This window comes from Crinia signifera, chromosome 9, assembly GCF_055691185.1.
Source record: "Crinia signifera chromosome 9, ASM5569118v1, whole genome shotgun sequence".
NCBI lineage: Eukaryota > Metazoa > Chordata > Amphibia > Anura > Myobatrachidae > Crinia > Crinia signifera.
The window spans coordinates 94,995,565-95,139,743 of NC_139225.1; the positions used below are offsets into that span (position 1 = coordinate 94,995,565).

Here is a 144,179-nt window from a genome sequence, read left to right on the forward strand (position 1 = left end):
GTAGTCACACTTTTCCCTGGAAGTAATTAATGCGTTGTATTTTCCTTGATAAGCAACATTACAAATATAATCACTACTCAGATGTCATAATACCCATCAGGCAGCACAAAGGTCCCTGCTGCTGCGTTAGAAGCTTCCAGTATTTACTATGAGGGCTTGTTCACAATCTGCTTCTCTAGAGTTGTTCACACATTCTAATAAAAAGCACATCACAAACATATTGAATAGGAGTCAATGCTGCTTCATTTCTAAACAATCCAGTCAGATCGCTTAGAAATGGGGCATAAATCGCCCAGTGTGTATGCACCAATAGCGCTCCATATCAGTAATGGCCGACATGAACATCAAGGAAGAACCAAGTTCTGCAGTTAAATTGCTAGGCCTTACAGGTCATATTCTGCATTCCCACATTCTGTCGAGCTCTGCATGGCATTTTGTGTATGTTAAAGAAAGTGCTGTAAAAATTTAACTGAATCCACAATACAACATGGTGTCACATTAAATATTCATTTGAATTCAATTCTTAATATGCTCAGATTCTTTTTTACCAGACTCTTGGAAAGTCACTTTGTATGATCATAAAGATATTAGTTGTTTTTCCTATTATGCTCCAAGCTGCATCTTGGCCCTTATTCTGGTTGACTCGCAAAGCAGCAATATATCGCTGATTTATTTTTAATTTAATTTATTAACAGTTTCTTATATAGCGCAGCATACAGTATTCCGTTGCGCTTTACATGTGCAAACCAACTAACGCCGCCCACCAGGCAAAATTCAATTAACATGTGAATAGTAAGTTTTCAAGAGACGACTTTATAATCCATATGATTTCCTTTAATTAATATAGTTTCTTATATAACACACACAGATTCCGCAGCGCTTTACAGAGTATAGTTGAACATTCACATCAGTCCCTGCCCCAGTGGAGCTTACAATCTATATTCCCTACCACATATATACACACACACAGACAGTCTATGATTAATTTTTGTTGGAAGCCAATTAGCCTACCAGTATATTTTTGGATTGTGGGAGGAAACCGGAGTACCAGGAGGAAACCCACGCAAGTACGGGGTGAATATCCAAACTCCGCACAGTTAGGGCCATGGTGGGAATCGAACCCATGACCTCGGTGCTGTGAGGCAGTAATGCTAACCATTACACCATCCGTACTGCCCAATATGTGTTTTATGTGGGAGAACAGTTGAACCCAGAGGTTCCCAAAGGCGGTCCTCAACTAACCCCAACGGCCCAGGTTTTAAGTAGATCCATAGCTCAGTAAAGATGGTTAAATCAAAGTAACACCCCTTTCAGACAGTCTGAAAATCCCGGCAAATACACAGCATTTCAAATGCTGTGTCATTTTGCCGGGAGCAGCCTGACCCCCTTCACACTAAAGAACAAATTACCAGGTTGAAAATTTCTACCAGGTAATTTGCAGAATAACACGGGTATTTCTTCTGTGTGAAAGGGTCAACTGGGGTCATAAATCCTATGTCCTCGACCCTGGTCAATTCCAGCGTCAGAGACATAGGATTTATGAAACGAGTGGGCCACAGAAAAAGGACCCGTGTTATACACAAAATTACTGGGTAGAACGGCTTCACTTGGTAATTTCATTTTCTGTCTGAAAGGTGTACGTTACCCCTTTTAGACAGAAAACTAAATTACCAGATGAAGCAGTTCTACCCGGTAATTTCGTGAATTTTCAGACTTTTCTGTCTGAAAGGAGTATAATTAGGGTATTAATTAAGTAACCAGTGGCTAGGCATGGATATACTTAAAGAAAAAGGAGGTGGAGCGTTAATTTACAATGAACTGTGATCAACTGGGTAAATTTAAAAGTAAATATTGGTATTTTAATAATAAATCTTGTACATACATCAAGTCCTTTGATAAAGTTGTCAGTGGCCGATGAAACGCATCAGAGGACACCACTCGGCACTGGTATTCATCTGCTCTGCTCTTCATTAAAAAATAAATAAACATCAGGCCAAGGTTGCTGCCTCAACAAAAAGGACATTGGGACACCACCACCTGCTCATTAATTGGACTACAATTCGCCAGAAAAGTGAGCCTAATCCTTGCAATGGGACATACCACCTAACGGCGATAACACCCAAGCCAGATTTATGGATACCCATGACATTCCTTTTCAACCTTAAGGACCTAACTTGGGGACTGTCTTCTTTCACCATCAAGGAGCATCCATAAAGTATATTCCTATTCCACTAGAAGAATTTCCTAGTGCCACAATCTTGACATACGTTCTTTTCAACAAGTTGAAGTGCATACTTACCTTTTATACTTCAATACATAAAATGTTTTTATGATTGTGATTATATATATGTACAAGATTTATTATTAAAATACCAATATTTACTTTTAAATTTACCCAATTGATCACAGTTCATAGTAAATTAGCGCTCCACCTTCTTTTCTTTCTGTTACCGAATACAGGGACTTAACCCTTCCTATTATGAGATGCTTGGCTAACCACCCAGCAAGGTGTCTTTAACCTTTGGTAAACCATTCTACAGGGATATACTTGGGCCGCTGGGTTGCCATGAGAATCTCCTCTGGTTTACCCAATGTGCCTCTTTCTCCCTGGTAGTTCTCACATAGGGGTAGATGTATGAAGCAGTGAAAAGGGAGAAGTGATAAACTGCCTAGTACTTTATCACTGGCCAATCAGCTTAACTGTCCCTTTTAAATCCCAGCCTGTAATTTAACAGAAGCTGATTGGTGATAAAGTACCAGGCACCGCTTCATACGTCTATCCCACAGTGCAATCTCGCATCCCGTTGCAGTACTGTTAAGGTGGGTATACACTGCCCTTTATATATCGGCCACTAGACTGAACGGCTGATAGATCGATGAACCATCGGCCAGTGTGTACCATTGATATATATCTTTGAACGGCGTCATTCATAGATATATCGTGATTTGCAGATATATCTACTAGTGGGTACCCAGCTTTACTCAACAGGTCACTTTTCTTCTACAGGAAACTGTACATTTCTCATTCAATATTTGTGGCTAAATCCCCAAAAATGGTTAGCCACAATGTATGTAGGAGGGACCACAGCAGGAATCTCCAATCCCTGCTGAGATCCCTCCTGTACCGCCGCCAGCCGCCTCCCCCATAGGCACCCCCGGGCTACCGCCATTCTGAGGTGGCGGTAGCCCATTGTAGCCTATGGGCTACACCACACAGCTGCCGGGGCAGTGCGGTCAGTAGGTGATCAGCGCTAACCACAGATGCGCAGACCCCCCCCCGGTGCCCGGTTTAGCACATCGTAGGGACGGGCTCCTTTCAGAGCCCTGTCCCTGCATGTCAGGGATGATATATCCCACCTTTTACAATGCAATCCTGGGCGGTAATATTCCGCCCAGATCCCATTGTAAATGCAATCTGTAATAAATGGGCCCCTAATTCTTGTGTTGAGGACACTAATTAGAGAGCTGAATCAGATGTTGTTTTTTTCCCCTGCAGGCTGTACTGATGTGATGTAGGTGTGAAAGGCATATTGTGTACCGCAGGGGCCCCAGACACCATTCTCCTGCTGTTCTGCTAGTTAAGGGAAGAGCAGATTACTATAGGAAACATACTGTAGCAAAGTTCATTCTGAGAAAATTGATTTTAAGGTGGACACCTCTTTTATAGTAATGTGTTACGCTCCTTTTCAATAAGGCATTTTTATTGCTGTTGAATATCAAAATATAAATTTGCAGAACAGTTATTTCCCCAGAAATATACTGTAGCAATATATACAGTACGTACATTATGTTCTCTAGAAACTAGATTGTTAACCTGTGGTACATGAATCGTATAAAAGATGCATCACATGAATCATACAAAGATAGCAAGAAAATTGAAGGGGTACTCCATTTTGTTACATACAATTAGTAAATTAATTACAATGGCACCTTTTAAAAACAATGATATATATATACCAGGATTGTGTTGGTGTAAATATACATATACTTAGATTTGGGGGAACAAATAATTTAGGGGTCTTCTAACATGAACATACATCACAAAGGATGAGATTGGCAGATGGAGAGAGAGAGATTTCCTCTCCTTAGCACTCAGCTCTTCAGCGATGGGTTCCTGTCTGCAAAGTTTTTGTGCCTTAGAAACTTGCGCATCTCCTGCAATTCCCGTGGTCCCAGGCTCTGATCAACCCCTGGCATCAGCTGGTAGCTCAGCGGAGATACAATGTAACCGTTCTGATATAGGAAGAACCGCTTGCAACATTCAAAAGTGCTGAACATCAGGCCAAAGTAGGGAAAAACCTGTCAATACAGACCCATAACAATTAGTGCATAATACAGAATCATTTATACTGTAGCTACAGAAGGTGGAGTGGTCCAAAATACTGTAGTACCAGTTTCTTATATAGCGCAGAATATTCCATTGAGCTTTACAATTGGAAACAATGATTAAACAAACTGGGTAGTTACAAACCGACATGGAGGTAGGAGGGCCCTGCTCGCAAGCTTACAATCTATAGCGTATCGAACTACTACGCATGCATACGGATCATGGTTTACAAGGCCACACCGTCACAAAAATAAGGACATTTTCTTATTCGCAATCCCCGCACAACTTGACTGACCGGAAGCCGGCTCTTGTCTGTGGATTACTTTTTATTCTTTATATATTTTTTAGGTATATTTGTTTTTATTGAAGTTTTTAAAAAAAAATTGAATACAAGAAAATTGGTATACATATCCCTTTAAGAAAAATAGACTTTTGTTGTTTGTATTGGGACATCATGATGAGTGACAGACTGAGATTTTTTTAACATCGAGTTCACTTTAAATCCAAAAGTCCAGCGCTGTGGGTAATCCTGAAATTTTGAAAGAGTTGTGGAGGGGTCAGGTCTGCGGAGGAGGGGGGCTCACACGATGCGGGCTCCCTCCCTCTGCTTCCACCACTGCTGTGCTCCCCACTGCTGCCGCCACCGCAAATGAATCCTGGCCAGTGGTCCCCTGCATGGGGCCAGCGCGCGCGCAGTAGCTTATTACATACTGCACACCCAGAGGCATATTCAGGTTCCAGCGCATGTGCAGCGTCGCGGACGATATCCCGGAGGGAGGGAACACCTCCCAAAGAGACTGCCTTGAGTGACTGGCAGGTCAAACTTCCAATAGGAAGTCACTGCCAGTCACAGTGAAGCCAATGCAGTCTCACAGACTGCATCTGGCTTCACTATTCTCTTAGGCAGAGAACAGTGGCGGGTTTTACCTGGGGGGGGGGGGGGGGCACAGGTAAAAACTGCCACTGATGGTGAGTGAATCGCAAATGTAGTTGCAGCTGGACTAAGATTTGTGATATTCCATTCTCAGACTTGCACAGGACTTTCTCTGGCCAGCAACCATCTAATCGCAGGGCTCTGCAAAAATTGCACAGCAGCAATCCGGTCTGAATAACCCCCCAATGTTAATACTTGTATCTGGTAGTCTATTTTCTCCTATAAACTTACACTTATTGGGGATAATGCTTTGTGGAGATCATTCAGGTGTGGATGCAAAGCAGCTATTGTACGCATACTGATCAATGTTTTCACTGTGGTCAGGTGAACACAGGCGCATTATGGCAATTCAGATGGGCATGCATACATTAGTAGTTGTGATCACACTTGTTACTGGAGGCCTGTTCCTCCTGTGACATCAGCTTGGCATGCACATCTGCAGAGGAACTCTTTGGCAATGTTTCTGCAGTCATGAATCGATGACAGGAAGTTCTGTTACACGGGTTATCTTGTGCCCATATTAGCATATTTATTTATTTACAGTTTCTTATATAGCGCAGCAGATTCCGTTGCACTTTACAATAGTAGACAGTGATAAAACAAACTGGGTAACAACAGACAGACTTGGAGGTAGGAGGGCCCTGCTGCAAGCAATCGCAACTGCATAAAGAAATCCATTGCAACAGTAGTAGGAAGAACAACCGCACCTGAATCACCCTCTGTATTCCTCAGGCACATAGAGAACCATTTTTTTCTTGCAAACACATGGGTTTTGGGCAAATGAGCTGCACCTTGACACATTAGTTCTGCCATCTTGAATACATACTTTAAGTGCAAGTCTGGTACCTTCACTTCACACATTTATTAAATACTATTAAATACTATATATATTGTATATAATTTCTCTAAACAAGAGATTTTCATTTAACAATTTGTAAACACAGAGTACACTATCATCTAAAATCGGCAAATTGAATGAGGAGTTCACATAAAACACAGTTTGATTGCAATAGGTCTTCCCACACTAACATACTGTAGCATACCTCCCAACAGTCCCGATTGTCAGGGCCTGTCCCGCTGTCCCACCCGCGGGCGGCAGTGTCCCGCGGTGTGGGGGGGCTGTTGGGAGTCCCCCCTGTCAGCTGCTAAGCAGCGTCTATTCCCGCAGCCAGGGGGCTGAGGGCATGGCTAGAGGCTCACAGAGCCTCTGGGTCATGCCCCCATAGCGGCAAAATGGGGGCGTGGCCTCGCGGGAGAGCCGCGAGTATAGGCCAACCTGTCCTGTCCTGTATAGTCCTGCCTGCTGAGCTGCCAGAGTTGGGAGGAATGCTGTAGCAATACTACAGTTAGGAAGTACTGGACGATCAGTGGGGGTAATTCAACAGCTAGCAATGAGCAGAAATTCCTTGGGTTCAGACCATGTCTCTGGTAACTCATGGCTAACGAAATTGCAGGATGAGCTGAGCAGGATCTGTAATGTTTTACTGAAATTCATGGAAAATCAACAAAAATGGAATCACTGTCAATTGTCCAAACTTGGAAGGAGTTATTTCTGAACAACCTTTTTGAATAGACTGCAGGGTTCCTAGGGTCATAGGCCACATACAGTGATAACGGTAAGTCCTCATCAACTTGTACCAATAAAGTATAAAACCTTATCAATGAACCATAGAACAATTTATTAAGATTAATTTCTTATTGTTATTGCTCATTTCATTCTTAAATGTTGTTAAAATACCAGGTTTTACAGATTGTATAAGCATAAGAAATGTATTTAAAACTGGGCAGAAGGACTGATCAACCAGTGCACATGGAAACGGGACATGATGATGGCTATTGAGAAATTGTGTTTAGACGTGACCTCATACACCTAGGGGGTATTTAATCTTGGGTCACGGCTGTCGAGCTGGCCCGACAGCCGTGACCCTGTCCCATTCTCAGTCTGCTTGATGGAGAATTTGCAGGCGGGATTCAATGTCCCGCCTGCAGCGGGACGAGAAGGGGGCGTGGCCATGAGCTGCGGCCGGGAAGAGGTTAGCTGCGGCCGGGAGCTCATCACTTTCCGGCCATTCTCGGCCGAACGAGCCCGACTGCTTGTGAAGTTGGGCTCATTCTGCCGAGATCTCCTGTTCAATGCGGTCAGGGAAGACAGCATTGAATAGGGCCCCGCAGCCATCTCCCAACGGGAGATTGAATAACCCCCCCTAGCCTCAATAGGTCCCTCATTGAGAGACACCTTGCGTATAAGAAGCAGAACCGAACTTGGAGTGACAGATTCAGACTCATATACAAATGTCACATACCAAATTATTCAATGCAGTCATATAAAGAGGTTTTGTGAAATCACATTGTGACTAAAGGCCCCCCATACAGTGGGCGATATACCAGCAATTTGGGTTCTTTCCCTGTGATTGCAGCAATCAATCACAGGAAAGGAACCCAAATTGCACGTGACTGAAATGGGTCCGATGCAATGCGTGATCCTATGCGCATTAAACCAGACCCTCTGAGTCGCCCCTGCTGCAGAAGCAATCTCTTGGTTTGATTCTGAGCCGGACTGGCTTGGCTGGGATTGCATGCAATATTTCACATGCAAAAAGACCAGGTGGCTCAAGCGAGCACTGATTGTGGGTTCTCTGAGGGGAGAAGACGCTGTAGTGTATGAGGGCCTATTCACATTCATGTGAAAAAGACGCTTAATTCGCACAGGACCTTGTGCATCAGAGGGCCTGTTTGGCACAACTGCAGGAATGGGGTAGGAGTACACATCTGTATATTTGATTCTTTCCTGACAATACATAAGGCTGCTGATTGGTTTAAAATTAAGCAAAGGATGAAACCCTTCTGATATTGCCCTTTCTGTAAGTCTTGATGTTTTCATGTGCCAAATAACCATGGTGCTTAATCTCAATTCAATAAATAAGTAAATCACCTTGAGTAAGTTTGCGGTCAGTCCATTCCACAGGCTCAGCACACCTTTAGTCTTCACTATTTGTCTAAAGCAATCAAGTACGCCATTAAAGTGGACATCTACTCCCCCACAGTGAGGAAGAACCTGGTTCTGTGCCTGTGAAAATGAGAGATAAATAGCATTTACACTCATAGGTTTAAAACCAAAAACGACAGAATTCGATAGAATACTATAATTGTAGTTATGATAAACTACAGAACACAATGTACTCGGGACAATGAAGTTTCTGCCTGCACAGGGCCAGTGACTATTAGCCTGTACAGAACAAACATGGAAATTCTGACCTAAATTTGAGCAAGAATCATATGTAATGTAATTCCTACTGCTGCACTATGCTCTGTGCAAGATCTTTTACTTAGCTGTAAGCACTACGCCCAGAACAGGTAATTCCTGTTTAAAGGCAGAAGGACACAGACACACAGGCCAATAGAACACCCTGGAGTACATTGTTATGTGCTTGCTGATTTCACCTTCCCTGCAAAGGACATCAGTCCAGAGGAGAGGAACCCATCTTGGTTACCAGTGTAATAATGTAGCTGTGCACAGTACCGAATATTTTATAAAATGAAGACATTCATTTTTTTGTATGTGAATTAAATGAAGGAGAACATACTGTATTTCTGTAGAGGGCAAAGTATTGTGAGAGGGCAAAAAGAAGACATTACAGATCAGACAGAGGTTTTAGAATATTTTCTGAATATATGCTTGTATAGACCAGTTCTAAAGCTGGGTACACACTATACAGGGCTGATGGAGGACGTCGCTAGCAATGATATGCTGCAGAAAGCAGTACAGTATGTCATGTGGCTCTCCCGGTTGGACTCATCAGCAAACTTGTATGCAATTGCCACATGTGGAATCCCATCAGCAGTGTCATAGGGATGGCTACACATCATTACGTGTGTACCCAGCCTAAGACCATGGTCTGATCCTGAGGTGGGAGTAAGCAAATAAGATCACACAATTCTGTATCAGGAACAAACCATGTTGCAAAGCAAGGGGTGCAAATACATTTGCATGCAGACCACAAATGCTGAACTACTATATTTTGACACTGTAATGTCAATCAAAATTTCTTTGCATACTTTGGGGAATATTTATTAAAGGTCGATTTTGATCAAATTTTTGTTCAAATCGATATTTTTTTTTTACAGCTCTAAAATCCAATCAACATTGACCTTTAGTGAATATGCCCTCTTAAATGTGTCCCATTTGCAGTGAAGCATATTTCTACCAAGGTGCAATGCTGAACAATATATCATTTGTGTGGGCAACAAACGATATATCAGTAGTTCATTGGCGAGTGTGTACACCCGGTATGTTCTGCGAACGATGTCATACACAGACATCAAGTTTATTTTATTTTGTTATCCTTTCACTAAAAAAAGCTTAAATAAACTGTTGTCTACATTCTTTAGTATTATTTATATAAGAAACAACTATATTTCTGTACTTCACATGCCCATATTCCCATATACGCATGTGCAGGGCCGCTGTTCAGGTGCCTTCGGTGACTTGCAAAGTCATCGTGGTGCTAGCACTGGGGTGGGGGGGTTGGCAGGATGGCGAGGGGCAGGGGGGTATTTACATGCAGAGGGCAATCACAGAATCGGTGGGTGCATCAGCTGCCTGCCCGTTCTCGAACCCAGCAAGTCTAAGTTAGGCGGGCGGCATAAGAAGGCTCGCTATGCAGCGAAAGTTTGCTGCTTAGCGAGTCAATCAGAAGGACCTGTCATATCAGAAATATTCACAGAAGTTACTTAAAATGCACAAGTCAGCCTGGTGTAGTGTTCTTTGGATATGTCCTTCACCTATTTTAGTGTACAACAACATCTGCAGTAGCGCATAGTTCAGAGTTCAAGAAAATTACTTACTTAAGCTCAAACCAGGCTAAAATGAAAAAATAAAGAAATCATTAAAGTTTAAAGCCTATAATTTTATAGCACCATCTCAGAAGACCGCTAAGTAGACACGCACCCTGCACTGGGAGGGTACTAGTTTGTTTTGTGAAGGAGCTTCTCAGTGATCTCTGGAAATGGCCTTATCGCTCTATTGACAGATTAGAAATAAGGCTCATTGTAAAGGATGTACTAACCAAATAAATAAATAAAAGGGTTGAAAGGTCGTGAGATAATGAAATGCTTGGATAATGGAGCACCACTACGCTGTGACAGCATGCTGATATCATTTGACCATTGGTCAGTTGTGCTTATACACAGTTACCTATTGGGTCCACCATAGACCTGTAATCTTCTCTAGTAGAATCCATAGGGTACCATGTGAGAAAAATTTGGGGAGCCTCGTGCCTGATCGGCTCTGTGCAGCTCCATAGAAGCCCATGTTATGAATTTAACATGGTCTTCTATGGTGGTAACCGGCAACTCAGCCTGACTGCATGATGTCCCCATTGAGGGCACTTATGGTTAGGTTTTGTGGTCAGTATTTGCCGGTGACATCACCGTAGGTGGGGCCTGAGCTGGCGCTGGGAGATGAGAGCATCTCTCAGCACTGGCTTTTCTATTGCAGTCAATGGGTCCCATCGACCAGTGTTTACCCGTTTACACTGTACTACACTGCACTGTTGAACCTGGAAAGTTAAAATCCCAGGTCTCTCGCGTTAGAACGTTTACAACACCTGCAAACTCAGGTATTGGGTGCTACCGTACAAAAACTCGGGTTATAAGGGCTGGTGTAAAAGGGGTATAAGTATATACCTTTTATTTTTCAAATATAAACCAGCATATCCTGGATAAGCAACAATACTGTCTCTCCACTCTCCCTGTCCCAGTGCACCTCAGGGAAAGTGTGATATATTTAGACACACAGCCCCCTGGTGCACAGAAAAAAGGGAGAGATAGAGAACTAGAATCAGGCGCACAATTAAATTCAAGTAAGTTAAAAATAAAGAACAGGTCTCGATTTTAAACAAGTATCACCTGCAGCTCTCAAATGAGGACCTCTGTGTCTCACATAAAAAGTCAGGAATATACAATTTTAAGCAAGAGCTGCTTAAGAGAGCGCACATGTGACAATTATTAGTTTATTAATATAGATCATAAAAAACAATCATAATAATAAAAAAATATATTTGTAATAATATATAGCAATATAATTACTAAAAAGACATTGTAGATAATGGGAAATGAATGGCCGCCCTTTTAATTTGTAATTAAATCTGTGGAGAAGATTAAAGGCCCCCATACACTATACGATTTTGGGACGATTTCATCCGATTTCGGCACTTTGGGCCGATAACCGGATGAAATCGCCCCAAAATCGCAGGTGTGTGATGTATGATCCGATCCGATGCGCGGTCCCGTGCGCATCGGACCGGATCAGGGAGGTCGGACGGTCAGCACATAAGATCATCCGACCTCCCTGTACTGCTATGCATATGCCTGCCCACCTGTCAGGCATATGCATGCAGACACCGGGGGCGGGGGAGCACGGCGGGCAGACACACTGACCTGACTGGGCACTGGGCAGCTGTGATCAGAAATAGCAGCGGCAGTAGTGGGGGCGGGCGGCGGCAGTAGTGGGGGCGGGCGGCAGCTCACAAATAAGTTCCCGGCGGGTGATGCTGACCTGGCCGGCATGCTGTGGTCTCAAATACAGTAGTAGCGCTGCCGCTGCGGGACGCACAGCGGCGGCTATTAGATTTTCAAAATAGCTGTCAAATGACCGGCCGTTCTGTGATTGGCTGAGAGCTCTCTCAGCCAATCACAGAACGGCCGGTCATTTGACAGGAATTTTGAAAATCTAATAGCCGCCGCTGTGCGTCCCGCAGCGGCAGCGCTACTACTGTATTTGAGACCACAGCATGCCGGCCAGGTCAGCATCACCCGCCGGGAACTTATTTGTGAGCTGCCGCCCGCCCCCACTACTGCCGCCGCCCGCCCCCACTTCTGCCGCTGCCCGCCCCACTGCTCTTCACCGCCCTGCAGCTCCCCATTTGTTTTACATGTGATAAATCGCATGCGATTTATCACATGTAAAATCTGGCTCATCAAGTGCCAAATTTTATGTGAGCCTCCCGGGGAGCTGCCGGGCGGCTCACAGGAGAATTGGGTCCGACTTGTCCTAAGGACAAGTCGGCCTAATGTATGGGGGCCTTAAGACCTCTTTATTGGGGCTTTTTTGAGTTCACAATTAACTTTCTTATCCGGCAATGGAAGTGTCCACAAGACAATCCTTCTTGGGTTAGCTTCTGAAGAAAAAGTCTAATGACGGAGAAACGCGTCAAGTGACCTCCTATACTTGTTTATTGACATTGAATGGTAGTGGGCAAGGACTTTTGTAGCCACAGATCCTTGGGAGCTTCTTTCCAACAAGTCGGTATTGAATACGACATAACAGCTCATTTGAACAATTGAGCACCTTCAGCTGCATTGTACGGAGAGACGGGGGATTCCTAAAACAGCGGCAATTTAACAGAGGCATTGTCAACGTGTGTCCGCCCTCAGCTGTGAGTGAGTGGACTACTCACAGATGCAGTGTAGTGAGCCGGTCTCACACTGCGGTCTGTTCTACTATACAGCAGCCGCTGGCTACATCCTTACGCTGCTCCCCACCGTATTCACACTACCCGGGACTGTGCTGTTATCTATCATCAGGACTGAGGTTTCTGGATGTTTTATATGATTGAGACCAGATAACTAACTGTACCATCATTCCATCAGTGCACAAGAACTTGTCTCCTAATTTAAAGGACAAGATAGATAACATCCGAAATGAAATGGTATGCTCTTCCACAACCTCTAAACCTCTTTCTTCCACACCTAAACCCTCTGGCACTTTCTCTTCATTTGAGCCCACAAATGAAAAGGAAGTATCCGCACTCTTCTTATCCTCCTACTCTACTACCTCTTCTCTTGATCCAATACCTGCACAAGTCATTAAAAATATATCTCCTGTGCTTATTCCAACCTTAACTAAAATCTGCAATCTCTCTCTTGCTACTGGTACTTTTCCTTCTCTGCTCAAACATGCAGTGATTACTCCCATTCTGAAAAAACACAATTCTGACCCTAACTCTCTCTCAGTTCCCATGCCTCTCCAAGCTACTCGAGAGACTTGCCTACGCTCGCCTTACAAACTTTCTTAACTCTCCCACCCTTTTAGACCTGCTTCAGTCAGGCTTTCGCTCCCAACACTCCACATAGACAGCACTGACTAAAGTGGTGAATGATCTGGTAACTGCTAAGTCTAAAGGCCATTACTCACTACTTATCCTTCTAGATCTTTCTGCTGCGTTTGACACTGTGGCTCACACTCTTCTCCTACAAACACTACACTCCCTAGGTCTTAACGATACAGCCCTTTCCTGGTTCACATCTTACCTATCTGATCACTCTTTCAGTGTTTGCTTCTCTGACTCTACTTCCTCTTCACTACCTCTGTTAGTCGGAGTTCTGCAAGGCTCAGTCTTAGGTCCTCTGCTTTTCTCAATCTATACTTCCTCTCTTGGCAAACTAATCAGCTCTTTCGGATTTCAGTATCACTTGTAAGTGGATGATACTCAAAGCTATCGATCAACCCCAGAGTGGTCACCAGTGGTTTTGGGCCGAGTCTCTGAATGTCTCTCTGCCATCTCATCTTGGATGTCTTCTCGCCAACTCAAACTCAATATTTCCAAAACGGAATTACTTATATTCCTGCCAACTAAGAACAGTTACCATCCTGATATCTCCATCGCTGTTGACAACTCAACAATCTACCCTACCCCACAAGCTCGTTGCTTAGGGGTCATCCTCGACTCTGAACTGTCCTTTCTTCCACACATTCAATCTGTCTCCAAATCATGTTACATGCATCTAAAAAACATATCCAAAATACGACCGTATCTCACACAAGACACTACTAAATCTCTTATCCATGCACTCATTATATCCCGCATTGATTATTGCAATAGTCTCCTAACGGGTCTTCCCAAGAACAGACTCTCACCACTGCAATCCATTTTAAATGCTGCTGCTAGGCTGATTTTCCTTGCAAGACGCTCATCGTCTGCTGATCCGCTCTGCCAGTCCCTCCATTAGTTGCCTGTATCTTACCGTATTCAATATAAAACACTTCTACTCGCATATAAAGCTATTAACCATACTGCACCAGCTTATATCTCTTTACTTATCACAAATATCTCCCATCTCAACCACTCCGCTCTGCATAAGATCTGCATCTCTCTTCTGCACGGATCACTAGCTCCCATTCACTATTACAGGACTTTCATCTGGCTGCTCCCACCCTATGGAATGCCCTTCCACGCACTCTCCGCTAGCCTCCAAACTTTCAAGTGTTCCCTGAAAACTCACCTCTTCATGCAAGCCTATCATATTTAAGTTCTACACGCATAACCCTCTGAGGCACTTATGTATTATTTAGCTTCCCTTCTGGACTTGTAACTTGTTGGGACTGCTATGCTATTACTGATGCCTGTCCTTTTGTTTCCCTCCTATATCCCTATAGATTGTAAGCTTGCAGCAGGGCCCTCCTACCTCCAAGTATTTCTGTTGTTACCCTGTTTGTTTTATCACGGTCTACATTTGTAAAGGGCAACGGAATCAATGCACTATATAAGAAACTGCGAATAAATAAATAATAAGTATTGTGGTAACATGGATATGCCTAATTGGTAGTTCCTGACATCATTGCAGCTTGCTAAGTTCTAATTAAAAACCAGCTAACCCAAGAAGGATTGTCTGTGGACACTTGCATTGCCAGATAAGAAAGTTAATTGTGAACTGAAAAAGGCCCCAATAAAGAGGTCTTAATCTTCTCCACAGATTTAATTACAAATTAAAAGGGAGGCCGTTCCTTTCCCATTATCTACAATGTCTTTTTAGTAATTATATTGCTATATATTATTACGAATATATTTTTTATTATTATGATTGTTTTTTATGACATAATTAATAATATATATTAATAAACTAATAATTGTGTTTAAATAATTCTAAGTGCGCTCTCTTAAGCAGCTCTTGCTTAAAATTGTAATATCCTGCATAAGCCTCTGCACTCTACCATGCTCACTGTATACATTATCTGTTCAGTGGCAGGGTTGTAGGGTTCATGCTAATACATTCTGATCAAAGGTGAACCTGGCTTCTTTCAACTGCACAAGAACAGGGCCTGATTCATGCTTGCAAGTAAAGCAAAAAATAAATAAATAAACAGCAAGTAACTGGGAAAAACAGGCTGCACTGCAGGTGGGGCAGATGTAACATATGAAAAGATATTTAGATTTTGCCTAGTACAGCACTAGGCCGCCCCGCTCGCTTGGTCCCTGCCCCGCAAAATTTTTGTTCAGATATGACCAGCTGCTCGCTGGCTACAAAGCCAGATGTAGGCCAGCCATTCTTAGGCTCGCAACAGCTGCGTGCGACTTCACACAGTCGTCGCGGCATTTCACCGAAGCAGCCTGGACAAGCTCGCTGGGATGCAGAGCAGTATCATCTATTATACAACTGCGGTGGTGTGTAGCAACGGGATACGGTAATTAGGTCTACAACAACTAGGTCGACAAACATGGGTCTAGGTCGACATGACATTAGATCGGCACAGGCATTAGGTGGACATGGGCTAGGTCAGCAGTCAAAAGGTCGACATGGTGTTTTTCACTGTTTTTTGAGCCGACGTGTGCTGACATGCCCTACCATCCACTAGGGCGTGGTGGGAGAATAAAATAGTGCCCGAACCATCGCAAGCGAAGTGAGAGTTGCGAGGGGATGCGGTGCACTTCAAACTGTGTCCATGACGACGGTGTTGACATTCGTGGGGAAAAAAACTGTGAAAACCCCATGGTGACCTTTTGACTGTAGCAAATGTCGACCTAATGCTTGTGTCGACCTAATGTCATGTCTACCTAGACCCATGTCGACCCAATGCTTGTCGATCTAATGACCAGATCCCATTGCTACACATCACCGCACCTAATGCTTGTGTCGACCTTATGTCATGTCGACCTAGACCCATGTCAACCTTGACCCATGTTGACCTAGTGGTCGACCCAACAATCCCAACCCGTAGCAATAGCAGTTCCGATGTTTGGGGCTCTGCACATTGACGCATGTGCGGGTAATCTTTGCGAACAGCTTCAGCGACTTGCAAAGGATCAGGGAAGTGGTTGAGGGTTGGGGATGGCCGCGAGGACAGGGGTCACCCACGGGATCGTCCAGTGTTTTATGAACATCCCCATGAAAATGCTGGGTGTTTCCATGGGTACGTGGGCGGGGCAATGCGTACTGGGTGCAGGCGGCTGACGTCACAGGACTGTGTCAGCAGCCCTCCCTGTCTTCCTCACGGCACTCTCAAATAAAAGTCAATTCCCACTGACTTCTATTTGAGAAGCTGCGAGAAATCATTCCATGGTTGGCGACCATGGAATGATTTCTCCTGCAGTGGATACATACAAAGAGATGTGCCTTTGTTACACATCCCCTTGCATGTAAACAAGGGGATTCGGCGGTGGCGGTCGTACGTTCGAACGGGCGCTGTCTCTGGTGAATCACCCCCATTGTGCAATAACATTAATAATGTTACAACCAAACTTGAATTTTGAGATTTTGGAATAGCATCCGTTAAAGTCATTGCAGAGCTCAGTATGCAATGGAGCAACTCTATTTTTCTGCATAAGTAGAACTGCACAGGCAAACATCAGATGCGATTGAGGCAGGGGCGTAGCTAAGGGTTCATGGGCCCTGGTGCGAAAGGTCAGCTTGGGGCCCCCCTACATACAACAAAATTAAAATCTCTGTCTGTTTATATTTTAATACTCTATTTGTATGGACAGATAGAACAACATAGATAGGAAGATGGACGAGGGGAGGGGGAGCACAGATGGATGGATCAAGGGGATCATAGACAGATGGGGACAAAGTACCATGCTGGGGGACAGACTGACAGATGGATGAAGGGGCAGCATAGACAGAGGGAAGAGTTGGGGGGGCAAAGACAAACTGACAAACAGATGCTGGGATGCTCACCATTACTTTCTCTCCTTCATCACACAATGGCAGCGGCTCCTCCTCTCTGTGCGGAGCAAAGGTGTCAGCAGTGGGTCCTCTCCCTCTTCTCCCCCCTTCATGGTGAGGCTCTGGGCAGCAGTGTCCTCATGATGCGGCTAGTCAGTCCCTCCCCCCCCAGCTCTGGGCTCGATGACACCATGACACGATCCCTCTACTCCCACCATGACACCGGCAGGCAGGGAAACGCGGAGACAAGGTAAAAACCAGGGCACTGGCTGCAATCATGGTGGGGGGCCTGGATGCAATCGTGCGGGGGGTGCAATTCCGGCACCCCCCGTGCGCACGCGTATGCGCTGGGAGACGTGCACTGCTATTTAAAATTCACATCTCCCGCTGGACCGCGCTGGCCAATACGCGCTCGCGGTCCAGCAGCCCCCAGTTGATTGGCTGCTGGACCGCAAGCGCCTATTGGCTAGCGCGGTCCAGCGGGACACCTGAATTTAAAATAGCACCGCGTCTCCCAGACACAGCGGGGAGCTGGGAGCAAGATGGCGCGGCAGAGAGAGCACAGGGGAGCGGGCGGTGCCGGCACAGCTTCGGCGCCTCGCTACGCCGGGCCGGACAGTGGCGGGGGTTGGGCAACCTGGCTCAGGGGCCCGGTCGCAAGTGCGACCGCTGCGACCCCTGTAGCTACGCCACTGGATTGAGGCGCACAGTGTCAGGTTCCTAAGTGGACACATGGAGGTGGTCCATCTTATGGGGGTGTTGCTGATTATAGTTTGAGACAAAAAAAGTGGGTGACTCAAAGTGGGAGGAGACTTAAAGTGGGTGTCTTAGTCCTTGCGTATACAGTTGTGCGTCTGTGTACCAATACCATGCCCTGTAAATGATTTGCGCTTTATAAAAAAAAAGGCAGAGTTCGGCCGGCATCCCGCACACTAGGACCCTATAACAGGTTCATATCGCTGCCTGTTTTCATGCTTCGGTCCATTTCTACACAGCCCCCATTTTCATCAATGTTGCCTCAAGAAATGCTGCCTACATAAGAATACCCATAACCCCCTTTCTGTTGCAAGTAGCGATACAACGGAAATGACTCTACAGTCGCCGATACCTACACAGGCTTAGGTCTAGAGTGTGCTCAGTCCAAAATTACTTATTTCAGAAAGCAATGCACTTAAACGGTCTCTTTCATAATTAGAAGACACTGGGACTACAAAAGGGAACATTTACTTCTGACAATAATAAAAATGTATGTACGGAACAGACTTGTAGTGATTTGTTTCATATGTAATAATAAAAAAAAAAGATATGTGTAATTGCAATTCTCATTTTGTCTTTTTCACACAATTTGGCCTTTGTCCCACATTTTGTAGGAGGTATTGCAAGTTGGGATTCTACATTAGTAAAGGAAGTTTTTACAGAGGGGCCATCATGGGAACAGCAGAAGTCTGTGCTGGCCAAAGTCCAAAATGGTTCACATGCCCTGTAGACTCCTGCACAGCACTTGTGACATGTCACACTTCTTTCTCAGAAGTGCTTGGAAGCAACATGACACACTAATGGGCAACAGGAGGATTATTTGCTACCGTGTGGCAATTCGATTAGCCCTAATAATGTACTGTGGAGTGGAAAAGGGTGATAGCCTCAGGCCTTAACCCCTGGGGCTATTTAAGGAGCCACCCTTTTTCTCACCTGGTAAATTAGCTGTTTGTAGGTGTGAACACATAGAACACCTAAGCCCTGGACTTTAGGCGTGTTCGCACCCTGGACCGCTGTTTCTGGCCTGTGCATGTGCATATTCGCATGTGCAGGGTTTCTGTGCAGCCGCCTTCGGTGACTCACATGGGGGAGCGGAATGGAGGCGGACAGGGGGCATTCGCAAAACATCCATTTGCAAAGGGTCAGGGATGTGCAGACCAGGGCAGGAGACGTGTATTCGCACATCTGACAGGTGGCGTTAGAAGGCTCGCTAAGCAGCAAATTTACGCTGCTTAGCGAGCCAACCAGAATTACCCCCTTTATGGGTTTGCGACTGTAGCAGCAAAATGTTTACATTAATCCCACTTCAACTTTAAAAATACACTTGGTAATTGAAATATTAGTGTACTACAATATTTTTACCTATCAGCACAAAGGCGCTGCCTGCATGGTTCTTGGTATTAATCTGCACTACACCATGTCATCACAAAGTCAAGACTGGGAACTACAGGGCCCTTGGTTCTGCATGAACCAAGCCCCAGTAACTGGGACAGCGGTAGAGAAGACATCCCATAATTCTAGTGTGAAGAATTAGAAATACTGTTGTTATCATATGCCAAAAACAGCCCCTGTTCCTAGGTACAGAGTTCTAGGACAAGAAAATCTCAGAGGTGCTAGCAGGGGGCGAATTTAGGGGTCAGGATACCCTTAGGCGCAACAGAAAATGACAGCTCTTATCTGCGCAATAAAAAAAAATTAATTGGTAATCTGCCCTCTTTAAATGATTGCCAATTTAATATAATGACAAAAAGACATGAACTACCTGTGTGATGCCATTTATAATTATGTATGCATATTTACTAAGCAGGCCCATAATTTATAGGGGCAATCTCTGAATTACTTATCTGTTTCTGCTCTTCAATACACTTATGGCAAAGTCAAATAGAAATATTTAGTATTGCTTTGTTAATTGTGAGTGAAATCGCATCGCAGATGAGATCAGATGAGATCTCAGTAGTTCATATGGTAAAACACCCAGAACAGTGCCACTCTCCACGTCACCCCGAAGCATGGCGAGCGCAGCGGAACGCATCCTCCGACCTTTTCAAACCCCCACTATCCACGTCAGCGTGGAGTTGATGTTATATAGTGTGGCAAGCCCGAAGCGTGGCGAGCGTAGTGAGCCCCGTGAGGGTACGCGGATTACTTTACATGTATTCCGTGTCACCTCGCTGCGCTCGCCACACTATAGAGAATCAACTCCAAGCCGACGTGGATAGTGGGGGTATGAAAAGGTCGGAGGATGCGTTCCACCGCCACGCTTCAGGGTGACGTGGAGAGTGGTGCTGTTTTAGGTGTTTTACCATATGAACTACTGGAGATCTCATCTCATCTCACATCTCACGCCACAAAAAAGGGCCATGCGATGTGATTTCACTCAGGATGCAGTGAATAAATTAACTAAATTACTGTATTTGCTGGCGTATAAGACTACTTTTTCCCCCTGAAAAACATGCCTCCAAGTGGGAAGGTAACACTTGGGGGGTCGTCTTATACGCCCAGTAGTCTTATACGGCGGCAAATACGGTAACTACTGAGCGTACGTAGGAAATTTGGGTGCCCTGCTAGGAAACAAGTACTGTTTGTGATAAGTGATACAAATTAATCCCATGAAAGACATTCCCATCAACTTTTACCTATACTAGAAATGCACACGGTACTGCAAAAAATGGAGATGATGCAGCAGTATTTTAAATAAATGTAACCCTTTGAGGGCCAATGTTGCCGTGAGAGGTCCTCAAAATATCCGCTAAATATGCCAGCGCCGCATTTACAGCGGGTCCAATATTTATGTAACCTTTAATTAACTGACTGGGCTGTATTTGTATTTATTTATACTAAAAGAACCGTCACGGTGAGCAGTGCTGTAATTTTTAGCAGATATTTTGAGGCTCTCACAGCAATATGGGCACTCAGGGTTAAAATAAATGAGCATCAATATAAATCCAACTGTAAATAAAATGACAAACCAATAGAATGAGTGAATGCAGGATATGACAAGCACAGAGAAGTTAATGATGCCACAAAAGATTACCAGGTTTTAGACACGTTCATACCCCTTTCACACAGAAAACCAAATTACCGTGTAAAGCAGTTCTACCCGGTAATGTGCTGTTCAACACTGGTCTTTTTTTTGTGTGAAAGAGTCAAGCCGGGTCGTACTGTAAATCCCTGGTCGAGGACCCAGTATATTTGACCCTGGTTGAATCTTTCACACAGAAGAAATACTGGTGTTATTCAGAAAATTACTGTGTAGTCATTTCTAACCCGGTAATTTGCTTTTCTGTGTGAAAGGGGGTTAGGCTGGGGCCGTCAAAATGACCCGGCAATGAAAATGTTGGGTAAAAGCTGTGATTTTCAGACATTTCTGTCTGAAAGTGGTATAAGTACGTTTTTTAGTTTTTCTGTAAAGTAAAAGTAACTGAAACACTTTACTTTATTATAGCACCATCTAGTGACCATTTTGTGATTTGCACATTCTGTCATAGATTATTAAAGGCCTTAAATCACCTTAGCGCAGGCTAGTCTGGATTATGGGGATAATGAAGTGAGCTGCTGAATACATTATTATTATTAAAGCAACACAAGTCCCATAAATTGCATTTATTATTCTTGTGAACTATAATGACTAAATTTCCTATTTAAATACATACAATATTAGATGGTGTGCATGTACATGACAAGAGGGCCTTAGAAAACTTCAAAAAATAAAAACATACAGAACGAAGTATATCAATGAGAACGCAATCTTGGGTAAGGGATATGTTTTTTCACATGCAGGGACCTATTGGCCTTATAAAGGAAATCAAACAATGAGCGCAACAATCTGCGACAACAAACTCTAAACGATCAGAATAATTTATCATTGCTCCAGCATTGCCCTTATTAGCACCTCCATTTGCAGATATAGTAGCTGTGATAGTGTTGTGAATTACAGTCTTACTTATCACTGCATTTGCACCACCCTTGGGCTATTGCCATCTGTACTAGTGTAAGCTACCACTGGTTTATCGCACATGAAATAAAATAAAATGATAGACACACAAATTATATTTATGCTAAAGAATTTGAATTGATAATAATTGATGAATAAATCTTTTATACCTGCATTTTTCTTTTGACAGTTTCAAAGGGAAATGACAATGTTTGTGCGACTCCTGCAGCTAGGCATCCCTTTACAAAGTGCTGGAGGGGGGTTAAACGGACCCCAGGCTCCTGCCAGATACTGTCCAAGCTGACGTCCATAAAGAACAGACCCGCTGAGAATGGAACAGCTCCTGCAATGAACACATTAATAATAATAATAATAATAATAATAATAATAATAAGTGTAATAATAATATACTAAGTATAAATAGAAGCAATACTTTTAAATATTCATCTCCTAGTGTGTGAGAATTAGGGATCATGTGTAGTATCCCGCCATCTATTTCTTCTGCCTACTTCTTCCGCTGGCCATTTAAATGTACCAACAAGTGACAGTTTAAAATAAAAAATACATTTTGGACTGTTTATTATTCCATCATAAAGAATTTTGATAATATAACCCTTTTTCTCCCCATGGGCTTGTACACAGGAGCTTTCTCAATGCCTGTAGTATATCTAATCTCCACTGTGTGAAGAGCTTTGGGAACCCAGCTTACCCACCACTGCACAAAGGAGTTGGCAACAGTAAAGTGCCTACATTAAATGATGGACAGAACATGGACAAAATACAATGAAGCATCGTACAACCATGGGCCTAATTCAGACCTGATCGCTGCTGTGCAAATTTGCAGAGGACAGCAACCAGATAGCCACCGCCCAGAGTGAAAACCTGCATTGTACAAGCTGAATGATTTCCCCAGTCTGTGCAAGTGTGCGTTACTCTGACCCTTCCACAAGTCTGCGAGAGAAGCAGGCTGATCCAGGCCATAGATGATGCCACACACTCTCCCTGCAAACGCCTGGGCATGCCTGAGTTTTTTCTGACACTTCCATAAAAGTGCAGGTTACCACCCCCAAATGCAGGCATTTTGTGTCAGAAAAATTGTGAGGAGATTGCTATTAGGTACATTGCTGTTTTTTGTCGCTCTTTGGCCTTGTGCGTGCACACTATGATCTGTACGCATGCGCCTGTCCTTCGATAATTGATAGGATTGCAAATACACACAACTCTGAATAACCCCCCATGTACATTCAACCATAACCCAGTGTGCTATTAGCACCTTAACAATCCTTGGGCCTGATTCAGATGTGTTTGGATTTAACATAGTTGCTGCTTACTTGGAAGCGTATGGTAATGCAGCAGGAGGCATTTGTAGAAGTAGATGCGCACTGCATGTGTGTGTGATCCACTGCTGTATCTGAGAATGCATCACCTGAGACACCCATGGAGGTCATGCAAGGTGACCACTGAAGCTCCTTCCAAGAGGTCAGAAAATCTCCCTCAGAAGACAGACACTTGCATTGGCTCTCCATTTTGTGAAATTGCTGCCATCACCGACTGTCCCCTAACAGCTGCAGACTAAGGGGTATATTTACTATAATTTGTGTTCATTCCAGATTGCATTTTCATGTGAAAAATGCATCTCAGTCATTTACAAAACGCAGCAGAGTCTGCTCAATGCGAATGAAAATCGTGACATGTACGAATGAATAGTCGGCAGGACTTTGTATAGGCACCACTACAATACAGACATTTACCAAGATTCTGTTCTGCAAGCACTGCTGTGAATTAGGCTCAAAATACTCTTTTCAAATAGAAGTTCTTTTGCCTGACATGTTTAAAGAAGAATGTACACACCTGTAAGAGCCATGCAGTGCCTCTGTGTATAAAAGTAAAAGGAAGAAAGTGTAAAAGAAAGAGTTCAAAAATGTTTTCTTCAAACTGCATGGGGTACCCCTCCTAAGAATAACCAGCCACTGGATCTTTGAGCTGATGCTGGTTCTAAAAAAAAAAAAACAACAGGGTAATTAAATAATCAGAACTGGGCTCAGGACTGGTCCTAGTTCCAAAAATAAGAGATGACGAAGTAGGGGTCGCCCATATTTTTTAAAACACTGGGCTCCACTATTCAGTAAGGTAATGCCACAGCCCATTGATACATTTATACTGGTCCCTGGGGCCACGGCATTAACCATCCCAAACAATCAGCCCTGGCCAGGATCCCTGAGGGAATGGGCACCCGCCCTCCACCAATAAAGGCCCCCTCCATGGCACACAAGGGTGAGGGCTGAAAGCTGGTGCTATGCCCAGCACACCTGGGCTATGGGGCCGAGTTCATAGCTAGTGAAGTGAAAAAAAAAGGTAATATTGTGTTTTACCTGTAGAACTACAGGTCCCAGTAAGCCTCTCCAGCTTGCTGGTATTTGGAGAATCTCAAGTATTATGGGTACTTACAACCATATCTGTGGGAAAATGAGGTTTACACCACAAACCACAAAGGTTAATTGGGTCAAGCTTGTGGTTTGACTTAATCAACCTTTGTGGTTTGTGGTAAGCCATATTTTGCCCATAGCAGTGTATAAACTCCACTTGAGTGGCAGCTCAGCCAACCAGGAGCCTGATTGGCTTATGGCTCTGTAAGTGACATAGGTCACGTGGAGGCCCCCCATTCATGTCTATACATGGATTTTCTTTAGTTTGTTGGGTTACCTGCAGTTTCTCTGGTATTTTTACACTTGATGGCTATTAACTTGGCCGAGGGGTGGCGACAATAGCACTGGACTTCCGCCCTGGCCCTTGGGTGCCGTGGAGAGGGCTTTTATTCGAAGGGGGGGGTGCCCATTCCCCCCAGGGACCCTGGGCAGGAATGACTAGTTGGGGGTTAATGCTACAGCCCCAGGGACCACTCTAAATGTGTCCCCAGTTGTGACATTGCCTTTCTGACAAGTGGAGCCTGATGCTGGTTTCAAAAAATATACGAGGGACCCCCAAGTCCTTTTTCCTATTTTTGGAACCAGGACCGCGCCAAGATCTTGGGGCAGTTTATTTAAAGGCAGGGGAACAAAACAACATTTTTTTCCCCTTCATTTTTAGAACCAGCTCCAAAAGCCCTTGGCTGGATATGATTAGGAGGGTGGACCCCACACAGTTTCTTTTCCCTTTTTTTTTTGACCCTTTGTTTTACTTTTACACAAAGAAACACTGCACAGATCTGGCACATGCACAAGGTCTGTATCTGCTGCCACAGTAGCTTCGGGACCTGCATCGGGCCTTATTTGCTTGCTCATTCAGTAAAAGCAAATTAAACCACATTTTATCAAGCTCTGGATTACAGTCCATAGTTTAAGGATATCAATGTTTAAGCACAGGACACTTAGGGCCTTATTCTGGTTGAGGCGGTCCGTTCCGAGTTTTTTTCGGAACTGACCGAACGCCACGCCGTGCGGACATTCTAAGAACACACGCCCACAGGTCGTCCGCATCCGTTTGGACGGACTCGCTAAGATGAGGGAGTGTCTTCAGACTGCATCCAAACGTGTGTGCAGTGGGAACTCAAAAATTCTGCACAGTCTTACTGCGTCCGAACGGACGGGAAGCTGACCGTACGCACCGAGTTGGTGTATTTCCGCAAACCTCACTAATCTATTCGGAAGTCATGCTTCTGCAACATGACACACTTATCCAATTAGCCTACCTCATAACACATAGATTATTTTTAAATGTAATCAATTACTTACCAATTGATAATTAAACACATTACTTGCACTTTAGATTAACCCTTACATCATGTTAAGTGTTATTACTTCATTGTTGCCCCTTTACCTGTCTTAGTGGTTCCAATTGAACCTGTAAAAAGAGTGTAATTAATCACTAATGACTAGAGTGGATTGTATTGTGGTCAGCTGCGAGTGTTTAAGGTGCGGCCGTACTAATTGGGCGATCCGAATGCCTAGTGCATGAACCAGTGCTCTCCGAGAACTGAAACTTGCTTATGGACTCCGCAGATTTCTGCCATGTTGGTTCAATTGCACTCGGTGTCCGGTCCGAATGCACGCCTACCATTGTTCGTGCACTCCCACGTGTACGCCCAGATTTACGCCCAGTTGTGCCCACTTTGAAACCGCGCCCTTGTGTACGCCCACATGACGCCTATATTACGCCCATATGTCCCGAGGGAGTTCGGTGCACATTTGTAGACGGTATTGGTGAGAACGAGTGCGCAGACAGTACGTTGCACATGCGCATTGCGTTGCCTACGCAGGCGCAGATAGCTAAAAAGTGCCCTCCGAAAGAATTCAGAACGGACCGCACCAAACAGAATAAGGCCCTTAATTTGTAAATCAGTCAATTTGATTTAACAAAGTGTCTTGTGTTCAAAAATGGATATCCTTAAAACCTGGATTGCAAAGCCCCATACACACTAGATGAGAAAGTACAAATATATTTTGCTTCCACGTCTAATGTGTACACTCAATATCATTAATAATGCTTGCTCCCGTGCATTTTTAACAACTCCATCCATTGAAGTAGCTGCTAAGGATCCCCACCGCCAATATTGGCAGGTACACACATCGCTAGTATGTACCCGGCATTAGACAATGGCTGTATGGAAAGTACCTGCTAGTATGAAATATCTGATTTGCTGTGGGCAGGAGGCAACCAACAAGTACACTGTAGAGTTTCTCATAATGGAAATTTTATATTATACAGTAACAAAACAAATATATAAAAATAATAAAACTATGACTACAAAAGTCACTACTTCAGAGACACATATAAAAGCTATAAAGTGGGAAAAAGGCAGAAACCAAGAAATATAGTAAACAATTGTACGTTCTTATGGGTTGATATTGTGGATTCTATTTAGAGCTGCATCATAGTTGCCTACCCTCCTGCATTCTGCAGGAGACTCCCTGAAAAGCAGCAATCTCCCTCTCTCCCTCATTAGTCTAGCAATCTCCCTCATTTCACCTAACCCACATTACACTGTTATATTTTTGGGGAAAAAAGGAACGAGACACAGATACAGTTACATTGAATCATCAGCACCATTTCCCAGCACTTTACCAAGTATAGTAGCTAACTGCTTTGGGGCTCATCTACATTTGGATATAAGTCATTTTACAAGATTCCTCTCAGATGTAGCAGTACACACCCACGCTTCTAGGGGCCACGTTCACAATCTCTTTTCACAATCTCTCCATATATGGAACTTGACATGCCCATTAAGTGGAGCTTGACACGCCCCTTCAATGGGGCGCTGTGCAAAATTCTACTACCAACTATAATCTCCCTGAAACTTGTTTTCAAAAGTAGGCAAGTATGAGCTGCATACTCTATATAAACAATACCATCTGTTGAATAACCCTAATATTATATACATCTAACCCTCACCAAGAATTGAAAGTGAAACTCCTCGATACAAGGCCCGGAAGCCTTCCTGATAGTACACAGAATACAAAGTATGGACGATCCCTCTGTATGTTGGCTCCATGCTGTTCTGAACAATAAGACGAGTCTTGACGACATCAGTGGGATAGATTATAACTGCTGCCAACATCCCAGCCATGCTTCCAGCAGCAATGACTTCCCATTGTGAGATATGTCCTAAATCATCCATAAACAGCATTGTTAACCTATAATAAAGAGAATATGAAAAAACATTATGACAAAAGCAAACAAATGTAAAATAAATTCAGCCACATTAGCCGTTCCTTTATAACCAAGAATACGGACAAGGACAACAATTTCACTTGTAGAACTCAAAGCGTTTTCTAAATGTATTTAGACCAGAGTTACCTACCCTCCTGGAATGCCCGGGAGGGTCCCGAAAATCGGGTCCCCCTCCCAGCCCCCTGGAAAGGTGGGCAACCCTCCCAGAATCTGGAGGACCCCCGCTCCACCCCCTGATCCTCTGCCTGACCGGGACATTTAAATAACCCCATCTGCTGAGCTCCGATGAGGGGGCGTGGGCTAAAGTGTCATAACGCATCATTTTAGCCCCGCCCCTCCACGGAGATTGGCAAATCAGGCCATTTACTATCATGGGGGTGGGGTTCAATGACATCACATGAAAGACCCCGCCTCCCAAAGTCCTACTGAAAGTCTCCTCACCGGGCTTCTCCCGGAGAGGAGACTACAAAAGTCGGCAACCCTGATTTAGACTGGAGATATCACTCTGTTGTATTAAAACAATCTGTTGTTCGTCTGTCTTTCAGCAACAAAGGCTTGGCATTACAGATGCTACACTGAAGTTCAAGGTGAAAACAGATATACAGTACTTACAGGCAGGGCTGCTATAAGAAATTGTGGCACTTGGGAATGTCAAAATCGGCAGCCCTTCCCCATATCGGTATGGGTCATAGGGTCAACAAGAGGAAGATTGACATACATTGGGTCGACCACTGAAGGTCAACATGCACCAACATGCGTCCTGTGTCGGGCACAGTGAGGCACCGTGCCCGAAGAATGGGCGGCGCAGCGAATAAGCCCTATTTCTAAAATGACTCCACAAAATCAGGGATAAAACGTATCACAAACTGTTCTCCTGTACCCAATGCGGCCATCCAGCTTGCTGCACAAGGGTCCTGACACCAGGTGCCATAGCTGACATTCCTTTACCTTACAATTGCCATTATTTATTTATTTGCCTCGGATGAAGTCTCTCTTTCAACTTTACAGCGGTCCCATTCTGGGTCCTGCATCATGCACTGTAGAGCTCAGTAAGTATTTACCATGGATCAAAAAAACAGGTGTGTTATTGGGTTCTTTATTACTCTAGTATACAGTACCATCTCTGGCCCTCATTTGTTTTCAGAATACTTCTTCTGGTTCTGAATTGCAAGCTCAATTGGGCAGGAAAATGGTATCTAAAGAATGATATGTACGGTCATGTGTAAAGTGCATGCAAACTATTTAAAAAATAATAAATAAAGCCTATAAAAGAGTGCATTTGCCTCACATGTGGTTACTGTAGCAAATGCATCAAGCAAGTAGATGTCTGAGTAGGATACAAGGAAACAAAAGTGTATCAGAATGACATTTATAACTGCCGGATGCCATGGCAGAAATCATGTGCAGACATAACTGCTCATTGTGGGGGTGGTGTTCTGCTGGAAATGAAAAGTTCTTTGTTTTAGAACTAACAATTTGACCAATAATTTATATTCAAATCAGAAAATGTTACTTTACAGAACAACTATACCCAGAATGGGAAATGTTCACTTTGCTGCTAATGACTTTGCTGCTGATGCTAAAACGATGGCAGGGCCTGCTGGGATGAATGCATAAGGAACATCTTAGGGTCTTAAACGGTATCCCACACTGGTCTCCTCCCCTCCCCTGGTACCTGTCCTGCCCCCCCTCCCCTGGTACCTTGCAGCTGGTACCCCACCCCTAGTACCTGGCAGCAATCCTGGGGATCCGGGCAGCACAGTCTGTGCTCTGGCGGAGGAAGCAGGTCCATTAGGAGAGTGTGATTTCATCGGCGGGGTCCCTGCTGCAAATGGGAACTAGCGGGCGCATAGGTAATGAGTGGCTCATTCATATGTGCATATGTAATGAGCAGATCATTCATACGTGCATATGTAATGAGCAGGATTCGTGCCTCCTAGTGACCCGTGCACGCCCGTTGCCTACCTCACTGCCGGGTACCAGGGGAGGGAGTGTTACTAGGTGCTGCCTACTGCATGGTATATTACTGGTTAATTACTGTGTACCTTTCACAACGGGTGCAATGTGAAAGGTACAAAAACGGTAATTAACCAGTAATATACTGTTTACAAAATGCAGTATGAATGGGGTTAAACTTGATCTGACCTGGTTAAAGAAACATTTAAAAAAAAATGGGTCAGAGCCGGTTTGGCAGTGGGAAAGCAGCATGATCATGTATGTTTATATAACATTGTTACCAGGGAACAGCAATTATTTCCATTGCTCTGCTCCCATGTCTGTACATTTATTCCCATCAATTGTCGGTTTACCTACTTATTAAATCAGACAGTTACAGTACATAGCTTTTTTCTCATCTGTTCTCATACACTTATTACCAGCATGAACCTTTAATAAGTGTATAAGAATACAGGTTGAGTATCCCTTATCCAAAATGCTTGGACCAGGAGAATTTTGGATAACGGATTATTCCGTATTTCAGAATATTTTTATATTTCAATTATGTATCTTGAAGTATCTTGCATTTATGTTGTACAAACACATCAATCACATGAAATACAAACAAATATTATATATTATTTGTGCATAAAACAAGGTTTCAAAACATGAAACAAAAATTGTTTACTATCAGGTAATGTATTTGAATGCCAAGCAATCATTGTCTTGCACATATTTAGTGCCAGTTACATATCATGTCCCCAGTAGTGCCAGTTACATATCATGTCCTCAGTAGTGCCAGTTACATATCATGTCCTCAGTAGTGCTGTTACATATCATGTCCTCAGTAGTGCTGTTACATATCATGTCCTCAGTAGTGCCAGTTACATATCATGTCCTCAGTAGTGCCAGTTACATATCATGTCCTCAGTAGTGCCAGTTACATATCATGTCCCCAGTAGTGCCAGTTACATATCATGTCCTCAGTAGTGCCAGTTACATATCATGTCCTCAGTAGTGCCAGTTACATATCATGTCCTCAGTAGTGCCAGTTACATATCATGTCCCCAGTAGTGCCAGTTACATATCATGTCCCCAGTAGTGGCAGTTACATATAATGTCGCTAGTAGTGCCAGTTACATATCATGTCCTCAGTAGTGCCAGTTACATATCATGTCCTCAGTAGTGCTGTTACATATCATGTCCTCAGTAGTGCCAGTTACATATCATGTCCTCAGTAGTGCCAGTTACATATCATGTCCTCAGTAGTGCCAGTTACATATCATGTCCTCAGTAGTGCCAGTTACATATCATGTCCCCAGTAGTGGCAGTTACATATCATGTCCCCAGTAGTGCCAGTTACATATCATGTCCTCAGTAGTGCCAGTTACATATCATGTCCCCAGTAGTGCTGTTACATATCATGTCCTCAGTAGTGCTGTTACATATCATGTCCTCAGTAGTGCCAGTTACATATCATGTCCTCAGTAGTGCCAGTTACATATCATGTCCTCAGTAGTGCCAGTTACATATCATGTCCCCAGTAGTGCTGTTACATATCATGTCCTCAGTAGTGCTGTTACATATCATGTCCTCAGTAGTGCTGTTACATATCATGTCCTCAGTAGTGCCAGTTACATATCATGTCCTCAGTAGTGCCAGTTACATATCATGTCCTCAGTAGTGCTAGTTACATATCATGTCCTCAGTAGTGCCAGTTACATATCATGTCCTCAGTAGTGCCAGTTACATATCATGTCCTCAGTAGTGCCAGTTACATATCATGTCCTCAGTAGTGCCAGTTACATATCATGTCCTCAGTAGTGCCAGTTACATATCATGTCCTCAGTAGTGCTGTTACAGATGTCCCCTGTAGGTTTTTAGCAAGAAATCCCCCCCCCCCCCACTTTCTGGAATGTATGCTTTTTGGAATAATTTGGATAACGGATATTTGGATATGGGATACTCATCCTGTATACTATAAATCTAAACACCATGATTTTGCCTATACACTAGCAGGGCGTAATTGGAGGGCATCCCAATTCGGTTAGGCAGGTTTCAGGTTTACATGTTTAATGTCCCAAATATTTTTTTTTTGGGGGGGGGGGCTCCATCATTGGTAACATAGAAACAGTATTTGGCCAGATAAGAACCACTGGACCCATCTAGTCTGCCCTTTTTTTTATCCTTTGGGCAACTTCAACCCAATTTCATCCTTTGTTCTTTGCAAACATATTCATATATCTATCCCAGGCAAGTTTATATTGCTCTACTGTTTAAAGGCCCACATTCACTCAGCTGAGGTATCGCATGCAGCCTTGTATGCGTTACTTTGGCTGTATTCGGTCCTTCTGCCTATAATGTATCATGCCATTCACTGGCCCAGGATATGATATACTGTATCCTTGTAGCAGCCAGGACAATCTCCAGATCCAATGTGCACAGGACCGCACATTTGATCGGATGTAAATGACATACGATATGACACTTTTCACATGATTTTCCGGCCTGATGAGTCGAAATCCTTCCAGAAAGAGCCATATCGTACTAGTGTATGGGGGCTTAAGGCTCTACCACCTCTGATTTGAGGCTATTCCACTTATCCACTACTCTTTCCCTGAAGTAGTTTCCTTAAATCTCCCCTGAACTTATTTCCCTCCAGTTTCAGTGCATTCAATGCAGTTCTAATACTGCTTTTTCTTTAAAGAATCTCACCCTCCTGTACTTTGCTAAAATGCTTGGTATATTTGAAAGTCTCTATCATGTTAGCCTAAGGGACCAACATTTTGGAAATTTTGTACGCATTGAGCAAAATAACGAAGGTCGGAGCAACATATTGCTACTTCCTTCATTACACAAGCAGAGGTTGCTAGCAATATCGTCAGGGACATGCTGAATTCCTTGCAAGGAGCATCCCTCCAGCAATTGGTGAGGGAGCCCACTCGTAAGGATGCAATATTAGACTTAATACTTACAAATGGTGACAGAATATCTGACATAAATGTGGGTGAAAATCTGGGATCCAGTGACCATCAAGCAGTATGGTTCAAAATAAAGACAGAGACTGACTCATCGCACACAAAAACAAAGGTGTTAGATTTTAGGAAGGCTGATTTTGTAGAGATGGGAAACTCTGCAAGGGATTCTTTGGCAGAGTGGAAGAACTTGGAAGGAGTGCAGGATAAGTGGGAAAAATTAAAAAGTGCAATTCTAAAAGCAACAGAACTTTGTGTCAAAAGAGTTAGGAAAAACACAAGAAAAAGAAAGCCATTGTGGTTTGCAAAAGAAGTAGCAAGTATTGTGAAAGCAAAAAAGTTGGCCTTTAAGAAATTTAAGCAGACGCAGAAGAATGAGGACAAAGAGGTGTATCTTGTTAGACAGAAGGAGGCTAAGAAGGTAATCAGATGTGCAAAAGCACAGGCTGAAGAGAAAATGGCCCAGTCAGTGGGTAAAGGGGGGAAAACTTTTTTTAGGTATATAAGTGAAAGGAGAAAAACAAAAAGTGGAATAATTAGACTGAAGACAGAGAGTGGAAGTTTTCTTGAGGGGGACAATGTAATAGCAGATAATATTAATAATTATTTCTGCTCAGTATTCACTGCTAAAAGAGAGGGGAAGGGGCCACAGTTAAGTTGCAAGTATAGTCAGAAAACTGAGGGAGAGACAAGTACATTTACAGAGGAGAAAGTCCTCACAGAACTCTCAAAACTGAAAGTGGATAAATCAATGGAGCCAGATGGGATACATCCAAGGATACTAAAAGAGCTTAAAGGGGAGCTGGTAAAACCAATAACAGAATTATTCAACCAGTCACTAGCTACTGGAGTAATCCCAGAGGACTGGAAAACAGCAAATGTAGTCCCACTGCACAAAAGTGGAAGCAAGGAAGAGGTAAGCAACTATCGACCAGTGAGCCTTACATCAGTAGTAGGGAAATTGATGGAAACACTCTTAAAACAAAGAGTTGTAGAATATCTCAAAACCAGCAATATACAGGATCCAAAACAGCATGAGGATCTAGGCAGATTAGAGAAATGGTCAAGAGAATGGCAACTACAGTTTAATGCCCAAAAATGCAAAATCATGCACTTGGGTCTCAGAAATCCAAAGACTCAATATAGTATAAATGGCACTATAATGGAAACTACTGAGGAAGAGAGGGATCTAGGTGTCACTATTTCAGGGGACTTAAAAGCAGGTAGGCAATGTAACAAAGCAATAAAGAAGGCAAGTCAGATGCTTGGTTGCATAGGGAGAGGTATCAGCAGTAGAAAGAAAGAAGTAATAATGCCACTGTATAGGACATTGGTACGACCTCTCTTGAGGGCAGATTTATTAAGCTTGGAGAAGAGATAAACTGGAGATAAAGTGGAGAAAAGGTAAAAGGAGATAAAGCACCAGCCAATCAACTCCCAACTGTCTTTTTCAAACACAGCTGATTGGCTGGTGCTTTATCTCCTTTTACCTTTTCTCCGCTTTATCTCCAGTTTATCTCTTCTCCAAGCTTAATAAATCTGCCCCTTAGAGTATTGTGTTCAGTTCTGGAGGCCATATCTCCAGAAGGATATAAATACATTAGAGACTGTACAAAGAAGAGCAACTAAAATGGTGCATGGCCTACATCACAAAACATACCAAGAAAGACTAAAAGATCTTAATATGTATACTTTAGAGCAGAGAAGGGAAAGGGGGGACATGATAGAAACTTTCAAATATATCAAGGGCTTTAACAAGGTACAGGTGGGAGACATTCTTCACAGGAAGAGGAGCAACAGAACACGAGGACATGCACTGAAACTAGAGGGAGGAAGATTCAGGGGAAATGTGAGGAAGAATTTTTTCACAGAAAGAGTAGTAGATAAGTGGAATAGCCTCCCATCAGAGGTGGTAGAGGCAAATACAGTAGTACAATTTAAACATGCTTGGGATAGGCATACTGATATCCTTACAAAAAAATAAGGATCAAATATGGTTTGAGGTAACATGTTTAAAAAAAGGGGCAGACTAGATGGGCCAAGTGGTTCTTATCTGCCGTCAAATTCTATGTTTCTATGTTTCTACATCCAGCACATTATACCTGGCAACATCGCTTGTGACAACATGGGTACCAGCGGAGGTGTGAAAGTAGGAAGTATAGCTGAAGCCCTGGCTCCCACCCATGTTCAGTATCCCAGATCTGACACGTGTTGGGGCTCAGTGTGAAAGGAATATAATTCAGTGGTTCTCAAACCAACTAGGGATGACCAGCGATGAAGCAGGACAGGAGAAAACAGAACTGTCATTGGTTTGAGGGCACTCTTATCATCATCATCATCCTTTTATTGATATTGTTTAAAAGATAAAAATAGGGATATAGACTCCCTATTAAGACACACTGCCTGATGACGGGATTTAAATAAAGGATCCCGAAACGTTGCACAAAGCCAGTTGTGTCCGATTGAATTTCTTGAATACCTGAGCAAAGGCCGGTAAGCACAGTCTTGTTATATATATATATACATACTAGGTGATTCATCGCGCCCTACGGGCGCTCTTCACACCGTCGTAAGGGGCTGCGCCCCCTTAATTTGTGAACGTTTGTATATGAGAAATATGGTTAGAATTGTATGAAAGATGCCCTGTATTGCAACTTAGGTGTCCGCGAATCGCGGGAGGGGGGGTCGCGGAGGGTGCCGCGAATTGCAGGAGGGGGGGTCGCGGGGGGTGCCGCGAATTGCAGGAGGGGGGGGTTGTGGGGGGGTGGATGCTGCGAATCGCGGGAGGGGAGGGATTGCAGAGAATCGCGGGAGGGGGGTCGCGGGGTGGGTTGCCGCAAATCGCGGGAGGGGGGTTACGGGGGCGGGGGTTGTGAACAATCATGGGAGGGGGGGGTCGCGGGGGTGTGCCGTGAATCACGGGAGGGGGGGTCACGGGGTGGGGTGCCGAGAATCGCGGGGGAGGTGTGTGTGTGTGTGTGTGCCGTGAATCGCGGGAGTGGGGGTTGCGGAGGGGGTGGGGGGGTGTGACGCGAATCGCCACAAGAAAAAAATCAACACAGAAAGGTCAACACATGTAAATGTTGACATAAGTGTGGCACTTCATTGGTGTCCATGTCGACACATGAGAATGAATATGAAAATATTCAAAAAATGACAAAAAAACTTCAAAAACTCATGTCAACCTTTTTCATTGTCGACCATAGCCATGTCAGTGTTTTCCATGTGCAATTTAATTCTGGAGCTGCCGCGAATCACGGGGGGGTGCCGCGAATTGCGGGAAGGGGGGTCGCGGGGGTGGGTGCCGCGAATCGCGGGAGGGCGGGGTTCACAGGGGTTCCGGTGGGGGGTTGCCGCGAATTGCGGGAGGTGGGGGGTCACGGGGGGTGCCGCGAATCGCGGGAGGGTGGGGTTGCGGGGGGGTGTGACGCGAATCGCCACAAGAAAAAATCAACACAGAAAGGTCAACACATGTAAATGTTGACATAAGTGTGCCACTTCATTGGTGTCCATGTCGACACATGACAATGAATATGAAAAAATTAAAAAAATTAAAAATAAATCTTCAAAAACTCATGTCAACCTTTTTCATTGTCGACCATAGCCATGTCAGTGTTTTGCATGTGCCATTTAATCCTGGGGCTGCTGCGAATTGCGGGGGGGGGGGGGGTGCCGCGAATCGCGGGAGGGGGGTCGCAGGGGGGTTGCCGCCAATCGTGCAAGGGGTGTCGTGGGGGGGTTCTTTTTGCCGCGAATCGCGGGAGGGAGGTCGCGGGGGGGGGGGTGTTTTTTCCGCGAATCGGGGGGGGGGGGGTGTCACGGGGGAGGGTTTGCCGCGATTCGCGGGAGGGGGGGTCGCGGGGTGGTGGTTATGCCGCGAATTGCGGGAGGGGTCGTGGGGGGGTTCTTTTTGCAGCGAATCGCGGGAGGGGGGGTCGCGGGGGTGTTTTTGCTACGAATCGCGGTAGGGGGGGTCGCGGGGGAGCGGGTGTTTTTGCCGCGAATCGCGGGAGGGGGGGCGCGCGGGGGGGGGGGGGGGTTTGCCGCAAATCGCGGGAGGGGGGCGCTCACCTGGTGGCTGTGGAGTAGCAGTGCTGGGCAACATGGGAAGGCAGTGGGTGTCTGGCACTGTCTGTGGGCTCACTGGGCTGGTTCTCTGTCACATACCTCCCAACATGACCCTCTCCAGGAGGGACACAATGCTCTGTTTCTAGACTTCCCCTTAATGTATGATTGCCATCACCTGTTTTAAACAGGTTAATTTCTCAGAAAGGTGTTCAGCACAGATGAAGGCAATCACACATTAAGAGGAAAGTCCAGGAACAGAGCGTTATAGACACAGACACCCACTTTGAGTGACAGATGTAGCCAAATATATAGGAGATATACACCAATGATGCTATCCATTAATGTTTGTGCTGACGATGACCATTGATCATAAACCCACCAATGGTCATCCCTACAAACCAAACAGCTCCTGTAATTTTTTTAAATATAGCCTGTAACATGACAGTTAGGGGCTGATTAGTTGGTACCTTGGTACCTTAACTCTGTCTACTTTATCTCTCTTCAAGCTTAGTACATAGGCTCCCAATCATCAAACCCCAAAGAATTGACATTTTACACATCACCTAGCATGTGCACATGTGCATGATCAATGTTTTCCGGGACCCAAAGGCGACCTGGAAAACATGAACTCTTTGGAATCCTGATGACAGAGTTTGGAGAACCACTGGTCTAATTAATTGAATCCCATAAGGTCCAAGGTGTTGATTAATTTATATGTAAAGGGGGGGGGGGGGGGCGAGTTGCCATTTTGCAACTACAACCTCATTTCGCCCCAGGAGAAAAATCTGCAAAATGGCAACTATTATTATATAGCCTCACTCGACCATAAAAGAAAGCTCCTCTAAAATAGTGCAAGACAATCATCTCCTAACTGTCATTTTTCAAACACATGATGAGAGCTGATTGGCTGGAGCACCATTTAACATTCGTAACGAGGGAGGACAACACTATCACTTGTTAAATGATCCCCCACAATGCCGTAAAAAAACTAATATAGAAAATGGAGATAGGAAGTATACGCTCAATGTTCCGCTTTCATTTAAGCTAGTTTTGAGACAGCAATAGATACTTGTTCAATAGCACACTGTCGACAGCAGCTACATCAATGGCAGCAGTATATCGTTATAGTAAAAATGATACTTTGAACACATTTTTACAGTGCAAATATTAGAACTTTAGACCTACATTGAAAACAGCAGTCAATGTAGTCAGAGGCGTAACTAGATATTCGGAGGCCCCATAGCAAAAGTTTGTAAGGGCCCCCTGTTTAGCAACTGATTGTGATAAATGTATGCAAAACATATTAGTTTGACAGCAAAGATGGGCCCCCTTCAGCTCTGGGCCCCATAGCAGCTGCACCCCCTGCACCTATGGTAGTTACGCCCCTGAATGTAGTCATTGTCAACAGTGACCACCAACTTATTACAACTAGAAATCTACTTTGTCATACAGTTACTTCTACTGCGGATATGCTGTAGCAACCACAATACAGTATCCGAAACATCTCTCAATAGATCTGACATAGCAAGTGCCAGTAGATCTGCCCACATGATTAGGGATGACAGCTCTCAGACTGCCAGGGGTATGGTTTCATGTTGGGAGGATGACGTCTGCCTCATATGACCCAGCTCCTCACACCCGGATTGGAAGAGAGAAAGGTGTCCTGAGCCCTGATCCTCCCACCCTGGCACAGTCGCCTAACCTGCAGTAACCCAGCACTGAAAGGATATATATATATACATACAGGACTCACTGGCATAAACACATCTCTAGAAAACATTGTTGGTGTTTTTTGTTTTTCTCTTCAAACCAGTAAACGTGAAATGACTGTCCTGCCATATCTCAGGGCTGTACATGCAGGACATCAGGTAACAATGCAAAGCATTGAAGTTAACACAGCAGCATCATTACACAAGCCAGCAGGGCTAGTGCATGGATAACCACAGGCTGCTGCAGAAACTCTTTAGAACCCCTGGCACGTCCCTTACAGACATATAGAAGCATACAGTCCCAATAGGAGCATTCTGCAAGCACAGAGGGAATAAGGAGAGTACAGACAGGAGGGTAGAGCAGTGCTCACCTGTGGTAGGCCGATAGTTGCACAGCGCTGTACGGGAACAGGCGCACACATGCGGTTAGATTACCCTTCCAGAAAGCTCTCAGTCCCTCCGCCTTGTACAGCAGCCGGAACGTGCTCAGAAAGCCTTGCTTGGAGTGGAAAGTGCCCACTTGGGTGAGTATCTTCACCACATCCAGGGGAGCAGTCGCACTGCGGCTCAGCACCCCGGCTGTCCCCCCACATAGTGTGCTCTGCCAGGAGCTCAGCCTGGGGTCCCTCTGTAAACTTGTCATATACCGTTTATGCAATGTGTATGCAGTAGCCTCATAGCGCCAGGCGGGGGCAGTAGCACTGCTCATACAAGGAGAATTGTACCTGTGTCTGTGATTGGTGGCCTCGGTAACAAGCTCCGCCCACTGTGCTGAATACATCAGAAACATGGAGGTTTATTTATAATCAAAAATAGAGGAGAGATGTGCAGAGCTCCATTCACAGTTGTTATAGCAACCTCCACCACGTGAGGTTCTGTTCTATAATGTATTGTGTATTTCATTCACTTCCATGTATGTGTACACACTGCATGGTTATATTAGCTGCTTTAGTGCATAGTTGCCTACCCTCCTGCATTCTGCAGGAGACTCCCTGAAATAGAAGCAATCTCCCTCATTAGTCTAGCAATCTCCCTCATTTATTTTCACCTAGCCCACATTACACTGTTACATTTTTTTGGTGAAAAAAAGGGTACTTGTTTCTTATCACGGCCACAATCGCAGGCATCGTGTGCCTTAACTTTAAGGCACACGATGCCCGTGATTTCCTTTGACAAAAGCAGTACTCGGGTACATCGCGTCGGTCGTGTGCCTTAAAAAGGCATACGACGCGACCGACGCGATGCCAACGATTTCCCCATAGGCTTCAATGTTAAAATATTTTAACATTAAAGCCTATGCGCGCCCGACGCGATGCCCCCGATTTCTCCATAGGCTTCAATGTTAAAATATTTAACATTGAAGCCTATGCGATGGACCCGATTTGTCCATAGGCTTCAATGTTAAATTATTTTAACATTGAAACTGAGTCCATTTAACATAGTAAAAAATGGGAAAAGGCCGAATAAGGGCCATTTCTCATTGGATATGGCCCCGTCATGTGTGTAAAAAATAATGGCCCCCCATTGTGGCCGCCACCCCCACGATTAACGCAAACCCGAAGCGTGGCGAGCGCAGCGAGCCCGCGAGGGGCGGCGGTGCGCGTCCTCCGACCTTTTCATTCCCCTACTATCCACGTCGGCGTGGAGTTGAGAATAGATTAGTGTGGCGAGGGGCGGCGGTGCGCGTCCTCCGACTTTCATTCCCCTACTATCCACGTCGGCGTGGAGTTGAGAATAGATTAGTGTGGCGAGCGCAGCGAGCCACCGAGCCCGAAGCGTGGCGAGCGCACGCTGATACCTGTGAAGCCCGCGAGGGGACGCAGGGATCTGTGAGGGTATCAGCGTCCCCTCGCGGGGCTCGCTGCGCTCGCCGCGCTTCGGGCTCGATGGCTCGCTGCGCCCGCCACACTAATCTATTCTCAACTCCACGCCGACGTGGATAGTAGGGGAATGAAAAGGTCGGAGGACGCGCACCGCCGCCCCTCGCGGGCTCGCTGCGCTAGCCACGCTTCGGGTTCGCGTCAATCGTGGGGGTGGCGGCCACAATGGGGGGCCATTATTTTTTACACACATGACGGGGACATACCCAATGAGAAATGGCCCATATTGGCCCTTTTACCATTTTTTACTATGTTAAATGGACTCAGTTTCAATGTTAAAAAAATTTAACAGTGAAGCCTATGGACACGATGGACCCGATTTCTCCATAGGCTTCAATGTTAAAATAATTTAACATTGAAGCCTATGGAGAAATCGGGTACATCGCGTCGGTCGCGTCGTGTGCGTTTTGGTATGCACCCGACGCGACCGACACGATTTTTTCCGACACGACCACCACGATAGAAATCGTGGTGGCCGTGCTAGGAAACAAGTACCAAAAAAAAGGAATGACAGATAGATACATTTACATTGAATCATCAGCACCATTTCCCAGCACTTTATCAAGTACATTATCTCTTACTAACTGCTTTGGGGCTCATCTACATTTGTATATAAGTCATTTTAAAAGAATTCTCTCAGATGTAGCAGTACACACCCACGCTTCTAGGTGCCTTGTTGACAATCTCTTTTCACAGTCTCTCCATATATGGACATAAACACGCCCCTTTGGGTGGAGTATGACACACACCCTCAATGGGGCGCTGTGGAAAATTCTACTACTGACTATAATCTCCCTGAAACTAGTTTTCAAAAGTAGGCAAGTATGCTTTAGTGGCAGAGTCAGTCCGTGATGGAAGTGTGCTTGAAGAATAGTAATTGCTCTTGTAGGACAGGTTGTTTGTATACAGAATGCAAATATGGTATACATAGATATATATAGATATATACACATACGATGCTGGTAACTGGCACTCCCAGGGTAAAACCTGAGGTACTTGTGTATTTGCAGGGCGCCCACTAAGCTATTTGCTTAGTGGGCTATTCTGCGTAGTGAAATCGCATCGCATGGCATCTCACTAGTTAATTTATTCACTGCACCCTGACTGCTGATCGCATCACATCACACGTAAAATCGCATGGGATCGCATGTGATTTTGCGTGCAATGAGATTTAGCACAACACCCCCAGTGTACATGTCTATGTGATGCAATGGGATTTAGCACACCCCCACTATCCACGTCATCCCGAAGCGTGGCGAGCGCACGGTGAACGCGTCCTCCGACCTTTTCATAACCCCACTATCCACGTCAGCTCGGAGTTGACTTTATAAAGCCCGAAGAGCGGCGAGCGGACCCAGATTACTTTACATGTATTCAGTGTCCCCTCGCAGGGCTCGCTGCGCTCACCACGCTTCGGGTTCGCTGGCTCACTGCGCTCGCCACACTTTATAAGATCAACTCCACGCCAACGTGGATAGTGGGGGTATGAAAAGGTCGGGAGGATGCAATTACGCGTCCGCTCGCCAATCTTTGGGGAGACGTGGATCGTGGGGGTGTGCTAAATCCCATTGCATCACATAGACATGTACACTGGGGTGTTGTGCTAAATCGCATCGCAAGCAAAATCGCATGCGAAGCGATTTTCCTACGCTGCCATACGTATGTAAATTGGGCGCCCTGCACATACACAAGTACCAAACCTAAAGATCTTTCTCTGGTGCCTTCTTAAAAATGGACCTGGATCCACTCTGATATAGAGAACGATGCAAGGTGGCACTCGGAAACGTTTTTTAAAAATAAACTTGCACATTTTGCACTTTAAAAAAATGTCTCCGAATGCCGCCTCACATCGTTCTCTCTCTTTCTCTCTCTCTCTTTAGCAGGTGCTAGGGTGTTCATTGCCCTCTGGCAAACTAGAATTATGCACCCTCCCTTAACTAAAAAAAATAAACACTTACAGCGTGCACCTTCGGCTTGTGCTACAAAAAGGGGTGTATTCTCACAGGACTTTTGCGGAGGAAGAAACACATTGGTGGACTGTACATAAATTTAAAAGGAGACCGTGGAGCCGCGTTTTGAATACAGAGAGCACCCAGCAGAAGTGCCAGTGGGGGACTGTATGTTTGAGGTGACTTGAAACTGTTCCTACTGAATCCGGTAATCCTCAGTCTCTACATTGTTTAGGATACTTCATGCACTTTATCTACAGTGCTGATTTGTTGTGGATGTGAAGATTTTTATGTATTTTAATGATGTTTTCTAAAACTGCTGTTATTAAATGATATATTTGTGATATACGTGCTTCACTATTATATGCATTTATTTTCTCATATATATGCCGATTGAATGGGAGAAATCCGTGCACGTTCAAGATTCCAAGCGCCTGATAAGTTGCTTTCCATCTTTTTGTTTTATGTGGTGTTGGTGGAGGTTTTTGAGGAACCTATTGGAAGGCTTGCTGATTGGCAGCTGGATGCACGACAGACCTATTCTTTGACTATTGTAGTACAGTTTTTGAGGATGCTAGAGTAGGCTGCGGCCTCAGGGCCGGCGCCACCACTAGGCAGCTCTAGGCATTTGCCTAGGGCGCCGGCACCTGGAGGGCGGCAGTTCGCCCCTCACCCCCAGCGAACTGTGTAAAAAAATTGCTGCCCCGGCGTCCCTGCAGTGCTGGGGCGGTCAGGGGTGTCCGTGCCGTAGGGGTACCTGCGGCGCCGTCATGTGTATAAAGCTGGCTGCGGCCGGCGGGGTCCCTGTAGTGAATAGCAAATAACTAGTGCTATGCGCGCGGCGGCGCGGGAAGCGCTAGTTATTTGCTATTCACTACAGGGACCCCGCCGGCCGCAGCCAGCTTTATACACATGACGGCGCCGCAGGTACCCCTACGGCACGGACACCCCTGACCGCCCCAGCACTGCAGGGACGCCGGGGCAGCAATTTTTTTACACGGGTACCCCTCCCCCCTCCCTCCCCCGGCACCGGGGCGGCCTCCTCTAGCAACCTTAAAAACGGTCTGCTGTATGGGTGCAGCCATTTTCTGATTGTCACTTTTTATTAGCTGCAGGAGCCGGGACCCGACAGAAGCGCCGCGCTGATGGCAGGAAGTACCGACTGGTGGCAGGGGCAGACAGCAGGGGGCAATTATAGCCCCGCAAACCCCCCCCCTCCCGGCGCCCACACCTTCTCAGCGCCTCCCCGCCACCACATGGCTGCGGGACTATAGTTACGCCACTGCTTATAGTCAATACCCACAGCACTTTATACACTGCTTAATGGCCCCTGGGCAAAGCAGGCTATTTTTTTCTTCTCTCTTTTTACTCCTCCCTCTCAACACTGCCTGCCCCATTTACTTTCCCTCTCCTCTTTGCCTTTTTTATTCCCACTTCTTTGGAGGTTACAGGGAGTAGGGATGCGGAGGGGCAGATAGAGGAAGCATGTGGGCAGGGATACTGAGTGACAACTAGAGGGAGCATGAGGGTAGGCACGCTGAGGGAAGTAAGTTAGAGGAAGGTTGAGGGCAGGAACACTGAGGGAGAGTTAGGGGGAGGTTGAAGGCAGCGATACTGAGGGAGAGTTATTTACAGGGAGGATGAGAGCAGGTACACTGAGGGAGAGTTACAGGGAGCATGAGGGCAGCTACACTGAGTGGTAGATAAAACAAGGTTGAGGGACGCTGAGCTAAACATCTAAATTTAGTTGGGTATAGAGGTACATAGGGGTGTAAATTTAGGTGCACCCTTCTTAGCGGTTTGCATGGAGTCTAAATGTAGACGCTAAAGCGTCTAATTAGCGATTTTGACGATTTATCATCAAAATTTAGCGTCTACATTAGCGATTTAGACACTTTAGCGTCTAAGTTTAGTGTCTACATTTTAGACACCCCCTTTGTTAGCGGTGTGCCGGGCTGTCTATTTCTCTGTTGAACTACAGGTGCCACAATGACCTGTCAGCGCTGGGCTGCCGCTCAGTCACTACGCTGACAAAGTAGTTCAAACTGGCGCTGCGAAACTACACAAGTAAGGCTGCTACGCTGATAACGTAGCAACCTGTCAGCACTGAAACTAAACAAGGACTGATTATTTTATTTTTAAACTTGACTTCAGCTTTAAATAAATATTTTCCTTCCAGTGGACTTCTTTATAAAATAATAAAGATCTGTCAAGAAAGCCCCAATGAATCCAAATAAAAAGTAAACTTTTTATGTCTTGTCAGAATAAACATGTCTAAATATGTCTTGTCAGAATAAACAAAAATGTTTTCCTCTATGTAACCTTTAATTGCTCAGTGGTTTGATTCCTAACCTGTCTCAGGAAACAGAAGGGCATGAAAAATATATTTTAAGAGGATAAACCACTATATGAAGTAGACTAGGCGAATGTGCAGAGAGTGCTGTGTGTGTGTTACATACTGTGTAGTCTCTCTCTATTTATTATGTCTGATGACGTTTGACCTGGAACCGAAGAAAGTAGACTACCACCCTCCTCTTCCTGCAGAATGCTATGAGCCAGTCCTGCAGCTGGTTCGTCGCCAGGTTTTGTGCGGAGCTGGGAGTGACACAGGGGAACACAGTCAGAGCCCTATAGTCAGTGTTTAGCACAGGCGGCCACGCTGCAGCTCTCTGGGTAAGGAGCGGGGTGCTGGGTGCGCTGCTATGGGGTGATGCAGTGCTCAGTGGTGGGCGTCCCTATGCACGTTATTAGCGATCGCAGCGCGTTTCCTGTACATTATACCTATGTTATAACACATGCAGGTTTCAGTGTTTAAATATTTAGCTCTTTTTATCCAACAGGCATCCGAATCTCATCTCCAGGGAATTGAATGTTTTGACTCTGAAAACTTGGAATAATAAACATGGCTGAAGAAGGCATTCTGAATGAGATCTTCACTTCTCCTTTAAATATATGTCTCCTGTGCCTGTGCCTGTACCTGCTGTACAAAATACTGAGGGGTGATAAGCCCCCACAGTCAGATGAGAACAGAGAAGAGCAGTTACCTAAGATGAAGAAGAGAGACTTTACACTGGCCCAACTTAGGGAATTTAATGGCACAGACAACCCCAGGATCCTAATGGCAATTAATGGGAAGGTGTTTGATGTGACCAGAGGAAAGAAGTTCTATGGACCAGGTGAGAAACAGTTTTAACAATAATTAAAGTCATCTGAATTTTACTGGTGCAATAGATCTATCATATGCCTGGGTATTAATTAACTACTATTCATTACAAATATCAATGGGACAAAGTTGGCTTTAAAGGTTGCAGAGAGGTGAATAAACTTGTTGGCAAATGTTGGTATATGAAAAAAAATAACTGCAGTAAAAGATTACTAGTTAGGGCCTTGAACTTTTAGACTTCTGTGCCATTAGTAGTGTGACAAAGGTAAAGCGATTTAATACATAATATATAGCTATACTGTATAGTGGTTATGGAAGTACTGTAGTGTAAAGTCCGCATTGTGTTGAGTGCTGCTGTAATAATGGTGACCGTTTAGTAGGCGGAAATCTTTTGTCACTTTTTTACAGGCACCTGTTTTGGCTCTACCAGCTAAGTTCACCTGAAAACTGGCATTGCACCCTTCTGTATTCTGTATAGCCCTCCAACTGTAGATCTACTTAATGCCAGGAGAACTTCCAGTTTAGGAGCAATGCCAGTACTGCTATGGCATCAGCCCTTATGTGGCCACTTCTGCCAGTTAGGGATCAGGGAGAGAAACCAATACCGCTCTGATGGAGGTGAGACTTCCCACATTTTCTGGGGGTCGTTAAGTGTATGGCAATGGCAGCAAAGAGACAGAGGTCTAGCACCAAGCTGGCCCCAACATAACACATTTCCCTCGCACATGTGCAGGAAAGTGTGTGAATTTGAGGAATCCTATAATACTTGGTGATGTGTATAGCTGCACATTCCAACATCACAGAACTTTGAATTACACCCTTTAATATAGAGGAAGGAATAGTTGAGAGTTGTTTCTGGCTGGTCCTTTTATGTCTGTCATTGTGCCGCATTGTTCTCACTCCTAGAGAGGCGGGCTTTTCTATACTGCTTCCTATTGGCAACACCCAATAGATGTTAGGAGCACATTGCTGTACTAGCCATGACAACATCTACAAAAAGGCTGGAACCCAAAATCCATATAGTAAGCATGTCCACAAGTTCCAGTGAAGTAAGGAAAGACGTTATTCATCCAACGGACGTATTTATTAAATTCTTCCAATGTTGGTACAAGACATAGGTTGATCCTCAATCAAGGGTACAGAACAGAAAGGTATATTTCTGTTCTGTACCCTTCATTGAGGATCCTTATAAAACTAAGACATGATAAAATAGATGTATTTTGGATCTTGTTTTGCACCTTTTTCTCTTCTCAATTAAAATGTTTGCACTTTTTTCGCTTCCAATTAAAGTTTCCTAATGTACATATGATGGAGGCAGCCATTTTGTTTTCTAAAGTAATACTAATATTGTGACAGGGATCACATACAGCAGATACAATTCCAAATGAAAAGGGTTTATTTCTCAACAGGTTTTACAGAGAGCCAGTTCTTAGTAGAATGTCAGCAGTTCACAAGCAAGTTACAGGTCATACCACAGGTCACAGCAGGTCTTTTAACAACACGTGTAAATTCCTTCAGAGACCAGTAAGATTCAGGCCCTCTTTTACTTAAGGTGCCCATACACCGTGCAATATGTGCTGGGTGCGTTTTGTACTAGATCACATCTAGTTCAAATGGCATGCGATACGCTACAACAGCGTGCAATTTGAACTAGATGCGATGCAATCTAGTACAAAAAGTACGGTCTGCACATACTTTTTTGGCTTGCAATATTAACTATGTAGGAGCATGCATCGCAAGCCAAAATAAACACGGTGCAATGTTAACTACACGCAATGCGTATTGAACTAAAAAGTTCAAAACGCATATGAGAATCGCACTGTGCACCATAACCACTTTTTAGCCTGTCCAGCATCTTGAGCCCTGTCTCTTGTCTCTGAAAGTAATTTAAAACACACTGACAGGTTAGGGGGCGTGGCTTGGCCGGCACTGAGAGCAGGTGTGGGGAATGTAAGCTCCATGAATATCCTTTACAAATATCCTGCCCCGGGACCTGCGGACGGTGTATACGTACCTCCACTGCCTCCGCAGACGCTCCTCTACCACCTGTGCTGCCCGCGGCTCTCCTCAACGGCTTGGAGAGTCTCCATTCGGCTGGGCCTCCTGTGCCTCGTGCATCTACTCCGGGCTCCGGCGCCATGTTGGATCCTCCAGCAGCTCTGACTACACGAGGGAGCCTTTAGTGTGCTACTCCGGTGCCCGACTGTGCGACTGCCGCTGACTGGGTGAATAGGTGGGTGGGGGCAGCCGGTGACTCTCCGGAGGATAAGCGGGAGAGAGTGGGAGCTGTCTCCCTCGAGGCACGCCGCTTGGGCCGCACGGAGGAGCTGGCGCCATCCCGCTTGCCTGTCCCCAGGGCTGCGGTACTATATCCTGCCTCCTTTTGCTTGTGGCCGTGACCGGAGCTGGGTCTTTCTGTGAGCGGTGGAGTTTATGCTACTGGTGAACTGCCCATAGGTGTGGGGGATGCGCTACTGTGGATGCCTTTGAATTCCTGCATTATCTTGACGTGTGTCTATCCGACAGAGGTCCTGCTACACACTGGTGGAGACTGCTGACCGCGGCCAGCTCTCATACTCTGACTTCACTTGTTTGCTAACCTACTGGTTTCTTCCAAGCTGCCGGAAGGTATTGGTGCACTCTCCTATACAGACCTTTGGTACAGTCTAGTGGTGTGCTAGTCACCGCCATTTTGCCATTATTCTCCGGTCTGAGTGTTACCTAACCGTCCATGATGATTGGATCCTTGCAGCAAATCCTCTGTGCTATTAATGCCTCGACCCAGAGACTCCTTGCTCAATTTGGAGATATGGGGGTTGTGCCTTTCTGTCCTGATACTGTGGTCTCCACACCATCTATGCCGGCTTTACTTCTGGATTCTACTGTTAAAGAGGAGGCATCCTCTACATCACTTGCTATCAGTTTAACTTCTGTTATTTGTAGACCATTTAAAGATCCGGTCTGTGAATTTGAAGCTCTGTATCTTTTTATTTGACTATTCTAACTGCCTTCATGTATGTTCTGGACTGGACGGGATAATTCTGGGATTTGCATTTCCGTATTTTCAGAGTTTTTTTCATATGTATTTTCAGGGGTTCAAGGATAGTTTTGTCATTTCCCTGATTCCGCAGGAGGAAAAGCCCTGGCCAGATTAACATATTAGGCTTATTTACCTAAAAAAAAAAATATATATATATATATATATCTATCTATCTATCTATCTATCTATCTATCTATCTATCTATCTATCTATCTATCTATCTATCTATCTATCTATCTATCTATCTATCTATCTATCTATCTATCTCTCTATATATATATATATAATTTTTATTCCTCCTTTTACATGACGTGACCCTTTTATAGCAATCTGGGATGCCCTCTTTACTTCTTGTCATATTTTATTTATTTATTTTCTTTTCCATCATTATACAGTCATATATATATATATATATATATATATATATATATATATATATATATATATATATATATATATATATATATATATATATATATATATATATATATATATCTATCTCTATATATATATATCTCTATATATATATATATATATATCTCTATATATATATATATCTCTATATATATATATATATATATCTCTATATATATATATCTCTATATATATATATATCTCTATATATATATATATCTCTATATATATATATATATATCTATCTCTATATATATATATCTATCTCTATATATATATATATATCTATCTATATATATATATATCTATCTATATATATATATATATATATATATATATATATCTATATATATATATATATATATATATATATATATATCTATATATATCCATATATCCACTGGTAGTCGGCACTCACCATAATAGTGAATCCAGGTGCACTTCCACAATAGAAAATAAAGATCCAAAATAAAGAGGCACTCTGATGTAGCGAAACAAACGAAGGCTGTATTGTAGCGCCAAGCGCTTTCGGGGTCCAAAGCCCCTTCCTCAGGGCACAGCAAGGGGCTTTGGACCCTTGAATATTATATGTAGAATGTACGTATCTTCTGTGGAAGTGCTGGCTTTCAGTTTTTGTAGATAAGGCTCATTCTTATATTGCCCTGAGTATTCATCCGATAAACTATCCTGTTCAATAGGGGGAGTGTGGGGGGGGGGCTAGGAGTAGGTAATAGATAGTAGGTTTTGTAGTTTGTGGGATGGGGTAAGGTTTAGGGCTCCAGGTATACCTCAAGTTGGGTGTAGGTAATACAGGGTGGGGGGTTTTCAGGGCGGTTGATTTCGGGGGTTACTTTGATTTCTATTGCTTATTGTCACGTCAATGTCCATACAATGTAATGCCTCCAGCAAGTGTGTATCCTATTGGTGTTTTGCTTTGGATGGGATTATACTGTACATTTCATCTATTGCAAGCCTGTTATATATATATATATATATATGTTCCTGCTGTTTATATTAGACACCTACCCGAATGGCGCCTTCGGGTATTCCTGTCGTTAAAACTTATGCAGGACATACTCCTTATATCCTGCAATAGATACTTGCTTCCTATATGATCATAATGTACTGTGATGCTTTCTTGCTGTACACCTCTTTTACATTGTCGTGACTACTTGTTAGGTTGTCATGTTTATTTCGCTTTGTGCAAAACCAATAAAAAATACTGAAAAAAACAAACAAACACACTGACAGGTGTCTGCAATCAGACTTGCTTGAGACTTAACCACACTAATACCTGGCCTTGATTCAATGCAACCACACCCTGCTGTTCTATATCCCTGCCAGGCATGTTCATGCTGATCCTGTCACACTATGAATTTACAAATGAATGGTGGTGTTTTTGAGGCTTGTTGCACATAGTGCCTGGGTGACAGATTTGAAGGGGCACTGAGACAGTTAGGGCTGAGGAGTGCCGCATGCTGGAAGGAGACATCAAACACTGGCTGGATTGTTAAGGTGGGCAGCAGGCGGTTCTGCACTACTGCTGGCCGCATATGTCAGCGGCAGCAATACCAGCGGCTGTGTTATTGAGACCACAGAGTGACTGAACAGGGGTGCACAGTGGGCTGAATGCGAGTCAGTGCTCTGTAAGGAGACCTCGCATGTGAGTGTAAGGGATGTGGGGGCAGGGGTATATTAATGCCACTATTTTGGAAACTACTACGGATGAAAAGTATCTAGGGCAGGGGTGGCCCAACCGGTCCTCAAGATCTACCAACACATACCCTCCAACTGTACCGAATTTGCCGGTCCAGTACCGTTTTTTAACGGTCTGTACCGGCAAATAAGAACTGTACCGAATGTACCAGTTTTTGTCTTTGTCCGGGCTGTCACTGCTCCAGGCTGTCACTGTCATAACTTCCGGGTCCCGCCGTACCTTCCAATGCGCAGCAGTTTCCTCCTAAACTCCTGTGTTCTGCGTCCCACCAGCGTTCCACCCACCCACCCGGAAGTGTAGTTGTATCCTGGATGTCCTGCTGTGTGGTGCGGGCTGGGCCGGGGGACAGGGTGACACATCCCCCCAGCAAAGATGCGCCGTCAGGGCTAGCGCTAGCCGACTCGAGGTTGCAGTGCAGAGAGCACTGCTGCTGATTGCTGGCTGTCACCAGCTCCGTCTCCAGCAGCCCTGTCAGCATGGGCTCTGGCGGAGGTAGACACTCCTGACAGCTGCAGAGGGACTCCCAGCCGGGCCGGCCACGAGAAACACAGCCATACCCCCTTGTTGTTTCTGCCTATTGTTGCTGTCTCTGGCAAGTATGGTAGAGCTTGCGAGCACTAGGACGCAGCGAAGCTGTAGCAGCTGTTTGTCCAGAAGACAGCTCTAGGCTCCCCCTGTTCATGACCCTCCGTCTCCCATGCAAGCTGGCCAGCTGCCAGAGGCTGACCGTGGCGCGCAGTTCAAATTGTGGCGCAGAAGAAGGCTTCACAAGCCCTCCCTGTTCTACTCGCTTTTCTTCCACTCCCACCCCCTTAACAGTTAAGGATTATCCCCCTTTTAAAAGAAAAAAAATGGCCAGTACACATTTGGAAAGGAGGCATGGTCACGCCCCATTTACCCATGGCCACGTGCTGTTCATATGTGGCCACGCCCCCTTTATGAATGTGTACCGATTACTGCCCTTCAGATGTTGGAGGATATGCAAACAGTCCACATTTTCCAGGTTACCTAGCTGGTGCACAGCTTTAGTCATTAGTAACTCACATTTTCCAACATGCTGCATTCATTCCTGCTATAGATCCAGAGGTTGCCTGAAAAACATGAACTGTTGGTAGATCTTGAGGACAGGTTTGGTCACCCCTGATCTAGGGGGGGCGATCCTATTAGGTCCAAAGGGTGCAAGGTGCAATTCGTGTGCCGTTTTCATTATTTTAAATGCTGAATTAAGACGATCTCACACCCTTCATTGGGCCGAATTCCTTAAAAATTGCTCACACCCATATGGAGGTGTGAGCGCTTTTAAGCGCCTGCTGTCTTGATGATTTGCACTGGCGAATCATCCACATGGAATAGGATTGACCCCCTAGGAGTCACTACAGTATTTCAGATGACTTAAAGGCAGGGTTCTAGGTCGACATGGATGAAGGTCGACCGGTGTCTAATTCGACATGAGACATGGTCGACATGGTTTTAAGTCGACAGGTCGTGAGGTCAACATGGGGTTTTTCACAGTTCTTTGTGCCGACAGGCGGTATTTCATACCCTACCATCCACTAGGGCGTGGTGGGAGAACAAAATAGTGTGCCAAGCGCAGCAAGGGGCTGCGGTTGACTTCCAACTGTGTCCATGTCGACTGGGTCGACATTCGGGTAAAAAAACAGTGAAAAAACCTTGCGACCTGTCGACCTTGTCCCATGTTGACCTAGACACCGGTCAACCTTCACACATGTCGACCTAGAACCCTGTTGACCTTGCTACCTGTCGACCCAAGTCGGGTCGACAATACGATCCACACCCCATAGGAAGTGGATTCAGCAGCAGAACAAAAAAAGTAGTAACGACACTGTATATGTCATTGATACAATCTTACAACCTTATCCAGAACACTGTGTCCAGTTCTTGAGACCATATCTCCATTAGAGAAGGTACAAAGGGCAACTAAAATAGTACACGAGGAGAGCTTTTTTCCAATCGCACAGGTAAAAATGGTTCTATGTGTTATGAACCCCTTTATTAGATATACAATCAATTAATGATGGGGTGTGCTGCCACTGAGACAGGAATTGGACACAAATTTGAAGGAAAGAAAAGACTGTCTTGTGTGTGGCGCACTCGGAGAGAAGAGAAAATTGATTAAACGTAAAAATTAACTTTTAATGTTTCAATTCTTAAAATGGCGTCATTTTAACCCCTTCCCGACATTTGACGTACATTTACGTCATGGTCGGGAAGCACTTCCCGACACATGGCGTAAATGTACGTCATGGATTTAAACTGTCACCGCGTCTATAGACGCGGTGACAGTTTCAACATGTCTGCTGTCCCTGACAGCAGACATGTCCGTGCATGCCCCGGGGGGGCTGCGATGCCGCCCCCCCGTCGGCGATCGCTGTGATTGGCTGTTCAGTGTGAACAGCCATTCACAGCGTTTTCCTGTGTCACCGGCGAATAACGTTCGCCGGTGACACGGGATCAGAGGTGATTGGTGCTGTAAAGTACAGCACCAATCACCGCGGGGTGTAAGGGTGACACTGGTGTCACCCCACCTCACCCCGCCCGCCCCCAAAGGCCGTGATTGGTCCGTCGGACCGACGGACCAATCACAGCCAAGGAGGGAGATTTAAACTAACGGTGACTGCACTGCAGACGCCATTCCGGTCTGGAAAGCGTGCAGTGCGGTCACCGTACCCCCCTGCCGCCATACTGACCAGAAATACTTGCTGCAATACTTACCTGATCGCTGCTGATTGCTGATTGCTTCCTGGATCCTGGATCCTGTGCTTTAATTGTGCCATACTGTGATATTGTGCTGCTGCACTGTATTAGTATTAGCTAGATAGATAGAGAGATAGATAGAGATAGATAGAGAGAGAGAGATAGAGAGAGATAGAAAGAGAGAGATAGAGAGAGATAGAGAGAGATAGAGAGAGATAGAGAGAGAGATAGTGTCAGAGAGTGCTATATTTTGTGCTGCTGCAGTGTGATATAGTTATAGATAGAGAGAGAGAGATAGAGAGAGAGAGATAGAGAGAGAGGCCTACTGACAGAGTGCTATATTTTGTGCTGCTGCAGTGTGATAGTTATAGAGAGATAGAGAGAGATAGAGAGAGAGAGATAGAGAGAGATAGTGACAGATTGTGCTATATATTTTTTATATAACTGACTGCTGCCCCCTCCTTTTGTGCTGATCAGTATAAATTAACTGATCAGTAACTTTTTGGGGGCGCAGGTTTTTTTTTATATATAGATATACCTGTGAGTGCTGCTGCTGCAGTGTCATAGAGTGTTAGATAGTGTTAGATAGTGAGAGATAGAGAGAGATAGTGATAGAGAGTGCTAAATTTTGTGTCTGCTGTCCCCGCCTTTTGTGCTGATCACTATATCTGAGGTGATCAGCAACTTTTTTGGGGGTACAGAGGTTTTTTTTTTTTTATATATACCTGTCAGTTGCACCAAAGGTTGTGCACCTGCTGCACCTCACTGGTAATCAGTGTCGCATCACTGATCACCTTTTTTTTTGTGTGTGTGCTGTGGGGTATTTTTTTAATTTTTTTTTTTACACACACTGTGATTTTGTGGGTGTCCTGTGGCCGCTGTGCGCTGATCAGTGACGTACATCACTGATCATCTTTTTCGGCACAGGGTTGATCTATTTTTATTTTTTTTTTGATCAAATTCCTGTTGCCTTTGAGCGCTGTTCAGTGACAGACGTTACTGACCAACATCTGTGCTCAATTTTTGGCGCAGGACCTTTTTTTTTTTTAACCCCTTCCTTTTTTTTTTTTTTAACCCCTTCAATTTTTTTTTTTTTTAACCCCTTCATTTTTTTTTTTTTTATTGGTATAAAGCATTTTTTTTTTTTTCTGCACCACATACACACTACACACTACATACCCCCCGGATTGAAATAAAGTTTGTGCCCCCCCCTACACTATACACGTGTTGAAACATTTCACTACCGGTAACACAAAAATAAAAATGGCATCCCAAATGTCCTCCCAAATGTCCTCCCAAATGTCCTCCCAATCATCCAGGAGAATGTATTCAGTGGAGGAGGCATATGCCATGCTTGCTTCTGACTCTGACACAGGCAGTGATGCAAGCGGGGAATTTGAAGGATTTGCCTTAAGCTCCTCTTCCTCCTCTGCTGATGAGGGACCCCCTCAAAGACGCCCCCGTAGATCAGCTGAGATTCCCCCCCCAATAATTGATCTAGTATGGACCCCACCACCAGACAATTTTGAGCCCCAGGTTCCTGAGTTTTTGGCCATGCCAGGAATCCAATTTGATTCCACAGGTCTCAGAGAAATTGACTTTTTCAAATTATTTTTCTCTGATGATTTTATAAATTTAATGGTGGACCAAACTAATTTATATGCCCAGCAGTTTATTGCTCAAAACCCCACGTCATCATTTGCTAGGTGGACCCCTGTAGATGCAGTAGAGATGATGACGTTTTGGGGTCTGGTGTTTCATATGGGCATAGTAAAAAAGCCAGAAATTAGGCAATATTGGAGTACAGATGTTCTGTACAGTACTCCATTTTACCGTATGGCCATGCCCCGGACTCGATTTGAGACAATTCTTAAATTTATACATTACACCGATAATGCACAGTGCCCACCCAGAGATGATCCCACCTTTGACCGGCTATTCAAAGTCAGGCCGGTCATTGATCATTTCAGTGCCAAATTTGAAGAGGTGTACATCCCTGAAAAATTTATTTGTATCGACGAGTCCCTTATACATTTTAAAGGAAGGGTTAAATTCCGCCAGTACCTTCCCAGTAAGAGGGCAAGGTATGGCATAAAAATGTATAAGCTGTGTGAAAGCACCTCAGGGTACACCCACAGGTTTAGGGTTTATGAAGGGAAGGATTCAAGAATTCTACCGCCAGAATGCCCCCCCTCCCTCGTAGGTGTTAGTGGGAAAATTGTCTGGGATTTAGTGCACCCCTTCCTGGATAAAGGTTATCACCTCTATGTGGATAACTTTTACACCAGCATCCCCCTGTTTAAGGCCCTTGGTTCAAGAGGTACAGCAGCTTGCGGTACTGTGCGCAAGAACCAAAGAGGCCTCCCAAAAACGCACATTGCCCAAGTAATGAGAAGGGGTGAAAGCAGGGGAATATGCACCGAAAATATGTTGTTGGTCAAATATAAGGACAAGAGGGATGTCCTTATACTGACAACAATTCACGGAGACAGTACCACCTCCGTCCCTGTACGAGGTACCAGTACCCACACCTCCAAACCTAATTGTATCCTGGATTACAATAGGTACATGGGCGGAGTGGATCTTTCAGATCAGGTACTGAAGCCGTACAGTGCCCTGCGGAAAACAAAAATCTGGTACAAGAAGGTGGCCGTGTATATCATCCAGATGGCACTGTATAACGCTTACGTGCTATTCCGTTCTACCGGCCAGAGGGGGACATTTATGCACTTTCAAGAGGAAGTCATAAAGGGCCTAATATTTGGGAACCAGCAGGCAGAGGGCCCCAGTACTTCTAGTACTGGCCCCCGTATTGTACCAGGGCAGCATTTTCCTGATGAAATCCCCTCCACTGGAAAAAAGGGCAGGACACAAAAAAGGTGCAAAGTTTGCTATAAAAAGGGAATAAGAAAGCAAACTATTTTCCAGTGTGACACTTGCCCCGACAAACCCGGCCTATGTATAAAGGAGTGTTTTAAAATATACCACACATCTATGGAATATTAGGTTCATCATTTCACCGTGCTTCGGGGGTCTTGCTAATGCCACATAGCACCCACCATTCATTCCACCAGAATCTGAGCCGCAAAATCCAAAAATCACTCCTTCCCTTCTGAGTCCTGCCATGCACCCAACTGGTATTTTTTGGTCACATGTGAGGCATTGCCGTACTCGGGAGATATTGGGGCACAGATTTTGGGGTGCTTTTTCTCCTTCATTCCTTGTGAAAATGAAAAATTTTGAGCCAGAACTGCATTTTTGTGTAAAAAAATGTAATTTTTCATGTTCACTGCCCAGTTTTATCAAAATTGGTGAAACCCCTGGGGGTTTGAAATGTACACTATACCCCTAGATGAATTCCCTGAGGGGTGTAGTTTGCAAAATGGGGTCACTTGTGGGGGGGGTCCACTGTATTGGTGCTTGGGGGGTCTTGCTAATGCGACATAGCACCCACCATCATTCCACCAGAATTTGTGCTGCAAACTCCAAATATCACTCCTTCCCTTCTGAGTCCTGCCACTTTTTGGTCACACATGAGGCATTGCCGTACTCGGGAGAAATTGGGGCACAGATTTTGGGGTGCTTTTTCTCCTTCATACCTTCTGAAAATGAAATATTTTGAGCCAGAACTGCATTTTTGTGTAAAAAAATGTAATTTTTCATTTTCACTGCCCACTTGTATCAAAATTGGTGAAACCCCTGGGGGTTTGAAATGTACACTATACCCCTAGATGAATTCCCTGAGGGGTGTAGTTTGCAAAATGGGGTGACTTGTGGGGGGGTTCCACTGTATTGGTGCAACATAGCACCCACCATTCATTCCACCAGAATCTGTGCTGCAAAATCCAAAAATCACTCCTTCCCTTCTGAGTCCTGCCATGCACCCAACTGGTATTTTTTGGTCACATGTGAGGCATTGCCGTACTCGGGAGAAATTGGGGCACAGATTTTGGGGTGCTTTTTCTCCTTCATACCTTCTGAAAATGAAAAATTTTGAGCCAGAACTGCATTTTTGTGTAAAAAATGTAATTTTTCTTTTTCACTGCCCACTTGTATCAAAATTGGTGAAACCCCTGGGGGTTTTAAATGTACACTATACCCCTAGATGAATTCCCTGAGGGGTGTAGTTTTCAAAATGGGGTGACTTGTGGGGGGGTTCCACTGTATTGGTGCTTGGGGGGTCTTGCTAATGCGACATAGCACCCACCAAAATTCCACCAGAATCTGAGCTGCAAAATCCAAAAATCACTCCTTCCCTTTTGAGTCCTGCCATGCACCCAACTGGTATTTTTTGGTCACATGTGAGGCATTGCCGTACTCGGGAGAAATTGGGGCACAGATTTTGGGGTGCTTTTTCTCCTTCATATCTTCTGAAAATGAAAAATTTTGAGCCAGAACTGCATTTTTGTGTAAAAAATGTAATTTTTCATGTTCACTGCCCACTTGTATCAAAATTGGTGAAACCCCTGGGGGTTTTAAATGTACACTATACCCCTAGATGAATTCCCTGAGGGGTGTAGTTTGCAAAATGGGGTGACTTGTGGGGGGGTTCCACTGTATTGGTGCTTGGGGGGTCTTGCTAATGCGACATAGCACCCACCAAAATTCCACCAGAATCTGAGCCGCAAAATCCAAAAATCACTCCTTCCGTTCTGAGTCCTGCCATGCACCCAACTGGTATTTTTTGGTCACATGTGAGGCATTGCCGTACTCGGGAGAAATTGGGGCACAGATTTTGGGGTGCTTTTTCTCCTTCATACCTTCTGAAAATGAAAAATTTTGAGCCAGAACTGCATTTTTGTGTAAAAAAATGTAATTTTTCATTTTCACTGCCCACTTGTATCAAAATTGGTGAAACCCCTGGGGGTTTGAAATGTACACTATACCCCTAGATGAATTCCCTGAGGGGTGTAGTTTGCAAAATGGGGTGACTTGTGGGGGGGTTCCACTGTATTGGTGCTTGGGGGGTCTTGCTAATGCGACATAGCACCCACCAAAATTCCACCAGAATCTGAGCTGCAAAATCCAAAAATCACTCCTTCCCTTTTGAGTCCTGCCATGCACCCAACTGGTATTTTTTGGTCACATGTGAGGCATTGCCGTACTCGGGAGAAATTGGGGCACAGATTTTGGGGTGCTTTTTCTCCTTCATATCTTCTGAAAATGAAAAATTTTGAGCCAGAACTGCATTTTTGTGTAAAAAATGTAATTTTTCATGTTCACTGCCCACTTGTATCAAAATTGGTGAAACCCCTGGGGGTTTTAAATGTACACTATACCCCTAGATGAATTCCCTGAGGGGTGTAGTTTGCAAAATGGGGTGACTTGTGGGGGGGTTCCACTGTATTGGTGCTTGGGGGGTCTTGCTAATGCGACATAGCACCCACCAAAATTCCACCAGAATCTGAGCCGCAAAATCCAAAAATCACTCCTTCCGTTCTGAGTCCTGCCATGCACCCAACTGGTATTTTTTGGTCACATGTGAGGCATTGCCGTACTCGGAAGAAATTGGGGCACATATTTTGGGGTGCTTTTTCTCCTTCATACCTTCTGAAAATGAAAAATTGTGAGCCAGAACTGCATTTTTGTGTAAAAAAATGTAATTTTTCATTTTCACTGCCCACTTGTATCAAAATTGGTGAAACCCCTGGGGGTTTGAAATGTACACTATACCCCTAGATGAATTCCCTGAGGGGTGTAGTTTGCAAAATGGGGTGACTTGTGGGGGGGTTCCACTGTATTGGTGCAACATAGCACCCACCATTCATTCCACCAGAATCTGTGCTGCAAAATCCAAAAATCACTCCTTCCCTTCTGAGTCCTGCCATGCACCCAACTGGTATTTTTTGGTCACATGTGAGGCATTGCCGTACTCAGGAGAAATTGGGGCACAGATTTTGGGGTGCTTTTTCTCCTTCATACCTTCTGAAAATGAAAAATTTTGAGCCAGAACTGCATTTTTGTGTAAAAAAATGTAATTTTTCATTTTCACTGCCCACTTGTATCAAAATTGGTGAAACCCCTGGGGGTTTGAAATGTACACTATACCCCTAGATGAATTCCCTGAGGGGTGTAGTTTTCAAAATGGGGTGACTTGTGGGGGGGTTCCACTGTATTGGTGCTTGGGGGGTCTTGCTAATGCGACATAGCACCCACCAAAATTCCACCAGAATCTGAGCTGCAAAATCCAAAAATCACTCCTTCCCTTTTGAGTCCTGCCATGCACCCAACTGGTATTTTTTGGTCACATGTGAGGCATTGCCGTACTCGGGAGAAATTGGGGCACAGATTTTGGGGTGCTTTGTCTCCTTCATACCTTCTGAAAATGACAAATTTGGAGCCAGAACTGCATTTTTGTGTAAAAAAAATAATTTTTCATTTTCACTGCCCAGTTGTACCACAATTGGTGAAACCCCTGCGGGTTTGAAATGTACACTATACCCCTAGATGAATTCCCTGAGGGGTGTAGTTTGCAAAATGGGGTCACTTGTGGGGGGGTTCCTAACTTTTAGCATGTTATGGTGCCTAGAAACCTACATGGTGCCTAAAAAATAATCTCATAAAAAGGAGGCTCCAAAATCAAGTAGGTGCTCCTTCTATTATGAAGCCTGTGGTTTGGTCACCGTGCACACTAGGGCCACATATAGGATATTTATGAAAACAAAAGAATTGGGGGAATCAATTTTTAGTCACATTTCTCTAGTAAAATGTACTGTGTTCCTTAGAAAAATGTATTAAAATTGCAAATCTGCAAAAAAAAAGAAATTTTGAAATTTCACCTACACTTTGTTTTAATTCCTGTGAAACACCTAAAGGGTTAACAAACTTCCAAAATGCTGTTTTGAATACTGTGAGGGGTGCAGTTTTTGAAATGGCATCATTTATGGGGGTGTCTCACATACAAGTCCCTCAAAGTCACATCAGAACTGAACTGGTCCCTAAAAAAATCAGTGTTTGAAATTTTCTTGAAAAATTGAGAATTTGCTATTCATATTGTAAGCCTCCTAGTGTCCAAAAAAATTAAAAGGAAGTTGAAATAATGATGTCAACATAAAGTAGACATATGGTCTATGTTAGTTATTCACTATTTTGAGTGGTAAGATTATTTGTCTCACAAGCAGAAAATTTAACATTTTGCAAATCGCTAAATTTTCCATTTTTTCACGATATTTTGGTATTTTTCACAAAAAAACACAGACCGTATCGACGAAAATTTACCACTAACTTGAAGTACAATGTGTCACGAAAAAACAATCTCAAAATCACTGGGATAAGTAAAAGCAAAAAAAAGTTATCCCCACTTAAGTGAGACATGTCAGATTTGAAAAAAATGGCTCTGTCAGGAACGCAAAAACTAGCTCTGTCAGGAAGGGGTTAAGAATTGAAACATTAAAAGTTAATTTTTACGTTTAATCAATTTTCTCTTCTCTCCGAGTGCGCCACACACAAGACAGTCTTTTCTTTCCTTCAAATTTGCAACTAAAATAGTACATGGCCTACATCACAAAATTTAAGGTGCGTACACACTGGCCAGTATATCGGCCGTTCAATTGAACAGGAGATATATATGTGTGTGTGTGTGTGTGTATATGTGTGTATGTGTGTATATATATATATATATATATATATATATATATATATATATATATATATATATATATATATATATATATATATATATATATATATATATATGTGTGTGTATGTGTATATATATATATATATATATATATATATATTATATATGGAGACCAATGGTGCGGCACTCACGACTCTTGCAAAGATACTTGACAGCAGCCAGTAATTCACAACGTTTCAAAATTTATTTCTTTTGTCTTCAGGTGAACCTGAAGACAAAAGAAATAAATTTTGAAACGTTGTGAATTACTGGCTGCTGTCAAGTATCTTTGCAAGAGTCGTGAGTGCCGCACCATTGGTCTCCATATTGCTGCTTTATTGCTGTGAAGGCACCGACCACATTTACAAGGCTGTTGGGAGTGCCGGACCCTGCTACCTGCTACCTGATATATATATATATATATATATATATATATATATATATATATATATATATATATATATATATATATATATATATATATATATATATATATATATATATATATATATATATATATATATATATATATATATATATATATATATATATAATGTTCTGGATCCCCTGTACTGAGCCCAGTAACAGGGGAAAAAACGGCACTCACGGATTTAGAAAAGGTATTTATGGTAACGTGATCAATTTACAGCATTATCAACGTTTCAAGGCAGGTTGCCTTTTCGTCAGGATGCGCTGTGTGAAAGTGCCAAAGGTGCGGTGAATAAAAAAAAAAAAACATACCAGGAGACATATATATATATATATATATATATATATATATATATATATATATATATATATATATATTGAACCTCCAATAGTTTGTACAATCAATATATCTGGGAATGGCGTTGTTCACGGATAAATCGCATCGGCTTTGCGACACAGCAGGTGCCTGATATATCGAAAGATATATGGGTGCATCGTTCTTGTTCCGCCAACTGCCCATAAAGTCACTGCAGGAGCTGCTGGTGATTGACTGCTCAATGTGTGGGTGCTTTACTTTACAGAAGGGGTAGTAGACAAGTGGAATAGCCCCCATCAGAGGTGGTAGAGGCTAAGACATTCAAACAAAATACATATAGGATAGACACAAGGATATCCTCATAAAGAAATAGAGGGAATCGCCACGGGGGTCATGTAAGTATACTTACCCTCTCCCTGCCCCCTTCCTAGCCTTCCCTTCTAGCAGCCAAACCCTAACCCTCCCTGCTAGTGCCTTAACCTAACGCCCCACATCCCTGGCCATACTCCCCGATTGGGATGGCTGCTGTCGGTATTCCAACGTTGGCATCTTGATCCTTAAGATGTTCCAGCACCGCTCTTCTGACTGCAGTTGGGGTGCCGGCATCACCAACCTAATTGCCGGGATGCTGACGGTAAGTTAAAAAAAATGTTTTAAAAAATATTGAAGCGCATAGTGCCGTTGATGCTGAAGAACTATTGGATCTTCACAATTGATGGTAAAACAATTTAATAGCAAACAATCGATGGTTAACTTTCAGTGGCCAATGGCTAACACAATAAAGTAGTTAGTTTTTGTAGCATTCATTTTCATGCATTCCCATGAATATTGGCTCTGATTGTAAAGTGATACGAGGATTTATTGCTAGCTATGCAAAGCCCATTGTTTGCATTTGTTTGTTTTCTGATAGCAAATTCATTATGTTTGTTTCTTAAAGATTAACATGCCATTATTTGTTAGAAGCTGTGCTCATGCTTCAGAAATGTGTGTGTGTGTGTGTGTGTCTCTCACATTTCTTGGCACTGGCATAAGTTGTTTTTCCCGTTTTTAGTTGTTGCATGTGAATGCTACAAAGGTTAACTCCATATTTTTAACATTACCTTTCTCCCCGAATCCTATCTGGTTTTTTTTCTCTGTCGTAAGTTTTTATTGGGACCAATGTCCGAGTAGGCTGCGGGGAAAGATATGTGTTTGAGCGCGCTGTATATTTGTAACATAACTGAAATTTCGTAACATGGAAAAGATTTGTGAAATGTAGAATGAAACGCAACTTAAGACCTTTGTACTTTTAAGTATGGCATAAATGATGGTTATTTAGGCTTTACAGGGTTTTTCTTATCTTAGCAGTTTAGGTTCCTAGTGGTGTTATATGAAAAATGTAAAATAGTCGCTAAAGGTTAGATCAATGCCCGGTATCTACTGACCATGAAATCTGCACACATGAGGTTAGATTTAATAACCAATGGGCCTGATTCAGAACTAGCGACCAGGTAAATGTCGTCCTGCCGGAAGTCCGCTTGCTAAACATCCACTCGCACGCGACCGAACGGAAGAGAAATCATTCAATGTTCGCTCACCATCGATTTTATTTCTCTTCCATTTGCTAATAGAAGTCCGTCAAGACTGACTTTTTTTTTATTTGTGCCGGAGATGGCCAAATTTGGGGCAGGCATCGACCTGTCTGCTTTTGCAGGGGTATGACCAGCGTTTTAATGGGCACACCCACCGTTTTTGTGCCCACCCCCTGTCCTCCCTATCCGGAGCGAACGGCTTGTCTACAACTCTCCTGAGTTTTGGTTACAGTCTCTCAATGAGTTGATTGATTGTTTTAATTTTAAGCTATGTGGTAGAATTGCTGTTATACTTGGGAACATTATATCATTTCGGGATCCCTTGGTTGACCAACTTCAGTCAGGCTTTACATTTTCGTGTAGCATACTATGGAATAAAGCGGCGTTTCTGTTGCCTCCATTGTGGTGATACATTGTTCTGGTTTCCCCTTGTGCATTGTTCTGAGCACTTTCACCCTGATGACAGAAGCCAGTTAATACCGTTATGTAACTTTTGGATTCTTTGTGACTTCTTGGAGCATCTTCCATATGGTCTGATCTAGTTTCCTGGCAGCTGTCTTCATTGTTCTTTCTCCACTTGCCACAGCGTGCCAACTTTACTAAAGTACAAAGGTTGCACTTCATATTAGACCCATGGCTTCTTCATCTTTGCTTACCTTTATGTGGGAAAAAAATATGGCCCTCCTACACGGAGCAATGTAGGGTCATTTTCTAATCAATCTAGTAAAATTAAAGGTGGCCATCCATCAGAAAGATATTGTACCCAATCATACAATCTCAATTGATTGTAAAATGGATTGTATGCAGATTGTGTGCACATCTTGTGTACACAATCATTCAGCAGATGGATTGTATGACTGATTGTATGATGGATTGTGAGTAGATTGTATGTCCAAAAACCACCAAGGACTGCCGAGGATTTCAAGGGAAATTTGTACACAATCATGAGCGCAATCGATTGTAAGATCGATCTTTCGGATGTATGACCAGCTTAAAGGCCCCCTTACACTTGTTCAACTTATTGTTCAACAAATTGAACCTGATTGACTCGAGATTTATCCTATGTGCAGGAGGATCAATCTCTTACAATCTCTTGGTTATACCCAATGGCACAGGATTGTGGATTGTGTTCGGCACATCAGATTTTGTCAGATAAATTGACTCAATCCACCTGGATTGGGTCAAATCTCACAAGTGTAAGGGGCCCTTAAGTCTGATCGCTTAGAAAACTACACAATCGCTACATTTGTAGGACCCATTACACTTCTTGAGTTTGACGGAAGAATGTATTGAACATAGTTCCTTTTGTCTCATTTAATTAATCTCATTTTAATATACAAAATACCTTCTTGAATTTCATTGAGTTAAACAGGGAATTCAGATGCCGGCGATGGCTGTGAATTGCACAGTGTCAATGGCACACAGTCTCGCTACTCAATGGGGTATTATTATTATTTTGTTTATAAGGCGCCACAAGTGTTTTAACAGCGCTGTACAAAGGAACAGTACAGGGAGACAAAACTTAGCATTACATTGAATAAATAACAAAAATAGATTACAGGTGAAGAGCGCCACAGTTCAATACACATTACAGCTTAAATATAAGTAGTGAGGACTCGATCAACATATTATAAGAGGCTTAAGGCCAGTGATGGAGAAGAGTATGTGGACAAAGATGGTTACTGAGTGTTTGAGTATGGGAGAGCTGTGAGTGAAATGTGAAGAGAAGAGGGCCCTGCTCTGAGAAGCTTACAACGTAGCAGCAGCAGCAAACAAATTACAAGGTAACGTACAGGGTGTGTTGAAAAATACAGTATAAATAGGGGTGAAGGTGTCAAAATTGTCGAGGAGACTGAAGATGAAGTAGAGGAAGGGAAGAACAGGACAGGAGCACAGGTGAGGTAAGAGGTAGAGTGAGTACGAGAGGAAGGAGGACCCTACTCATAAGAGTTAACATACTAAAAGTAGGTGGGTGGACAAACGAAAAATAATAGGATAAGTAGGAACGGAGGCAGAATAGGAGGATCAAAAGAGGTTAGGAGGAGGGATAGGCTAGTCGAAAAAAGTGGGTTTTGAGGGAGCGCTTGAAGGAGGTAAGGGAATCAGAAAGCCTGATGGGTGGCGGGAGGTTGTTCCAGTGCAGGGGGGCAGCGCGAGCGAAGTCTTGGACACAGGAGTGGGAGGAGGTGATTAGGTGAGAGGTCAGTCGGCGGTCAGCGATGGAGCGAAGAGGACGGGAGGGAGTGTGGATAGAGTTCAGTGAAGAGAGGTAAGGAGCGGTGGAGGAGGAGAGAGACTTGTAGGTGGTGGTGAGGAGTTTAAAGAGAACTCGGAAAGGAATGGGGAGCCAGTGAAGAGATAGACAGGGGGGGAGGTGGAGGTAGAGCGGCGGGAGAGGAAGATGAGCCTAGCAGCAGCGTTAAGAATGGATTGGAGAGGGGCAAGGTGGGTGAGAGGTAGATGACAAGAGAGTGAATGAGAATTTTGGTCGCGTCAGTGGAGAGGAATGGTCTGATGCGTGAGATGTTGCGTAGGTGAAAGCGGCAAGACTGTGAGAGAGCACGAATGTGGGGGGTGAAAGAGAGGGAGGAGTCAATGATGACACCGAGGCAGCGCGTTTGGTCGGTGGACGTGAGCTCGGTTTCACCAATGCTGATGGAGATAGTGGGAGAAGAGGGGATGTTCGGGGGATGGAAGATTAGAAGTTCAGTTTTAGCCATGTTTAGTTTCAGGAAGCGTTGGGTCATCCAGGCTGAGATGGCCGTGAGGCATTCGGAGACCTTGGACAGGAGTGATGGGGAGGAGAGATAGATTAGGGTATCATCAGCATAAAGGTGGTAATGAAAACCATAGGAGCAGATGAGGGTGCCCAGAGAGGTGGTGTAGAGGGAGAAGAGGAGAGGGCCAAGGACTGACCCTTGGGGAACACCGACTGGCTGCGGGGTAGTAGGAGAGCAGGAGCTCGGAGTGGATACGGAGAAGGAGCGATCGGAGAGGTATGAGGTGAACCAGGAGAAGACCGTGCCAGTGATGCCAAAGGAGCGGAGGGTGTTGAGCAGGAGAGGGTGGTCAACAGTGTCAAAGGCAGCCGACAGATCAAGTGTAGTAAACAAACACTTTTTTTGTGTGTGTGTGTGCAGGCTACTGCTGCCATAAAGGGTGACAGGTGCCACACAGATTCAACCCCCCCCCCCCCCCAGATTATGCAAAAGATAACTGCTATCTCTTTTGATAAAAAAAATAAGCAATTCAGCATTTTTTTCTTTTTATCTTTTGCAAAGCAAAGATTAGGTATAGGATGCTGCCTGTAGTTAGTTATGTTAATAATTACTAGTATGTACATGTTTAATCTGCCTCCCTGAATTGACAAAGTTTTAAGACATTTTTGGCAAAAATAATGCAAAGGGGGAAATTTAATAGGGTGAGAGATTTGGTAAGAAATCTCCCTTTTTTTTTTTTTTTAAAGAGGCGGCAATCATTTACACTGCAAAATCAAACTCTCTCATCCTATTAAATTTCACCCAAAGTCTTTTTCAGACCATGGGAGGTATTTATTCAGCCCCGTGACAAATTGCTGACAAACATCCCAAGGCATGGGTAAAGGCTATTCAATTAAATAGCCTTTTTCCTATCCTGAAACTTGGTACTCCATCTCGGAAACTCATTGATTGCATTTAAATGGCGGAAGCAATAATACTTTCCTGCTCGACCTGACTTTGAGGGTTTTTCTGCATATTATGGAGTTGCAAGGTTAAGTCCAACTGCATGGATTTGCATGCGGGATGTCCCCCCACTAATTGAATACTTATGGCACCTGCAATTATGCCTTATTGAATAACCCCTAGAAATGCATTTATATATAACTTCCAGCACCATACTGGTTGGTTAGCTTTCATGAACCCTTGCATGTGTCTCTATTATATGGTCTATAGATTGCAATCTCCATTGGGGTGCAGTGTATTATTGTGGCATTGTATAAATAAAGGTTAATAAGTATATTCTCAAGTACAGAAGTTAATGTGAGGTGGCATGCTAATGCCAGGTGTGTTTTAATCTGCAAAATGCCAAAAGCAATAATTTTATGCAATGGGTGCTACAGTAGCAGGTAGGTATTGAAATACATTATTGTGTGTTATGTTAGACTTGTATTCACCTTAATTTGACTGTGTACACTGATCTTTTGTTGGAACTCTTTTCCATCCATTGATGCATCCGATACATTTCTTCTCCTTTCAGAGGGACCTTATGGCGTGTTTGCTGGACAAGATGCCTCCAGAGGCCTTGCCACTTTCTGCCTTGATAAAGAAGCACTGTCTGATAAATACGATGACCTCTCTGATCTGAACGCTACACAGCGGGAGACGCTAAGTGACTGGGAATCACAATTTACCTGTAAGTTGTGCCGCTGCATATGAGCTGTTAGCGGTTTATCAGTTCTATATAGCTGAAAATACATATTGGACCAGATGTACAAAGCTTAAAAAAACTAAAAGTTGAGAGCAATAAACAACCAGCCAATTGGCTCCTACCTGTCATTGTCAAACCCAACATGTAACATGACAGTTAGGAGCCAATTGTCTGGTTTTATTACTTTTTGAAGCTTGATACATCTGTCCCTCACTGGCATCTTGTATAATAGAGGGATCTGAGGGCCTGATTCCGATTTGTACCCATTGCTGATAATTACACAGCTGAGAGATTATTGGAAGACTGCGCACGTGCCAAGCTAGCTTTGGGATGCGGTTTGCAGTGAGGGTTTCTTCTTAGTGGTTGACACTCAGAGGGAAGTAAGGGTGGTGGCAAAAACATGGTCGTGTCACAACCTACACCTGCGATCGCTTAGACTGAAAACACGGTGTCAGCATCGGAGCTCTTGCAACCTTTCTGCGTGACCAATGACCATGGACTCAGCAGGTGGATGTCCTCAGATTAGCGCTAATGCTGAGAATGTTTACACAGTTACTGAGATTTGCGATGTCTCCGGTGGGCGTCTCTAATAATTTTTGGTTGACTGCTTTACTGGTCTTGATTCTTTCAGTATAGAGGCTGAGAAATCTCCGCTGTGTACAACTCCCTGAGAGCGCAGTGTAACATAGTAATTAAATTTGAAAAAAGAGGGTCGTCCATCGAGTTCAATCTATCTAACTTGTAACTACTGACTTAAGTCATGTCTATAGGATTCTCTTAGTGGCCAAAAATGCATCCAGTTTTGATTTAAATTTATTAACAGTAATTGCTGTAATCACCCCCACCGGCAATGAGTTCCAGAATTTTACTAATGGTGAAGAATCCTCTTCTTTATTCAGTACGGGATTTATTTTCCTCGAGCCTCAGTACATGCCCGCGTGTCCAAAGTATAGGCCTGTTAAGGCCCCCATACACTAGCCGATTTTGGTCCGATTTCGGCCAGATCAGTCGGATCTGGCCGAAATCGGACCAAAATCGGCTAGTTTTGATGTCCCCTCAGATCCGATGCGCGGTCCCGTGCGCATCGGATCTGCGTCGGGTAGTCGGACCTGCTGCACGTCCGACCACCCGACTTGGGACCTGGTGGGGCGGCGCGGCGGTGGAGGGAGCAGGGGGGGCTGGGGACGCTGCGGGGGACACAGGCGGCATAGAGCCGGGCAGGGGGAGCCGGCTGGGAGCTGTCAGTAATGAATAAAAAAAAAAAGCCCATACAATGAATGGGCGGCCTGTGATTGGCTGAGCGCTCTCTCAGCCAGTCAGCAATTGGCTGAGAGAGCGCTCAGCAGCCAATCACAGGCTGCCCATTCATTGTATGGGCTTTTTTTTTTTATTCATTACTGACCGCTCCCGGCCGGCTCCCCCTGCCCGGCTCTATGCCGCCTTTGTCCCCCGCAGCCCTCCCTGCTCCCACCAGCAGCCCTGCTCGGTAGCCCCCTCCCCCCCCCCCTGCTCCCCGGGTTTTTTACATGTGATAAATCGAGACGATTTATCACATGTAAAAAATGGCACATCAAGTGCCAATCTAATCAAGCTCCCCCGGGGAGCAGCAGGGGAAGCTCAGGGGGAAGTCGGGGGCGACTTGTCCTAAGGACAAGTCGCCCTAGTGTATGGGGGCCTTTAGAGAACAAATCATCTCCCAGTTCCATATGATTCCCAATCCTGTATTTGAACATACCAATCATATCACCTCTAAACCTCTGTTTCTCCAGTGAAAACATATTCAGCCTGGTTAATCTATCTTTGTATTCTAGTGATTCAAGACCTTTTACTAGGTCCAATTAATTTATGTCAGTGTGGTGCCCAGAACTGAACACAATATTCCAAGTGTGGTCTCACCAATGGCTTGTAAAGAGGCACTATCACATTGGCATCCCTTGAATCCATACATCCATGTAGGGCTTGTGACATACAGGGTTGGTAAATACAGCAGTTAGAGGACACCTTTCTCTGCTTCTCTCCCTGTCCTCACCTGGTCCCTGGTGCTCCCATCTACTCCTTCATCGCCTCAGTGGCTGACCTGTTCTCTCATCTACCTCCCGCTTATACTTTCACAATGGTGTGAAAGCAGAAGCAGGGCCAGCAACATACTCTGGTTTCTTTTCTTTGCCATAATGGCTATCTATACCTAAGCTTGTATTCAAAGAGCTGTCATTGGATTACAGGTGACAGTATAACCTCTGCAGAAATATTGCACAATTATTATAACCTCTCTGCTTACTAGGTTAGCGTAGGGGCCTAAATGCCTTTTTATTGATATAATTATAAATTCACTAAGGGCCACAAAGTATATCTCTAATGGTGACTACTTTCAATACGTTGATATTACATCTACTCTGCTTGTGCATCTCATAGCCTTTATGTGAAACCAGGGAATTTCTTTTATTGTTGTTAGAAAAGAAACAAGTACCTATATAAGTATACATAGTGACAATGTTTTGACGTCTATGTATCATATTTTTAGTGTTCCCTCTAGGCTGTTTTAGCGAGGCGTGCTGCCTGCGCCCTGCCCCTTTATCAGTGCCCCACTAAAAGAGCCTGCTGGCTGTCCCCGCCTGTGTGCCCAGGGAAGCCCAGCGCTGCTATAGATGACAATGCCTGGCGCTTTCCCGGCAGCGCAGGAACTTTGGTGAGGCCAGGCCCACCCCCTTGCATGATGGTGGCGGCCCGAGCACGCCCCCTTTACTGAGTGTGGCAGCCTGGGCACGCCCCTTTCATGATGTCGGTGGGCCAGGTCCGCCCCCCGTGCAGCAGCGCCTCACCCTGCTTAGTTCCTAGAAGGATCACTATATATTTATTACTCCTAGAACAGTGGTTCCCAAACTGTGTGCCGTGGCACTCTGGGGTGCCTTGAAGGACTTGCAGGGGTGCCCTTGATTGGTAGTCCAGGACCAATTCAAATTAATTATGACCAATGTCATTTGCAAATTGTAGAAACAGAAGTGAATCCTGACCATTACCACATAACTGACAGTAGGGATAATATCTAAACACAATTTGCTTAATTTAATATTTTCTGATTGTATTAATGAGAAACTTGTCCTAGGGGTGCCGTGAAAAATATTCTGTTAATCAGGGGTGCCATGATTTAAAAAAGTTTGGGAACCACTGTTCTAGAAAGACAGTGTTAAATTTCTGCATGAATCTCTGCCTACTAGTCATGATATACAAAACGCTGGAATATTTTTGATTCTGCACCTTGGAACTTACACCCCACTGCGGAGCTTTGCCGCCCTACTGAATGTATATCCTATTCCTAATATACTGAGAACAGAACTAGCTGTAAGATTCAAAATTCGTAATTCACAACATTGGGGGCATTTGTGGATATCTACTAATTCATTTTTGTATGTGTATTTGTGTCAATATATTACCTTTTACGTGAACATAATTAAAAGCTAGGTTTTACCGTGTTTCCCCGATATGCCCTACCCCGAAAATAAGCCCTAGCGGAAAGCCTGAAAAACTGGAAAGAGCTGTAGGTGAGGAGCAGGACTGGGGGCGTGGTGTCTGTAAAAGCAAAACTGGGGGCGTGGTGTCTGTAAAAGCAGGACTGGGGGCATGGTGTTAATGTTAATTAAAATAAGTTCTATGGTGGTTTTTCTTTGAAACAAAACAAGACCGTGTCTTATTATCGAGGAAACACAGTATTATTCTCATATACATAAATATTACATTATTTCCCCAAGGAGAATGGGAGTATTATAATCCCATGAAAAATAACATGGTAGTTGGCCTTTCTCAGATTAGATAAAAAAAAGGTACTTATGTAGTATCTGGGCGCCCGATTTAGAAATCGGGTCGGATCGGGCACATCGCATCGCATGCGACCAAATCGGATGCGATGCGATGGACCCGATTTTTCCATAGGATTCAATGTTAAAATGGTCTGAGTCCATTTTAACATAGAATTCAATGGGAAAAAGGGGTCCTTTTCATACCCCTACTATCCAAGTGGGCATGGAGTTGGATATAAACCTGTGGCGAGCGTAGCAAGCCACCGAGCGCGAAGCGTGGCGAGCGAACGGTATTCTGTGTCCCCTCGCGGGGCTCGCCACGCTTCGGGCTCGCTACGCTAGCCACAGGTTTATATTCAACTCCATGCCCACTTGGATAGTAGGGGTATGAAAAGGACCCCTTTTTCCCATTGAATTCCATGTTAAAATGGACTCAGTCCATTTTAACATTGAATCCTATGGAAAAATCGGGTCATCGCATCGCATGCGATGGTCGTATGCGATGCGATATCGCATCGCATCTGATTGTATGCCTTAACTTAAGGCATACAATCAAAAAATCGGGCGCCCAGATACTACATAAGTACCAAAAAAAATTCTAATTGACTTTAATTTTTATTATTGTCGAGTGCAGGACCAAAACCCCCTTTTCCTCCCCAAATACACCAGTTAGACAAGTTATTCTTAACCATCACGTTTTGCTCACAGGTCATGTTTTATGGATTTCTGTCCCACCGTAAGTAGTTAGGATAATGGATGACCAGCAAAATATATCAGCTACCTTGTGCGTGATGAAAGAAATCCGCAAAACATGACCTGACAGGGAAATTGAGGACTGGGTTGGAAGATCTTCTGATATATACCATTGAACAAGGCACAGAACCTTCCTATATTAAGTTTGTGCTATTACAGTAATTATCGGGATATGCCCATAAAAAACTTTCAGTTCCTCTGTGACATTATAGTCTTGGCAATGATACTGTACAATGTATCCATGGGGATAAGTCCATTTGTTATATATAAAATGTAGATGCATGTGTATAATAATGTAATATTTTAATTCCTTTTTTTTTTATCTTGCATTTTGGTGGTTGGGGTGGTAAAGATTAGACCCAATGCCCAATAAAAATTAATAGCCGTTATTCCCAATTGTACACATTCAATGTGCGTTAGAATTCCATCATTCTGAAATGGAACACTAAGGTAATCTAAGTAGACATGGCAAGAGTGGTATCAAGTCATTAAGGGCCAGATGTATCAAGCTTCAAAAGTGATAAAATGGAGAGTGATAAACAACCATTTTAGGGCCATATACATCTGGCTCTAAGAGAGATTAATGTGTCCAAATAAATTTTTGTTATTTATCTAGAACAGTCTATGAAATGATAGAAGCTGATTGGTTTCTTTGGGCAATTTGTCCACTTTTATCTCTCTCCAAGACTTGATACAGAAAGAACAACAGACTATCATAGAGATTTATGTCCCAAATGTAATGATAAGGATCATATGTAAGACAGGCCGAGTTTGCTGGAGGTGCGGGATATAGGTCAATCTCGGATGGGTTTTAAAGTGGCAATACTTTACAATGCAGACCCTATTACATATGCTCCCTAATCTTTATAATCCACATGCTCTTAGTTTTTGGAATATATACATCCAGTGGTAATTCCAGTACATAAAACACGTGTCTCCTGGGGAAAGAGGAACTAGATCTGAGACTTGGTGCCTTATTCTAGTTCCTTCTCAGATGGACAAAACCATGTGCACTGCAGGGGGGCAGATGTAACCGGTGCAGCTGGAATTTGATTTGGGTGAGTTATTTTGTTTCTGTGCAGAGAAAATACTGACAGCTTTATTTTTACACGGCAATATAGATATCACTTTGAAAAAAAAACCCACCCAAATATAATTCTCTGCATATGTTACATCTGCCCCACCTGCAGTGCACATGGTTTTGTCCATTTGAGAAGGAATTTGCCTCTAAGAGTGAACTAGAATAAGGCCCTTGGTGTACAAACCAATCACATTTGTGCGTTGGGTGGACATGCTCAGCCAGCTGGATCACTGTTCATCTTGAACGTCTGTCCTACCTTTATCAAAGTCCATGCACCAAACCTGTGTTCAGCATATGACTTTATCAACCTTATCAAGTGGACAATAACTTTCAGCTGCTGATGTGCCCTTTACACTTCCTAATATTTGACCATGTCTTTGCTAACCCTACCACTTTACAATAGATATTGAGACATTAGGACTCATATGAGGCACAGTCTTATGGCTGGGACAGGAAGCAGTGGTCTACCTGCTCTTGCATGGTGAGAAATTAGAATGAAATATAGAACACTACACACATAAGAAGTCTTGTTAGCTTACTGATTGAACAACCCTGGCTTTTAAAAATCTCAAATTGGAGGCATACTTGAAGATTTCAATTCGTTCATAACTCATGTTGCTGGTGATCAATTCATTATGTCGACATTCTTAGAATGCATCAGCCATCAGGTGAAGATAAGTCACTTTTGGGCCACCAGTAACTTACCTGTCAATTTGTTATCATTGTCTACATAATCAGCCAATGTCGACACATCATCTCACACCTGAACTCTCCATCGGGTTAACTTTATTTTTTCCCTCGCCTCCAGTTGTATGCTGCAATCATATCTGGTTTCAGTGATATTCTTCGGTGGATATGTCCAAATAGTTATAATTAGTGTTAAAATTCCCAGCTTTTATCCTTGTTGGAATGCTTCTAAAAATCTCAAGAACAAATATATTGATCACAGGTTATGTGTGTATTAATTAAGACCTTTTATACAGTTATCGCTATTACGGAAATGGGGAGAACAGCAAACTCTAATACCGGGGTGGCATTTGTTGGAGACAACAAGACCGTAGACCGTAATTCTTCTAGTGTTGCCAGAGATGGAAAAACGTGTTCATGAGACTACATCAACGCCATGTTTTACTCAACCACAGGGTTATGCTAATAACTTTGATGGCGTCAGTGTTGCGTCTTTTTTTATGCAATTGGCAGATTTGGGACCCCGGCAGATGGTGTCTCACAAGACTGTGGGAGAAATGTACTGTAATAGGATGATAAATTCAGAAAATGAGAGATTTGGTAAGTCTCCAGTTGTTTTTTTTTTTTAAGCGGCAATCATTTACACTTCCAAATCAAACTGGTTTTGCATTGTAAATGATTGCCGCTTTAAAAAACCCTGGAGATTTCTTATTACCAAATATCTCACTATCTGAATCTCTCATTAAATTTCACCCAGAGGCTTCAGCATTACAGTTGTGTACAATGTCTTACCGCTGAACAAGGCCTTTAGTTTGCTGGAAAAACTTCAAGCCAGTGCTTGTCCATGAGAGGGCAGTTTGAATAACCGACATTTATAGTCTGTAGATTTTGTTTTAAAATTGTGCTCACCAATGGGGTTTCTTTCCGGGAAAAATATTTTGTCTTTTATGTTAACCCTTTTGAGTGCCAAGTGAATTTGTCAAAATAGGTGTAAAAATGGCCAAGCAAACTTTTTGTATTCATCATAATGTTTACCTTTTTTTATAGGAAATATAATTTCTTTACAAAAAAAAATTTCATTTGAATTTATATGACAAATGTGAGCATTTTTTTAATGGATATTTTGCGCATCTCTCACCGAGATGTTGGCACTCAAAGGGCTAAAGTAAAATCAACATTGAGCCAACCAAGATTAGCAAAATCGAATTAGTTTTAGCGAAGTAAACACCTCCCTACATGTAAACCTTGTATGTGCACACAGCCAAATATGCAGCAGCCCCATTATTCAGGCAGCTGCAGATATGTTCAAGCAAAGTGTGTTTTGTCTCAAAAGTAAAGGTTATTAAAATGTTATTTATCTTTTAAAATCAGATTTTTGCATAAGAAGCAATAATATAGCACAATTTATATATGGAAATTCCACACTCTGCAGCTTTCTCTTGAGCTACGCAAATATGCTTCGTTTAAGTTCTGCCAGTGCATTTGTCCATCGTATATTCACTTTAACGAGGCATTCTGTAAACTCTGATTAGCACTCCTGCATGCTTAGCAGTGACTGCTGACTCATGGGGAATGCAACACTTCTATGACTCATGGTAACGTACAGGTCTTAGTAAGTGAAAGGTGGGTGTGGCTAATGACTCATCCTAGGGCCTAATGTATGCTAACCTGATGGTGTGGGTACATCTCTGATGGTCTGGCGACTGCACTAAAACAGGACAGGTCCTGAAACATCGTACCCAGTGTCCCCTGGGCAGCAGCCTAATTAACAGGCTATGGCAATATTTGGGGCAGCAAAGGTCTGTATTCCTGATTATCGGGATGTCGCTCCTGTTTTATGGAAGTGGCTAAGCAAGGGTCTGCATCTTCTGACCCAGACTTCCTGGTCTTGGCTATGGAGATGCGAGGGCCAATCTGTGCAATCTCAGGGTCTCAGATGGTGCGCCCAAGATGAAGCCGAAAACAACCTTTTAGATTTTTTTAATACCATTTCTCAGATCACTTCATTTTTATAATAAAACGATTTAAAATACTGTTGAGTTTAAAATCAGTATTGTCTTGGTTTGTTAATATAATCAATCTTACACAAATGCTTTCTTGTAATTCAAAGTTCTATACACACGTCGGTCAGCTATGAAGCTGTACTTTTATCGCTGTGTTGGACAAATCATTTAGCTTATAGTAGCTATCGATTTGAGCCAAAGATCCTGCGACAACTTCACCGTTCCTGGAACAGTCTTAAATTAAATATGCTGTCCATTGTGAAACATATGGGTTTATTTACTAAGGTGGGAGTTGCTATGTGCAGCCAATCAGATTCTATTATCTTCTAGAACACAGGTTCTCAATTGTCCTTGGGACTCCAGACAGTGCATGTTTTCCTGGTCTCCTCACAGAATCAAGTGAAATACTTAGCTCCACTTGTGGATCTTTTAAAATGTCAGTCAGTAATGAGTGCGCTTGTCGGGTGACCTGGAAAACGTGAACTGTGTGGGTTCCTGAGGACCAAGTTTGAGAACCCCTGTTCTAGAAGGTGCTAAATAAAAAAGTAGATTCTGATTGGTTGTAATGGGCAGCATCCCATCTTCTATAGAACTCCTATCTTAGTAAATAATTCCCATAGGGAGGGGAACCTGTGACGGGATACGGTCAGTTGGTCGATAGTCATTAGGTCGACACCACTAAGTTGACATGCTGCAAGGTCGACATGGGGTCTAGGTCAACAGGTCATTAAGTCGACACAAGCATTATGTTGACATGGGGTTTTTCGAGCCGACAGGCGGTATTTCATGCCCTATTATCCACTAGGCATGGTGGGAGAATAAAATAGTGTGCCCGAAGCATGGCAAGCAGACACAATGCACTTAATCCTGTGTCGACATTCAGGTAAAAGAAAGTGAAAAACCCTAAGTCGACCTTTTGACTGTCGACCTAGACCATGTAGGTCTACACCATGCTTGTGTCGACCTAATGACCTGTTGACCTTGACCCATGTTGACCTAGACCCGTCAACCTTGCAGTATGTTGACCCAGTGGTGTCGACCTAGTGATCCAATTCCCCCATGGTAACCACAGGCAAAAGATGGCTCACTCTGCAGAAGAGGAATAGAATCCATCCTTTTCTGTACAACAAGGAAGATGTTCTATAGAGGTCTAATTATTGATATGTATCTTTGGTACTTGTTTCCTAGCACGGCCACACCGATTTACATCGGGGTGGTCGTGTCGGAAAAATCGGGTCGATCGCATCGCATGCGATTTGGTCGCATGCGATGCGATCGACGCGACCGACCCGATTTTAGACCCGATTTTTTGATTGAATAAAATGTAAATTGGGTCCCTGGGACCCGATTTTACATTGGATTCAATGTCAAATATTCCCTAGACCCCCAAATTTAACGACGTAAACCCGACCCCACGATAGACGCGAGGGGCGGCGGTGCGCGTCCTCCGACCTTTTCATTCCCCTACTATCCACTAGGGCGTGGAGTGAGAATAGAATAGTGTGGCGAGCGCAGCGAGCCACGAAACCCGAAGCGTGGCGAGCGGACGCGGATACCTGTGAAGCCCGCGAAGGGACGCGTTTACCTGTGAAGGTATCCGTGTCCCCTCGCGGGGCTCGCTGCGCTCGCCACGCTTCGGGCTCGGTGGCTCGCTGCGCTCGCCACACTATTCTATTCTCACTCCACGCTCTAGTGGATAGTAGGGGAATGAAAAGGTCGGAGGACGCGCACTGCCGCCCCTCGTGGGCTCGCTGCGCTCGCCACGCTTCGGGTTGGCGTCTATCGTGGGGTGACGACGGGGACATCTATAATGTGAAATGGGTCATATTGGCCCATTTCACATTTTTCACATTTTCTCACGATTTCAATGTTAAAAAATATTTTAACATTGAAGCCTATGGAAAAATCGGGGGCATCGCGTCGGGACCAATGTTAATGGTCCCGACCGACGCGATGCCCCCGATATTTTACCTTTCCCGACACGATTTCAATGTTAAAATATTTTTTAACATTGAAGCCTATGGAAAAATCGGGGGCATCGCGTCGGGACCAATGTTAATGGTCCCGACCGACGCGATGCCCCCGATATTGTGTCTTAGCCGGCAAAATGGACCTGATTTCAAAGGAAATCGGGTCCATCGTGTGGATCGTGTACCTTAACTTAAAGGTACACGATCCATAAGATTGTGGCCGTGCTAGGAAACAAGTACCGTATCTTTTTGCAATGTGGTCATTTTGCGTTCGGCATGTTTACAAGCTATCTTGCTTTTGGTTTCATCTATTGTTATATATGGGGGAACATACTTCATTAAATACAACTTCTGTAAATGCAGAGTTGAATTTAACCCTGATTTTATAAATGTGGATAATCTTTTCTCCGCTTTACTTTATTCCAGTTAAGTATCATCATGTAGGGAAGCTCCTGAAGGATGGAGAGGAACCCACAGAATACACTGATGAAGAGGACACAAAAGCTGACTCTGACCAGAAGAAGAGCAACTAAAAAGATCAAAAACCTAAGAAGTTTTGAAAATAAGCTCTAACATTCCAGATCACTGTTAAAGCTTAGACTTTATGCTACTGTATTATGTGGAAATAGAATTCCAAGTAGTCTTGTTCCATATAGTTAATACAGCACAAACTTTATTCCTTTTGCACATATTAGAAGCAGTATTTGAATTCCAGGACTCTCTTAATACAGAACATGTCTTCTGGCTTTAGCAGTGGGGGAAAAAAAGTGTAAATTCTAAAGTGAGTTAACCAAGGGAATCAGATGTTAGTATTGAACCATTCTTGTTTTTAGAATTCAGTTTTAGGTATCTTACTTCAAAGGCACACACACACACACACACACCTAGTTCTTATTCTAGACCACCTTTTATTATAATGTGCTTTCTTGTTCAGTAAAGTCATGGCTGCTTCTCTTTAATGACCTATTGTAATTCTGTCACACATGCATTCGATATAGTCATCGGTACACATTTAGAAATCTTTGATTCTACAGTAAGGAGGTGAAAACCTTTTATATAGATCTCGCTACACCAGTACCTAGCAAACACACTTACCTTTCCTCAAATCTGCAGCATGTTTGTTCTTTATATGACAAATTATAGATCGTGAAGAGTATTTAATATCTTCATAATAGCTGGTGAATTAATGGTTAAACTTTTTAATTGAGTTTACACTTAAAAGTAATTGTTTAAGTGACCGCATGTTTTCTATAATAGTTTAAGGTTTCATTTAACAATTCTGCTTACATTTGTGACACTAGCAGTACATTTATTGGTGCCTTGTGCCTTGGACTACACGGCTCCTGGCTTTATGCACATTTAATGCTTTCTTTTGTCTTTGCCAGGACCAACGATTAAATGAGTTTATGTAAAAAGAAATGTTTCTGTATTATTCTTTTATCGTGTGTGAAATATCCTTTATTATCTACTGTTCTCGGTTTACCACTATTTTGTATGTAATAAAGTCAAGTATATATGAAATGGCATTTTTGACAAGTAACAATGGGCCTGATTCAGTCCCTGACACACCTGCAGCTCGTTCCCCAAAGTTTCGATGTTCTGCATAAAGGGCCTAATTCAGACCTGATCATAGGGCAAATTTGTCCTCAAAATGTGCAAAACCATGTGCACTGCAGGTGGGGCGGATTTAACATGTGCAGAGAGTTACATCTGGGTGAGATTTTGTTTCTGTGCAGGGTAAATACTTGCTGCATTATTAGATAGACATGTCTAGGTCGACAGTCACTAGGTCAACACCTTGAAATGGTCGACATACCCAAGGTTGACGTTGAGAAAAGGTCAACACAAGTTTATGGTTGACATACACATGGTCGACATGAGTTTTTCACTTTTTTTGTGTCTGTCAACATATGTCGGTATGGACACTGTGTAATTGTACCGCGTCCCTTCGCCATGCTTCGGACACACTATTGTATTCACAATCTATGCCCACTTGGATAGTAAAGTATGAAAAAACATATTTAAAAAAAAAATAAACAAGAGAAAACCGTCATGTTAAACATAAGCATATGTCACCCATTTGAAGATGTCGACCTAGTAACCGTCAACCATTAGTGACTGTCGTCCTAGACATTGTCTTCCCACTGACTGCATACCATTTCAACACACCCCACCCAAATCAAACTCTCTCTGTACATTTTACATCTGCCCCACCTGCAGTGCACATGTGTTTTCCCATTTTAAGAACAAATTTGCCCTGCGATCAGGTCTGAATACAGCCCTAAGTAACCGTTGCGCATGCGCTGGATCCATGCGGAGTAAGTGCAATATGGGTCTGTGACAATGTACTAAGAGTAGACTGTTAGTGAATATTGGTCTGCTGCAGTTTTGGGGGGAAACAACTTCCTCAGCTTCTTAAGACAGATGTCTGTCACTGACAATCTGGGGAGTAATGGAGCGTCTTTGTTGGATTTGTGTCGGCTGGCAAGCAAGACCCTATGGGTCACGCAGTCAGCCAATGAAGTCCCAGGAGATCTGATGCTGCATCCTAGAATGCAGCAGGGATCACTATTGGAAGCAGGAGTGTGACACCTCCAGATGTATTACCATAGTAGTGCATTGCCCATGATTCCATTCCAAGCAGCAGTGAAAGCTCCTTAATGCACTTCTGAATCAGGCTCAAGTTTGAGGCATTAATGTGGGGTTGTCAGATTTAGTATTTATACTGTGCATTACAAGGACTGGAAAAGAAATGAAATTACAAATAATGAAACTTTTATGCTAAATCAGTGGAAGTATACCTGCCACTTGTGCATAGGTGGTGCACATTCTATGGGATGCATCATTATTCAGCATATCTATTACAGATACTAAGGAATGAACCAAAAACCGTCTCGCAACTTTGTCGCTAGTTCCCATTTTTTCATATTCTGCTTTTCTTACAATTCTAGTTACAGTACACAAAGTAGCTGGGACAATTGTGTATAATGTGACTTTTATTTCTGTCTCCAAATTGAGCTAGAGTTTAAGAACTCTTAAATATATACTTGAAACGCCAGTCAAAGCGACTTATGTCTCCATATTACAACTGCACCTCTCTAGATGGCCAGGTGTGCATGCAGGCCTTATGTGGATTTCTGTATTTAATCATAGGTTTGCCAGTGACAAAGGGGAGTATTCGATCCCGGGTCCTGACAGTCATTACCCTGGCCCGTTCTCGGCCCTCTCAACTGATATTCGGCAGGCAGGATTCAACGTCCCGCCTGGCGAACTAGGAAAGGGAGCATGGCCGCGAGAAACGGCTGTGGACTGTCGAGATACGGCCGTAACCTCAACAATCCATGGCCGTTCTCGGCAAAACGGGCCCGACAGTCGGGTCCATTCTGCGGAGATGCCTCTTCAATACTGTCGGGAGAGACAGTTTCATGTTCTTCAAATATATGTTTGAAATAAATATAAAATCTTGCCATAACCAATGTTTAAATGGTTCAGGCGTGGAAATCAGCCTATGGGCAGGATGTACAGTAAAGAGGCCTACGTCTGGCGGGCCTGCAAATTTGTTAAAGGGGGGTATCGCTTACAAGGCAACACCATGCCTTGCCCCTATAAACAAAAAAAAAAGTTTGGCATCTTGCACGGCTGCCAAACTAAGGTGTCATTAACATAATTCTGTGTATGTTTGGATAGTAAAATGGGTACATATGTCAGTCTTTAAACCAGTATACAGTACACCCTGAGAAGTGAACAGATACTGATATTTTCTGGACATCGAGTCACTGAAGCAGGTTTTTGCAGCAAGTGCTTGAGCTCTGTCGGACCCAGTGTTTGTGCTGAACACTCACAATGAAATATAACCCTGTTAAACACTATTGCTTGCTAAGAAAAGAGACTGCAATCCTGTGTGTTTATGCAGATTTGTGAGCCTTGTGCAGAGAAAAGCAGGATATGGGAGGGAAGGTGTGTTTACTGCTTACCTACTGTAACTGAGAACAGTTGCAGACCAGCATAGTGGCAAGTACATAGGTGCAAATAGACACTGAACCAAATTTGGCTCGCCATAGGGGCTTTCTTCATTGCCAGTGCATATATTATGTTCCTGTGTGGGTTACAGCATTTCAGGAGTCTATTCCAAGGATGGTATCAGTCAGCAGTACCTGCTTTACACAGCTGTATTGTGATTTGTAATGAGCTGAGCGCCACATGCTGTTTCCAATACATGTTCTTTTATTTTTCTTAAAACATAAATAGTTCTGGACACAAGGTGACATTAACAATATATCTGTGAAGAACCACTGCTTTCTTTGTTCACAAAGGAAAAGTTGAATATGAAAGTAGCCATAGAGAGATATAAATAAATTGGAAATGTAGTTACTGGAAATGACTGTTTAGTATTTGCTAGACTACTACTATCCCAGGGCTTTACATGTATGTACCGAGTACATGCTTAGACACTAGGTCCTGTCATAAGTGAAGACCACTAAACCAAAGGGCAAATTCAGCCTGTGGGTTGTTAGTTGGACAGATCTTTCCATTGTCTGCCTTCAAACAGTAGTTGTGTTAAGCTGGCCATTGGTGTATATGTATATTGGCTGCAGGGTGTGTGGTGCACATGGGCTCCTAGGTCCCATTACAAGGCTAGATTAACAATGGGGTGGATGGAGTTACAGCTCCAGGCCTCAACATAAAGACAGGGCCATCACCACAACAGCTGGCCATAACTTATATGTACAGGTCGAGTCCTCCGTATCCGGAGATCTCTGATCTGAAATGGTCCAAAAAACATGTATTTTTTTTTTACAAAAAAATTTGAGTCCCCCCCCCCCCCCCCCCCCCCCCCTTCATACTTACCAAGTCCACAGCGGCCTTCAGGATCTTCTTCAGCGGTCTCAGGGGTGCACTGCATGGTTGCACGGGCGCGCCGGTGACCACGGCACACCAGCACACCCCTGGGATCGCTGAAGAAGTTCCTGAAGGACGCCGGGGACCATCGGACCAGGAAAGTATGTTAAAAAATATATATATTCCAAAAAATGGAAAAATCCCTTATCCAAAATGCTCATGGTCCTGAGCATTTCAGATAAGGAATATTTAACCTGTATTACAATTGTATTTTTATTTTCCTCATCATGGAATACTTATACTTTAACATATTTAGAGAGTCATTGCGGCTTATGGTGTTCATACCCACCAGAGCTGCCGAGAGCAGTGCGGGGAGGGCATTTATTATCTTTGTGTGGGATACCGAAGAGGGAGCAAAGCGTAATAATTTAAATAAAATGTTGATTGAGTGGGTGTGGTTACACACATAAGCTTGGCCACCTGAGCTCACCTTATGGCTCAGAGTCCCTGATGTCCACATTTCACTGGCCACACCCACACAGTACTGGTCACAGCTCCTCTGATTCTCATAATAGGCCCTTCAATAATTTCAGGCCCAGGCCTACGTGGACCTTAATCACCTGCAGCCATGTTTACTACTTTTTTTTTCCTCTACGATCCTGCTTGGATGCGATACATGTACCACTGATGGGTCCAATTTTAAACTTCTTATGGCCTGCCTGTCCGACCTTCGATCTGGTGCGCAAAGGACTAAGCATTGGATCGGATGGCAAACACATCCAATTGGGGCCGATTTCAAACAATTTCTCGGCCCGATCTGTCAGAACCTGGTGAAATCGGCCGAAATTGGAAAAGTGTATGGGGGCTTTAGTGACAGAGCATGCACAGCAAACTACCAAGTCGCAGAGAGGAGGGGGCCTGTATTCTCTTAAACCGCCCCCAAAGTTGCCACACATCTAACCAAGTTTTGCCTGTCATCTAAGCATTCATGAAGTGTTCTCCACACAGCTTATCAACTTTTTAATGTGAATTAGGCCTAATCAGACCTGATTGCAGGACAAATTTGTTCTCAAGATTAGCAAATCCATGTGCACTGCAGGTGGAGCAAATGTAATATGTGCAGACAGAATGCGATTAGGGAGTTTCTGTACAAGGTAAAAACTGGCTGATTTCTTTTTACACTGTAATTTAGATTTCAGTCTGAACAAAGCCTATCCAAATCTAACTCTCACTCTGCACATGTTACATCTGCCCCACCTGCAGTGCACATGGTTTTACCATTTTTAGTGCAATGGATCAATACTAGTGCTGCCTGTCCTGAGAGTGGAGTCTCTGAAAAGTGGGCAGCAGAATGGCCTGTCAAAAGGCATTGGCCTTTGGAGACAAAACATACCACTTATCCTGCTGTGGAGTAAGAGAGCTTGCTGGATGCAATACAGAGACCAGTACACCACTGTATGCCTTCTTCAGTTAAAATCATTGAGTGGGGGAGAATATTTTCCACCATCACTGAATGATAATCACCAAGGCCTGGTCAACCAATAGGCTGATCATCCTGTAGCCTGGAGTGCAGACATCATGGAATCTGCAAAAAAAAAATGGTCTCCTAAAAATGTCTGCTGCCTTTTAGGAGACAGATGCTAGAGGTCCAACTATACCTCTAGCATCTATCATGGGAAGACAGCGTGCCCAGGAGTCAGGAGTGTGAATTCCATGAGTGCTGGTGCACTCTAAACTCTAACCCTCCTGGCAACGAGCATGTAACCCCTGGCAATTAGCACGTTGGTAAAATAAAATTAATGCATGGGGGGGGGGGGCACTTTTGTATTAGACTAGGGTGGAGCCCTTAATAAGGCCCTGGTAATCACTGTAGTTTAACCAATTATCTTTCCATGCACTGGAACGATAGTCTTTAAATGTATAGCCAGCTTTACCTGTTGTGAATTATTTTGCATGGATTATACAGCTTTGGCCAGCAAGTTTCATGTTCTGCAATATCCCTCACCCAGTAGCTTAGTTGCTTAGTGAGCAACATCTAATCATCTGCTTGTCTTGACCTATTTGTGTTAACCTTTTGAGTGTCTATGTTGCTGTGCGAGAGCTTTCAAATATCCGCTAAAAATGCCGATGCCGGGACTGTAAGCAGATATTTTGAGGATCTCTCACCGCAACATTGGCATTCAAAGTGTTAAATATGTCCTGTATATTGGTAAAATGTTAAACATACTTCTTGGTTATCACAAAATCCCCTAAATTGTATACATTTATTTTAGAGTGGTAATTTATACTTGCTAAGCAACCCCTTATGTATTTAATGATCACAAATCTTCAAAATGTCATTAGATAAAAAGCATGTGGTTAGATGGATGGCGTGCCTCCATGTATACATCAGTTCTCTATGACTGTGTAAGTGAATATTCCTGTGTCATATGTCATTCCACGTGTGTGAGCTGTAGTGTGCATTATGCATATTACTTTATTTTAACTCATGATATATGGTATCCTAACTTTATATCTAAATTACATTATAGAAATTAAAATGATTGATTTTTGTTATATTTTAATTGTGAAAAATGAATGAAATCAAAGTGCGTAAAAAAACTAAAGTGCTGCTAACGCGTTCCGGAGCGTGGCTTAGAAGCATTTGAAAAAGGAGCCACGCTCAGAAGCGCTTTATGCTCATTTTGGACACTGCCATATACTCCTGCTGACTGATCTGGACTTCTACTACCACTTTGGCTGCATCCTGTTCCAGACTGGGTGCTTGGATAGGGATACCACTGTTGGCACTCCACTTCTTTGCTGTTTTGCCATGGATACTGTCATGTGTACCTTTACATGTCTACCTATTGTAAGTGCAATCTTATATTAAAACATTGTTTTAAAAAGTTATTTGCACTCGCTTCTGTTTTTCTCTATCCTGGTAATTTCCTACTGTGGGAGAACATCCATACAGGTGCTTATATACAGCTGATCCACTTGAATTGCCTGCTGTGTGCCGTGGATAAATGTCTTGTGATTACAAATGTCTCTCTATTGTAAGTGCAACCTTATAGTTAAAATACGACCTTTAAAAGGAGTTATTTGCACTATTTTTGCTTTTCTCCATCTCCCTGGCATTCATTTACTGTGGGAGAGCATCTACATACTCATATGAAATTGTGGATCCCTGGGGGACATTTCATTGGAATTTTGGAAGGACTCACTGAACCCATTTGGGTGATATTGTGCAAATGTATTATTATGGTTACCTTTTCAGCACTTTTTGTTTGTGTCCACATTTTTATCTTCACTTATATTTTACTTGGCCAGAATAGACAAAACAAATCTAATGTAACTTCATTGCTTCTGCTCATTGCTTCCTTAAGTAATATGTCAGGGTAGCCTTTCTCCCCCTTGTCACATACTGTACATACAGTATAATACCAATGACCTGATCGAGGAATGACATTAACAGAGTAGGAGGAGACAAACAAAAAAATAAGTAGATAATGATGTTCCATGTCAATGAAGATAGACATTATTTTTCTCATTAATTAGAAGTTAATTCCCAGTGACCGTTTAACTGTCTTGTGTACCTGTGCAGGTCAGCCGCTAATGCACAGAACTGGTTCTTCTGTTGTTAATACACTTTTCATCAGCTCTCCGGATTACTAGGATGAATGGTGTCTGCAGGAATCATTTCCAATGTTATGTCATAAACGTTTCAAACAGTTAACAGCCTATTTGTATTGCAAACTATTGGTCAAAGGGCAATGTATCAGTCATAAGTGCATGAAAAACATGGTAAAAACATCTAAACAGCTATAATACGTCAAAAATGCATTTAAAAATTGGTGCATTTTACCCATTTGACAACATGTCCAAACAAACCCCAATTGTGCAATTCATCATTGTATCTGTAAGGGATATATTTATATAAAAGTGCAGGTGTTGATCATAGAAACCATATTCTATAAATAAGTAGAATCTGATTGGTTACCAACATCTCCATGTCTACAGTATAAACTCATACTTTAGTAAATATACCCCTAAGATTCTAGTTTCTTTACCGCAGTCTCACCCTGACCCTCCTCTCTAGCGCCTAAACCTATCCCTCCTATCCCCGCTGCATATAAACCTACCCCCCCGCAGCCTATGCACAAGTCCCCAATCTAGTGCCTAAAATTAAACACGCAGGCAGTGAAAGTTTCTAATAAACTAAAGTCTGCATTGTAAATTGTAATGTCACTACTTGTTCCTGATCAAGAAAAAAATGGTAAAAAGCTGCAATTACAAGAACCATATTCATTAGTAATTGTACATATTTTCTCATAATACAGGACACACAAATTAGTAAACTCTCACACTCATTACTTCTATCACAATAAAACATAGCAGCAGCGCCCTGAGGTCAGTCCGGAGGTTGGGCAGGGGCTGCGTACAGCCTCTGCTGCTGTTTGCGGTACTTGTGGACGGAGGCTGGGGGCGCACGGAGGCTGGGGGCAGCCCAGCAGCTTACCTGGGTGCTGGGGGCAGCCCCCAGTGTGTCGGTTGTCATTGCGGGGGTGTCAGGCAGCGTTGCGGGGGTGACGGTTGGCGGGTTTCCCGGTACTGGGAGAAGATGTCATCTCCCAGGGCCCAAATTCACTGGCGTTCCCTACCCGGGAAATAATGCCAGGGGACACCGGTGTAAAAGGGAACAACTGCCGAGTCGCATCCAGGCAGTTTGGGTGTAAAAGTGCAATTTATTGTGGCAGCATAAGCTTGTACAACTACAACCAGCATGCATATGGGCACAAGTGTATAATATAGATGAATAATGACAGATGGCATCATTAAATGAATGCTATGTAACTTTATAGGCACTCTACATAGGGGGTATATTTACTAAAGCTTCTAAAACATGAAAAGAGGTAATGTTGCCTACAGCAATCAATCAGATTGAGTATATTGTTCTCTAGGATGCAATAGAGAAATGATAGACAGATTCTGATTGGTTGATATGGCAACATCACCACTTTTCCTTTTTAGATCTTTATTGAATTTACTCCTAAGCGTTTACAATCTGGATTACCATGCATCTTCACTCTCCAAACTGCAAGATGATAACTGATGCAGTTTGAGTACTACATTTATACATGAAATGAAGCAGTCTGCAAACCGTATAATAAGTCACCGATTAGTAAAAAATTCCCCCAAAGGTTGCTGTTCATAGGCCCTCTTTAATGAAACTAATTACTTAAAAAAGATGTCTTATATTATGTACAAAGGATACGAACTAAAGTTCTTCTCTGCAATGCTTCTCACAAAACAAAACATGTTATTATCTATTAATTATGCAGACATTCTATGGCCAATTAACCATTACTCGAGAATCTACTGGTAATTTTCTTTTGCAATTTTCTCTTGATCAAAATTTAATAATTGGACATTATAGGAAAGAATTTACACTAAAGTGTTATTCCCAGTCCCAGTGATCGGTGTACAAGCCTTTTGAGCAACCTCCAAGTGGCTCATTTTCACCTGTTGGTTGGCTAGAAATTAAGCTCCAGCTACTCTGAGTTTCTTCATCATCGCAAGAGGACTCCTCTTGTTCGGGCGAATCTGACACATCTTCTGCAAAATAAAGATCCCATTGTCTCTTTGGTTTTTCATCAGAATCACAGCTCCTAGTCTTTTGCATCTTGTGTCTTGGCTTCCCGTTGGGTTGCTTCTGCCAGACATTTATCTTGTGCAGCTGGGAATCACTTGAGCTGCTGTCATCTTCAGAGCTAGAGAATCTTTCTTTAAGTTTCTTCTCCTTCAAAAAGTAGGCTGGATTCTTCATCTTTGATCTTTTTCTTTTCCATGTTTTCTGCACTATGGCTTCCATGTCTGTATCAGACTCATATGTGTCAGAATCATACTGATTAGGAAAACTGGGTTTCCCTCGGCAGGTTTGAGTCAGCTTACATCTTGAATGTTTTTTTAAATTCTGGCAATATGAGTGCAATAAATGACCCAGCAGATCTTTGTGGTGGCAAGCTTGATTGTGGCCGGAAATATTGCAGTGTTTTAGTTTTTTTAGCTGTTTAGCATTTCTTTGCTTTCTAGATGTCCTCCTGATATTGGATTGTTCTCCTGAAATTCCACTTAGCTCCTCGCTAAAGTATTCTGAAGTGCTACTTATTTCTTCCAAAACCTCTTTTAGTTCATCATTGGACTCTGAGCTTTCAATGTCTTCTTCATCATTCCATGGTTTTTTATACACACTTTCATACTTTTGTACAAAACGAGGCCTTGGTCTTATCGTTGGAACCTCATGCTCCCTCTCAACATAATGTTTCTGAGGTTTACTAGTTGTTATTCTACAAACAGGTGACTCTTGTGAATTCTCCTCCCACTCTGGAACAGGTGGCTCCAATTTACAATCATCTTCTGTTTCTTCCTCCAACTCTGGAATAAAGTTCATCTCTGCAAAATGACCATTTAGAGTCTGCAGTTTTATTTGAAAGCTGTTTCCTTTCCATACAACTACCCTCTGGCACCAAGGCCTGTTTGAACTCTCGCTTGTCTCCAAAAATAACCTTGCATACTCTGGGTTGCGATAATGATTTAACAAATAGTTGATAAATTCATCAGTTTCATAAATTTTTTGTTTTTTGGAGCCTCTCTCAACAGGAACTTCTTGCATAGATGACATTTTAAAAATGCGATGTTGATCATGGTGATGCATTTTTCGGACTTGATTTTCATCTGAGTATCCAAAACAAGAGTCATCCTCATAGTTGTTCTGGTGACTTCTATCAGAGAATGAATCTTTTATTCCTTCTTGTCTATGGTCCTTGAGATCTTCCTCGGATATTTTAATTTCCAGCTTATCGTCGGTATTCTCTTCATTCTCATGTTGACTGCTTTCTTCTTCCTCGGTGATTGGTACAAACATAACATTACTGTTCTCTGAATAGGTAGACACAGAATAGTCACTCAATTCTCCTGCAAAGTCACAGTTCATTTGTTCCTCTTCAAGTCTATTCACTTGTACCAGATCCTTAGAGACAAATGATATTCTTACATCATTACATAGACAAGTTAACAATATTAAACTGTAGTAACAATAGAGTAAACAATGGCAGGATATAGGTTCTATAGAAATGGTCTATGCAGTCTACTAAAAAATGTAAGTTCAGTATCTTGGGCTGGAAACACGCTATGTGATATATCATTCATACAATCAACTAATGATAAATCATTAAAGATTTGCACACGATACATCTATGAATGGCATAGTTCACAAGCATATGGTGTCGACCCTGGAACACTGCAGATGCAGATATATCTGTACATATGCCAGTGTGTACAGACATCCTGCTGACCAACCCATATGCCAGCTGCAGTAACCACCAACAATGACATAACAACTGGACGGTTATATTTAAATGCCTGACCAGTTGTGATGTCTGGCTAGTGACATCATACCGCCGATCGGTGAGTGTATATTGCATACAGTAAAGGCCCCATACATTAGTCCGACTTGTCCAGTTTGCCCTTGAGATCCCCCTGGTAGCTCCCCTGGAGGCTCGCATGCAATTTGGCACTTGATGTGCCATTTTTTCATGCAATAAATTTATTGCATGTAATATCCCCCGGGGAGCTGTAGCAGCGGCGGGCATTTGGGGTGGGCAGCAGCTGGAGGCTTGTAGCTGTATTTGCTGGGCGGTGAGGCACGGCTGAATAGGAAAACATATTTTGAAAGACTGGCCAGACACTGATTGGCTGAATTCTCTCAGCCAATTAGCATCCAGCCAGTCTTTTCAAAATATTTTTTTTTTCAAATTTAGCAGCGCTTCCCGCCCCACCGCCCTGCAAGTACCACTACAAGCTCCCAGCCACCATGCTGACCAGATCCAGCCGACCTGAACCTACAGAGCAGACCCCACTGCTGCACATAGTTGTGTGCCAGCGGTGCCTCACTGCTGGCCCAAACCTACGGAACGGACCGACACATCATGGGTGCTAAAAATATTCAATGTGCAGGCCATCCGACCTCCCCGCTCCGATGCGCATCAGGTCTGAGGGATGTCAAACACATCTGATTTGGGCTGATTTCTCGGCCTGATCCATCTGGATTGGGCAAAATCCGCCTAAATCGGACAAATATATGGGCACCTTAAGTGTATAAGCATATATACCAAAACTGTTGTTAAAGTGTGTACCTAGATTGGACTATCCCTGATCAATGCCAAAAAATTGATGAAGCAAGCATGTTAAAAATGCAGCAGGAAATTCCAGGCCTGTGTTCCTGGCTTCTATAGAGGATACATTATTTTAAGGAATTTTAAAGGATGTAATCCTGAAATATATTGGTAGAAAATATTTCCATAACAGAGTGTTAGCATGGTATCATTATAGACCAGTGATGTCTAACGAATACAATTTGATTCTAGAACGTTTTATACTTAATTGTGTTGCTAAGTGTTTTGCTAAAGTATTCAATGCTGCTTACTAGAAGTGTCTGGTAGATAATAGGGAGTAATAAGTCAGGAAAAATAGGTTTGATGGTTGAAAACTGGTTAAAGAGTAGAAGACAAAGAGTAATTCTAAATAGAACCTATTTAGACTAGGCACAGGCATTGCACGTGTGGTTTGAGCGCACCCAAATGTCACCATTCCAGGTGGTGATACCAAAAAGCTGGCTTCTCTGCAGTGATAGGATTTGGCCAAATAGTTCTTCATGCTGCCTTACTGACCCACTCCCCCGATGTTCCCCAATTGGATAACAGAGGTAATTGGATTTATGTACTTACCATATTATCTCTTCCTCCCATCAGGGGAACATTGCAATACCTTCCTGATCTGTTGTTCTTTTTGGACAGTTTCCTATTTTATTGGTGTGCCGTTGCCCTAAATGTTAAATGTACAAACTGAGGCTTGGTGGATGTGGGAGGGATTATAGGTGGGCTGTCTCCCTTTTCTAATTGTATAGTGCCAACACCTATAGCCACACTTTTAACACACATGTTATCACTTAAGGTGAGTACACACGGGTGCAATTTCATGTAAAATCGCTGGGAATATGGTCGCGCTCCCGTGTGCACTGCCTAATGGTCGCTGGTCGCAGGAGCATGCTCCTGCGACCAGCGGCTTTCCCCGGCGATCGCTGTGCCGGGAGGTCAGCGCCGGGGAGATCAGCGTTGATCTCCCCAGCCCCGTGCCGCTGCTCCCTCCCTCCTCCCATCAAAGTGACAGCAGCAGCGTCTGCTGCTGCTGCGCTCCCCCTCCGCCCCGTAGCAGTGTCTCCTTTTCATCGCTGATGAAAAGGAGATACTGAGCAATATGATTGCTGGGGATATATTGCTAGCAATATATCCCCAGCAATCATATTACCCCGTGTGTACACAGCATAACACAGTGTTCCCCAGATGGCCTTTGATAAAGAGATTTTACAGTGAGCACAATTTTTTTTAAGGTACTATATGGAGCACTTAATTTTGAAGACATAATAATGCAGACTAATACCGCATGGTGATTGGTGTTGAGGAACAGGTATTCCCTACACAATTTTTTTCAATGTTGACAGACATTTTACCCACATTTATATTGTAAAATGCCACAAACACCTGCAATGATTATTTAGTGTACAGAGAACCTCTGGAAAACACTTACATTTACTTTGTCCAGGATAAGGGTGAGAAGTTTAATTGATTCAAGCCGTCTCTGAGCAAGGAGCAGTTTCCGGTCCTCCCATTCCTGTGTGTCCTCCACTGCATCTTCTGGGCAGGCTTCTTGCTCCTGCACCACAATCTCCTGGCTTTGTTTCTGTCTCTGAAGTTTACGTTTCAGCCTGGCCCTCCTCTTCCTTGCTCGAGCCTTTCTCTCCAGAACTCTCCTTTTTCTGGGCGATTAAATAATAATCAGGTTATCCTTTACTTAAAGCAGATATCTCAATATGACAGGGATGAAAATAAACAGGGGCTACCTACTGCATCCTATTCATGATGATAAGCATTACCTCTGTAGCAAATGTTCACTGATGCCTTTAAGATTTTGGCCCGTATTCAATCCCAGTGAAAAATTTAGCCAGGCGAAATATCAGCAGTTTTCGCCTTTTTTGGGGGCAAATTCAACGCCCTATTCAATCCCAGTGCTGATTTTTCCCCTGCGTGAAAAATCCATCATCAGTGAAAAATAAGTGCATCAGCATAAATTTGCCATAAATTTACGTGGTTTTCTTGAATTCGTGGTTCGTTTTCGCCCCCTTTTTGCAGCCATTTTAAATAAAAGTTTTGTGAAAATGTCCGTGATTGAATACTGAAAGGCAATTCTTGTATAGTGAAAAACTCAGCCAAGATTGAATACGCCATTTTAATTTATAGGGGGGTAGTCAATCCTGGGCAAAATTTTCGCCAGGCGAAATATTGCCAATTTTCCCCCTTTTTTGGGTGAATTCAACTCGCCATATTCAATCCGAGTGTTGAATTTTTGCCTGGGCGAATAATCTAACATTGGAAAAAAACATGTAAATTGGCTAAATTGACGCAAATTCACATGGTTTTGGCGAATTTGCGGGCGTTTTCACCTGTTATTGCTGTCGTTTTCGGCCATGCCGATTTCGAAAAAAAAAAAACCTGTGAAATGGCATGGACGAAAACATACTCAGAACAGGCGAGAATGCCTGCGATTAAATACTGATAGGCAAATATTTTCCTTGTTTTCATCTGGTGAAAAACTCGGGCAAGACTGAAAACGCTGAAAACAGTTGTAATAGGTTGAACAGCTTGAAGTACCCCTTAAATCAACCTGGGCGGCATGTGGTAAAGGTAAAATAGCTTTAATGATGCGCACTCCCAGATGTCTTCAACATTGTATTCTGTCATCTGTACATGCAGCTCAATTTCAATATATCTTCGACACCCGCATGTTCAAAGTGGGTACAGTCACTGAACAATATCGTTCAGTGTGCATGTGCTATAACGTTCACCTGGGAGTTCAAGGGAAATCGTTGACGATATCGTCTAGTGTATACCCTGCTTTTCAGTTTTCACAAAATATATGTTTTGTCCTGGATCTCCGGGGAGTTCAAGCATATGGTTTATTGTGCACCTCACTTTAGCTCCATATTCCATACACTCCAGAACTAGGAGCTAGTGTCTTACCCTATAGAAGCCTATGGGCTCTTTTCGTAAATTGCCCGGAGAGGGATCCATTCAGTTCCCTTGCGGGATACGCATGTCAGTATGTGCGTGTGCAGAAGGGCTCCTGGGTAAAACTGGAAGTCTTCCCATCACATAGAACAGCTCTATCTAGAGATCTGTACTTTGCGATTTAAGGAGATTATTCTGGTTCGCAGCGCTGCGTGTGATTTTAACACCGCGCGCCATTCACAATGATGTGGGGGCCCCTCGCTCACCAAATTCGCCAGCACGGCTGTGAATGGATATTTTGCATAAACATCCATTCACAGCCTTGTGGGCGAGGACTACATCATTGGATGGTCGTAGACCATCCAATGATGTGAAATGACCATGCAAAACTAAGACACTCTCAGTTGTCTGCCCCCGGGAGCCACGTCACTGCCTCATTTCCATTGGAATGCCCAGCGTTTTAATCAAAACACCCATGAAACGCTGGGCGAATGGGACGCAAACTTGCAGTTCACCTTGCCTGTTCGCACCTGGCATCTGCACATGGGCAGAAATCAAACATCGCTCCCTTGTGCAATTGCGCAAATTAATTAATACGAATGCACGTATTTTCGCAATAGCGAATGCCAAAAATACGAATACAAATAAAATGGGCATATTTTCTAATACGAATACACCTATTTTACATGTATTTCCCTTAGTAAATTTCTCATACACACACACACACACACACACACACACACACAATGGACAGCTTGCCCTCTTACTGCTCTGTCTGTTAATACCAAAATTGTTTGATTACTATGTTTATTCCCAATCGCAAAGTGCTGTGGAATATCCTAACACTGTATAAATAAATGTTAATAAATAGAATAAGACATGCATAGAAATGCATTGACAAATGCTCCAGAAACTTAATTATAAGTTAAAACATCACTGGTTACTATTTATATATGGAATGTACTACTGTAAATTAAATGGATTTTAGACATGCATGAGTTTTTAGACATGATGTCTTTGATCACCTGTATTTTCTAAAGCTAACATTTGCAGATGGTCATATATTGTGACAGTATCATTCCCACCTTTCTGCTTCCTTTTCTTTCTCTTGCTTCCTCTGCTGTTCCAGCTCTTGTAGTTTAAGACGCTCAGCATTCCGATGGTTTACCTCCTCCTCGCTAAAGTGGTTGCTCTTATCAACAGTTATCTATTTAAACAGTTTAAAAAGATTTAAAAAAAATGTCAAAGTAACATACTTGTAGCACCGGGGCATAACTAGAACTTTGAATGGCCCCATAGTAGCAATATATTGAAAGGGCCCCTGCTAAAATGCCCTTTAGGAAAGCGAAAGAGAGCCAGGGGAGTAAGAGACACAAAGAGGTTGCTAGAGGGAGAAAGAAAATGAGGCGCAAGAAAGAGAGGGAGAGAGAATTGGGGGATTTTCATGGAAATATAGAGAATGATGGAAAAAGAGATAGGAGTGAGAGAGAGAGAGGGTGTCAGGGAAAGAGAAAGTGTCAGGGAGAGAAAGAGGGTGGCAGCGAGAGAAGGAGAGGGTGGCAGGCACAGAGAGACTGTGATATAGAGAGAGGCAGTGCCAGGAAGAGAGTTTGTGTCAAAGAGAGACATTGGGGGATATACAGATCTGATAGCTACTATGCGACCATTTATCGAAAGACTGCACATGAGTATGGATTGTAGCGTGCATGGGCAAGGCTAAACCGCAAACAAAATTCAGCAATTCTTTTATCTGCAAGCCGTACAGATGCTGAATGAAAGAAAGCTGTTTACTGCAAGTGTCAGAAAAAATGTAGGCATTCCCAAGAGTTTTCAGGGAAGGTGTGTGACGTCAGCTCCGGCCTCTATCAGCCTGTTTCTATCGCTGAGTTGCGGAATGGTTAGGGTTTAGCACAGATAAGACACAGACGGAAAAATCATTAGATGGAGAGGGAGTTGTGTACCGATTGGCGAGATTTTCGCAAGCCATTCCCAGACTGGCATATGGCGGGATTTCATATTGGGGGGGGGTGACACTGTCAGAGAGAGAGAAAGAAGGACAGTATCAAAGAGAGAGAGAGAGAGAGAGAGAGAGACAGTGCCAGGGAGAGAGGAGTCAGGAAGAAAGTGAGGGAGAGAAAAGACAGTGTTAGGGAGAGAAAGATAGAAAAAGTAAGAGACCGAGAAGTAGAGAGATAGTCTAAAATACAAAGAAGGAAGATGTATTAAGCCTGGCAAATAGATAAACTGGAGATAAAGTGGAAGGAGATAACGCACCAGCCAATCAGCTTTGTTTGAAATATGACAGTTGGGCGTTAATTGGCTGGTGCGTTATCTACTTCCACTTTATCTCCAGTTTATATCTTTGCCAGGCTTAATACATCTGCCCCAATGTTAGGGAGGAAGCGAGGAAGACACAGCATCAGGGAGAGGGAGAGACTGCGTCAGAAAGAGCTAGCAAGGGAGGGTGTCAGAGAGAAGGGGAGACAGCATCAGGAAAAGAAAGAAGGAGACAGCATCAGGAAGAGATATATGGACAGCATCAGGGAGAGAGAGGCAGAAAGAGTGTCAGAGAGAGCTTCAAAAGTGATAAATTGGAGAGTGAAAAAAAAAATTGTTGAATGTGCCCAGAATGTGTTGGTAGTTGTCAGGTGCGCATCCTGGCCGTCACCTGGTAATCAGGATGCCACGCCTCCTGCTCTTTGCCCGGCGCCTAGCAACAAGCAGATGCCGGGTGCAGGGGCTGCTGGTTGCCTGGCAATGGGAACGCCAGGTGCAAGCGGTGTCTCTCGTTGTCCAGGAAAGATTAGGGTTGCTGCAGCTGCACTCAGTTGTAATCAGGTGCTCATTTTGGGCCAGATGCACTAAGCTTCAAAAGTGATAAAATGGTGAGTGATAAACAGCCAGCCAATCAGCACCTACCTGCCATGCTACATTTGAAAAATGTCAGGCAGCAGCTGATTGGTTGGTTGTTTATCACTCTCCATTTTATCACTTTTGAAGCTTAGTGCATCTGGCCCTTAGTGCTTTTTAGTCTCTGGCTGCCACACCCTAAAATGGTGGTGATAGTTCCTGTTGAACCTGTCAGCTTGGTGTACCTGCATGTCAGAGACCTTGCCATTGCTCCAGTTTGTCCAAGCTCCCCTGCAGCCCAGATCCTGGTGTGAAGCTTCCACTCAGGCCTGTCCTAATCTTGTCATTTATTGTCTTTCCATCTTATGCATTGTTGCAATATTCACATTGCAAAGTACAGTATTTACATAAGTTGCTTATAACATCCTATGCATTGTTGCCTCTGTCTTTTTTGACAGTCTCTTGTCTTGTTGCTAATAACACCTTATGCATTGTTGAATTTATCTGTACAAACAGTCTCTTGTTTAGTTGCTTATAACACCCATTGCATTGTTGCACTCAGCCTTGTTATTATTTTTGTTAGCACACCCTGTGCACAGCTTTGTTTCCAAACTGTGGGTTTCTGAGTACGCATTGCGGGGTACAATTTCCCCTGCCCAGCCTCCAATTGCCACTTTGTCTTTCAGAAGTCCTGGGGGCATCTGAATATGGGGCAGACCAAATTCGCCCTGGAAAGGCGGCTACTATAGGTGAAGTCTTTGGCTGCAGGAGGCTGGAGGATTGCTGGGCGTGGTGGAAATTGCATGAGCGTGCTCAGAGACCGCTCAGTTGTGACAGGTTAGTGTACCGAGGTGACAGTAGTGTGCATTGGGGTAGCATCAAAGCCTTTACCCATGCCTGCTACTAACACCACCAAGACCCCCACCTTCTTTTCTGGTCTGGCAGCCTCAACTACCAATCTGACCTACATTTCCCGCACCGTTCACCAGTAGCTTTCTGGACAGCTTCTCTATTTGTATGTGACACCTCACACGTAGTGCACTGTGACAGTTTAGTCTACGGGACAAAAGGGGGTCATCCTAGTTTGATTGGAGACCAATGTTGACGGCCTGCGCATGATTGCTAATGCGCATGTGTAGGTTTTCACTGCGGGCACCCTCAGAGACTTGCATCATCTCCGAGGCACTTGCAGTGCGGGGGCGCACAGGAGGCAGTCGCATGTGAATGCCCAGTGTTAACTGAACGTACCCAAGAAAAAGCTGGACATCCTCATGTGAACGGGAGCGGCTACCTGCCTTCCAGAGGCGGGTGGTGACATCACCGGATGTCAGCTGCCCGCCCTGTTCTCGGAGCAGGGCACCACTAATCTAACTAGAGCAGGGCACCCCTAATCTCCCCAGAGAGTGACTTAGATTAGCGAACGCTACAGAAATTATTTGATGGTCAGCGACCATCAAATGATTTCGGGCACCCACGCAAGGCAGCAAAATATCCATTCACAGTACTGCGGGGAAAATCAGGGAGTAGCAGGGGGCGGGCATACGGTCACCCGACGGGCGGCATTACAAGGTTCGCAAAGCAGAATGAGGGCCCAAGAGTGGTGCATTCAGCGCCGGCACAAGTAATAAATAATAGACTATTAAGGTGGCCTGTCTGACGTGATCATGCTGTCAAAGCCGACAGATGCAAGTGCTGGGATTGTTCCTGACCAGTGGCAGTGGAGATCCCGGCGTGAGGTGGTAAATGGTGGTGTGTGATGGGCAGTGTTTGCCGATTTTTATGAATAATGCATTTTACTACACTATGGAGCACCCTCTTTTCCTTTCTTTTTAGACTATCAAAAAGCCCTGTTGTTGGCCCCTGGAACCTGGGGGGGCTCAATGCTTTAGCTGCTGAATTCGCGTCTGTGCTATCGTCAGCAGCCAGATATGAAGGGCAAGTGATACATGTTGGAGACTGCCTGTGACTGGGAGCAGGTACAGCTGTTGCGCCCTAAAAGCAGCTCGGGCCCCATAGTTTCTGCACCCTTGGTAGTTATGCCACTGTGTAGCACTCTACATGAAATATATAATATTGATATGGGGGCCGGAACTTTATGTAGAGCTTATAATTACACAATATAATATAATGTATAACCTGTGTTAAACATAGAAAACTGCCAATGTATATTAGATGGTCCTTGGGGTATTTTCAACCCTAACAACTGTAGAACAATTAAAAACGATTGCTGTTGCTCTATAAATAGGTCTGAACAGATTATCTGATGGCATGTATGGGGAGCAAGCACATGAAAACATTGGAAAGCTGTAATGGCCCAAACACACAGGGCAACGCATGTCTGATAAACCAACCCAGTAACCTTGAGCCAGTCACTGCATATCAGACATTAGTTTTAGATCAACATTTTGGCCCAACTTTTCTCTATTACTCATGAAGCAAGAGAAGAAGCCCTTATGTTATACAGATACAGGATAAGGGAGCTAAAGTTGGCAAATGTTATGGGGGGAAACAGACTTTTACCCATGTTATTCAAACAATATGTCACCTTTATATCACAGGCCAGAGATTTTCCTTCCTCTGCAGTGAATATGAGCTTCATTCCTTGCAATGAATTGATTGCATCTAAGGCACTTGATTGGCTTTCATACTGGAGGAAAGCATGGAAGAGCTGCAGGACACCACCAGTCACTGGGCTTCCGCTGGTCTCTTCTCTGTATGGATCAAGCATGGGAATGTCAATATTTGTAATTTTTCCATATTTTTCAAAAGTATTCTTCACTACCTCCTCACTTGGCTTTTCTATGTTTGAGCCCAAAATTGAAAACCATTTACATGGCAATCCCTCCAAATGGATACAAGATGAAAATATATTATTCCCTGTGCTGACCTCTGAATCTCCCACCATTTGTGATAGTAAATCTTTAGTATCTTCATTAGCAGAAAATTCAGGAGGCGTCTCAGTGACCTCTACACTTAGCGGTTTGGTAATGCTGCTTAGTTGAAGGCTTTGCCCATTAAGTTTTTCCAAAAAAATTTGAGATAGACGTTTAGTGTCAGTTTCACCTTCAATTCGGATTAGCTCCCTTGTGTTTTTAGAAACCCTGAGGGAACTGAAATAGTCCGGAGCAACCATAGTCTTCAGTTCTTCTAAAATGTCCCAATTTGATATTGGTCTGCATTGATCTGTTTCTTCTGGAAGGATAACAGACAATATTAACTTTGTCTTTGGTTTGAGATACAGGCGGTATGCAGCATTTAACTCCACCACTTCAGAGTCATCATATACCGGAGTTGCAATCATCGTGTTTTTTCTGCAATAAAAAAGTTACCACAATATTATTTAAATACAACTTGGAATATATGGGAAATCTTGAAAGGAAAAATAAAAAAATATTATAATTGGAATGCCTCCATTTATCTAGTTTTAATTGAACTTGAAGTCCAATGGATAACCTTAAATGGTGCAAAGGTAAGTAGTAAGCTGATAGACTCTAGAGCAGGGGTTTCCAATCATTTGGCCAAATAAAAAATGTAGAAAAAAATATAAAATTAAGTGGATTGTGCTAATATGTGATCCTTAGGTTCAGTTATGTGGTAAAGGGTTCTGTTTGTACACATATTTTATAATTGGCAGTCACCAGAACAGGTTTTGTCTATAAATAACCATAAATAAAACCATGGGTCGGAACACCAACCCGTGGAACGCCTGCAAGTGTCCTTAAGCATTCCAGGGAGCCACGGCGCACAGTTTGGGGACCACTGCTCTAGAGGATAAAAAAAAGACAAAAACACAGAAAAAACTGAACAATAAAAAAAAAAATGTAATAAGGTATAAAAAGAGATTTTTCATGGAACAAATAATGGGTAAAGGAAATAAAGCTGATAAGCAACAATTAAAAAGAGTCTTTCCTGGGCACTGAGGCACCACCAGTAGACTACTGAGGGTTTATGGACCAATGAATCACAATTTGGTCCACATAGCATGGTTTCTGTATACCACTAAGTAGGCAACAGGATTGATCATCAGTGTGTGTGGTTTATTTATTAAACAGAGGCTTAGTAAAGCTTTATTTATTTTTCATTTCGGGCTAAAGCGAATAGGTCTGAATCCCCCTCCCCCTGTGAATGCCTCACTAAACTGGACAGAAGAGTGAAAGCAAAGTAACCACCAATTGCAACACATGTGTGGGAACTTCTGCAAACAATATTTATTTCCATTGTAGAAAGAAAGTCACAAGTGCAGTCAGCAGATTTATCTGCAAAACGTTGCTATGCTGAGTCAAAAATGTAGATGAAATAAAAAAATGAGATGAAAATTAAGAAATGATTCTATTATCGTCAATGTAATAATCCATTCAGACATTAAACTGGGTACATTTCTACTGGTTCTATTGAGGTGTCCTTTTACGCCTCTACCGTCAGTGTGATGTATATGCCTTAGTATTATGGCAAGCAAACTTACGGCCTAGCGAGCAGGTAAACGTCACATGTGATGTCAGTTGTTTCTATGTCACGTGTTTCTATGTGCTCGCCCAACATTTTCGTGGGCACACCATGAAACGCTGGTTGGACACCAGTGACCGCCCCCCCTGACTGCCAATCATTGTTTGAACCCCCGGCGAGTGAAAAACTCAGATAAGGCATTTGCAGTTGAACATGCGCATAAGCGACTATACGCATGCGCAGACTCCACCAGCAGGGATGGGGACAAATTCAGACCTGTGCGAACAGGTCTGCATCGGCCCCTTAGTACCACATGCTGTGCTATTGCTCAAATCATATGATGCCTCGTGAGGATTTTACATTGTAATACATTGTAATACATGGTGTGTGTGTGTGTGTGCGGAAGCGCTTCTAGTGTGAAAACACTGGCAGCACGCTGATTGGCTGAGATCAGCGTGCGCTGTGCTGCCAGAGTTTTCACACTAGAAGCGCTTCCGCATAGCCCGGCGGATAGCGCTCGTGATTTCTAATGGACTGCAGGGAACCCCGCTGCCTCCGCCGCCAGATTTAAATACACAGCGCCGTAGGACAGGTACCCGGGCGGCACAAAATGCCGCCCTCCAGTGGCCGGCGCCCTAGGCAAATGCCTAGATTTGCCTAGTGGTGGCGCCGGCCCTGCCTGGTGTAGATATACAGTCACTCCCTGGACAATCCCATCCTCCATTTTCTGGGATGATTCCTAACTAAATTAACCCTAGAATGTCTGTGTGTGCGTGTACATGTGGTAGGGAATATAGATTGTAAACTCCACTGGGGCAGGGACATGTGAATGTTCAAATATTCTTTATACAACGTGATAAATAAATAAAATAATAATATTGTGGAGGTCAGGTGTTAGTGATAAAAGACTAGGGATGGATCAGACTGATCTCTGTTCAAGGATGACAATGCACATACAGCATGCACATCTGCGAATTTGTATGTTCTATGTCCGTCCTATAGATTGTAAATTTGCAGCAGGGCCCTCCAACATCTATGTCTGTCTGTTTTACCCAGTTTGTTCTTTCAGTGTTGTCATCAGTTGTAAAGCGCAACGGAATCTGCTGCACTATATAAGAAACTGTAAATAAATGTAAAAAAATATTCTGACTCAGATGGATCTGTCTTTTTATGTATTAGAGGAGTTTAGGGCCTTGAATTGGGCAAACACTCAGAACCACCTTTACTTGTGAGAGTGTATCCAATACAATTCAGCGTCATGTATACGGGGAAGGGAATCCCGATACTGACAGATATCTTGCACCTAGTATAGGGCTGGTGCCAGTGTGGATGCCAGTTTGCAGCAATGGGCGGCATAGCTTTCAGATGCACAAATACCCACATTAGGCCTACAGAATCTTGCACCAGAATAAGGTAATAAACTTCTTTTTCACAGCTTATTGCAAATACAGCCACTTGGCGAGCAACTCAAAATCATGTTATCAGGCACTGTGGTTGTCTCCAGGCCATGGACCTTATTCTGGTCCATTTGCTCCCCACGTGTTCGCACGATGTTTGGTATCTGCGCATGTGCAGATGCCGGTGCGAACAGGCACAGCGAACTGCAAAGCTGCGGTACCATTCAAACCCAACAGTGCAGGCTGAGGGCGTGGGGCGGCAGTGGATGGACGCATGGGAACACTCAGTGTTTCATTGGTGTTCCCTTGGAAATGAGGCAGTAACGCGGCTGCAGAACCCCACCTACCGTACGGATCGCTCACACCGTCCGAATGCGGTAAGACGCCGAGCGAACATACCGCGAGTGGATGTTTCATGTGAACGACTCCCCCATCTGTGGGAACCTCCCCCATCCTCCGATGGTCACCGACCATCAAATGATGGACCGAGCGGTCAGACAGCTCCGAGTGCTCCAGACCACTCGGACATTTCTCTGTGCGAAAGCAGGGATATGGGCAGGCAGCTGACATACGGCTATATCAGCTGTCCGCCCCCCACACGTGCATCGCGGACGGATTACCATACATACGTCCAGCGTTTTCATGGGAACGCCCATGAAACACGGGGCTTACGCATATGGTAATGAGCCCAAACAGCCTTTCAAGCCCCTCTCGACCCCCTGCTCGAATGGTTCCGACCGATCGTTTTCCGGACGGAATTCAATTCAAGCAAGAGAGTTAAATTTGGGTGGGGTGTGCTGACACTGAAATCTAAATTGCAGTGTAAAAATAATGCAGCAAATATTTACCCTGCACAGAAACACAAATCTAACTCTCTCTATACATGTTACATCTGCCCCACCTGCAGTGCACATGGTTATGCCATTTTCCAAACAAATTTGTACTAAGCTCGGATCTGAATAAGCTAAGACACCTCGGAGTGTCTTCGTTTTGCGTGCTTGTTCCACATCATTTGATGGTTGGTGACCATCGAATGTTGTGGTCCTCGCCCACAAGGCTGTGAATGGACTTTTATGAAAAACATTCTTCCGCACTGTGCGGGCAAATTCAGCGAGCGAGGGGGGGCGGGCGGCGGAATTTAATAGTTTCCTTTAACCCTAATGCAACAATGCCAGGCTGGGCTTCCCCCGACATCTGATGTGGCCAGGTAAATATGGAATCAACAGATGCATAATCTTCCAGATAATCTTCATAACCTCACAGGGACCACCCGGACCCTCTGCATCTTTGGATCCTTTCCCCTCACTGTGTGCAGCCTGATGGTGCCCCCTACCCTATCAAGCACAGTTTACAGACCCCTGCCTCCTGTCAGTGTTTATACTCAGTGGCTGCAGAGGAGAGGTCAAACCATTGCTGAATTGTCAAAATTGTCAAAAATTGTACAGGTGTGTACGCGCATATCGGCTGTTGTTTGTGGACCGTCCAACGGGTCTACGGTCGGTCGAACGGTCGCAAGAAAACAGGGATTGTATATTTGTGTGCCCAGCTTTAGTCACAGTGTACAGACTCAGCGACTGCAGGAGCAACTGCTGGTCAAACAAGCCTGTCCCAGGCAGTGTGTCTACCCAGCAACAGCAGAGACATATAAAAAGAGCAGCGCCTTGGCATCCACTTTTTTTACGGTGATATTCATTGATACTTACCAATATCCCTTAGATTACACAGTTTGGCTGTTCATGTGGATGATGCAGATTGTGGCCTCACCATGCCCAGGAAATGGGGGCAACATGCCAAGATTTGCGGGAACACTGGCCAGCTTAATCAAACCAAATGGCGAATAGGGCGGAATGCGTGCAAGGCCACATTCTGCATATGAGCAGAATGGCATGTGCAGCCGCCCCACCATCGGATATGTGCGTAAACCAGAGGTCATACATGCACGTGATACTTTTTAACTTTAAAAAAAAAAAAACATAATTTTTATTAGTTTTCAGCAGAAATCATACAAACAACTGTATAACAGGATAAACGCTGCTATCTGACCAGGGCACACATAAAATATAGAAGAACATATCGATCAATCGTACAAAGTGGCAAAAGTAATTGCGGTGAATGAGGAATGAATGAATGAACCGATACAATGAGGTGGCGGCAATGAATCCATATCGAAACATTGTACCCTAACAAGACTGGGCGGAATTAAAAGAAAAAGGAGGGAGAGGGAAAGGAGGAGGAAATGGGAAACTTAAGTACAATTACAATGGCAAATAGGAGGCAGAAGGCTACATACCGATCTTTGGGCACTGGCGTAACTATAGCACCGCAGCCCCCGCCACCGTGGGGGGGGGGGGGCGCTGTGCATATGGGGGCGCCGGGGGCTGCGGTGCTATAGTTACACCTCCCCCCAATCCCCCGCAGGCATACCTATTTCGCTGGTCCCGGCGGCTCCGTTCTTTTGCTGAGGACCACCACAAAATGGCTGCCCCCATATAGCACACAGTTCTCTGAAACTGTCTGCTGTATGGGGGCAACCATTTTGTGGTGGTCCTCAGCAGAAGAACAGAGCCGCCGGGACCAGCGCAAAAGGTAAGGCTGCGGGGGATTGGGGGGGCTTTGAATGGGCGGCGGGGGGCGCCCCCCTTCTAACGGCGGGGGGGCGCCCAAAACGTAGCTACGCCGCTGTCTTTGGGGTAGATAAACGAGCAAGCATGTGATACTTATGCTGGCCACACATCAGACCAACTTTCCTCCAGCCATCCAAATAGTTTGTTGGTAGGACTGAGGGCTGGTATACCCAAAACCAGGTGCTTTTAGGAAAAATGCTGCAAATAGTTAATAATAAATAGTCCCTCATGTGGCAATCACTCAATGAATGCAGATACAATCAAGAGACTCAGATGTTCTTAACAAACACTACAATGGGAAAGCGATCTAAGTGGCTTTGACCATGGAATATATATTGGTGTCAGGTGGGACGTATTGAGTATCTAGGAAACTGCGGCTTTCATGGGAATTACACATGTATCAGTCTCTAGAGCTTGCAGAGAAAGGTATGCAAAACAAAAACACATTCAGCGAGCAGCAGGTTTTGTTAATGAGGTCTGAGTATAAAAGTCAGACTGACAGGAAGGAAAATCAAGAACACAACAGTGGTATTCAGCTATGAGAGCACAGCATGTGGACAAATGTGCAGCAACAACGCAATGCTACCATGTTATCATGGACCAGAATCTATGAAGAATCTATTAGCACCATGTTCAATTCATGTCACAAAGAAATTCTAGCTGTGCTAAGTGCAAAGGGTACAAAATAGATAAAGAGGCCACTGCATGTGGGAGTTTATGTATGTGTATATGTAAGCCATAGGGCGGGATGCAGTAACATCTGTGGCCCTCTCAGCCACACATCGCCAGCTATTGCAAAGATAATTATCGTATATGCTCTAACATATGAGAAAATTATGGCAAAGGACAGCTCTTGCATTTAGATCGGCTCTTTGCAATGTGCCCGGCGATGTGTCCCTGGCGGCTCTCCCCTTTCTCCTGCTCAGCAGCTCCCTGCTCAGATGGCTGCAGGGAGGAGGAGGCCACTGTTCCAGGCAGCACAGCAGGAGGCTGCCCAGACAGAGGTGAGGGGGGGGGAGTGTCGCGGATCGGCAGGGCATGCAAAGGGAAGCCCATAGGCTTCTATGGGGTTTACGCCAGCTCTAAAGCTGGCGTAACCCCTGGCAGCAAAGCCCTGGCGGTGGGGTTTAACTGCACATGAAAATGCGGTAAAACCCTTGAAAACAGGGTTTTACCGCATTTTTTGTTTAGTGCATCTCGCCCATAGTTACATAGTAGGTGAGGCTGAATAAAGACTTGCATCTATCTAGTTCAACCTATGTTTATAGTAGCTTATCCCTTGTTGTATAGTATGTTCTGATATTTTAGAGACAGATTATGTTACTTATTCATACCCGTGGATGTTTTTAACCAATAACTGTTTATCCAACCTTATTTTAAACGTATTTATAGTGCCTGCCGACACCACTTCTCCAGGAAGAAAGTTTGACTGCTCTGACTGTAAAGAAATTTTTCTTCTAGAATAGATGAACAAAATCTTTTTTTTCTAAACTCGTGCCCTCGCGTCCTAGCTTCCTGTCTTGCAGAAAAAGGGGTGTTTGACAGTTCCTTATATTGGCCCCTAATATATTTATACATGTTGAGCATGTCCCCCCTTAAAACGTCTCTTCTCGTCATAGTCATAGTATTTATTTATTAACAGTTATTTCTACAGGGCACACTACTGCATAGCTCTCAATAGAGCACCTATTACCATACACATCATTACATGACCCAGAGAAGCTTACAATGCATATTCCCTACTACCACATGTAGACATATACACATTACAGCTGATTTTTGTCTGAAGATAATTAACCTATTGCTATGTTTTTGTATTGTAGATGGAAATCAGGGCACAGGCATCACTATGGGGCTGTGGACTGCAATTGCGTGTTACCCTTGCGGACTCATCTGTAGTGACGGGTACCTGTTTGCTGCGGTGTGACATTATTGTCCAGTCCGGGGGGTGTCCCATCTGGGGGTGTCTTGGCCGGGGGATGCGTATGATGGCTTTCACCAGGGACATGGGAAAGGGGAGATTTACAGCCTCCTCATGTGGTCCGGACTGTTCCGGTTTTTATTTCATCGCCGGACCATGCAGGGAGGCTGTGTTCTCCCCCTTCTCCTCTTCCTGGTGACAGGTCTCACAGCAGCCCCACTGGACAGGACACCCACGGACAGGCACCAGGCACTACAAGCTCCAGAATAAAAGATATTGAATGGAGATGAATGGAGCCTGGCCGGTCCAGCGTTCTGGGGTCCGGTTATTACCCATACCCAAGAACAAGCTGGAAGTGCAGCAAAGTCTCTGGATGCAGCCCCTGAAGTGATGAAACCGGGGGGCGCACAGTGAAGTTACCCCCATTCCCTTGGGCAATTCCTCCTTCCCACAGTGGAGTCTCTGGTTTGCACACCAGGTATCACTACACACTGTGACGCCTCTGGAGCAGTGAAAAGCCATACTAACACAAAGAGAACAGAAAGAAACTCCACACAGATAGAGCCTTGCTGAAATGGAACATATAACCCATGCTTGTGAGGTTAATTGGTAACAACAGTTCTGATGAAACTGGATGCCATTGCTCCCTGTGCCAGTTGTCGTCCCCCCCCCCCAACAAAAAAACCCCTGTGATGTCATGACTTTGGAAAGTAGAACACTACCCGGAGCATCCTAAGGACTCTCTGGGCAGTTTCACAGGCTGCAAGGTGCCTGCCAGGAGCAAGCCCTGAACGCCGTTCCAGGGACCTTGTGCGACAGGACTGCTCGCCCACCCTAAGTTACGGTCCTGGATAACTAAACATCAAGTACCTGTGCACCAGTTTTCATATATGCACCACATTGTTTTAGCAAGTAGTAGACAGCAGTATCCTGGTCTCTTGTATCTAGAGACTAGGCAGGCTATTACATACAGCATAGCACTAATGTAAACAGCAACAAACAAACATAAATGTCTGGCAGCTCCAGGCACAACTGCCAATAAGGGCATTGGTTATGTTAACGGTTACCATCAGCTGCGCAGGCTGACTGCCCTCCTTTCTGGTTCATTGGAGAATGAGGTGGCACATATACAGTAATACATTCCACAATGGTCTCTGGCACCAGGTGCTTTGCTATAATAAAGGGGGTTATTCAGACCTGATTGCTGGGTTGCTAATTTGCAAGAGCTTTGCGATCAGGTAATCGCCGCCCAGCCAGAGTGAAATCCCGCCCAGCGATGATGCATATGGCGTGCAAAAGCTTGCAGACCTACAATAGCAAATCCATGCAAAAGCTGCTCACCATTAATTGATATGCTGGGGGAAATTTACTAAGATGGGTATTTCACTTCACATGTGATGTTGCTATGGGCAACCAATCAGAATCTACTTCTTATTTATTTAGCACCCTCCAGAAGATAGTAGACAGGATCTGATTGGTTACCCATAGCAACATCACATGTGAAGTAAAATACACATCTTAGTAAATTTCCCCCGCTGTCTTTGCATAGCCCAGGAGTTACTATGCTGCGATAGACTTCCCTTTAAAAGTCTGGGCATGTCTTCATTTTCCCAGGCACTGACAGAAAACATCAGATTACAAAATTTCTATTACCACCCCAAACGCCAGCTTCCTGTAAAAAAACCCGGCAAATTTGCAACCATGCGATCAGGTGTGAATAACCCCCAGAGTTACCAGAGAAATAGTATGGATGCAGCTAGACCACAGGTTCTCAAACTCGGCCCCCACACAATGCATATTTCCAGCTCTCCTCACAGAATCAAGTGAAATAATAAGTTCCACCTGTGGATATTTTAAAATGTGTCAGTGAGTAATGAGTGCACCTGTGCACCTGCTGGGTGACCTGGAAAACGTGGACTGTATGGGGTCCTGAGGACCGAGTTTGAAAACCACTGAGCTAAACTGACCAGGACAGTTTTCCACTTGATTTCACTCACAATATTTCTCTTTACAATGTAAATCATCCAAAAACCTATACGTATAATAAAAAGGTGCCAAACATTTGATACGTTGTAAACAAGATATTGACAGGGATTAAAATGATCTCAAAGCGCAGCGGTTAATAACAGAGACAGTGCAGGTAAGGATAATTATATCGCACTTTTCCCATAGGAGCTGACTACAACATCTGGCACCGGTTTTATTTTTCATAGCCTAAAGATGTTTAATGGTATACAGCTTTCATACATCATAAACTTATATAAAGAGCTGTATTAGGTTTAAAGACATTAGTTTATATTACCATAATGTTATATGACAATAATGTCAGGTTCTAATAAATAAAGATGTCGCATAAAAAACATTGTCAAAAGACACAACATTTAGACCTATTTAATATAATTATTTAAAATTGTATTTTACCAGGAAGATAACCACAGCCTGGTCTCTGCATTCTTGCCCTAGCCTCCTGTCTCCAGGTATTGCCATTAATCTGTATGTCACAATGCAAAGCTACTGCTCTCTATCATGTGAGACAAGAACGGAAACATCTGCAATCTCACAGGTAATCAGTATTGTGGCTTATACAGGCAAACAGTATTATAGCTTATTAGTTAAATGACAGCAAGCATACATTTGTATTTGGGGGGGGTCAAGCTCCAAAAGTAACAAATTCATTAGAAATTCCACCATAAACAGAAAGTTAATTAAAGGAAGCTACTTGTTAAATAACCTTAATGTGCTGGGCAGGATAATATATCTTTCTTACCTAGTTTCTGTCCTGATTTGTAGGTTAGCGCAGTGTGCACCTGGGTCTGAGATAGAAGCAGCCAGATGAAATACGTGTGATCTGCTTCCTGCTTTTACAGAAAATGATGCTAATATTAGCTTATGAAAAACACAGGGGGTTTACCAAAGCCCGCTCACTGGCTCCTTTCTGCATCTGACAGTACATTGACGAACCCTCTCTCTGCTGATGGGACCTGCAACCTGTAACCACCCTGTGCATTCCTATTATCTGCAACATAAGAAGCACCATTAGCTTTCTTGCGTTTACTAAAGTATGGATCACTGGATAGACAGCACTAGGTCATTAGGTCGACATGGGGAAGGTCAACAGTCTAACGGTTGACATTGGGTTTTTCACTTTTTCTACCTGAATGTCGACACAGTCGACATGGATGCTAAAAAAGTACACTGCTGCCATGCTTCAGGCACGCTATTTTATTCTCCCACCACGCCCTAGTGGATGGTAGGGCGTGAAATACTGCCTGTCGGCACATGTCAGCTAAAATAAAAAGTGAAAAACCCCATGTCGACCTTTTGGCTGTCGACATTCCCCATATCAAACTAATGCTTGTGTCAACCTAATGACTCTGTCGACCTAACCCCATGTTGACCTTCAGTCATGTCGACCTTATGCTTGTCGACATAGTGACTGTATCCAGTTTACTGTAGCTTCCTCTTCAGCCGATTAAATGGCTGATAGAAATCTCTTTTTAATGTTTAAGAAATTATTGATTGTTTTTTTAATCAATATTAATGAATTAGGTTGAGCAGATCTAGCCTAAAACATTGTCTTGAGGGTGTCTAGCATACCTCTGCCATCATCCCATGACCCTTCTAGCATTATCTCCCATCTTCCCACACATAGGGCCTTATTCTGGTTCACCCCTTCTGGCATATTTCTTCTTAGATGGACAGAACCATGTGCACTGCAGAGTCGTTCAGGTTCATGGGTTTCCATCAAGACGGGGGTATATTTATTGACAAGTGTTTGCCCATGGGGTGATCGGTCTCCTGCTCCTACTTTGAAAAAATTCAGTTCATTTTTGCATTGGTGCATTCAAGACGTCACAGGCTGTAGTTGCATGGTGCACTATTTGGACGATTTTCTCTTTGTGGGCCCAGGCGGGCAGGACACGTGCAAACATCCTGGCATCCGCCATCGATGTCATGACGTCATTAGGGGTCCCCATTGCCGCGGATAAGACGGAGGGTCCTGCCACGGTGCTATCTTATCTGGGCATCAAGATAGACACGGCTGCGGGTTGCTGCCGGCTCCCAGAGGACAAGGTATGCAAGCTGCAGTCTCTCATTAGTGAATGCAGGCAAAAGAAGAGGGTCAGGTTACGCCTCATACAATCTTTACTGGGCTCTTTTAATTTTGCCTGTCGCATTATCCCGATGGGTAGGGTGTTTTGCCGTAAGCTAGAGAGGTCCACGGCGGGGGTTAGGCACTCTCATCACACGGTCAGACCAGTGGCGTAAGTTCTTCACAGTTGACCGGAGGCAAAATACATATTGGTGCCCCCCCCCCCCAATACACACAGCATTTTATATAAATATATGTATGCAAGTGTGTGTGTGCATGTCTGTATGTTATGTATATTATGTTTAAAATAAAGTGAGAGTGTAACGTCTATGGAGGGAGAGTCAGCCACAAAGGTGTCATCAATGGCTTTCAATTAACTGCAGGGGAGGAGAGGCGCCCCCTTGGGAGCAGGAGCCCAGCGGCAGGTGACTCCATTGCCTCCCAAAGTTCTGCCTCTGATGTCGGAAGATGCGGGACGACCTTTTAGTTTGGTCCGTTTTTCTAGAGCAGTTTAATAGGGAGCTCATCTGGCCTTCTGACCCCGCCTCCAACGTTGAACTGCAGCTGTTCACTGACGCGGCGGGATCCACGGGTTTCGGGGCGTACTTCCATGAGGAGTGGTGCGCCTCGAAGTGGCCTTCTGCTTCTTGAGCTTTTCCCTATTATAGTTTCTGCAGAGCTGTGGTGCTCACGGCTAGCTAACCAGAACACAGTGTTCTGGTGTGATAACCTTGGGGTGGTTCATGCTATTAATATTAAGAGGGCGGCTTCCCCCGAGGCTTTACTAAGGCACTTGTTCTGCTCTGCTTACAGCATAACATTCAGTTCAGGGCCAGGCATGTCCCGGGGGTAGATAACAACATAGCTGATGCCCTTTTGAGGTTTCAGTTCGCGAGGTTTCGCGAGTTGGCCCCAGAGGCTTCGCCACTAGGGCTTAATTGTCCCCCTTTTGTGTGGCAGATCATAGAGCCGGCATGACGGACCTGGCTCTACTGTCCTTGGCCCCTTCCACTCGTAGAACTTATGGGGCTGCATGGCGGGACTGGGTGAAATTTCAGGCCTCCCCCGAGGCCAGCGGTAAGTCGGTCGAGGAACGGTTACTCGCTTTTGTTTGGGGTCACCATAGGCGGGGCAGGTCAAAGTCGGCTATGGCGGCGGCGTTGGCAGGCATTGCTTTCTATTCGCGCTTACGCGGCGATCCCGACCCCACGAGGTCCTTCGTATTGTCCAAAGCCATGAAGGGTTGGGCACGGGTGCGTCCGGTTCCCCCGGATTCGCGCAAAACCATAGACATAAGTATGCTGGGTGACCTGGTGGGTTGTTTACCTAAAGTCGCTGAGAGCGAATATGAAGTTGCACTGTTTAAGGTTGCGTTTACATTTGCGTTTCATGGCGCATTTCGCATCAGCGAGCTAGTGGCAGCCAGCAAACTCTCCCGCACTGGCATTCTAGGGGAGGATGTAGTATTCCGAGAAGGACAAGTGCTATGTATGATTAAGTGGTCCAAAACGGATCAGATGGGTAGGGGCCACTGGGTTACCCTTCCTGCACAGGCTAACGCGGCTGTATGTCCAGTTTCCTTAGCTAAGGAATATAGCTCCCAAAGACCGGAGGCCGCCTTACAGTTTTTGGCGCATGTTGACGGGCTACCGCTGACCCGATTCCAGTTTTCGGCTGTGTTTCGGCGATGTCTGGTAGAATTGGGTCTGCGGGAGCAGGATTTCGGAACGCATTCGGAGCGCAGCAGCGGCAGGATTTTCTCCTTCCGCCATTCAGGCGGTTGGCAGGTGGAAATCCTCCACTTATAAGAGTTACGTAAGATTAGATAAGTTAGATAAGTTGTAGTTTAAGCGCCTGTTGCGCCGGGCCCAAAAACGATTGTTTACAATCGGTTCTGGAATGACTAGCGTTCTGGAATCGACGGTGTGAAGGGAATTTTTTACTTTTTCCTTCATTGTGGACTAATTCAATTGGCTGTCCCCTAAAGTTCACAGAAGGTTTTTTAAGTTTTTCACCTTCACTTGGGCCGTAGTTCTGCATTTCGTTGTGTTTAAAGTCTATCATGATGTTAACCACTAGGTTTTCTCTTTTTTCAGCCCCTCCGCCTTCCGATATGGCTCTGGGTAGGGTTTGGTTTGTAGGGCACTCTTTTATTTTTTGGGCTGCTAGGCACCCACTAGCCTCCAGTGCTCCTGTTCTGGAGAGGGCACTTGCTGTTCGATGGTTTGGAGTCAGGGGTCTCCATTGGGATAGTCTATGGGAGCTGTTATCCGCCAAAGCCCGTAAGTGGGGCCGCCCCGATGTTCTGGTGATTCACTTAGGCGGCAATGACCTGGTCAAGAGGACGGGCATTGAGCTTACTATCACGATTAAGACAGACTTGGTACGTCTGGCAGACCTCTGGCCCGGGGTGAGGATTGTGTGGTCCGACATAGTCCCTCGCATTAACTGGCGGGGTTGCCGGAATGTGTCAGCAATCAAGAGGGCCAGGAGGAAGTTGAACCATGCGGTGTCTAGGCATGTTGTGGCTCGGGGCAGCACGGCGGTTAGACATCCTGCTATTGTTAAGGAATCTGTGGGATTGTACAGGCCGGATGGTGTACATCTTTCTGACTCAGGCATGGCAGTGTTTTTGGAGGACATTTTCTCTAGTTTAGGTTAGTTTAGCGTAGGTTGGTATTTGTTTAGGATGGCGGGGCCTGGTTACGCGTGGTGACCCTGCGGGGTCTTTGTAACACAGGCTGTGGCGAGAAGGGGCTCTGGACCAGCAAGCAGGTGGGGTGTCAGGTGGTCTCTGTGCGGTATTGCCCCCCCTTTGCCAAGAAGGCGGGCGAGTCCCCAGCTCCGGCTGGGGGCATTGGATCCTTCATGGAAGGTCCACGTCATGCAATAGAAGGGGGCGGTATGTCCATCACAGTGCAGGCTGTACCCACAAGAAGGGGTGTGGCCATTGGCGGGCGCTAAGGTCGCTACCATGGCAACACCCGGGATTTGGTGCTGGTCTCAAGCGCTTTCTTTGCCATCCCTTATACAAATAGGGGTCATATCACTTAAATAAACAACTATGACCTTTTTAACCTTACGCAGTTGGTGTCCGTGTCGTTATTTTAGATAAGGCGCTTGTGTCATTTATTTCTAGGCATAAGAGTTAAGTAATGGTATGAGTTAACAACAACATAATTCAATAGGTGCCTTAGACAGAGCGAGGGCCGCATAGGCTGGAGGGAATTTAAGAGCCTGTGAGTTTGTTGTCCAAAAGCAATAACTAGCAGAAAGCATCTGTGTGAAGCCCTATGGAAATAGTAGTTGAGTGGCAGTTAGTACTGCCAATCAGGTAGCAGGGGGGCGTCAGCCAGAGAGGGTTATATCAGTGATCAGAGACAGGAAGTGAGCCTCTTTGAGTCTGGATCCCCACCCTCCCTACCCTTTTCCTCTGTGCTACCTGGCATCAAGCCATTTCACCAAATTTGGTTCTCTATTTCCATAGCTTTAGTTAACAATCGGCGAGAAGGCGCTCTCGACCCGCAAGCAGGTGGGGTGTCAGGTGGTCTCTGTGCGGTATTGCCCCCCCTTTGCCAAGAAGGCGGGCGAGTCCGCAGCTCCGGCTGGGGGCGTTGGATCCTTCATGGAAGGTCCACGTCATGCAATAGAAGGGGGTGGTATGTCCGTCACAGCGCAGGCTGTACCCACAAGAAGGGGTGTGGCCATTGGCGGGCGCTAAGGTCGCTACCATGGCAACACCCGGGATTTGGTGCTGGTCTCAAGCGCTTTCTTTGCCATCCCTTATACAAATAGGGGTCATACCACTTAAATAAACAACTATGACCTTTTTAACCTTACGCAGTTGGAGTCCGTGTTGTTATTTTAGATAAGGTGTTTGTGTCATTTATTTCTAGGCATAAGAGTTAAGTAATGGTATGAGTTAATAACAACATAATTCAGTAGGCGCCTTAAAACCCCACCCAAATCTAATTTTCTCTCTGCACAAATAACATCTGCCCCACCTGCAGTGCACATAGTTTTGTCCATCTAAAAAAGAATTTGTCAGAAAGAGTAAACTAGAATAACCCCCAAAGTGTTTAATAAGAATATTTAATTCACTCAGATCTAGGATGTGTTATGTTAGTGTTACCTTTATGTGTTTGAGCAGTGTGTGTGTGTGTGTATATATATATATATATATATATATATATATATATATATATATATATGTCTAGTGTCCTTACGGTCCTGAAACACTGCCAGTAGTAAATCCTGCTAGTAAATACATTATAGTGTACCAGATTAATGACCGCAATGCATGCTAGAAAATACACCTTATAATTGTAGTGCACAGTCCAGCACCTGATTCCTAGAGGAAGAGGTGGGCCCCCAGGCAGTGGGGTCCACCAGGATTTTCCTGGGTGGGGCAGACCAAAACCGAGCATTGGTGTCTCCTTTAGCATTGATTCCACAATACTTTTGCATATTCCCCTTACCTCTGTGGCATTAGTGTACCCTAGTAACTTTATCACTGAATACCTCCCAACATTCTAATTAGGGAGATTGAAGAGGGCGTGGCCTCAGTCAAAGGGGACGTTCCATCGCAGGGCTGGAGCGGCAGCAAGCCACGTCCCCGTTTTCCATCACTATAGGGGAATGGCCAGCACTGTGTGAGCTTCTGCCCATGCCCCCTTCCCCTCTGTTTAAATGAATAGACGCTGTGCACATGCCACCAGCATCTATTCCTCACTGCTGGACCCGGGTAGCATGCAAGACAGTGACAAAAAATAAGGACAGTTGGGAGGTATGCCACTGTTTTCCCCCTACCCTAGCCATAGACGTCTATGTGCATATATTACCCCACGAGAGTGGCCATATAGTGCTCTAGTTGCTTACCCTCCTTTCTTCCTTCCATATATACAGAGAAGCAATGCAGCATGTGATATGCAATTCAAACGGGACCTATCTGGACAAAAGTAGCGATTATAACACATCAGCCCATGCTGTGTGTATTCTATTGAGTACAAGGGACATATTGGGTGAGATTTAATAGGCTAAGACAGTGGTTCCCAAACTGTGTGCCGTGGCTCCCTGGGGTGCCTCGGGACACATGCAGGGGTGCCGCGGCTTGGTGGTCTAGGAAAAACTCAAATTATTAATGGTTAATTATTTATGAGCAAAACCAGTGCTGGTGGCTGCCAATCATAGAATGTGTACAAACAGAAGCAAATACTGCCCTTTACCACATAACTGCCACTAAGAATCGCATATAAACCCAATCTAATTTTTGGGACCTAGGGGTGCCGTGAAAAAAATTCTGATTCTCTAGGGTGCCGTGAATCAAAAAAGATTGGGAACCCCTGGGCTAAGAGATTCAGAAAGTGAGAGATTTGGGAAGAAATCTCCCGTTTTTTTGAAGCGGCAATCATTTACACTGCACAATCAAACTGGTTTTGCAGTGTAAATGATTGCTGCTTTAAAAAAACTGTGGAGATTTCTTCCCAAATCTCTCTTTCTGAATTTCTCATCCTATTAAATCTCAACCATTATGTCAGAAGTCCCAGAACCTAATTAAAATGCATTCCCACTGCAATGGTATTGTCATTGTACTGTCAATAAGCTCAATATCAGCACACTTTTGACCTGCCACATATAACCCACCCATGGATTAACTTTTGGTCCACTGTGTTTTTCCAACTCAGACATGGGTGGTTTCCTAAATTCTTCAATTTGTAAGGAAAAATACAGATCCTTAAACATCGCCTTCTCTCCTTTGCCTGTGTGAAGTTCTCCTCCTCTGCAACTAATACCCCTTTCACTTCGCACCTCAGACCCAGGTAACTTCTAGGTTGGTGCCTGATTGACTCGGGTGGAGGTGCAGTGTGAAAGCACCAAAGCTTATAACCTTGGGTCAATCAACCCGGCAATTTCGACCCAGGTTAAATGAAGAGTTAAACCCAGGTCACTCTCTGTATTATGAGTGACCCAGGTTTAATGATAAAGCATCGGACCCAGGCTGGTGCCTTTGCGACCTGAAAGGATTATAATTCACCCCATTGTTACTTTTGCTGTGAAGCAGTTCTTTTTATCTATGTAAACTAACTCTTTATAGTGTCTATTCATTATCCATGATGGGCCCTTTACATCTGCAGAAACTTAGCTTTGTAGGGCTACCCAGTATTCAGTCTGATTGCAATAACCAAACCCATATTCAGCTTGCGTTGGTATCTGGAGCTCCGCTATTTCCTTTGCAAAAAAGGGATCTGATCGGATTCCTCCACTGCCACCGCATGGCATGCTCTATGACCCTGTAAATGCAAGAACTAAGGTCATACATGCACAGTCGGCCAGCTCAGCGGTGTAAAGCATCACTTCTGCAGCAGCGCTTTTCAGAGCAGCTGTCTGTCACTGCACTGAAGCGATACGGAATTGCTCTGATGAAGTATCCACCACAGCAACTTGTGGTTAGTTAATGCCCCCAATGATAAATAGGCTGTAAGACAGCTGCCAAATATAAAGGATTAAAAGTAAAACAACCTCCCAAAAAAGTTCTAACAATTATGTTAACATTTTTGTTACTTTTAAAGTGGGCACACACCATACAAACAATTGTGCAATATATGGTCCAGACACAGATCGGAACAATATATTTTATACCTGTTATAGTGTATATTATTGAATGGCCCCATTGGATGTGCGGAACATACAGTAGGTGACGCCACATCCAACACAGTATTGTTCCATGCAGAATGCAATTATACATATAGGGGGTGATTCTTATTGAATCGCTAAGCAGCGAAAATTCACTGCTTAGGGAGCCTTCTAACACCGCCCGGGCCAATGCCTGCCCGCCGCCACGGCCTGCACATCCCCGCTGTTTTCTGAATGGATGTTTTGCATATACATCCATTCGCAGGGTAGAATATGGGGCCGGAATCATTCGATGGTCCCCAACCATCAAATTATTTTTACCCTGTTCGCAAATCTAAGTCAGTCTGGACTGACCCAGACTTGCGCCTTCCAGGTCTGAGAATGGGGCCCATCCCTGGAAGGCAGGTGCCCGTCTGCGTTAGCATGAGGACGACCGGCGTTTTACCGGGTGCACCCACCATTTTAGTGGGTACACACAGGAAACTGCTCCCCCCCTTCCCGCCCTCTCTGTGCGAATGCTACGGCGACTATGCCAATCGCCGAAGGCACCCACACAAAAGCCCGGAACATGCGCATGTGCGCAGTGTGTTACTATCAGTCCCTATTGCGAATTCGCCGGGGACCGAGTCAACTAGAATGAGGGACATAGTGGGTTGTTTTGTGTGTATGGTGGATGCTATATATGCCTATATTGCATTGCCACTTCACATCAGAAGGTGTGTACTCAACTTAAGAGTTATTCAGAAAAATGTAATTAATGCTGACAGCTCAACCATTAATTATATATTAGGACCAGTAATGTAATGTAAGCACAGATTTCTTATTATTTGATATGAAATATAATAATCCCACATACCAAACACTCCCCCAGCAATAAGACACAAGGACCAACTGATACCACCAGGGTAAATAACATTCCCTTACCTACATTCTACATAATAGTATCCTGTGTTGTCCTGGTGCTGTGCGGTGTGATTATTTGAGGCAGAGAGGTTGTCCACACACAGTAGTCTACAGACGGATAGAAATATATGAGAGGATTTATGTGTGATTCACAGTGTACAGAGACCAAAGTCATTCGGAACATTGCACTGCACATCGGATCATTGCTCATACACATACTTGTATATTTATTGACTAGTGATACTCAGTACATATAAATGAGGGGATACAGTCACCAACCCGACAGATACAGGCCACTGTGAACAGGTAGACCAGGTTATCTGACCCAGGTCACGTGCAAACCCTTGCAGAGGACTGTGGAATCACTTATGCTGAGGCCTGGTACTGCAGTGACCTGCAGTCAACTACTGAACAGCACCTGTTACAATAAAATTGTACATGCAGAAGAGTCATCTGTATTTTCTAATCGCTGATCTCCCGTGAAAATGCTACTGAATAATTATCTTAATGTAAAGTTTAAAGGTCCCCATACAATGGCGACACGTTAACCGGCAGATTGCATCGCAACGCATGCATTTTGCATGCGATTTGCGTGCGATGCGATCCGCAGCAGTACAAAACGTATGTGCGGCACATACTTTTTGTACTGTGCGATGCGATGCCCGCGGGAGCGCACATTGCATCGCGTCGCATTGCACGCTGCTATCGGAGTGTGTATTGGGACCTTAAGTCCCGAAGATAACCGACAAACACATTGATCCTGTCTTAAGGTGGCCTCACGCGTGCATCGCATCGCGCAGTACAAAAAGTATGTGCTGCAAATACTTTTTGTAGTGCTTTCGGATCGCATCGCACGCACATTGCATGCAAAACGCATGTCGTGTGATGTGATGCTGTCATGATTATGCACCATTCTGATGCCGGAATGGGCCTAACTGTACCTACAATGTTATCAATGTATCCTGTATGTTTATGAAGAAATTGTGGGTAAAAAGGTTATTTCAACAACCCCTGCCCATCTGTTTGAAAACTCAACATCTATAAAAATTGTAATGAAGTCCAGGGTCTCTGGCAAATGTCTTCCCAGACCAGAAGAGATGTCAGAAAAGCAATTCCCTTAGAACTCTAGAATGACACCTTATTTGAGATAAGAATTAGGAGGCCCCAAGGGGGTGATTGAATGGCTAAATTGCTCATCTTCTAAAGGGAAGTCAATTAGCCAGCCCCTGGGTATATCCTAAGGAAACCCCTGGACAGGGAGATTCCTGAGGTGGGGGCTGTGATTGTGTGTTTTGCAAATCTTAAAAGTGTGTGTCTCACAAGACATGGGGTTCATTTTCTTGGGAATGGGATGGGTCCGATACCTGTCTCTGAAATCATCCAGTATCCGGAGAGATTTCCACTCCAAACCCCACTTCATGCTGTTGGTCCTTGAAGTGGTTTGTTTCTTTATTCCCATTTTGTTTTATTTCGAAACTGTTTTTTACGTTTGACTTACCTATTAATCATATATCTTGTAACTTATGTTTTATGTAATATACTGTAAGCCTTGTAGTGTTTTCACTTAATTAAAAAGTCATAATTAGTTCTGGTATCTGCTGTTTTCCAGCCCAAGCCTCTGACGAATTCGCCAGAGCGCTACCCTGTAACTCCTAATTTGGTGTGTCGGCAGAATCAAAGCTGTCGCGGACTAAGTCCAAAAAGCTTACTTTGATTGGTGGCAAGCGGAATCGTGGTGAAATACGCACACGCTTGGGGTACCCAGGAGAAGTGTCGCGTGGCCGGGATTCTCAGATTGTCGTATCTGGGGAATCGCCGACTAGGGTCATGACAGATGCGATCTAGCCCATAATGCATGCGATTCTCGCAGCGTGTATGGGCACCTTAAGAGTTGAACGCAAATTAAATTCACTTGCGATGGTAGTTGCCATCTTAATCAGCGCACATTGTCATGAACCTAATACCTAGTGCAGGAGATCTGTCCAAAGTCAAAACACTGTGTACGCAATAACTCAGTTCTGCCTGTAGAAATGCAACTGAAATGTATATGCCCAAAGTTGTTCCAAGTTGCATATACTCGGTTAGGATGCATGTGCAGTGCAAACAATTGTAACCTCTGTACAGCAGACATAAAACTCTGAATCAGTCCAATCGTTTTTTGGTAACAGGGAAAGTAATATAAGGATCTGTTCTGATTTTTTTTTTTGGCAGGTGTGGCGACACCCCCCGCAGGATCTGGTCACATCTCCCCTATGACTGCTGACCATGGGCCTAATTTAGACCTGATTGCTACAGCAGACAGCAAACAGGTAGACACCTCCCCGCTATAATGAAATGGATGTGTACGCAGGGCCAGCGCCACCACTAGGCAGCTTTAGGCATTTGCCTAGGGCGCCGGCCACTGGAGGGCGGTAGTTGGGAGCAGGGACCCCGCTGGATGGAGGTAAGTGGCTGTCGCTCCTCTTCCCCCCTCCAAGCAACAAGGCGGCCGCCCCTGCATTGCCCCCCCCCCCCATGGAGTAACGTAGCGGCATCACCCCCGACCGTCTGCCTGCCATCCCAACCCCCCCCCGTGGCGCCTGGCAGCAGCGCATCGCACCCAGTGGCAACCCAACCCAAGCCCCCTCCCACTGTGGAGCGACCGCGGCGGCCGCATCGCATCACACACACACACCTGTGCGGGGGAGGGAGGGGGCGGTTGTGATGCGATGTGGCCTTGGCATGGAGCTGCGGCATGGAGCAGGTGAGTGGCGTGCGCTGGGGGGGGGGGGAGTGCCGGGGCGCCCCCCGCCTGGGGTGCTCCGGTGCCTTGCACCAGCTCTGTGTGTAATGCTAGCCAAGAATTAAGCAGTCGAGACAAAAATATCCAAATCCCATCGCAAGAAGCTTCCCATCGAATAATTGTTTTCCACTGGGCTCCAGTTCATTTTATATAGTGGGGCGAGCGCAGCAAGCCACAGAGCCCGAAGCGTGGCGAGCGAACGCGGAATACAAGCCCGAAGCGCTGCGAGCAGACGCGGATTACTTATCATGTATTCTGCAGCCCCTCGCGGGGCTCGCTGCGCTTGCCCCGATTCGGGCTCCTATTCCGCGGCCGCTCGCCGCGCTTCGGTCTCCGTGGCTCGCTGCTCTCGCCACACTATATAAAATCAACTCCCTGCCGACGTGGATAGTGGGGGTATGAAAAGGTACATCCGCCCCTCGTGGGCTCGCTGTGCTCACCGTGCTTCGGGTTGGCGTTGATCGTGGCGTGGCGTTAACAATGGGGGGGGGGGGCATTTGACATAGTAATTACCCATCAGGGTGGGTATACAATTAAAAATGGGGTCTGGGGGGCATTTAACATTGGACCCAATGTGAAATCGGGTCTCAGGGACCATTTAACATTGGATCCTATGTAAAAATCGGGTCGATCGCATCGCATGCGATTTGGTCGCATGCGATGCGACCGATTTTTCCGACCCGGTGAAAAAATCGGATCCCATCGCATCTGATCGCATGCCTTAAGTTAAGGCATGCAATAAAAAAATCGGGCGCCCAGATATTACACAAGTACCGTATTTGGTGTCATGACATTATTATTATTATTATTATACAGGGGGAGCAGCCTGTGGTGTCATGGCATAATGCCATGACACCACAGGCTGCTCCCCCTGTATAATAATAATAATAATAATAATAATAATAATAATAATAATAATAATAATGCCATGACACCACATGCTGCTCCCACAATATAAAAGTAATGCCATGACACCACAGGCTGTTTCCCCTGTAAAATAATAATGCCATGACACCACAGGCTGCTCCCCCTGTATAATAATAATAATAATAATGCCATGACACCACATGCTGCTCCCACAATATAAAAGTAATGCCATGACACCACAGGCTGCTTCCCCTGTATAATAATAATGCCATGACACCACATGCTGCTCCCCCTGTATAATATAAAATGAATGCCATGACACCACAGGCTGCTTCCCCTGTATAATAATAATGCCATGGCACCGCAGGTTGCTCCTCCTGTATAATATAATAAAAGCAATGCCATGACACATAAATGATTATACAGGCATTGGGACAGCACAGGGCAGGATAGCACAGGCACTTGGATAGCACAGGTATTGGAATAGCACAGGCACTGGGATAGAACAGGGATAGCACCGCGACAGGATAGCACATGCACAGTGATAGCACAGGGAAGGATAGCACAGGCACTTGGATAGCACAGGTATTGGAATAGCACAGGCACTGGGATAGAACAGGGATAGCACATGCACAGTGATAGCACAGGGAAGGATAGCACAGGCACTTGGATAGCACAGGTATTGGAATAGCACAGGCACTGGGATAGAACAGGGATAGCACATGCACAGTGATAGCACAGGGAAGGATAGCACAGGCACTGGGATAACTTTTAAGTTTGTTTTTCATTTATAAAGGTTTTAGTGTTAAAAAAATCAAGTTATTTCTACGTACTGTATGGAGTGATTAGTAATGAGCTTAAATCAAATTATTTCTACGTACTGTATAAAGTGATTTGTTTTGTGTCACTTATAGGATTTTCTCATAAACTGCTTGATTCATATACTTTACCGGTCCAAGGGGGTGCTGCGTTTAAGGACCCTGTGGACAAGAAGACTGAGGGCTGTCTTAAGGCTGCGTTTGAAGGGTGGGCTTTACCTTATGCCCTATTATTGCCTCTGCTTGGGTATCCAAGGCCATGATGAAATGGGCTGATGCCTTGTGTAATCAACTCCAGCCTGACTCTAAAGCTTTTGCTTTGGCAGAAAAGCTTAAATGTGCTGCAGAGTATGTTTTTGAAGCTGGGGATGAAGGCGCCAAGATGGCGTCAAAAGTGTCGGCCACATCCGTAACAGTGAGGAGAGCTCCCTGGCTTAAAGCTTGGGAAGCAGACAGCTAATCAAAAAAGTCTCTAGAAGCTTTGGCTTTTAAGGGAGGACTTCTTTTTGGGGCAGAACTTGAGTCCATTATAAAACAAGCCACGGAAGGAAAGAACACTTTCCTTCCCACCATGTCTAAGCACTCAGTGTCTAAGTTTGGGGCTTTTAGGCCATCCTTTCGCTCCTCCTTTCGAGGGGGCACGTCCAATAGAGAACAAGCAGGAAGAGGAAAATTTCTGTCTAGCAAAGGAAGGGCACCCGGGTCCAGTTTCGGGGCCTTTGCTAAGAAACATCCATCCAAAAGTGAGGATAAATCCTGAGAATGACTCTGCGGAGACTCCCTGTTCTGGGATCAGAGTGGGAGGTCGCCTCCTGCAGTTTCAGGATATATGGAACATCACCACATGGGACCCTTGGGATTTCTCCATCATTTCTCTGGGTTACAGGATAAATCTCAGGGGTGCTGCTCCAAAGAGATTTCTCCCGAAACCACTTCCGTGGGAATCTCGCTTGCGAAACTCCCTCTTGGGGGTGGCAACGTCACTTCTCGAGAAGGTGATCATGGTACCTCAGGAGGAAAGAAAGAAGGGATTTTATTCCATTATTTTCTTATTCCCCAAACCAGACCCATTCTAAATCTGAAGTCTTTAAACCTACACCTTTGGGTGGACCACTTCAGGATGGAATCTCTTCGGTCAGTGCTTTTAAGCATAGAGCCGGGAGAATTTCTGGCATCGGTGGACATCCAGGATGCTTATCTTTATCTGCAAGGAACATCAGTCTTTACTGCGTTTCGCAATAGGAGAAACTCATCTACAGTTCCAGGGTCTACATTTCGGTCTGGCCACAGCACCGAGATTTTCACAAAAGTGATGGCTGTCATGGCAGCGACTCTCAGGTTAAAGGGAATTGTGATTATCCCATACTTGGATGACCTCCTGTTCAAGGCAGAGCCGGCAGAGAAGTTGCGGGAACATCTGACTATTGCAACACAGTTTCTCCGAGACCATGGGTGGTTGTTAAATCTCCCGAAATCTAATTTAACACCCACTCAGAAGCTTCAGTTTCTGGGTGTGATCTTGGACATGCATCTACATTGTATATTTCTTCCCGAGTCCAAAGCGGTGGACATTCGCCAGTTGACCCTGTTGATTCTCCAGTCACCAAATCCATCAATATGGCAGGGTGTGAAGCTGTTAGGCAAGATAGTGGCAACCTTTGAGACCCTGCAGTTCGTGAGGTTTCACTCAAGGATTTTTCAGTGGAACATTCTGTCCTGTTGGTCGGGGAATCCAGAAACCATGAAACACGAATAGTTATTACTGTCTTAGGAAGCAAGGAACTCCTTAATTTGGTGGATGGATCTGGAGTCTCTGCAAATGGGGCGTGCCCTTCGCTGGTGGGATTGGCTGGTCATCACGACCAATGCCAGCCTCAGGGGCTGGGGGACGGTGGTCCTGCACCTCAGATTGCAAGGTCTGTGGTCCAAAGAGGAATCCAAACTACCGATCAACATTCTGGAGCTCCGGGCAGTTTGAAGGATGCTTCTACAGGTGGAGGATCTCCTGAAGGGGTCATCCGTATGCATACAGTCGGCCAATGCCACGGTTGTGGCTTACTTAAACCATCAGGGCGGAACTCGCAGCAGGATGGCTATGCAGGAAGTCTTGAGGATAATTCAGTGGGCAGAAGTGAACATTCCAACTCTGTCAGCTGTGTTCATTCTGGGGATCCGGAATGTGGAAGCGGACTTCCTCAGCAGGGCAGATCTGCTGGAAGGAGAGTGGGCATTACATCAAGAAGTCTTTCAGGAAATAGTAACTCTTTGGGGGCTCCCAGAGATAGACTTGATGGCATCCAGACACAACTGTCAGGTCCCCAGGTACTGCTTTTGGCCCAGGGATCCGACCGCCTGGGCAGTGGATGCCATAACAGTTCCGCGGTGTTTCACCCTCGCCTATGTGTTCCCTCCGTTTGCTATGATTGCTCGGGTACTCAAGAGAGTGAGAACACAGGAGGTGAAAGTCATACTGATTGGCCCAGGAGGTCGTGGTATTATGACATACTGAAGTTGTCAACGGACCTCTGGCATCTTCCTCTTAGACCAGACTTACTCAAACAAGGACCGTTTCTGCACCTGGACTTAGCTCGTCTCAATTTGACGGCCTGGCTTTTGAAACCTCCTTATTAAAGAAGAAAGGTTTCTCAGATGCTGTTATCCAAACCATGCTTAGGGCTCGCAAGCCCGTTCTAGCAACTAATTACCATCGTGTTTGGAAAATCTATATCAGGTGGTGTGAATGTCAGAAGGTACACACCTCTAGGTTCAAGGTCATTAGACTCTTGGAGTTCCCCCAGGATGGGTTTTCAGCAGGGCTTAGCCTGCAAGGTACAGCTGTCGGCCTTATCCATATTCTTTCAGAAAAGAGTGGATCTTTTGCCAGTAGTACAGATGTTTTTACAGGGAGTTATGAGACTTAAACCCCCATATAGGCAGCTGGTGGCGCCTTGCAGTAGCGCACGCAGGGGGGGGTTATGAGTACCCAGAAACCCCCCCAGGAGTCTAAGGGGCCTATGCTGAAAGCTGAGGGTCCCCTCTTTCCATGGGTACAAGAATTTTAAAAATCGGCCCTTGGGAACCGGAGATATCTGACTTCAAAGCAGTGGTCCCCATCCAAGCTTGTTAATTGCTCTTCCCAGTCAGATATTTCAGGTTCTGTCTGACTTAGAGTTTTTCTGAGGGTATATTCCAAAAGCTGGGACTCCCCCCCTTTGATGGACACTAGTAGCTTGTCTCTACTGTACCCAGAACCAGAGATATTAACCTTCCAGCAGCTGGTTACTGCTCCAGCTCCACACACCTGGTATGTAGTTTTATATACTCGTTGGCAGATTGCTCTGCCTCTGATCCCCTAGTCCCCAATACCATTTGGTAGTTTTTAATTCCATTAAAATATAAGAAATCTATTTCTGGGAACTGGAGATATCTGCAGTCAAGCAAGCTGTCCTCCCACCAGACAATTATGAATAATACCCACTCCACTATACACCCCTAATCTGCGTATTACACATCCTCTATCACCCTGGAAATATGCATCAGGGCCCCTTTATTCAGCCCAATGCCCCCTTCTCCCACCCCATCTCCCACCATCTGTGCAGTAAAGGGGCAATTAGTGGAAATTACTGATCCAGTCCCTACATGCTGAGTGGTTGATATAATACCCCCTACCACCTGGGGGACATCAAAGCTTCCCCCACCCCTACCACTGGAGGATCGGTAGGTGCCCCAATACATTGCAATGCCCAGGGGTCTACACTGCTGTTGACGCCCCTGTATGTGTATATATGTATATATATATATATATATATATATATATATATATATATATATGTATGTATATATAATGTCCAGAGTGGAGCTGCACAACCTCTTCAAACACTTATAGACGATGGTGCCATCCACAGACCCCCTCAGGGGTATATTCATAGCATACAGACGGCGGCACTCAGCTCAAATCAAAGGCAGGAAACAGCAGTATAACTGCTATATATATATATATATATATATATATATATATATATATATATAATTATTATTTATATACATTTGGTCTATCTATAGTACTTTAACTGACCCGGGATATACTGGGTCACCTAAGTGTCCATCTCCGTGCTTTGCTCCGCCCCTCTCTGGAAACCCCCTTCTGAAAATCCTGCGTTTGCCACTGCCTTGGGACCTGTCTCTGGTTTTGTCAGTTCTACAAAATCCTCCGTTTGAGCCTTTAAGGTCAGCTGATCTTAAATATCTTTCATGGAATCTTGCTTTTCTGTTAGCCATAGCCTCTGCTAGGCGAGTTTCAGAATTGGGGGCCTTGACTTTTTTATGATGACAGGCCTGTGCTTAGAACAGTACCTAAGTTTCTACCTAAGGTAGAGTAAATTTTCCATTAAATCAGGAGATTGTACTTTCGGTGTTCTGCCACCCAGAGGAGGTCAGAAATAGGGACAAGTTAAAAAAATTAGACATAGTTCGCGCTTTGCGCATCTATGTAGATAGGGTAAAGGATTTTAGCAAAACATCTGCTTTTGGTACTTTATGATGTACATAAGAGAGGGTGGCCTGCTTCTAAGCAGACCATTTCTAGATGGTTATGGTCAGTGATTGCCTTTGCTTACACTAAAGTTGGCAGACTGATTCCCTCCAGGATTAATGCCCATACCACCAGGTCAGTTGCTTCCTCTTGGGCTGTGCACCATGGGGCTACAGCGGAACAGCTATGCAGGGCTGCCACCTGGTCCACTGTTCATACCTTTACAAAATTCTACAGGTTTCATGAGTTCGCGTTGGAGGGAGGACGCTTCATTTGGGCGAGCAGTGATGAGAACTGCAAGTCTGAGGGTACCCTCCCAAAGGACCGGCTCTTGAATGTCCCATGGTTAGCTGTGTCACCACCAGGATGGACGACAGAGAAAAGGGGATTTTTTAAGAACTTATCATTTGAATCCCTTTCTCTGAGTCCATCCTGGTGACACAGCGATCTCTCCCTTACGCTCAGTAAGTTTACACCGTTCACTTATTGTCATGTTATTTGGTTATTATTTGATTGTGCATATTAATATGTTCAGGCGTTGTACTGAGTAATGTATCCTAGTGTGCTTTAGAAGTTGAACTGAGGAATACTGGGATGCAGAAGGGAGGAGCCTGTCTCTCAAAGAAGTCAGCATAGGTGCCTTGCTCATGCGGACCCTCCTACATCCCATGGTTAAGCTGTGTCGCCAGGATGGACGAAAGAAAAAGGGATTCGATTGGTAAGTTCTTACAAAAATCACCTTCTCATCCGGATCCTTTTCCAGTGATATTACAGACTGGCACTGTGCCGGAGCCCTTTGCTATTTACTGCGCACATGCCGTATTCCCAAATGTCAGATGGGGATAAACAGGGTTGGGGAAGGGCGGTGCCACCAACATGCCGCAGGGCAGCACATAAAACCTGACCACATTGAGGGCCTTATTCTGATCGGAGCGGCCAAACGTGCATACGTTCGCTAATAACGTACGCTATCCGCACGCGGCCGTTGGGGTTAAGTCCACCCACAACTCAGCCGCATACGTACGGCCAGAAACAACGTCGAAGGGGAGTGGCGTACAAATGTGCGTACGCCAACGTACACGGACGGGCCAGCCCTTACACTCCGACAACTGGCGTACAATTGAGCGTACAATTGAGCGTACACCACCGTTTACGGACGTCTCTCGTCCGTCTTCCCACCGACTTCTTGCGGCTATCTGAGCGTACGCCAGCTTGCACGGACGGGTCCCTATAGTTTTCAATAGAAAAGTCAGCTTATGTCACCGCTCGTGAGAGTGAGCGTACGTCCGTGTACGCTGACATACCCTTCACATATATGGACCTGCAAATCTTGCCTTTCAACTATAATTATGAAAATTAATTAATTGATTGAATTAATTATTGTGCAAAATAGTGGGCATGGGCTTAAAACATTGCTGAAACATCCTTTGTAGGTGTTAGATGTGGTTTATGTTATTGTATCATAAATACAAAACCTATGTTTGTATTAGAGTGAACACGTTGACACATGTCGACTTGTGTAGATTGAGTGTGCTACTGTGTAAAGTCTATGAAAGCACGTAGTGAATGTGTCTAACTGTTTAACAAATACCTACCTTAGCATATATAAGCAGGTCTTAAAAAGATTCTTACCTTAAATTAAACAAACCTTTAAATGTAGAGAAGTATAGAAAGATAAGCTTCCAATGTGTTTGAGTGCTGTGTGTGGCTTGCAGGTAGTGAAATCATGGTTTGGACTTAATAGACTGCAGCATTGGTTATTACATTCAGGTGTATGTGTTTGGTAGTAAGCAGCGTAAATTAGCAAACCCAGGCCCACGCTGGCATGCGGGATCTGTAGGGGTGGTTTGAGATGGCGGTTGGCGGCCGCCTGTTTTGTGTCCGAAATGAACGGTGCTGTAGGCGATCGTGCGGTAGTAGCACCGCTCATTTTTGGTGCACACCCCCGTGTACGCCCATATTTACGCCCATTTTCCCTCATTATTTCGGCCGCTCCCCTCATCACGCCCCTATGCCGCCCCCAATGCCCGTACACTCGCGTATAGGTTTTTTCGCACGTAGAGACCCGTCCGTAAGCGTTGTGGAGTGGTCGCGCCTGCGCATTAGCGAATGTACGCATGCGCAGATCATAAAAAACACCGGGACGTCCGCGTACGGCCCGGCCGCTCCAACCAGAATAAGGCCCTGAATGTGACTGCGCATAGTGAACATACACATTGAGCCATGCTGGTGCTATGTTGGTCCAATCCACCCTATCAAACTACATAAAGCTCAGTGTGTACCCAGCTTACTTTTCATGCACAAAAAAAGAAGCAGCGCTACAACTACAGGGAATAAACGATACCAGTTTTTCAATAAAAAAATCGGTACTTATGTAGTATCTGGGCGTCCGATTTAGAAATCGGATCGCATCGCATCGCATCGCATGCGACCAAATCGTATGCGATGGTCAAGATTTTTCCATAGGATTCAATGTTAAAATGGTCTGAGTCCATTTTAACATAGAATTCAATGGGAAAAAGGGGTCCTTTTCCTTTCCCCACTATCCAAGTGGGCATGGAGTTGGATATAAACCTGTGGTGAGCGTAGCGAGCCACCGAGCCCGAAGCGTGGCGAGCGTAGCGAGCCCCGCGAGGGGACACAGAATACTTTTTAAGAAATATGCGTCCCCTCGCGGGGCTCGCTTCGCTCGCCACGCTTCGGGCTCGGTGGCTCGCTGCGCTCGCCACGCTATATAAAATCAACTCTATGCCCACTTGGATAGTGGGGAAATGAACAGGACCTTCTTAACATTGAATCCTATGCAAAATCGCATCGAATCGCATCGCATCGCATCTGATTGTATGCCTTAAGGTAAGGCATACAATCACAAAATCGGCAGCCCAGATACTACATAAGTACCAAAAAATCTTATTTATAATAGAAATATTAAATGATAACATATTTAATGAAATTAATGGATTGATTTTCTAATACAGCTGCCACAGGTGAAGTTTAATTTGTCCCACCCCCCCCCCTCTGTGTTGGTGAACCCCAAACAGGATCCACTGCGGTCCCCTACAGGACCCTCCACAATTGGATTATCCTCAGGTGACTATATTCATCTACCATCACCTCTAAAGAGGACCCCTTCAGTTTTGCACCACTCGTGGACCCTCTGCCCTTCCAGCAGTAATTGGGGCACCGCACCACCAGATAGGATCCAGGGTACCAGAACTGTTCCAACAACTCCAACTATTTCCTCCAGCGGCACCGGATTGGGAACCGTATAAATAATGAGGACTTACCACTGTGCATCCCCTAACCCTCCAGCGGCAACTGAGGGTACCGCACCACCAGAGAGGACTCAAAGCAACACATGAGAGTCCATTTGTTTCAACTTCCCCACAAATTCCTCCAGGGGCACCAAATCAGGAACCGTACAAATAGCGAGGACTCATAATTTGTTTTCCCCATTTCATCTTCAGGCAGCTGAATTGGTAAAGTGGGGTGTGGTATAGGGGTCCGACAGTCGGGATCCCGAAAGTCATTAGCCCGACGTTGGGAACCAGACTGGCTGGACTCAGACAGCATGGCGAGAGCAACAAAGCCCCTTGCGGGCACGGTGGCTCGCTATGCTCGCCACCTATTCTATTATCCCTTTATGGGGGTCGTGGACCCCCACGAGGGAGAATAGCCAGTGGCCGTCGGGAACCCGTCTGTCGGTGTTTTAACAGTCAAGATCCCGTCATCGGGTAAATGACTGTCGGGACCCCGTCCGGCACCCGGTAAAGTGCACTTACCTCAAATTTATCATATATCCTAGAGCCACATGTAAGCAGCGCTGACATTTGTGTGCTGCGGCGCTGCCGCAGCAGGGTTCCCTGGTGCACTTAGAAGGGTGCTCCGGATACTCCTATTGGCAGCGCCGGCGTCTACTATGCTGCGGCGTTGCCACAGCAGGAGTCCGGGCACCCTTAGAAGGGCAGCCCAGGCACTTCCGCCCGACGGACGACGCCACTTCCGCCTGGCCGGTGCGCGTCATCGCCCGGCCGAGCAGCAGCACAGTTAGCCTCGGCGTTCACCAGCAGCCGCCCAGCAGTTGCCAGGCAACAGGGGACGAAGGGGATTGCGTCGCCCGGCGGTTGCTTAGCAAACAAGCGACACCGGGCGGCGCACGCTCAGCCAGCTGACTGTGATTCTAATCACAGTGGGCTGGGCGCACGGCGGGGCTGATTGGCTGGGCTATCCCTCTTAAGGGATTCAGCCCTGTTCAGCCCCGCCAGTGATATTGGTCCTGGTAGTGAGTTTGGCTCCCTGCTGTCCGGTCCTGTTCACTTTTGTCCTGTCTTTGTCTGTCCCGGTCCACTTAGTCTGGATCCTGTCAGGGTCCTGTCTAGTGTCTTGTCCTGGTTCTGTCAAGTGCATAGTCTTCCTGCAGTCTGGGTCCAGTCATCGTCCAGTCACTGTCCTGGTCCAGACACAGTCCAGTTTCTATCCTCTCCGAATCCGGTCCTTTCCAGGTCTCGTCTTGGTCCAGATCCGGTTCTGTCTTGCTGCGGTCAGTGTCCAGTCTCGGTCCGGTCACGTAAGTGCTCCAGTGCAGCCCGGTTCCTTATCTTTCATTTCTGCGGGCAGGCTGCCCATCATCCTTAGTTATTGTTATTTTCCTAGTCCAGCTCTCTGTGAATCGGAGAGGCTCACGGTTGTGGGCTCACGCCTGTTTTGGGGATTCGTTACTGTGTCTACAGTTATTTTATGGTTTGGAGATTCCCCGTATTCTGCCACTTGTGCTTGCGACAGGGTCGCATTCCTGTCATTGGCCAGGTGCCGGTAGATAGGGGTCATTTTTCATCTCCAGCACCCTGTTTCCTAGCTTCACACTCCGCACCCAGTTAGTTTGCATAACACCACATGAAATAAGGCTCTAACAATTTCTATCCTATGAGTGAGAGAAAGGAGAATGAAGTAGCGCTTACAAATGAGGAATTTTTGAATAAAAAAATCACAATTTATTATACATAACCAATGCAATAAAAAACATGAAATATAAGAATACTTCAGCAATAAATGAAAATGGGGGGTAAGGTTTAAAAGAGAAATCTCTATCAGAGCCCTCTGGTTGTCACTGTTCTGTGTGGTTTAAGGATCCGCTCCTATATAGACCACCTGGATGGTAGAACAATATTTTCAAATTGGGAAATTGAATGGTACTTTCCACTGGATTCAAACAATTGGAGGTAGGTATAATTACCACTGCGGGTCACCATGGAGTCCTGTAACCATTTAGGATTGCTTCTGTAGCTGTTGTCTCCTTGTGGTGATGAAGAAGAAACTCGCTCCTCTTTGGAATCACGCTGTTGTGGAAAGAAGTTCTGAGATTCCCAGAAAAAAAGTCTCCAATATCAAAGATGGAATTGGGTGGCTGGTTGGATGCAAAACATGTACAATGCAAAAGTGGCAGTTAGGAGCGTGAAGGATGGCAGCCCCAACGCATTTCGATGCCTCTAGGGGCAGCTTTTTCAAGTTCCTTTATAGGGTCTGACTACCCATATACCCCAGCAGCTGCTCTGTGAGAGCCAACTCATATCACAAGCGCTCTCTGCTTGTTAGCAGATCCTTTGTTGTCTACAGGTGCCCATACACAATACAATTATTGTATACAATATTGTATACAATATCGCATCTCATCGCATCTCGGTTTTGCGATAAGATGAGATCTAGTACAAAAAGTATGTGCAGCACATACTTTTTGTAGTAGATCTCATCTGATCTCATCGCAAAACCGAGATGCGATGAGATGCGATATTGTATACAATATTGTATACAATAATTGTAACGTGTATGGGTACCTTACTTATCATGCACAGCTTTTTTTTTATGAAACACTACATGAAGTACCAATTGTCACTTGGGTTTAAATCTTTAATTTCTTTGTTTATTTAAAAAATAGCCAGCAGCTCTTCCAACACACCCATGAGGTGACTGCTCAGTGTCGTTTTTTTTTTTTTGGGGTATCGCCAGAAGCCCTAATCCCCAATTTATTTATATATATATATATATATATATATATATATATATATAATATATATATATATATATATATATATATATATATATAATGAGAAATAACAGGCGTCACTCTGGGTCTTAGTGAAGCCAACAAACTTTAGGATTTAACAGTCATTTGACTGTTAATCACTAGGGTTAGTTGGCTTCACTAAGACACAGAGTGACGCCTGTTATTTCTTATTATATATATATATATATATATATATATATACACACACACATATATATGTGTCTGTGTATAATATATATATATAAATATATATATATAGAGAGATGATAATTTGTTTGTGTTTTTTTTTCTTTGCGTTTTTTTTTTTTCCGAGGGTTGGGGGGGGGGGGGGGGGGTCAGGTGATGATCAAACTTCACTGATCTCATGTTTTTCCCGTGACCTGCACACCCATTTACACCCCCACTTGGCCACAGCAATGAAAAGCCACAGAAGGAATTGTGAAACAATTACTCCGAATGTCGCCACCGCCCAAAGATGGATAGACGATGTTTTTGCAGGCGCTGGAATAAAAGAGAGTATTGTTATTAGCAGAGGACATTATCTGTCTTATTCATTTTTTTCTTTACCTCCCTCCCTATCCCTCAGTTTTAGCTGCATTTCCCATTTTGCTTAGTAATTTCCCCAATATCTGACTTATCTAATGCATCCACTGTAAACTTACGTGGGCTCGTGGCTTCTCCCATCATGGTGGTCTGCTCCTCGGCCTGTTCAGTGGTTGTTGTAGTAGACTATAAAATATAAATATATATATATATATATATATCAGTTAACATTATAACCTTACATCAAAATAAATGTAGACACTCGCTGGATTAGTGAAGGCAGGGTCTTGTGCTGAGATAATGTCCTTATTGTCAAGGTACTGTATCAGGATGTGAGCTGTTTATGTATGTTTTGTGTGTTTGTATATGATATGTATATGCTATGTGTGTCTGTTTGTGCATATATGATGTATGTATGCTATGTGTGTGTTATGTGTATGTATGCTATGTGTGTTTATGTGTATATGATGTATGTACGCTATGTGTATGTGTGTATGTTTTGTATGCTATGTGTGTGTGTGTGTTTACAAGTGTGTGTATGTATAATACATATATCTATATATATATATATAATATAAACACATACAATGCCAAAAGGTCCATTAGGGCAAGCACTCCCAACACAGCAAGTGAACAATCTGTGTGCTCAGCTAAATCATTACAGTATTACAAAAGTACTCCTGTAAGATAGAGCACAGAAGCGGAAACAAAGGTAAATTTAATGACCGTTTCGGTGAACACAGGCCCCGTTGTCAGAATTACATGTTCTACGAAATGTTACAATGGGGCCGATGTTCCCTGAAATGTTACTTAAACTGACCTGATTATTTGTTTACCATGGTGCCGCTTCTGTGCTCTGTCTTACAGGAGTACTCTGGATTTATATACATATCACATATTCCATACTCACACTGGTATACCCTCACATAACCCCCTACCCTACTCACACTGGTATACCCTCATATCACCCTTACCCAACTCACACTGGTATACCCTCACATAACCCCCTACCCTACTCACACTGGTATACCCTCATATCACCCTTACCCAACTCACACTGGTATACCCTCACATAACCCTTACCCAACTCACACTGGTATATCCTCACATCACCCCTAGTATACTCACACTGGTATATCCTCACATCACCCCTAGTATACTCACACTGGTATATCCTCACATCAAACCTACCCTACTCACATTGGTATATCCTTATTTCACCCCCTACTATACTCTCACTGATATATCCTCACACCACCCCTACTATACTCACATCACCCCTACACTACTCACACTGGTATACCCTCACATCACACCTACCCTACTCACACTGGTATATCCTTATATCACCCCTACTATACTCTCACTGATATATCCTCACACCACCCCTACTATACTCACACTGGTATATCCTCACATCACCCCTACCCTACTCACACTGGTATACCCTCACATCACACCTACCCTACTCACACTGGTATATCCTTATATCACCCCTACTATACTCTCACTGATATATCCTCACACCACCCCTACTATACTCACACTGGTATATCCTCACACCACCCCTACCCTACTCGCACTGGCATACCCTCACATCACCCTTACCCAACTCTCACTGGTATACCCTCACATCACACCTACACTCTGAGAAACTGGACCCACTCTACCCTTTGTTTTCATTAATTTGTCTATTAACTGTAATAACACGTAAATGACTGTAATTATTAGACATAATGACGTAATGACTACAACAGTATCCGTGTACTTTGTTAAATTAAAACTTTCAAGCATATTGTCACCCAGATATATCACACTAAAAAGAAAATGAATATATGTAAGATCAGATATATACTTACATGATTTACATTTTTCGCATTTATTTGCAAAACTGCATACACTGTAAATACAAAAACATAATTTTTAGTATATGTGCATTACATACATGTACTGTAAGTCCCAACTGTCCCTATTTCTACTGATCCTGAATTGTCTGTCGTTATAGTTTTGTGATAGTGGTGGGCATTATATTGTTACATGATAATAACTGGGGCACTTTAATGTGGCACAAGATGGAATAGGAGGCACTCTAATGTGGAATAATATAAACTGGGGCACTGTAATGTGGCATCATTTAAAGTTGAAGGCAATCTGGCACAGTATGAGCAGGGGCACTGTAATGTGGCATACTATGAAGCGGTGGGGAACTGGAGGTCATTATGTGCATCTGGGACTCTATGTGGCATAATGTGTATTGGCAGGCGTACAATGTGACATGACATAAGCTAGAGAGTTATTCAAAAAAAATATCAAATATATAAGAAATGCTTTCATACCTCCAAGTATGTGCTGAATGACACATCGCTACATTGCAGTCAGTGATTACTGATTGCACTGATTGCCAGCTCTGGGACTGAATGAATTATCTCCCCTTTGGCCACATGTGAGGGGGTGTGTTCTTGGACACATCCCCTTTCATGTTACCAAGGGGTCACGGGCGGAACTGGGGGTGGGCGAGGCAAGCGGTGCTTACAGGGAGAGTAGAAATATATTTGTGTGTATTTCATGTGTTTGATGCAAGGTAAATGCAAGATACTTCATTGAAATATAAAAATATTTCAAAATATGGAATAATCCGTTATCCAAAATGCTTCTGGTCCCGAGCATTTTGGATAAGGGATACTCAACCTGTACTATTATTGGTATTATTTACTACCTGTATACATAATAGCCCTGTTTCTGGTTTTAACTCTTAATTTTAGCATGGCAAATTGGCAGCTGCTTGTAGGAAATTTATTAGCACAATACAAGGTTTTGGTCTACTCTATCTTTTTTAAATATAGGCTTATGCCTGCCTGATGTGATTAGGGTGCGCACCCCAATGGTAAACTCACAATGTAGCGAGGGGTATCCAAGCGAAGACTGGATGTTGTCTTTATCATCCATTATTATACTTCGACTCATTAGCTTTTAGGGAGCTAGACCAAGCAGGGAAATTACCTGGGGCAGAACATAGTGCCTTCATGCATTAGATACTTTATATGTGAAGAAACATGTGACAGTTGCGATCCCAAGTGATGAACTTATTTATGTTCCTGTATGACTATTTTCTAGGGCTTATTCATTGTTGCCGTTTCTGTACCAATTTCAGCAAACATTTCTAGGTTATGACCAGTGGTGGTTTTTACCTATGGGCTGCATAAGTGCAGCCCCCATTAGATAAAATCTGCCACTGTGCTCTGCCTAAGTGGTGCCAGGTGCAGTCTGTGAGACTGCAGTCTCCTCCAGTTACAAATCGTTATGTACAGAATTGTGAGAAATGCGCCTCCATCTCCCTAGTCAGATGTTGCTATATACTTCTATATTAATGTTATATACAGAGTGCTAAAGGTTTATAGAATACTCACAGCAAAGAATCCATAACACCATCCACTGCTGTCGCTTCATTGTGACTGACTGGCCTTTGTCTGAGAGGGCACTTTTAAGGGCATTAGTGCCATTGTGATGTCATAGTAAAGGTTTTTTTTTTTTTAAAGGGAAATTGCTACTAAATAGTAATAGAGCTGTTCAAGGATTAGGGTCCGTAATCAATCGTGGCCATTGTGATGTCATAATAAACGGTTTTGTGGGGGGGGGGGGGGTTTCAAAAGGGAAACTGCTAGAAATAGTAATAGAGCTGTTTAAGGATTAGGGTCCGTATTTAATCGTGGCCGAGTTTTTCAACAGGTGAAAAAAATGGTAAAGATTTCCATCTCAGTATTCAGTCGTTGGCATTTTTCGCCCTTTTTTTGTACATTTTTGTCCATGCCATTTCACTTTTTTTGCAAATTGGCATGGGTGAAAACAGGTGCCAGAACCACTGTAATTTTGCCAATACACGTGGTTTTCGCCGATACGTAACTTTTCGCCCAGGCAAAAATCAGCTATATGATTATATTAGAATACTGATAACAGTAATAGCTGGGTAATCACTTTAATATATGCGAATTGAACATCCTTTCCTATTAACTGCATTTTAATGTTTGAAACTGATTGCGTGTCCAAGAAACTACTATAGGTGCAGATGCACAGGACAATTATTGTATGCAATTTGGACTAGATTGTATCGCATCACATACGTTTTTCAATGCGCTGCAATGCAATCTAGTCCAAATTGCATACAATAATTGTACCTTGTATGGGCTCCTTAAGAATCATCATTACTGGAAATGGTTTGTTGCTTTGTTTATTTATTGTTGAGTCCTAAATATTTTGTTTTTTTGCAATTTTTACCGGTGTTTCTCTATGCTGCTTTAGTTTTGTGTATTTTCATTTATAGCAACATGTATTTATTATGTTGTTTGTACAGTATATAGAAAATACATTTTAAGATATTTCTGGCCCACTTATATACAGTGTATTGAAGGGTGAGTATCCCTTATCCAAATATCCGTAATCCAGATTATTCCAAAAACCATAGTTCCAGAATGTTTTTTATTCATAAACCCTACTTTTGGACATCTGTGACTGGCACTATTGGGGACATGATATGTAACTGGCACTATTGGGGACATGATATGTAACTGGCACTACTGGGGACATGATAAGTATCTGGCACTACTGGGGACATTATATGTAACTGGTGCTACTGGGGGCATCTCTAAATTATAGTACTGGGGACATCTGTAACTGGCATTACTTGGGGACATGATATGTAACTGGCACTACTGGGGACATGATATGTAACTCAGTGTCTGAGATAGGACACAAACCTTGTTTCATGTTTTCAAACCTTAATTAATTCACAAATAAAATATATTTGTGTGTATTTCATGTGTTTGATGCAAGGCAAATGAAAGATACCTCATTGACATATAAAAATATTCCAAAATACGTAATAATCCTTTATCCAAAATGCTTCTAGTCCCAAGCATTTTGGATAAGGGATACTCAACATGTACTATTATTGGTATTATTTACTACCTGTATACATAATAGCCCTGTTTCTGGTTTTAACTCTTAATTTTAGCATGGCAAATTGGCAGCTGCTTGTAGGAAGCTTATTAGCACAATACAAGGTTTTGGTCTACTCTATATTTTTTAAATATAGGCTATGCCTGCCTGATGTGATTAGGGTGCGCACCCCAATGGTAAACTCACAATGTAGCGAGGGGTACCCAAGCGAAGACTGGATGTTGTCTTTATCATCCATTATTATACTTCGACTCATTAGCTTTTAGGGAGCTGGACCAAGCAGGGAAATTACCTGGGGCAGAACATAGTGCCTTCATGCATTAGATACTTTATATGTGAAGAAACATGTGACAATTGTGATCCCGACTGATTAACACATTTATGTTCCTGTATGACTATTTTCTAGGGCTTATTCATTGTTGCCATTTCTGTACCAATTTCAGCAAACATTTCTAGGTTATGACCAGTGGTGGTTTTTACCTATGGGCTGCATAAGTGCAGCCCCCATTAGATAAAATCTGCCACTGTGCTCTGCCTAAGTGGTGCCAGGTGCAGTCTGTGAGACTGCAGTCTCCTCCAGTTATAAATCGTTATGTACAGAATTGTGAGAAATGCGCCTCCATCTCCCTAGTCAGATGTTGCTATATACTTCTATATTAATGTTATATACAGAGTGCTAAAGGTTTATAGAATACTCACAGCAAAGAATCCATAACACCATCCACTGCTGTCGCTTCATTGTGACTGACTGGCCTTTGTCTGAGAGGGCACTTTTAAGGGCATTAGTGCCATTGTGATGTCATAGTAAAGTTTTTTTTTTTTTAAGGGAAACTGCTACTAAATAGTAATAGAGCTGTTCAAGGATTAGGGTCCGTATTCAATCGTGGTCATTGTGATGTCATAATAAACGGTTTTGTGGGTTTTTATTTTTCAAAAGGGAAACTGCTAGAAATAGTAATAGAGCTGTTTAAGGATTAGGGTCCATATTTAATCGTGGCCGAGTTTTTCAACAGGTGAAAAAAATGGTAAAGATTTCCATCTCAGTATTCAGTCGCTGGCATTTTTCGCCCTTTTTTTGTACATTTTTGTCCATGCCATTTCACTTTTTTTGCAAATTGGCATGGGTGAAAACAGGTGCCAAAACCACTGTAATTTTGCCAATACACGTGGTTTTCGCCGATACGTAACTTTTCGCCCAGGCAAAAATCAGCTATATGATTATATTAGAATACTGGTAACAGTAATAGCTGGGTAATCACTTTAATATATGCGAATTGAACATCCTTTCCTATTAACTGCATTTTAATGTTTGAAACTGATTGCGTGTCCAAGAAACTACTATAGGTGCAGATGCACAGGACAATTATTGTATGCAATTTGGACTAGATTGTATCGCATCACATACGTTTTTCAATGCGATGCAATGCAATCTAGTCCAAATTGCAAACAATAATTGTACCTTGTATGGGCACCTTAAGAATCATCTTTACTGGAAATGGTTTGTTGCTTTGTTTATTTATTGTTGAGTCCTAAATATTTTGTTTTTTGCAATTTGTACCGGTGTTTCTCTATGCTGCTTTAGTTTCATGTATTTTCATTTATAGCAACATGTATTTATTATGTTGTTTGTACAGTATATAGAAAATACATTTTAAGATATTTCTGGCCCACTTATATACAGTGTATTGCAGGGTGAGTATCCCTTATCCAAATATCCGTAATCCAGATTATTCCAAAAACCATAGTTCCAGAATGTTTTTTATTCATAAAAACCTACTTTTGGACATCTGTGACTGGCACTATTGGGGACATGATATGTAACTGGCACTATTGGGGACATTATATGTAACTGGCACTATTGGGGACATGATATGTAACTGGCACTATTGGGGACATGATATGTAACTGGCACTACTGGGGACACGATAAGTATCTGGCACTACTGGGGACATTATATGTAACTGGTGCTACTGGGGGCATCTCTAAATTATAGTACTGGGGACATCTGTAACTGGCATTACTTTTGATGATATGACATGATATGTAACTGGCACTACTGGGGACATGATATGTAACTCAGTGTCTGAGATAGGACACAAACCTTGTTTCATGTTTTCAAACCTTAATTCATTCACAAATAAAATATATTTGTGTGTATTTCATGTGTTTGATGCAAGGCAAATGAAAGATACCTCATTGACATATAAAAATATTCCAAAATACGTAATAATCCGTTATCCAAAATGCTTCTAGTCCCCAGCATTTTGGATAAGGGATACTCAACCTGTACTATTATTGGTATTATTTACTACCTGTGAACATAATAGCCCTGTTTCTGGTTTTAACTCTTAATTTTAGCATGGCAAATTGGCAGCTGCTTGTAGGAAGCTTATTAGCACAATACAAGGTTTTGGTCTACTCTATATTTTTTAAATATAGGCTATGCCTGCCTGATGTGATTAGGGTGCGCACCCCAATGGTAAACTCACAATGTAGCGAGGGGTACCAAGCGAAGACTGGATGTTGTCTTTATCATCCATTATTATACTTCGACTCATTAGCTTTTAGGGAGCTAGACCAAGCAGGGAAATTACCTGGGGCAGAACATAGTGCCTTCATGCATTAGATACTTTTCATGTGAAGAAACATGTGACAGTTGTGATCCCGACTGATGAACTGCCACTGTGCTCTGCCTAAGTGGTGCCAGGTGCAGTCTGTGAGACTGCAGTCTCCTCCAGTTATAAATCGTTATGTACAGAATTGTGAGAAATGCGCCTCCATCTCCCTAGTCAGATGTTGCTATATACTTCTATATTAATTTTATATACAGAGAGCTAAAGGTTTATAGAATACTCACAGCAAAGAATCCATAACACCATCCACTGCTGTCGCTTCATTGTGACTGACTGGCCTTTGTCTGAGAGGGCACTTTTAAGGGCATTAGTGCCATTGTGATGTCATAGTAAAGGTTTTTTTTTTTTTTAAAGGGAAACTGCTACTAAATAGTAATAGAGCTGTTCAAGGATTAGGGTCCGTATTCAATCGTGGCCATTGTGATGTCATAATAAACGGTTTTGTGGGGTTTTTTTTTCAAATGGGAAACTGCTAGAAATAGTAATAGAGCTGTTTAAGGATTAGGGTCTGTATTTAATCGTGGCCGAGTTTTTCAACAGGTGAAAAAAATGGTAAAGATTTCCATCTCAGTATTCAGTCACTGGCATTTTTCGCCCTTTTTTGTACATTTTTGTCCATGCCATTTCACTTTTTTTGCAAATTGGCATGGGTGAAAACAGGTGCCAGAACCACTGTAATTTTGCCAATACACCCAATATACAGCCAATATACAGCCTTTCAATACACATTACAAAATGCCAGGAGCTTGTTGATAAGTAACTTATCCCTCTCTACTTTATCTCTCTACAGTCTATCTCTCTATACATCTTACCATATCAATTCTCCCCCAAATTTTTATATATACATGTTAAGACAAATAGTATAGATTCTACAGAGTCATTAGAGCTATTATCATTATCTCAGAATACTGGTAACAGTAATTTCTGGACAATTACTTTTATATATGCGAGTTGAACATCCTTTCCTATTAATTGCACTTATATATTTGAATAATATTTGAAACTGATTGCATGTCCAAGCAACTACTAAAGGTACAATTTGTTTTACCAATTTCGTTGAAAGACATTGATGACCAATTTCCCTTGAACCCAGTGTCCTGGACAAAAATGTTGTCGAAAGCTACAGTTTATATGCTTTTTTTTTAAAAGATATCCAAATTGAGCTGCATGCAGAGTTGAACAACCTTGATGAACATACATATATTCTCCCCATGCTTGCGTGGGTTTCCTCCGGGTACTCTGGTTTCCTCCCACAATTCAAAAATATTCTGGCAGGTTAATTGGCTCCCAACAAAATTAACCCTAGAATGTCTGTGTGTGTGTACACAGTGGCGTAACTATAGCACCGCAGCCCCCGTCACCGCGGGGGGGGGGGGGGGGGGGGGGGGGCGCTGTGTATATGGGGGCGCCGGGGGCTGCGGTGCTATAGTTACACCTCCCCCAATCCCCCGCAGGCTTACCTATTTCGCTGGTCCCGGCGGCTCCGTTCTTCTGCTGAGGACCACCACAAAATGGCCGCTCCCATATAGCACACAGTTCTCTGAAACTGTCTGCTGTATGGGGGTGGCCATTTTGTGATGGTCCTCAGCAGAAGAACGGAGCCGCCGGGACCAGCGCGAAAGGTAAGGCTGTGGGGGATTGGGGGGGTTTGAATGGGCGGCGGGGGGGGCGCCCCCCCTAACAGCGGGGGGGGGGGGCGCCCAAAACGTAGCTACGCCGCTGTGTGTACATATGGTAGGGAATATAGACTGTAAGCTCCACTGGGGCAGGGACTGATGTGAATGTTCAAATATATTCTCTGTAAAGTGCTGCAGAATATGTGTGCGCTATATAAATAATTATGGTACTTATGTATTAGCAGGGCGCCCAATTAACATACGTACGGCACCGTAGGGAAATCGCTATTTTTTGGGGGGGATTTTTTTTTGTGTTTGTATTCTAGATCACCGCTCCCTAATGGTGCATGTTGTTACTTACAGTATAAAATGGATTGCACAACTTCTCATAATGTACATGAATTATGTATACTCTGCTTTCCCCACTGTCCAGCACAGCACTATGATGCCTTACAAATAAATGGCATTAATAATGTCTTGTAAACATCTACTAAAGATTATGTTACATACAAATATATAATTATGTTTCGCATCCAGCAACACTGTTTTCAGCTTGGTGACATTGTAATCCCAGAGATACGAGTCTCCCGACACACAGTGTGGTCTCATGGCTCATTGTCATAGCAGTAGATCTGGTGAGGTACAGTAAGTACTACACTACATGATTGCTCTAATTAAGAGATTGTGAAACATAATCCATCTTTTGTTCAAGATGCTGGGCAATTGTGTCTGCCAATTTTGATTAAATTTAAAAATCTGGATAAATGGTGTAATGTCGGAAGAACTGGAAACGTATGTAGGGTACACACCAGAAC

The 144,179-nt window shown here is 44.0% G+C and overlaps 3 protein-coding genes across 3 annotated transcripts; 1 reads left to right on the forward strand and 2 right to left on the reverse strand.

The window, feature by feature from the left end:
• Positions 1–3,626: 3,626 nt before the first annotated feature.
• SLC25A43 (solute carrier family 25 member 43) lies at positions 3,627–38,926 on the reverse strand. Its single transcript, XM_083159412.1, has 5 exons — positions 38,617–38,926; positions 27,280–27,521; positions 22,062–22,234; positions 8,194–8,328; positions 3,627–4,299 (listed from the first exon to the last, which is right to left on the reverse strand). Exons 1-5 carry the CDS (start codon positions 38,886–38,888, stop codon positions 4,093–4,095), a joined length of 1,029 nt encoding a protein of 342 aa, XP_083015538.1. The 5' UTR covers positions 38,889–38,926; the 3' UTR covers positions 3,627–4,092.
• Positions 38,927–44,590: 5,664 nt separating this feature from the next.
• Positions 44,591–79,171, forward strand: PGRMC1 (progesterone receptor membrane component 1). The gene is made up of 4 exons (XM_083159413.1): positions 44,591–44,747; positions 44,915–45,250; positions 67,294–67,449; positions 78,179–79,171. The coding sequence occupies exons 2-4, from the start codon at positions 44,977–44,979 to the stop codon at positions 78,283–78,285; spliced, it is 537 nt and encodes a 178-aa protein (XP_083015539.1). The 5' UTR covers positions 44,591–44,747; positions 44,915–44,976; the 3' UTR covers positions 78,286–79,171.
• An 8,482-nt stretch (positions 79,172–87,653) lies between these two features.
• Positions 87,654–109,774, reverse strand: LOC146036659 (A-kinase anchor protein 17B-like). Its single transcript, XM_083160588.1, has 5 exons — positions 109,699–109,774; positions 99,092–99,857; positions 94,782–94,903; positions 92,219–92,447; positions 87,654–89,603 (listed from the first exon to the last, which is right to left on the reverse strand). The coding sequence occupies exons 2-5, from the start codon at positions 99,845–99,847 to the stop codon at positions 88,032–88,034; spliced, it is 2,679 nt and encodes an 892-aa protein (XP_083016714.1). The 5' UTR covers positions 99,848–99,857; positions 109,699–109,774; the 3' UTR covers positions 87,654–88,031.
• Positions 109,775–144,179: the final 34,405 nt, after the last annotated feature.

Excerpts from the sequence above, each read along its gene's own strand:
- LOC146036659 (XM_083160588.1), bottom strand. The coding sequence starts at position 99,847 with ATGATTGCAACTCCGGTATATGATGACTCTGAAGTGGTGGAGTTAAAT. Across the intron at positions 92,448-94,781 it reads AAAGAAAAGGAAGCAGAAAG|AAAAAGGAGAGTTCTGGAGA; the intron begins GTGGGAATGATA and ends TTAATCGCCCAG. Across the intron at positions 89,604-92,218 it reads TTATCCTGGACAAAGTAAAT|GATCTGGTACAAGTGAATAG; the intron begins GTAAGTGTTTTC and ends TTTGTCTCTAAG.
- PGRMC1 (XM_083159413.1), top strand. The coding sequence starts at position 44,977 with ATGGCTGAAGAAGGCATTCTGAATGAGATCTTCACTTCTCCTTTAAAT. Across the intron at positions 45,251-67,293 it reads AAAGAAGTTCTATGGACCAG|AGGGACCTTATGGCGTGTTT; the intron begins GTGAGAAACAGT and ends TTCTCCTTTCAG. Across the intron at positions 67,450-78,178 it reads CTGGGAATCACAATTTACCT|TTAAGTATCATCATGTAGGG; the intron begins GTAAGTTGTGCC and ends ACTTTATTCCAG.
- SLC25A43 (XM_083159412.1), bottom strand. The coding sequence starts at position 38,888 with ATGACAAGTTTACAGAGGGACCCCAGGCTGAGCTCCTGGCAGAGCACA. Across the intron at positions 27,522-38,616 it reads CAACTATCGGCCTACCACAG|GTTAACAATGCTGTTTATGG; the intron begins GTGAGCACTGCT and ends TCTTTATTATAG. Across the intron at positions 22,235-27,279 it reads AGTTTCACTTTCAATTCTTG|GAGCTGTTCCATTCTCAGCG; the intron begins GTGAGGGTTAGA and ends TGTTCATTGCAG.